The following is a 121,896-nucleotide window of genomic DNA, read 5'->3' as shown; positions in this document are numbered from 1 at the left end:
TCTGAATGACATTCTGGTTTCTGAAAGGGCGATCCTCCGAATGGCAAATAATAAGATAAAAGCATTTAATCCATTTAGTCCACATGTGTACCTGGGTCTCTTTATTTTAGAGGCTATGCGGGCAGACAGTACTCAACTAACCCTCAGAGTAATCACCCTGGTTATACCTAATGCAACAAATATTATTCAACTTTAACAAAATAAGAGTTTTATACTGTCTGGCTTGTTCTTAATTCTTCCCTAAGGGCCTATTTGGTTTAGCATCAAATATAAGCTTAAGAGATTCTAAACGTTAGCTAAAGAGTCACTCAAGGGATTTAGAGATGATCTCTTTACACAATGGAGTGTTAGCATACGTCTGACATCCCCTGTAGACAGCACATCTTTATACATATCCTATACCTCTGATTCCTAATATTGATTATTTGAAAGCCAAATGAAAAACAATATTACTATACCCTCAAAAAATCAACTTCCGTTGTGTAAAAGTTTTGGCAAGACAAGTCTTTATCAATTTATACTGAATAAAGCAAAAAAAGAGAATGAAGTTTGCAGTGATTACATGATCAAATAAAAATATGTGTGTATATCTGCGTATGTGTGTGCATACATATGTATATTTGCATATACCTTAAATTTGCATAGCACAAATGAAATGAGGAAGTCAGACCTAGTAGGAGCTCAATAGGAATCCCAAATTTGGTCTTCTAAGACCCATTCTAGTGCTCTTTGCAGTACCCTGTGTTGTACCCAAATGGTGATAGAAACTTGTGGGCAGAGGAGAAAAAAAATACAGGGTAATATTTCTCTGTCTCAGTCCCACCAGTTGGCTAATGATTAAATATTTTTGCATAAGTCGTGAACCATAAAATACATTTTTCTCATGTATTTAGACTTAATAAAATCGTTTTAACAGTTTTAAAGAGACAGCAAGGTTAGAGAAACAGGGAAGGAGAAAGAAATCTATGGTAATAAAGATAAAAGGAATGAAGGGGAATAACTCTGTCTCTCTTTCTCTGTAATGGAGCAAACGGGGTCACTGCCCGTTGCACAACGGAAAGACCAGGTACCGAAGCAATGGTCTTTTTCAGAGAGAGAAAAGGTTTTATTGCAGGGCAGTCGAGCAAAGAGATGGGGGCAATGCTCAGATCTGTCTCCTCAATCAGCTTTTGAGTGGGGTATTTATCGTGATCAAGTTTTGAGTGGGGTATTTACCATGGATGTAGGGAGCGAGATGGGGAGGGGGCTCAGAAATGACTGGTGGGAAGTGTAAGTTTCAAGAGTTCTATGCGCAGGTGCGGCTGCCTTCATGCCTCTTCTTGGGTCGTGTGTGCAATTTTGGGGGCGAGGGTGTTCCATGTGTTCCACGCGGTGGCTTTTCAGCCTGTGACAACCAGAGCTCCCTGTCCTTATCCTAGCCCCTCAATGCTCCTGTGCCATGCCCAGTTGAATGCGCCATTAGCAAGTTGTTTCCACTCCTGCTCTTTCCCTGGTACTTTTGGAGGCAAGCCTGTCGGGGGGGGGGGGTCTCAGTTAATCATTTTCTTTCTACCTAATAATGGGCCTTGTAAGTTACAGGGTATGGTTTCATCTCTCTCTCTCTTTAGAGGAGCTTTTCTCCCTAGAGGTCATAAAACCATAAAAAGAGCTGCAAGGTTCCAAAATATATCCCTATGAAGTTACAAACTGAAGAAGGTTTAGAAACAGGGTGGGGAATGGAAGAGTGTAATAGGGAAGGTGCAGGAAGGAAGAGGTGCATCAAGCAACAGTAGGCTGGTTGGCCAGACCTGGCCGAGCTGGAAAGGTTTTCATGTCACTGTGCACCAGCAGAGGCAATGTCACTCTCCCAGTTTATTTCCCTGTGAGAGGAAATGTATTCTTTAATATTTGACTGTATTGCTTTCGCAGGGTAAATGCAAATATGTGTATACATAAACACATTTAAATGTGTTTAGTTACATTTTCTAAAATTAATTATTTCCATCTTCATAATGCTTGGGTTCATATCAAATTGTTGGCTGGAGAGAGAGCACAGAGGTTGTATACACCCCTTTATTTACAGAGGAGGGAATGGATTTGGATATCACATATACTTTGCATATGCATGGCTTATGTAACATTGTATTTTTAAATATGAGAGCATAACTAAGCCTTTAAAAACAATTTAGACTGTGTTGGGGTTTGTTTTTTTTGGTTTCCTAGGATGTTTTTTGTTTGTTTGTTTTTTGCTTCTCCTAAGTCCTAACTTTTCTGCAAATGGAATGAAAGTAGTTACCTTGGTTGCAACTTTATTTCCCCACAAATATGTCAGCTCTTCCGCTAGGCAGACCTCTTGTCCTTGTAAGAAATGCTAATGATAGGGCAACAGCAACCAAATAAAAGATTAGGTACTGTTGGGGAAAGACTATTACTCATAACTCAGTATACATCCTGTCAATTATCCTGCCCTGATGCATAGTGCGTGACAGGAAGCCGGGAAGTGATAAAAGACCTACCAACCCCATCTCCTTGAAGGGGAAGGTGGGGCGTTGAGTGATTGCTCACCAGGTGCCTTGCCACGCACACCACAGCACGGGTCTGGGTCCAGTCATCACCAACAGCTGTAGACAGCCTCGGCTCTGTTATAAAGTGTAGGTATCACAGTGTTTGACATTCAGATCTAAGTAAGTAAGCCAAGAGTATAAACAGTCCAAAATGAATGTCTTGTCCCAAACCAAAATATTAGTTAAGAGGGGAGAAGAATAATCACATAAATCAAAAAGATAGCTTTGCTTAGAGAACACATCTTTTGTCCATGCTCTTTTTCTAGTTTATAAATCACATGATCTAAACAATGTACCATGATTGAAAAAACTCTTTTCATATCTCTAAGTGTGTCGATGGACAGTAAGTAACTTAATTTCAGAATAGCAGACCCAGAATTGCAGGTATCCTGGTGGCCTTGACGTCTTAAGTTCTCACCCAATGAAGGGACTCCTTCTATAACAGCCTGGGAATGACCCAGATCCAGTTACTCCTTGAATATTGCCAGTATTACGGGCAAATCATGACCTAACCAGGCATGTCTTTCTACTTTCAAACAGTTGTACTTATTAGAAAGTGCTTATGTGATAGGATGGGCTGGGTTTTGGACCCAGGGACCAACTGGAGCCAGCAGGGATCCTTTCCTGAGTTCTCCACAGAGCTGGTTCTGCAGCGACCCCTTGAGGACAGACAGTTTAGGGAGCACTGAGCAAGGTCACCTTTGCACTGACCTTGGGCCTTATTTGTGATTCCATCAGCTGTAGCAAGAAGGTGGCTCCTTCAAGTACCTTTGTAAGCAGCAGATATGGAAAAGGAAAAAACAAGAGGAGGAGATGAAGAATATGGCAGATGTTTTGGGGGTTCTGATGTGAACAGTCTGGTTATTTGGGAAGTCCCAGAAATATATTGGTTAGGAGGAAGGGAGACAGGAGGTGTTCATGCCCGGAACTGCCCATGTGTAGAAGGTGAGCAGAATAAATTCTCTGGGTACCGATGTTAACGGATAGTCAAGCTGGTGAACCATAACAACACTGGTGCCACAGTGATGTAGGATCCCAGTCGTTGCTTCCTGTGCAACAGAGGCTAATTAAATTACTCCTATTTCTGGAACCATGAGGATCCAATGTGTGACTAACTCTCTGAACAGTTGTTTTTTTTAAGTCCCAGATTGATTTTGTCAATGGAAATAACTGACTTCTATTTTTTCATAGTATAAAACATACTTTAATCTTCAGCAACACGAGCAGCGAGAACCACTGCGATAAAGTTAAAAGCTGTCACTCAAAGTGACCAGATAATGTATCATGCAAATCAGGACACTTTTGAAAGTGAAAGAGGGTGTAATAACACCCTCTTATTATGCTGGGACAACAGACAATAAGAGGGACTGCTCTGGGTAATCCGGCCATAGGGTTACCCTACCTAAGGGTGGTCTGTCATTGGTAAGACAGACACGGGCACTGAAATCAGGTGGCAATACTTGTATTTATCCACCAACCTGGAATGCAGCCTGAATATAGCTGGACCATCTTGAAGCATAATTCTGCCTGCTGATGCCAACCTTCCCCACCAACAATAACAAAGAAAAGGGTGGGGGGGAAAGCAGACTCTTCCAGAAACCTCAAAGAGTAATATAGATATTTCTTACGGCTTTTCTTAGAAGGAGGGTTCAGTGCTTTAAATGGGTGCATCACACACACAGCCAAGCATCCTAAAATCCTTCCTCCCCATCCATCACCCCAGGGTCTCCTCCCTGTCCCTGGCTCCAAGCGATTCCTCACTCTCTCTTCCTCCTCATTCTCCCCTCAAATCTGTCCTCTTCCCTCTTGGCAGCTCCTCCCTACCGTTTCACGGGTGCAATGAAAGAAAAAGGGAGATTGTGAACATGCATGTGTTAACTTGCTGTGTGTGTTCATCACAACTTTTAGAGTTTCATCACAAAAAAATTAAAATTTATGTGAGAGAGCTAGATGACCCCAGTTTGAGACATGCTGGAGAACTGGAACTCAGATGGAGGGAAGAGAAACACGGGGACTGAATCACTGGGCACAGTCAGGGGATGGTGCTTTATTCACACAATGTGAAACTGGCATCTCCTGTCTCAGTTTATCTGAGGCATGAAGACAATAGATGCCGTGTTCCAGGTGCTTTGTGAGACTGACTCTCCCATGGAAATGGGAAAGCTTGTCAGATGATTCATCTACACTAAGAGTCAAGGAGGTCGCTTTGTTGGAGATGGAAGGGGTTTGTGGAGATTATTTATTTGGAGATGGCTATCAGCATGTTACAAGTTCTACCTACGCCTCTTACCTCAAGCAGAGAGGGTGGGCAGGGGGTCTTTGAAGGATCACTCAGAACACTTGTGCCCTACATCCAGATAGACAGAGTGGACTTGGATTTGACTTGTGCCCGAGGAATCTAAGGTCCAGAACTGCCTGGCCAGCTGTTTTGATGGCAGAGTGAAGTAGATTGCCCGGTTGAGGGTTGGCTGCTCAGTTTTGGGGGGATTGGGGGATGATTTGTAAGTGTTTCCCGTGGGCCTGATCTGGTGAGCCTACGACCAAGAGAAGGAATGAAGATTTGCCTTAGGACCTGTTTGGGTGGCCTTCAGGAAAGCACCAGGCTTCAGGAGAGGAGAAGGTGACGGGCTCTGCTCTTCCCAAAGGCCTGAGAGGGGCGTGAACAGCCACAAAATAAAGTCCGTTTGCCCAGGTCAAAGGCACTTCAGTGGGAGCTTCCCAGGGTTGCAGAGGTCAGGGACTGGCAAACTAAGGCCCGCAGGCCGCTGCCTGTTTTGTATAGGTTTATGGAACACAGCACACCCATTCTTTGACATGTTGTCTATGGCGTTATAATGGCAGAGTTGAGTTGCAACAGAGACCGTAGGGCCTGCAAAGCCTCATACATTTACTACCTGGCCTTTTACAGAACATGTTTGCTGACCGCTGGGAAAGAGTCTCAGAAACTCTCAGAAGTGCCTCAGGAGGGCAAGAGTGGACTCAGAGAGCACGAAACCACCTTAAAACATTACCATTCAAGTAAAAACTCTCCAACGCCTTTTACTTCTTGCTCTCCCTGCATCGACCTAATCAGGTCTAAACAATTCTGATCATCAGTTCCAACAGGGGACGGGGTGAGTTCCACACCAACAGGCAATTCTCCATCGCCAGCTGGGTGTCCTACCATTCAACTTAGTTCCGACACAATCCCCCCAGAGACAGTGTCAGATCCCACAGGCCGAGGGCTCAGTCCTACAAGACTGCCGCCCGGCTCCCCCGACGCCAGCAGCAAGTCCGGTTTGCTCCCTGTGCTTCTGGTTCCCCGGCTGTAGATCTGAACTTCCAACATCCCCTTCCTTGGGTTCAATTAATTTGCTGGAACGACTCGCAAAACTCAGAGGAATAGTTTACTTACTAGATTACCTGTTTCTTATAAAAGGATTTAACTCAGGAACAGCCAGATGGAAGAGATGCACGGGGCCAGGTATGAAGAAAGGGCTCGGAGCGTCCATGCCCTCTCCAGTTGCATCATTCTCCCCAAATTGCCACGTGTTCACCAACCCTGAAGCTCTCTGAACCCCATCCTTTTGGGGTCTTATGGAAGCTTCATGACGTAGGCATGGTTGATTAAGTCACTGGCCTTTGCCAACTGACTCAATCTCTAGCCCCTCTCCCCTTTTTGGGGTAGGGAAAATGGGGGGGGCCAAAAGTGCCAATCCTCAAACCACATGGTTGGTTCCCTGGCAACCAGCCCCCATCCTTAGATGCACCCAAAAGTTATGTGATCAATGTTACAAAAGACACATTTGTCGGGACTTCCCTGGTGGCACAGTGGTTAAGAATCCACCTGCCAATGCAGGGGACACGGGTTCAGTCACTGGTCTGGGGAGATCCCACATGCCGCAGAGCAACTAAGCCCGTGAGCCACAACTAGTGAGCCCACATGCCACAACTACAGAAGCCTGCGCACCTAGAGCCTGTGCTCCACCACAAAGAGAAGCCACCGCAATGAGAAGCCTGTGCACCGCAACGAAGAGTAGCCCCCGCTCACCGCAACTAGAGAAAGCCCACGCACAGCAACAAAGACCCAACGCAGCCAAAGATAAAATAAATAAATAAATAAGTAAAAGACACATTTGTCACTCTCATCATTTAGGAGATGATTTCAAGGGTTTTAGGAGCTCTGTGTCAGAACAAGGGATGAAGACCAAATATATATTTTTTATTATAAACCACAACATCACAGGGACAGACACTGTTGCTTGAGGAGGAGAAAAGAGAGGGAATGACCCCTCCCTCCTTTCCCATTTGAGGGGGTCCGTCCTCAGCAGGTCCAGCTTGGGTATATGAGCGGAAGGAAGGACAGTGTGAGATGTTTCCTCTAAGTCGGATTGAAGTTTTGCTCATTATGTAGGTCTGAACACTGTAAATTACTACATCAAGAACCTGCTGATTAACAGTAGATGTATTTTTCCTTCAGAGGTAAGGGAAGAACTTCCACTGCAGAGCAAATATACCAGAACAGTAGGAGACAAAAAATAAACTCAGCTCTAAGATAACATCCCAAGAGTCCTTCCTGTTCAATATATTTGCTTGTTTTCTTCAGTGAGGAAAGCCGGGTTCCAGATGTGACTCTCCCCTTATTTATATTGTGCAGGGCAGTGCTCATCGTTTTTGGAACTCAGTGCTCTTATCTGCGAAATAAGGGTGGGACCAGCCCTAGATGAATCCTTTCAGCACTGGTAATCTGTAAATCTTTCAAGAAGGGTCATGTTTCTTTGTGAATCTTTGGCAATGTTGCACAGGATTAACTGCTACAGCCTGGGGGTAACTTGTATATAAACGCTGTGGAAATGATTCAGTGTATCCCCACCCTCACCTCTAAGAGATTCCCTGGGTGCTTCCTGACTATCCATGCCTCTCTTTTACCCTTAGAAGGAGCTGACGTAGAGAGGCTATGCGTGAGGTTTTACATTTATCTGGCTAGGAGTTAGGCTGTTTACTGTTTCCTATAGCTGCATTGTCCAAGGCTAAAATGTCCTCTAGTGCGGTTGTTTTTGTCTCCCCTATTGTCTTTGGGTTTCCCCAAAGACTCCTTAAATAGGGTCTTGAGGCTTGCAGTTCTTAATCTGTATTCCCCTGTTATGGCCCAGGAGCTCTGTCACGTGGTGGTGAGGTGTGGGGAGGGGAGGCATTTACAGTCCTGTGATTAGGTCTCAGTCTTTTACTGAGCCTGTCTCGGGCGTTTCCCATTCCCCACGTTGAGGACTAGAAGGGGCTAGAGTTGGTACTTCTCTTCAGCCTGGTCGTTGAGCCTTGGGTAGAATAGTTTCCCTTGAGGGTGGTCCTTGCTAAGGAGAACAGGGTGCTCTGGGTATATTTCACAATGTTTGTTTGCCCCTCCTCCTGCCAGAAACACAAGGGGATTTTTCTCCAATCTTCACAGGAGAACTTGGCAGAGCTCCTGGAGGTAAAACTCATGAAAGTGGTGGTGGTGGTGGTGGGGTCTCCCTGAGGCTGGGATGCCAGGAGTTCCTAACCCTCAAGGCACCCACACTGAGCCTCCAGCGACTTGTCAATTACCCCTTCAAGTGTTCGTATCCATGTTGACTGCAGCTTTCTGCCCTGGGCTTCTGTTCCCAGGAAGATGTGACCCACTGTCTCCACCTGTCTGTCTTTCCAGGTTTAGGGGCGATAGCTGGCCTGTGACCTCAGTTCTCGGGTGGATCTAAGAAGAGTTGTGACTCTTCACTTTGTTCAGCCTTTTTCTTGTTGTGAAGACAGGAATGAGGACTTTCACACTCTTCACACGTCTGACCAGAAACCAGAAGCCCCCTCACTTATTTGGGTAAATAAACTACATGAAATCATTGACAGCCGACAATTTTTGTCCCACAAAATGGCAATTTCATAGTTTCAACCAAACTCGAACACATGAAGAAAATGAAGTGCAGCGAAACTAACAAACTTGAGATTCAGAGGGCATTGTTATAGGCAACCCTGAAATTATTTTAAAGATTTTTTGGATGATGTTTTGTATTAAAATTCAGTTTTGTAAATCTCTAAAGGAACTTTTCAATTTTTTTTTCCTCAAATTTTCAATACTGCTTCACAGGGATTCTCACTCCAAGTCCTTTAAGCAATACCTGACACATATTTTATTTAGTAATTATAATCGCTTCCAGCACTTTCTACTTTGCACAGATTTCCACATATATTTTCTCAAAGGTGGGTAGAATCAACATGGTCTGCAGGTATCTTAGTCTCAAGAACCAAAACTCTGTCATGGCAGTGGGGCCAGTACAGTGCTGCTATCCTGTGATAGATATTTGTGGAGGACGTGCGTTTGCAAACCTTAATCCGTGTATGTATCCAAGAAATGTAACTGTTTTCTTACTTCAGCTTAATTCTGATTTGGGATTTCCATTCGGAGGGGACCAGCAGAAAGTTCCATTTCTATCATTACAAATGTCCCCCTCTCCTCTCTGAAACACAAATAGTACTGAGAATGGTACTCAGAAGGGAGAAGGATTCACATGTGCTTCTCAGTGCATCCCGGCTGCCCCGTGACACAATTCTCCGAGCCCGTGGTCCCTAGAAGTGAGCTGCTCCTCATTCTCAGCCCAAGAAGACCACCTTCCTCATTTGCCATGAAGCCTGGTGTGTCTAGTTACATCACGTGGATTCCTCCAGAGGTGCTGGGGTGTGGGTCTCCAGGACACTTGGAATGATCTCACTATAGAAAGACAGGGAAGGAAGGAAGGAAGGAAGGAAGGAAGGAAGGAAGGAAGGAAGGAAGGAAGGAAGGAAGGGAGGGAGGGAGGGAGGGAGGGAGGGAGCAGGGAGGGAGGGAGGGAGGGAGGGAGGGAGCAGGGAGGGAGGGAGGGAGGAGAAAACAATAAGAAAAGAAAGTGTCTCTTTCTTCCCTCCCTGGGACACAGGACACATTGCCTTCAGTGATCGCCAACCCCTGTGAAGGGAAGGTAGCGGCCTTGTCCTCCATCAGCTTCTGCTTTCTGCAAAAGTGCAAAGTGCCTGAGGCAAGGTCAGCACCCAGCAGCTAGGAACACCAGCGGGAAACCGAAAGAAGAAACCCATTGTATTTTTTAATATATTTTTTAACATCTTTATTGGAGTATAATTGCTTTACAATTTGTGTTAGTTTCTGCTGTATAACAAAGTGAATCAGCTATACCTATACATATATCCCCATATCCTCTCCCTCTTGCGTTTCCCTCCCACCCGCCCTATCCCACCCCTCTAGGTGGTCACAAAGCACTGAGCTGATCTCCCTGTGCTATGCAGCTGCTTCCCACTAGCTAGCTATTTTACATTTGGTAGTGTATATATGTCCATGCCACTCTCTCACTTCGTCCCAGCTTACCCTTCCCCTTCCCCGTGTCCTCAAGTCCATTCTCTATGTCTGCATCTTTATTCCTGTCCTGCCCCTAGGTTCTTCAGAACCATTTTTTTTTAGATTCCATATATATGTGTTAGCATATGGTATTTGTTTTTCTCTTTCTGACTTACTTCACTCTGTATGACAGACTCTAGGTCCATCCACCTCACTACAAATAACTCAATTTTGTTTCTTTTTATGGCTGAGTAATATTCCATTGTATATATGTGCCACATCTTCTTTATCCACTCATCTGTCTATGGAAACTTAGGAGAAACCCATTTGAAATGCTTCAGTGAATGACCCTGCCACGCATCCAATACGTCCGCTAGGAAACCAAAACCTACCCATGACAATGTCTTCATTTGATTTGAGGCAATTTAATTCCTGGAAATTCTTTCCTTAATTTACTAGATTTGAGTATCAATCACAGAAGGCATGCGATGAATGACGCAACACAAATGAATCAGCAGAATGATACTGAAAGTTCAGCGTCTTCGGGGGGAAAAAAGTCATCTGAAGACAAGCACATTACAACACGTGATTCAAGAAAGTGGGGAAAATGTAATAAATATTGCCTTGAAATTAAGACAGAGCTGTACACATAGAATTATCATTCTTTTAAGTAGATGGCACAATTCGGATAAAAAGAAGACTCTGAGGTGGCTTCAGACAGAAAGTGACTGTGAACATGAGAGCACTGAGAACAAACAGTAAGGAAATGGAATAAGAAATTAAGAATGAAGCCTTCAGTGTAACTCAAACAATTACTTTATCGAACAAACTATAGATATTATGCTGGAATTGCTACTGAGTGTGAGTCTGTAGGGGTTGAAAGATGTTTCCTTAATCCAGACAGGAGCTACTTTCCACTATTTCAAGTTTACATCAAATGACCTTAGCTTGAGTGTAATTTTAAAGTAATCTAATACCAATCACGATCAGTCATCAATGATCGTATCCCAGTGTCCCACAAGACCTAGGGATTTCTTTTTTTTTTTTTTTTTTCAGTTACTGACATGTACCTACCTCTTCTTTTCATGCCTTTATTTCTGTATTTGGCAGGCATTTATTAGTTAGCATAATTATGAAATTATTCAGTAGCCCAGAAATCCACTGAAGCATGTGATTCTTATCTTACATTTCCACTGGAAAACAACCTTTGAATTCTTGCTACCAGATATGACAAAAGTCCAGTCAAAGCAAAAATCTGTCTTAGAATGCTTTCAGGGTAGCCGGATAGGGTAGAAGAGAGGCTCTGAGGCTGAGGCAGCCCAGCTGAGACACTGAAGTCATTCATGCAGTAAGGTAAGGCCCTGTGAAGGGTTAGATTTCCTGGAGCAAAGAAGCCGACACATACACTCGCACACACACACACACACGCACACACAGACCAGTTCCATTTCTGGTAATATGGCAGACGGGATATTCAGATACACCTTTTTAAGTATAACTCACCTAAAAATGCTAGATGTATATTTATATAAGCATAGATGTGTATATAGATAGATGATTGCTAGATGTATATAACATTTGGTCTTTGGAAAGGTCCTTTTCTCAATTACTTACCTAAGACGGGAAACTCAGTGATTTATTCTCTGAATTAGTCCATGTCCTCAATATCTTTCTTTCACCCTAACAGGTAAACAACTGAAATGCCTGATACAGGATTCTTGGGAGTTTCTTTCACTAGCCTAAATGTACGAATCCACAGACCTCTAGCTTCTGGTGTTGCAGGTAAAAAGTCCAATAGCAGTCAAAAAAGGGAAATCCTGGAAACTTGTTTTACCAGGTTATGCCTAAGTGTGCATTTGTCTCCTCAATCCAGCCAAGAATTCTGAGCCTTCTTACTCTGAAAACTCAGGTCTTTCTTTGGCTTAGGAAAATTTTCTCCTAAGTTATTTAAAATTATTTCTTCTACTTCTTCTGTTCTTCTTCTTTTAGAATGTATATTATTCACATGATAGGAATCCTGCATCCATTTTCCAAATCTTTCTCCTTTTCCCTCGTGATTTCCATCTCTTTGCATGTTTTGCTCTGGGATTTGTGATGTTGATGGTCCTCGACCTTCTAGGCCACGAATAGGATCCTCATTAGTTACCATCTACCCGCTTGATTCATATGCTGAATTGGTAAGGTTTTTTAAAGCTCTAGGAAGTCTTTTTAAATTTTATTTGTTGTCCTATAATTTTGTTCTTAAGTGCTCTTTTTAATTTTAGTTTTTAGGAACCCATTTGTCTGCTCCAGTAGGTCTGTTCCATTGGGTGTAAGATCTGAATGTTGTTTCTATGTGTTCTCTTTGGCTTCTGGACACCTTTAGATCCAAGCTTCTTCTAGATCCCCTCCCTGTGGTCCCGGTATAGAAACTGACAGTCCCCCTCTAAGACATCGAGAGGAAGCATCCTTGATCTCTCATCATCCTGGGCTCTCCCAGCACCCATGGCAGGGAGGGCTTGTCCAAACCTCTATGTCCCTTTAGGGAATCCTGGCACACTCAAGTAGGAAAGAATAGATGCTAGGGTTCTGCACATCTTGATTGACAAGCTCTGTTCCCTTCTCCAAGCTCACCCAGCTCAGCACCACTTCTTTTGCAAAGAAGAAGCGGGGGTGGGGAGTGATCCATATGGAGAGCCCAAGCCCTCATATACTCCCACTGTAGGTCCTGGCTCTTAAGAGGAAAGTCTTTTGGATTTGGGAGCAGAGGGAAAGGGAATCTCATTTGGATCACATTCTGAAAATCCCCTGCCTAAATGAGAAAATTTAGACTAGTGTTAGATCATATTTAAGGGCTCTTTCAACTCCCCAAATCTATAAATCAGAGATTAGATAAAACATATTCACGACTATGATAATTTATGGGATTAGAATGTGTCATGAAAGGAACACTTTAGGGCGACTGTTTTTGAGAAAAAAAGTTTTTGAGCTGTAACGCTTTTATGAAAAACCAACAAATCAGAAGATAGGAGATTGAGCACGGAACTGGATGGCGAGATCCTCCGAGCTTTCTGATCTCTTAATTCTGATCATATATTGAATATGAAATGTTTTCTTCCCATAACCTAGGATAGTGCTTCTCAAACTTTATGTACGAATCACCTACGGCGTAGGTTCTGATTCAATAGTTCTGGGGGAGGGCTGGAGATTCTGTATTTCTTTCCAGCAGGGATGCCCACCCTGCTTGTCCGTGGTTCACATTTCAGTAGCAAGGCCTGGAGGATTTGCAGTGGTGAGTAGACCTCTGGCGGCCACTAGTAGAAATGTACAATCATTTTGTTATACAGCTGTAACTTCTTTTTCTGGGAATGTTAAAAAACATACCCTTCCAAAAGCCAGCAACTGATCTATCTCTAACTGACATTATAAAGGCAAAGCCAAGATAGTTTATTAATTTGGATTCTATTAATCTAGAATTTTGTGTCATTCCAGAGAGGCCACATTGCCAGCAATAATCAAAGAAGGGGTGTGTGTGTTTAGTCCATTAAGTGCTAAAGCAAATGCATTAAAACAGAAGAAGGAGAAACCAAGGAGTTACAAATGATTAGTCTTTATTTTATTAAAACAATTTTAAAAATTTTCTAAGGCTTTAAATTTGATTCTCCTATCCTTGTCAAGGGCTGCCATAAATTACATTTTTAGGAAGTCCTCACTGATTCAGGCTCTTTTCTGAATCAGACTAGTCCACTCTTTTTTTTTTGCTTTCTTTATAAATTTATTTATTTATTTATTTATTTTTGGCTGCATTGGGTCTTCGTTGCTGCACGTGGGCTTTCTCTAGTTGTGGCGAGCCGGGGCTACTCTTCGTTGTGGTGCACGGGCTTCTCACTGCGGTGGCTTCTCTTGTTGTGGAGCACAGGCTCTAGGCACGCGGGCTTCAGTATTTATGTCACACAGGCTCAGTAGTTCTGGCTCATGGGCTCTAGAGCACAGGCTCAGTAGTTGTGGCGCACGGGTTTAGTTGCCCCGCAGCATGTAGGATCTTCCCGGACCAGGGCTTGAACCCACGTCCCCTGCATTGGCAGGCAGATTCTTAACCATTGAGCCACCAGGGAAACCCCTAGCCTACTCTTTAATAGGAAAAATGAGGGCAGTTTTATAGTAGTTTTCAATTTCTCAGTCTTTTGGCTCCTTTCTGTCTATGCTTCTCAAACAGAAAATAAAAAGTGCAATGTTGTTTGACTAACTATTGTCAGTGGCTCAAATTAAACAAAAATCTACAAATGTTTGAAAGGTATCCAATTTTGGAAACTATTTTTTCTATTTTTTTTTTTTTGAACTACAAGTGTCTTATTTTGAATGTCAATAGACACATTTCCTGGCTTTGCCATGGTAAATAGATAAATGTTCCAGAAATTATCCTTTTTTTTCAGATAACAAAAGTAATATCGCTCTAGGAAGGAAGATAAACATCCTACACCACCATGTGTTTATTCTCACAGTTGAAGCTCATCTAACTGAAACAAACTTGCAAATTGATATTAATACCAACTTGATATTGATATAAACCTCTGGCCTCATATACAACTCAGTATCACTAGTCCTGAGCTGTTACTGGAAAATTGTCCATTGGCTCATGGAAATTTTCCGAGTTTAGTCATGTTCCAGTGACCTTGCATTTGGATACCAAATGAAACCCCAAAGCAGGTCTTTTCCTTTGCTGGCTTCCATAGCATCATCACATCCATTTATGTTATAAGAGTTATACAGATCTTATATACTGTAGGAAGTTATATATGATTATTTAAGCCTTTTATTAATCAGCTTTATAAAACCATCTAGAATTATTACAACTAATGACCTGGACTTGACAGTTATCGAGAGAACTCTGTGCAGATCATTTCAAAGACTCCTGTTCTGGGGTTTAGAGGTTGGGCAGGCTTTCTCAGTAAAGTTTTGATGGGAAATGCAGGTAATGGTTAATTACAAATATTTCCATATCCTTAGCGTTTCCAAAACTACACAAAATTTCATATGCATCTCTGACTCAGGGATCCACATGTGGTTTGTATATATAACCAGACATTACCTGGTAAAGTCCCTGATGACTTTAATTCATTAAATGAGAGAAAAAACTCTATTCCTCTACTCTCTACTCACAACACTTTTGACACCAGACGTGTAGGGTTTTTTCCCACATCGACCAACTCTCTGACGCCAGGTAGGTGACCTACAATTCAATTTCAGGTCTGACACTGTCTACCTGGAGTCAGCATCAGAGCCACAGGTTAAGGGATCCGTCTCCCAAGACAGACCCCACTTCAGATGCCAGTCCTAAGTAGTAGGTCCCTAGGTCAGTCACACTTCTGTCCAACTTGGCTACAAATTGGGGGTTCCAAGACTCCCTCCTCAGGTTCAATAATTTGTTATAACATCTCACAGAACTCAGGGAAACACGTTTACCAGTTTATTATCTAATAAAGGATATGATAAAGGATACAAATGAACAGCCAGATGAAGAGATACACAGGGCGAGATCCAGAAGGGCCCCAAGCTCAGGAGCTCCTGTCCCTGTGGGTTTAGGGTGCATCACCCTCCTAGCACGTGGATGTGTAGAAGCTCTTTTACACTGTAGTTTAGGGATTTTTATAGAAGCTTCATCATGAAAACGTGATTGGTTATTAACTCAGTTTCCAGCCCCTCTCCCTTCCCTGGTGGATGAGGAGTGCAGATGAAAATTCCAAGCTTCTAACCATCGCTTGGTCTTCCTGGTGACCAGCCCCAGCCTCTGGAGGAAGCCACTAAGAGTCGCCTTATTAGGACAAAAGACACTCCTATCACCCAGGAAATTCCAACGGATTTAGGAGCTCTGCGTCAGGAACTGGGGTCAGAGGCCAAATATGAGGATAAAAGATGCTCCTAGGGACCTCCCTGGTGGTCCAGTGGTTAAGAATCTGCCTTCCAGTGCAGGGGACGCAGTTTCGATCCCTGGTCGGGGAACTAAGACCCCACATGCCGCGGGGCAACTGAGCTAGAGCACTGCAACTACTGAGCCCGCATGCTCTGGAGCCCGTACATCACAACTAGAGAGAAGCCCGCGCGCTGCAACAAAGATCCCATGTGCCAGCGACTAAGACCTGATGCAGCCAAATTAATTAATTAATCAATTAAAAAAAAAGATGCTCCTAGCACATTTATCACTTAGGACATTACAAAGGTTTGGGGAGCTCTGGCCAGGAGCCCAGGACAAAGACCAAAATATATGTTTATTATCATATCACAGTGTTGCACTAACCTCATTAGTTAGACTACATTAGAAATATCTGCCCTAATGTTAGCCCGGCCAGCAGCAGATTTTGTTTACCTGCAGTTCATAACACTTCTTTGTAACAAGGTATAAGGAAGGAATAGAACCTTACTTGATATCTACTAAAATTCAAGACACCAGTTATCTTTTTTTTTTCCTATTTATTTATTTTTGGCTGTGTTGGGTGTTTGTTGCTGCGCGCGGGCTTTTCTCTAGTTGCTGCGAGCGGGGGCTGCTCTTCATTGAGGTGCGTGGGCTTCTCATTGCGGTGGCTTCTCTTGCTGCAGAGCACGGGCTCTAGGCGCACGGGCTTCAGTAGTTGTGGCACGCGGGCTCAGTAGTTGTGGCCAATGGGCTCTAGAGCGCAGGCTCAGTAGTTGTGGTGCACGGGCTTAGTTGCTCCGTGGCATGTGGGGTCTTCCCGGACCAGGGCTCGAACCCATGTCCCCTGCATTGGCAGGCGGATTCTTAACCACTGCACCACCAAGGAAGTCCCAGTTATCTTACTTTTTAAAACCTAATTTATTGCTTTTTTAAAGGTAAGTCAAATATATCCCCTTCTTGTCTTTCAATCTGTGGAGCTCTTCCATTGAGTGGGGACAGAAAACCCAAAGGTAATCATTTGAGCCACTGTTCAAGGTGGAATTGGAAGCAGACAGTTCCATATGCCAGCACCCAAAGGAAAAAGGAAAAAATCAAATATAAAACAAATATATGATTTGCTACCAAAACACCCAAATCACGCACAAAAAACAAAGTATGTATACTCTCCCGTATCTGTGTACCCACTGTGACAGCCATAGCAGTCATTTGAAAAATGGAAGTATTTATGGGATCTATGATTTCAGACTTGGAATAGGGAAAGAGATAAAAATGAGATGCAGCTGAGGGCAGCCTTGGGGCGATTCCACCTCCAGGAGGAAGGGGCTGACACCAGCCTGAGGCTCTTTGTACCCCAAATATTGAGTACTTCACTTTGTTTCATTACATTTATTTACTTCTAAAAACCAGAAATACATCTAAGGTATAAGCTTGACGGTTAAATGGGTATTAATAATTCACACAGGAGGTGGAATCAATTCAATCAGGTCCCTTTCCCCTCCCTCTCCAGAGCCCTGCAGGACCAGTGGTGTGCACAGGGTACAGGGAGAGAAGGTAGATTCTCCACCAGAATCCTCTTCGGTAATCGCCTTCCTGGGTCAGGCGGGGCTGGCAAAGGGCCCCACTTGGTGCAGGGCTTGGGATGGGGCAGAGGAATGAGGGTTTTCTGTCGCTGGAAGTTCTGATGCAATCACAGACAGGTAAACACTGAAAGTCAAGTCCCCAAGGAATGCAAGTCAGAGCCAAAACCAACATTCTAAGCTGGGTCAGCAAGCCTGGGGGCCAAGTAACAAGTGGGAGCTAAGGTAAGGCGCCAAATGGGTGAGCAAAACAAGAGAGAACAGCTGAATGGGAGTATCAGGCAGGGCCCAAGGAGGCAGCGATTTGAGGTCAGGCTGACTGCACTGAGAAGCACTCAAATGGTTCAGAATGAAACCCCCCCCCCGCCCCGCCCCCCAGGCTTTCTCCTGCAGGGCCTCCCTCGATTTGCCTGGTGGAAGGCTCTGGAAAAGTCTGGAGCTTGCATTTCTAAGGTGGCAGGAGGTTCCCATGGTCACAGTGGATTAGCTACCGGAGCCCTTATGGGGATCGAGTGTTCAAGGTCAGCTGTTTGTGGCAGGCTGGGGGCAGCAGGGATCTGTGGAGCATGGTCGGGATGGAGGCTGAGGACAGGAGGCCGTGGGGTGAAGCTTCAAGGGCCCGAGTGGGCCTCTGGTTTCTGATGCGTTCGGTCTGGAAGATTCTGAAGGAGACCCAAGCATATTCCACTGAGATGTCCTCTTTTAGGGATGGACAGCTATCCGTTTATGACTTATTTTGACCCTCAGCATACTAAAGGGTTTTCCAGAGGTCTTTCCGGGTGTCACAGCTCCTCCTGCCCCCCGGCCCCGAGTACCTGCCCTCGGCCAGGCTTATTCTTATGGAGTGGGGTACTCCTGGGGAACGAGTACAGTGGATTTTTATACCAAATGCCACTGAGTTGAGTTGAATGCACTGGTTCTTTCTGTTTCTCTAGAACTACAGAAGCTTCCCCCACTGCCCTTTCACCAAGTTAATATTGATTCATTATTGGTAGAAGTCAAGCCCAGGAATAAACACTTTATGTGTGATTCTCACTGAATCCGTCCATGCTCTAGAACAGACCCTCCCAAGCATCCAGGACCCCTTTCTTCGTCTCCAGAACCCTGAGCCTGTCAGGTCCTGCAGAGCAACGGAGCCATTGCGGACAACCACACAGCCCTTTACCACCTACTTGGAGTCTTGTGTCTTGTTTAAGAAAATGTTATTTTGAGTTTTCTATCACTCACAGCCAAACCTAATCCATACCGACTAGCAAGGTCAGCAGGACTAGGCTGTGAAAACTCTAAAAAGATCAGACAGTGAGAATAATCGAGCCTATGAGAATGCAGGAAAAACAACATTCCACTACCCTACCACTCTTGAAAGTTTGAAGTTATTTTGATGACTTCATAGAGAAAATTCCTACATTCTACTTTTTATAGGTAGACAAGAGGTTGGCCCTGAAGAACTGGGTACACTGCTGGATTTGAATTGTCCTGTGTCACGGGCGGTGGCGGTGGGGTAGTCTGTGTACCTTGAGGGACGCGCCTGGGTGCCCGGTCCACACGCTCATCTGCCTCATCTCATTAGATCTCTTCGACTGAAACTCTCACAAATTCTCAAATCGAAGCCAAAAATCACCTCTTAACCCAAAAGAGTGATTAGCATCATAAATGAGATTTGGGGGCAGATTCCAAGGGCTGCTTAATATAAGGAATTATTCAAGTGAGGGAATTATATGATGGGTAGTTATATATAATACAGATATGAGTAATGCACTGTGACCCATCCCACCAACATTAGTCTTTTTCTACATAAAATATTCTTGCAGTCACTTTATTTGAGAAAAAGTTTATAAAGCATCTGTGAAATTATTTTGTGAATTGTCTATCCCTTGACCATATATCAATTGGGGTTTTCCTGTGTGTTATAGCCTTTTGTGGGAGTTCCTTCTAAATCAAGGATTGTAGCAGAATTAATTCTGATGCATTTTAATGCCATTCTTCATTGTTAGTCATTGTCAGAAAATTACAAATATTCTACGTTGGGTACTGTTAAATGTTACGCATCATAGTTCTACATGAATAATCTTTTGCTGATAATTACTAGTGAGGCTTGGTTTACTTGCTGGGGTTCATGGAGCTTTATTGACTTGGAGCTAATTAAATTGTTGCCTGCTGCTTTTGAGATTCGGCCACAGAAACATGCCCATGATTAGTGCAGCCTTTGTGCAGGAGGCCTGAGTTGGACTGAGACCAACTTAGTGCTTGCTTAGTGCCTATGTGTTTGCTGGGGGTGGAGGTGGGGAAGTAAGATGGCTGCACAGGGGTGAACGTTGTTTACATTCAAAAACTTAAACATAATAAAAGGCATCCAAATCTGAAGGGAAGGGGTAAAACTGTCATTATATGCAGATGACATGATACTATATATAGAAACCCTAAACACTCCACACAAAAACTACCAGAACTGATAAACGAATTCAACAAAGTAGCAAGATACAAGATTAACATACAGAAATAGGGCTTCCCTGGTGGCGCAGTGGTTGGGAGTCTGCCTGCCAATGCAGGGGACACGGGTTCGAGCCCTGGTCTGGGAAGATCCCACATGCCGCGGAGCAACTAGGCCCGTGAGCCACAACTACTGAGCCTGCGCGTCTGGAGCCTGTGCTCTGCAACAAGCGAGGCCGCGATAGTGAGAGGCCCGCGCACCGCGATGAAGAGTGGCCCCCGCTTGCTGTAACTAGAGAAAGCCCTCGCACAGAAACGAAGACCCAACACAGCCAAAAATAAATAAATAAATAAATTTAAAAAAAAAAACTTATTAAAAAAAAAATACAGAAATAGGTTGTATTTCTTTACACCAACAATGAAACATCAGAAAGGCAAAGTAAAAAAAGAAAAAAAATCCATTTCAAAATAACATTAAAAAAATACTTAGGAACAAACCTAGGAGGTGAAAGACATATGCTGAGAACTATGAGACATTAATAAAGGAAACTGAAGATGATTCAAAGAAATGGAGGGACTTCCCTGGCAGTCCAGTGGTTAAGACTCTGAGCTTCCACTGCAGGGGGCACGGGTTTGATCCCTGGTCGGGGAAGTAAGATCCTGCATGCCACCCAGCATGGCCAAAAAAAACACAACAAACAAAACAAAACAAAACAACAACAACAAAGAAATGGAAAGCTATCCAATGTTCTTGTCTTGTACTGAAAGAATTAATATTGTTAAAATGGCCATACTACCCAAAGCAATCTACAGATTTAATGTGATCCCCATCAAATTACCCATGACATTTTTCACAGAACTAGAACAAATAATCCTAAAATTTATATGGAACCATAAAGGACCCAGAATTGCCAAAGCAATCCTGAGGGAAAAGAACAAAGCAGGTGGCATAATGCTCCCAGACTTCAGACAATACTACAAAGGTACAGTAATCAAAACGGCATGGTATTGGCACAAAAACAGATATATGGATCAATGGAACAGAATAGACAGCCCAGAAATAAACCCACACACCTACAGTCAATTAATCTTTGACAAAGGAGGCAAGAATATACAATGGGAAAAAGTCTCTTCAGCAAGGGTTGTTGGGAAAGTTGGACAGCCACACGTAAATCAATGAAGCTAGAACACTTTCACACCACACACAACAATAAACTCAAAATGGCTTAAAGACTTAAACATAAGACATGACACCATAAAACTCCTATGAGAGAACGTAGGCAAAACATTCTCTGACATAAATCGTACTGTTGTTCTCTTAGGTCAGTCTTCCAAGGCAGTAGAAATAAAAGCAAAAATAAACAAATGGGACCTAATCAAACTTAAAAGCTTTTGCACAGCAAAGGAAACCATAAGTAAAACAAAAAGACAGCCTATGGAATGGGAGAAAATATTTGCAAATGATGCGACCGACAAGGGCTTAATTTCCAAAATATACAAACAGCTCATACAACTCAACAACAACAACAAAAAACCCAAACAGGCTAATTGAAAAATGGGCAGAAGAACTAAATAGACATTTCTCCAAAGAAGAAATACAGATGGCCAACAGGCACATGAAAAGATGCTCAACATTGCTAATTATTAGAGAAATGCAAATCAAAACTACAATGAGGTACCACCTCACAACGGTCAGAATGGCCATTATTAAAAAGTCCACAAATAACAAATGCTGGAGAGGGTGTGGAGAAAAGGGCACCCTCCTACAGTGTCAGTGGGAATGTAAGTTGGTGCAGCCATTATAGAAAACAGTATGAAGGTCCCTCAAAAAGGCAAAAATAGAGTTCCATATGACCCAGCAATCCCACTCCTGGGCATATATCCGGGCAAAACTATAATTCAAAAAGACACATTCACCTCAATGTTCATAACAGCACTATTCACAATAGCCAAGACATGGAAACAACCTAAATGTCCATTGACAGATGAATGGATAAAGAAGATGAGGTACATACATACAATGGAATACTACTCAGCCATAAAAAAGAAAATAATGTCGTTTGTGTAACCGAGCAGGACCCTTTGGGGCCTTCCCAGAGCAGCCCCCCACCCCATGTCCTCTGCCTGCCTTTTGTCTGTAGAAAAACTTTAGTCATAGAGTAAATTTAATCAGAGAAATGAAAAAAATGCAGAAAGGAAAACAGTCAAGCAAGACAAAATAATAACAGTTTAGCCATTAAACAAAGTCAAGTTCCTCCTCAAGGGCTATAGATCCTATTCTGAGCCACACCGTTTAAGTTGTTTTGCAGCTACTGAAACCCCTGCCAGGTGGGAGAAGTTAACTGTATGCTGCCCACAAGCACTTAGACCCCAGACCAGTTGGAACCAGGCTGATGATGCTGATCCTGATTACCTCACCACCAACCAATCAGAAGAATGTCCAGGAGCTGATCACACACCCCACAACGACCCTCCCTCATCCTGTCTTTACACTTGATCTTAGCCAAAAGGCCGAGAAGCGATCCTCATCCTGTCTTTAAAACCCTTTCCCTGAAAGCCTTCAGGGAGTTTGGGTCTGTTAAGCACTAGCTGCCCTGGACTCCTTGCTTGGCCCTGCAACAAACGCTTTCCTTCACCACTTGGCTTTACTGCCCATGTGCAAGCAGACCCAAGTTTGGTAACATCTGCAGCAACATGGATGGAACTAGAGATTATCATACTAAGTGAAGTAAGTCAGAAAAAGAAAGACAAATACCATAAGATACCATACAGTACTCTACCATATGATATCACTCAAAATATGGCGCAAATGAACTTATCTACAAAACCGAAACAGACTCACATAGAGAACAGACTTGTGGTTGCCAAAGGGGGCGGGTAGGGAAAGGGATGGACGGGGAGTTCGGTGTTGGTAGATGCAAACTATTACATTTAGAACAGATAAACAACAAGGTCCTACTGTATAGCATGGGAAAGTATATCCAATCCCCTGGGATAAACCATAATGGAAAAGAATGGAAAACCATAATTAAAAAAGAATGTCTCTATGTGTATAACTGAGTCACTTGGCTGTACATCAGAGACTGGCACAACATTGTAAATCAACTATACTTCAATTAAAATTTAAAAAGTTTAAGAAGCCTTAAGTATGGCTGACCAACCTTAATTTGACCTTGAGTGTGACAGGGGCCCTGAATCGGCTGAGCGTCTGCTGGCCCACTGCAGAAGGGGCGCGGGGTCCCAGGCGCTAGTACCCAGTGAGAACCCCGAGGGAGAGAGATGCGAGGCACCACGACCTGGCCTGCAGCCCCTCTCGCTCCCGACGGCTCTTCCCCGTGATTGGGCGGCGCCAACTCCCAGTGCACGCCGCCCACCCCGCCCACCCCGCCCACCGGCGCCGGCGTTCCCCGTGCGCGGCGGGAGCGCGAGTTAAAGCCACCCGGGCGGCCCGTGCGCTCCGCCCGCCTGTGGCGTCCTCGCGCAGCGCGCTTCGCGCCCGGGTCCCCGCGCTGTCTCCTCGCGCCCGTGGGACGCCAGGCGCTCCTTCGGCTCCTGCCGCCCGTGCTGGCCGCGCTGGGCGGCCTCGGGGGCTCCGCGACAGGTGAGTGGGGCCCGCGGGTGGGGCGCCCCCGGAGGCACTGCATCCCGCTCTGCTGGCTGCGGGGCTGCCCGGCTGCCGGGCGGGCGCGGAGGAGAGCTTGGGGCGCCCTCGCTGGATGTGCGCGGCTTGTCCCCCGTCCTGCGGTGACCTTTTGTCTGGGAGGGCGAGGCTAGACTGTCGGGAGGGGCCCCCTGCTTCTCAGCCCTTTACTCCTTAACAAGCCTGCCTGGTGGGTGGGCTCAGCGGATGGTTTGGATGTCTTTTCCTCTCTGGCCCTCAGGCCGGTGGGAAAGGAAGCTCGTTCCGCACCTGAGTGCAGGGCGCACGCTCCCTTCTAGGTTCTTCCTTTTCCCAACATCCAAGGGAGTGGAATTGGCTTTCTAGCCTTGGTCTCTGATGGGCCCGCCGCCCAGGTTTAACCAGGCAGCAAATTTAGCCTCTTGGAGGCCCGGGACCTTGGGAAGAGGTGCTTCCCTCCAGAAACAGCCCGGGCTGTTTGAAACGGAGCTTGGGCCCAGGTGCGGTTAGCAAGCAACTTCCAGCGGCGCTTGTTAATACCACTCAGGTGTAGGCGGACCCCAAGGCAGAGGAGAGCTGAGTTGGGGTCCCAGGGTGACTGAGAAACCCTGAGTTCCCGTAGGGTTGGTGGCTGGTGACCTGGGCAGGTGCAGGAGGTGCCCAGTGTTTGTCAAACGACCTGGCCTGCAGGATTGCCCATCTCTCCTGACAGGTGCTCCCAATTGGCCCTCATGGATGGAGGCAGATTTTAACTCATTTTTTAACTTATGCAGACACTTTGTTGGTCAAGGTACTGTTAACTGGTTTGGAGGAGATGTCACTTAGTCTCTGAGCTGTTTGCCCTCCAGGAGGGATTCTGACCCTCAGGGTTTTTGCCTAACCTGGTGGGGCATCTCTGTGGCAGGAATCCCAAACAGTGGTCTGTTTGCTCCACTCCGGAAACAGGATTTAAAGTTACTTGCCTTTTTCACTAAGCAGTGTTCGCCCAGGTCTTCTGGTGTGAAGACATTTTTGTGATGTCTGTTGTAGAACAGCCCATGATCATTGTACTTTGTATATTGACAGACTATGAGAAAGCTACCATGAACTATAGTAAATAGATTAATAAGTACATTTTTAATTTATTCACAGCAAGCATGTACCTAAATTTGAAAAGTAATGTTTGAGACGGTGTTCAGCATCCATGTGCACACTGGGTCTCCAGACTGCGAATCACCAGGGCAAATAGTGTTCCAGGTGGGACTCGCCTAGCAGTGTGAGTCTTTGAGGGTTGACTGCAGCCCTAACTGGGATCCTTCTGGAAGGATCTGCTAGAAGAGGTAGCAAAAGAGCTAACACTTTGGGAGCATTTATTTGGTGGGTATTGTGCCCAATGACTTTGTACTCTTTTAATCCTTGCATTTTCCTCTTAGAACCACTTATTTACTAGCCTCACTTTACAGACAAGAAAAACTGAGGTCCAGAGGGAGGCAGTAACTCTCCCGAGGTGATGTTGTTAGTACGTGGTCTAACCAAAACTCCAACCTAGTAAGTAGGCTGACGACTGAGCCTGGGATCCCATCTTAGGGGGTTGCTGACCTCACCTGCTCTCAATTGAATGGTTTTGGTCAAGTCAAGTGGGATTGCCCGGATGGTATGTGAGTAGCTGGCAAAGTTGTTAGCTATTCATTAATAACCAGTACCTCCTGAGTCTTTCATTTATAATGCAGTTTATAAGCCAGCCTTTTAAAATCAAACATTGAGGAACTATGCTAAAAGCACTATCTTAGAGGGATGCAAGTAAGACTGAGGTCTGGTTCCTTACCAAAGAAGGTGTAGTCTGTGCGGTGGGCTTCCACTGTCAACTCCCATCACATAGCTTTGCACACGACTTTCCATCCCATGTGCCTACATTGTCCCTGGGGTAGGGTCTTCACTGCGTCTTACAGAGACTTCTGCCAAATGGGACATGTGGCTTATGTTTTCTCGGAACCAAGGATTGGCTTTTTCTCTTTGAAAGTTAGGACAAAATAGTAAACTAAGTACAGCCAGGCCTTCTCTGAGCACCACATCCATAACAGGCTTATTTTTGACCATTAATCATTCAAGGTTGAGAAACACAAGTTCATGATTTGAATAAAACTGATAATATAAATCAGTGTCCTGCGAATAACTGAAAACTTAAATATTTGTAACCAGGCTATTAGAGGTATTCTTATAAAGATGGCATGTAGGACCCCAAACCCTAACTTCATTTGAAGCTGTATCGACCCATGTCTAAAAGGAAACTAAAGTTAAGTGCTTTGAACCTAGATCTCTAAACTTGCAACACTTAATACTCTGAGTCTGTAAGACCAAATCAGACCTGGAAGAATAGTTGTATCTTTGTAAGCACAAGTGTAAGTGTGAGCCATGCTAACAAGACAACGGGGAGGCGAATGACAGCTCTCCAGCAGCAACGCCACAGCATCAGAAAGAATGGTCCCCAGGGATCGTCACTGGAGAACCTGCATGGGTTTTCAGGGTACTGAACCCCCCTAGCGTTCTCCTAGATAATAGTTGAAGGAAGGTCTTCCAAAGAGAACAGTGAATGCAGCTTACATGAAAAGGTCTCCTGGACCCAAGGAATCCAAGAACTCTGATGGCTTTGCTTCTTGGTCCTTCATTGCAGATGAAATACAGTGTCAGATGACAAGGCAAGCTGCATGTGGTGGGAGATGCATTCCTGTGGCCTGGCTCTGCAACGGAGAGCAGGAGTGCCCGGATGGGGCAGACGAGCAGTGTGGTGAGTGGTCTCACCGCTGTGTCCTGTTGTGTATCATGCACTCACCCACACCGGGCCCTTATTGCTGTGTGCCTGGTTGACAGTCAGTTCTCATGGTTTTCACCCTCTTAGGGGGTGTTCGGAAATGTTGGTAGTTCTGGGTGTCTTGGTAGTGTAATTCCAGTGTCAGAAGTAGCCTAACCTTTGAAATCAAAGTAAAACTGGCTTAAATCTACTCCACGTGCAGTGGGAGCTCAGAGTCCCCCCAGTTCCCACCAGGTTTGTGCAGAGGAGCCTGGTTTACAGCGTTTTGGGGTCACCTCTGGAGCACCCTCCAGTTTTGCTGAAGTGTTGAGCTTGTGGGTACCTGCACTGCATGTGTCCACCGCTGCAGCAAACACATTGCACTGCTCTCCACCTTCAAATTCCCGCTCGTTCCTTTTGGAGCAGTTCAGCTCTCTCCTGCCAAGTTCTGCCTTAGGAATTTCACCAAAAGTTCTAAGCTATTTCTCAAGGTATTTTTCTCAGGTTAAAAAAAAAAGTTCCATCCCTAAGGGAAATTCTGGTGCTGTTAAAATAATTTATTATTTCACCTTGCTACACTAGTTAAGACTCATTTGATTATGAGTCATAGAATCCAAATGAAGCTAAGGTAAGCTGGCTTAGGAATTTATTGTAAGGATACTATGGTTTCTAATGGAACTCAAAGAAGACTACCTGGGCCTTGGGACAGTGTCTCATAGTAAAAACACATATCTCTGAGGATCAAAGACAATTGCCCCAGAAGGGGAAATCCACACGAGTTGGCCAGACACCCTCAGAAGTGTCTGTAAGATGACCTACTGAGCCCACAGGATCTGAGTCCATTTCCTCAAAGAGGTAAGAGTTCAAGTGGGTCATTGACTATAGGATATATCACATACACAGACCACTTTTATGTATAATCATTTTCAAATTTTTACAAAGTCATTGCTTTACAAAAACAAACAACTTCTTTTTAAAAATTTTATTTAAAAAATTTTTATTTTACTTTGGAGTACAGTTGGTTTACAATGTTGTATTAGTTTCAGGTGTACAGCAAAGTGATTCAGTTATACATATACATATATCTATTCTTTTTCAAATTCTTTTCTGGTTTAGGATATTACAGAATATTGAGTAGAGTTCCCTGTGCTATACAGTAGGTCCTTGTTGGTTATCTAATTTAAATATAGTAGTGTGTATATGTCAATCCCAAACTCCCAATATATCCCTTCCCCTGCCACCTTTCCCCTTTGGTAATCATAAGTTTGTTTTCTAAGTCTGTGATTCTGTTTCTGTTTTGTAAGTAAGTTCATTTGTATCATTTTTTTTTATTGAAGTATAATTTACTTACAATATTTTATTAATTTCAAGTGTATAACATAGTGATTTGATATTTTTATACATTATAAAATGATCACCATAATAAATCTAGTTATGATATGCCACAATACAAAGATATTACATAGTTATTGACTATATTCCCCACACTGTACATTTTATACCTGTGACTCATTTATTTTGTAACTGGAAGTTTGTACCTCTTAACCTCCCTCACCTATTTTCCTAATCCCCCCCTACCCACCTCCCTCTGGCGACCACCAGTTTGTTCTCTGTATTTATGAGCTTGTTTCTGTTTGTTATGTTTGTTCATTTTAAAAAAATTTTTATTGGAGTATAGTTGATTTACAGTGTTGTGTTAGTTTCAAGTGTACAGCAAAGTGAATCAGTTATACATATACATGTATCCATTCTTTTTTAGATTCTTTTCCCAAGTAGGCCATTACAGAGTATTGAGTCCCTGTGCTATACAGTAGGTCCTTATTAGTTACCTGTTTTATATATAGTAGTGTGTATATGTCAATCCCAATCTTCTAATTTATCTCTCCCCCCTCCCTTACCCCCGGTAACCATAAATTTATTTTCTACATCTGTAACTCTATTTCCGTTTGGTACGTAAGTTCATTTGTACCCTTTTTTTTAGATTCCATGTATAAGCGATATCATACGATATTTGTCTTTCTCTGTCTGACTTACTTCACTCAGTATGACAATCTGTAGGTCCATCCATGTTGCTGCAAATGGCATTATTTCATTCCTTTTTATGGCTGACTCATAGTCCATTGTATATATGTACTACATCTTCTTTTATTTATTTGTTTGTTTATTTTTGGCTGCGTTGGGTCTTCGTTGCTGAGCAGGGGCTCCTCTTCGTTGCGGTGCCCGGGCTTCTCATTGTGGTGGCTTGTCTTGTTGCAGAGCACGGTCTCTAGGTGCATGGGCTTCAGTAGTTGTGGCATGCGGGCTCAGTAGTTGTGGCACGCGGGCTTAGCTGCTCCACGGCATGTGGGATCTTCCCAGACCAGGGCTCGAACCAGTGTCTCCTGCATTGGCAGGAGGATTCTTAACCACCACGCCACCAGGGAAGCCACATCTTCTTTATCCATTCCTCTGTTGATGGACATTTACGTTGCTTCCATGTCCTGGCTCTTGTAAATAGTGCTGCAGTGAATATTGGGGTGCATGTATCTTTTCAAATTATGGTTTTCTCCAGATATATGCCCAGGAGTGGGATTGCTGGATCATATGGTAATTCTATTTTTAGTTTTTTAAGGAACCTTCATACTGTTTTCCATAGAGGCTGTACCAATTTACATTCCTACTAATAGTGTAAGAGGGTTCCCTTTTCTCCACACCCTCTCCAGCATTTATTGTTTGTAGATTTTTTGATGATGGCCATTCTGACCGGTGTGAGGTGGTACCTCATTGTAGTTTTGATTTGCATTTCTCTAATAATTAGTGATATTGAGCATCTTTTCATGAGCTTTTTGGCCATCTGTATGTCTTCTTTGGAGAAACATCTGTTGAGATCTTCTGCCCATTTTTTGAGTGGGTTGTTTGTTTTTTTGATATTGAGCTGCATGAGCTGTTTGTATATTTTGGAGATTAACCCCTTGTTGGTTGCTTCTTTTGCAAATATTTTCTCCCACTCTAAGGGTTGTCTTTTCTTTTTGTTTATGGTTTCCTTTGCTGTGCAAAAGCTTTTAAGTTGAATTAGGTTTCATTTGTTTATTTTTGTTTTTATTTTCATTACTCTAGGAGGTGGATCCAAAAAGATGTTTGCTGTGATTTATGTCAAAGAGTGTTCTTCCTATGTTTTCCTCTAAGGGTTTTATAGTATCTGGCCTTACATTTAGGTCTTTAATCTGTTTTGAGTTTGTTTTTGTATATGGTGTTAGAGAATGTTCTAATTTCATTCTTTTACATGTAGCTGTCTGGTTTTCCCATTTATTGAAGAGCCTATTTTTTCTCCATTGTATATTCTTGCCTCCTTTGTTGTAGATTAATTGACAATAGGTGTGGGGTTTATTTATGGGCTTTCTATCCTGTTTCATTGAGCTATATTTCAGGTTTTATGCCAGTGTCATACTGTTTTGATGACTGTAGCTTTGTAGTATAGTGTGAAGTCAGCGAGTCTGATTCCTCCAGCTCCGTGTTTCTTTCTCAAGATTGCTTTGGCAATTCGGGGTCTCTTGTGTTTCCATACAAATTAAAAATTTTTTTGTTCTAGTTCTGTGAAAAATGCCATTGGTGATTTGATAGGGATTGCATTGAATCCGTGGATTGCCTTGGGTAGTATAGTCATTTTGACGTTATTGCTTCTTCCAATCCAAGAACATGGTATATCTTTTCATCTGTTTGTGTCATCTTTGACGTCTTTCATCATTATCTTATAGTTTTCTGAGTACAGGTCTCTTGCCTCCTTAGGTAGGTTTATTTCTAGGTATTTTATTCTTTTTGACGTGATGATAAATGTGATTGCTTCCTTAATTTCTCTTTCTGATCTTTCATTTTTAGTGTGTAGGAATGCAAAAGCTTTTTGTGTATTAATTTTGTATCCTGCAACTTTACTGAATTCATTGAGCTCTAGTAGTTTTCTGGTAGCATCTTTAGGATTTTTTATGTGTAGTATCATGTGCTCTGCAAACAGTGACAGTTTTACTTCTTCTTTTCCAATTTGGATTCCTTTTATTTCTCTTTCTTCTCTGATTGCTGTGGCTAGGACTTCCAAACCTATGTTGAACAGAAGTGGCGATGATCTCGGGTGACCTCAGCCTGCAGTGGCTTGAAGCAGGATCTCAGGTCCCAGACCAGAGACTGAAGCCAGCCCGTGGCAGTGAGAATGCCGAATCCTAGCCACTAGACCTCTAGGGCCAGTGGCTAGTTCCAAGGCCCTGGGTTGTCTGCTTTGGAGAAAGGAATTCCAACAAAGAGAAGGAAGGTAGTGAAACAAGTAAAGTGTTTATTAGGAGGAAAAAAAAGTACGTGTGGATAGACAGACACAGGCAGGCTCAGAGAGAGTTGCACCCTTGGGGTAGTTCACATCACTTATATAGGGCAGTTCTTCCCGGTTCCCTCTGGTCAGTCATCCTGCTTTGCCTGCCTCTGAGTCCATATTTGGTCTAACTCATGGCCCTCCCCTGTGTGCGTGTGCATCTTTTAGACTAGGTGGATTCCAGTGCAGGGGTTTCTGGGAAGAAGAACATATTATGATCTGGCGCCCCCTCCCTCCTCTGACCTCTGGGGAACCTTTCTGTTGCATGTGCAGTCGGGAAGGTGTCCTTGACCTGAAGAATGAGAGATATGTGGTTTCTTTATCTTCTCTCCAAGCAGGACTCAGCTCCTCCTTGCTCCTGCCGTTATCTTTATCCTGGAGTATCTGTCCACAGGGGACAGATTCCAGCTCCTCAGCCTGGGACCCATCCATCTCCTGCCTCAAATTCCCAGAGAGACGTGGACCCCAAGAAATCTTTACTGGGAAGACGAAGGCCGAAGGTCTATCTTCTGTAGCTTCTTCAGGCTGGCATGGGGCTTACAGACCCTACCTAATTGGAGCCATGCAACTCTTGCCATATCTTGTTGAGGGACCCCAGGGTGACTTCTGCTGTTATTCTGGCAGGGTCTTTTTCAGGGAGCAGCTGGAATCCATGCATCACCATTATCCTGTTGTGCCCTCGAGGAAACAAGCTGAATAGGTAGATTAAAGGAGCAGGGACTAAAGACTAGTGAAAGACAATTATAATCCGAGACTCAAGCAGGGGTAAGAATCTGGTTATACATGGTCAACATATTTTTGTTAATCTCAGGGTTAAAATTTAGCGTGTTTCTCCGTTTCTAAAATGGAAGTTCTGAACCTGTTGGTCCCAGCCCTCCTACTTGGGCTGAAAGGTCTTAGTTATAGATTTATAACAGTATGGAAGACAACAAAGCACTAGGCGAAATATAACATAAATCAGTATGACTGAAAAGAGGAGAGGTATAAGAAAATGGAAACCTGTCAGAAAGTTTTTAATACCTTGTGGGATCCGAGAGAACAAACTAGAGAACCAGTTTTCAGTTTTCCCGCCCATATTGAATAACGAGGATTGATGGTTAATTGTCTGCTGAAGCCAGGTGGCTTATTGTTGAATTTTTTCAGTTGGTTTCTAGCTGGGAAGAGGTGTTACCGCACGTGCGACAGGAAGCATTGGCGGTTGCACATACTCCTCCTTGTTCTGCCAGTAGATACTCCAGGGCCAGTCGGTTGTCAAGTACCACCTTGGCCAGGGAACCTAGAGACTCTGTAAATTAATAAGAGATTTAGCAATCTCACTGGCTGTGGTGGTAAGAGTGCGAGGCAAGTTTTGAAGGACGTGTTGGTGGGCAGCTGTCCCCCCACCATGGTAACAGTGCATACCCAATGAAATAGGCATCTCCATCTGGGATATTCCCGGGTAAGTTTCGAGTCAATCCAGTGAACTGTTTTAATGAACTGACCCAGTGCTTGGATTCATTTGAGGAGTGGATTGAGAAAGGAGAAATCAAGGTTCCCAGCCTACACTGCGTGGGTGTGGAATGATTGCGTAGGCAATTAGTAGCCCACGGTTGTTTATCTACGTGGCATCCAAAGACGTATCCTGTTGGGGAACAATAGACTAACTGGCCTAAGGTTTTAAAGCTTAGTCATCCAATCCTGTCGTTGTGGAAATATTTTCCAACCGTATACCCAATGCACTCCATCCATTCCGTTGTCAGTTGCTCCACCAGTATGGATCCTTCTAACATCAGGTAGTGGGTTAGGGTTTGAGCACAAACGGGCAACTGGACCTCTGGCTTGGGCGAGGGGCATCATAAAACGCTGGGGTGTCTTAATGCCAGTTTTTCATTCCCCAGTTTTGACCTCATGTTCTCCTGCTGCTGCTAAGGAAGAGGTAGGCAAGAGACGTGAGAATTTTTTCTGTGGGAAGATGAACAATTTGACTCTGTACATCACAGCACTGAGTCTTGGGTCTTTGAAAGTCCATTTTCCCTCAGGAACTTGGCTAAAATTCTTTACGGGACGGACAAAGGGGTCGCCATGGTCAATGATGGACTTAGCTCGTGGGGTAAGCAAATCCAGCATTCCGTCAACTGAGGGGAGGAAGCAAGAGTTTGCACGGTGTGAACCAGGGAGTTGTCTGTCTGTCCTGTGGACAAGGGAAAGAGGCAGAGAAAATCTAAAGTAATTAATACCTTCATAGTTGCACCAATCAGAGTTTTGATCTTGAAAAATGACTGGAAAGCAGGAGCATTAAAAGAAGTGTTGTAGTGAGTTGAAACCCAGTGGTTAAGTATGGGTCCTGAGGTTTCAGGTGAGTCACATTAAACCACCCAGCACGGGTAGAGGAGTTCTGTCTCGGGTATAGGTGCAGGGCTACAGCGGCACTCGTAATAAATTCCGAAAGCAAACGAGAGCACGGAGGACAGTGATTATCTAACTCTACCAGAGCCTGTCAGTTATTTTGTAAGTGCACTAGAGTTCTGGAGGGCAAAAAGGAAGATAGTGGCTGCGGGTACTTAACCTTGGGTCTAAGAAGTCTCTGTCCTTCCTGAATAGAGCTTTAGGTCTTGGAGAGGCTTCCTCGTCCACCTGGATTTTTCAGGCTGTCCAGGGTCCTCCGTATCCTATGGAGACTTGCGGGAAGGGGTGGATTCATAGGAATGGCTGGAATGTGGGTCTTCGGGTTCCTGTAACATATCAGTGGAGGCAGGTTTAATCCTGGACAGATGGACCCAACTCGTGACTCCCTGGAGCTTAACTGCTGTAGGGGTGCTCAGCAGGACTTGTTAAGGACCCTTCCACTTTGGGAGTAGCTGGGCGCCGGGGGACTCATTTTTCCAGGTCTCTTAAGAGTACCCAGTCCCCAGGATTTACAATGGAGTGACTGGGGCTCTTACCTGGGGCGGGCTGGGTTCTGTTGCTGTATTCTTGTATAGCCCTCTGGACCTGGCTTAAGTTTATAATGTATTTAAGATGGGCTTGGGTTTCTGGGCCAGTTAGTATGTCCAGGGTAAGGAATGGCCTTCCGTGTGTCATTGCAAAGGTGCTTAACTTAGTGGTTGTTTTAGGGGCCGCCCTGATCCTTAAGGGAGCTATTGGCAGCAGGCGGTACCACGGTTCTGGTTTCCTGACAGTTTGCCCACGGTTTTCTTTAGGGTATGATTAGCCTGTTCTACTTTTCATGAGGACGGAGGTCTCCAGGACGAATGCGGGTGGTATCTGATTCCTAAGGCCTGCGAGAGCTGTTGGGTAACCCTGGCTTTGAATGAGGGTCCACTGTCACTCTGGAGGTGGCGGGGTAACCTGAACCTAGGAGTGATTTGTTATATTGATAGAAGTGCTCTAGCCACTTCGGTTGCCTTTTCTGTCCTACTGGGGAAGGCCTCTGCCCATCCAGTGAAAGTGTCTTTAAATACTAATAAGTATCTGAAGCCTTGGAAAGAGGGCACCTGACTGAAACCCATTTGCCAGTCCTCTCCTGGGTAAGTCCCACGTCACTGGGCTGGGCTAACGAGAGGGGGAGGGGGTGAGGCTTGAGGCTGCCTCCGGATTATGGGTGGTGCAGAGGGCGCAGGCCCGAGTAACCCTTCTGATTGTCTCTGGGAGCCCTTTCCTGTAAAAAGCTGGAAAACCACAGCAGACATGGAGTGGTTTTCTCTCTCATTCTCTCTCCCCCAGATGGAGGAATCATGTGGCCCTTTAATAATTTTCCATTGGTCAGAAAGAGGTATGAGCAATTTTTGATCTATGTGCCACCAGCCATCTATTCCCTTAGTTCCCCCTTGGTCTCGTGGCCAGGTCTCTTCGGAAGTTGAGTATCTGAGTATAACGTTAGAAGGGGCAAGGGATGGGATCAATGCCATTTCTGTTGTGGGTATCAGGGCTGCTTTATTGGCTTCCTGATCTGCCCTGTTGTTCCCTTGGGTAATTTGAGAAGTTCCCTTTTAGTGCCTGCAGCAGTGAATGAGTGCTACCTGTTCTGGTTTTTGAACCACTTCTATGAGTTGTAAAATCTCAGCCTCATTTTTTAGGGGAATTTCTTGTATTTAAAAATTCTCTTTTTTTTCCAGATAGCTATGTGGGCATGTAGAACAGGGAAAGCATATTTTGAGTCTGTTTATAAATTTATAATTTTTCCTTCCCCTAGGGTTAAGGCTCGGGTTAGAGCTATCAGTTCAGCCTTCTGGGCTGAAGTGTTGGGCAGAAAAGGTTTCACTTCTGTGACATTATGAGCGCTCATGATAGCATACCCTGCCCTCCTGACCCCGTCCTTAATAAAGCTACTGCTGTCAGTAAACCATTCTTCCTCAGGGTTTTCTATGGCTTGGATCTGTCAGATTAGGCCTAGAGGCATAGACCTGGTCAAGGGTTTCGAGGCAGGAATGTATTAGTTCTGGGCTGTCAGCAGGCATCCGTGTAGCTGGGTTGAGGGTGCAGCAAGTTTTAAGGGTTACCTCTGGGGAGTCAAGGAACAAAGCCTGGTACTTAGTAAGGCAGCCTCCAGTTAGCCAGTGGTGGCCTTTGATCTCCAGGATCCCTTGTACTTGATGGGAGGTCTGGACTTCCAGTGGCTGTCCAAAGGTAAGCTTGTTAGCTTTTTCCACTAATTAAAGTGGTGGCAGCTACTACACGAAGGCAACCAGGCCAACCTTGGGCCACGAGTCTAGTTGTTTGGAAAAATAGCCTATGGTCTGAGGAACTTGCCCTAGCTTCTGTACTAGGACCCCCCCGAGCTGTCCCTTGCTTTTCAGTCACGTATAAGATGAATGGCTTTTTCAGACTGGGGAGACCCAGAGCAGGGGCTCTGGTGAGGGCCTGCTTGATGTTATTAAAAGCCTTTTCCTGTTCCCCAGTCCAAAGTAATGGTTTTGTATCTGGGCCTTTAGTGGCTTCATACAGGGGCTTAAGCCATTAGCCCAAATCCTGGAATCCAAATTCTGCAAAACCCTGCCATGCCCAGAAAAGGTGTTTGTCTTTAGAGTGCTTAGGCCTAATATAGCCTGTTTTCTGTCTGGAGATAACAGTCTACTTCCGAGGTTTATAATATAGTGCAGATGTTTAACTTGTTGCTTTGAGATTTGTGCCTTTGTCCGAGAGACTCTAACCTCGGGGCCCCAAGGAAATTAAGGACTTCAATTGTATTCTGATTTGAGGCCTCCATGGAGGGACTACATATTAATATATCAATATCTACATACTGTAGAATAGCCCCTTTTAGGTGTTATCTCCCTTAGTTCTTTTCCTAGGGCCTTGGCGAACAAGTGTGGGCTGTCCCGAAACCCCTGAGGCAATACTGTCCAGGCGTATTGTTGCATTTGGCCTGAGAGGGCATTAGTCCACTCGAAGGCAAACAGATACTGTGAGGAGGGATGAACTGGGATGCAAAAAAAGGCATCCTTGAAGTTGAGCACAGTAAACCATTTAGCATCGTCAGGGATTTGGGCTAATGTGTTATAAGGATTGGCCACGAGGGCGTGAATAGGGACCACAGCATCATTTGCTGCTTTAAGATCTTGTACCATTCTATATTCCCCATTTGGCTTAACATCTGGAAAAATAGTATTGCGTGGAGACTGGCAGGACACCAAGAGGCCATGTTTTAAGAATTTATCTACAAGGGGTTGTAAACCCTTCTTTGCTTCCAACTTTATGGGGTATTGTCTCTTGTTAGGGTAGGCAGCTTCTGGCTTAAAGCTAATTTTACAGGTTGGGCGTTTATGGCCCTCCCAGGGGCTCCTTTGTCCCAAACTGCAGGGTTCACTGGTTGGAGAATACGGCTGGGAAAAGGCCCTTGATCTACCTTAGTCAGGGTCAAGATAAGGGGCTGCTCAGGGCCTCCTAACTGTAATATGGCCCCGAGGGAGCCCAGAAGGTCTCTCCCCAGTAGTGGGGTAAGACACTCAGGGACAACTAAAAAGGTATGTAAAATCAAACGCTGCTCAAATTGGCAAGTGAGAGGCCCAGTAAAGTAATGGGTGCGAGGCTTTCCTTGGACACCAGTCACAGTACAGCTTTTGGAGGAAAGAGGCCCAGCATGAGAAATCAGGACAGAGTAAGTGACTCCCGTGTCAGTTAAAAAATCGATCTTCTTACCTGCCATATCATGGACCACCCGGGGCTCCTTGATGGAGATAGACATCTCATGGGGGGATGTCGTCCAGCATGGCAATCTCAGGAGTGGAGGCCCCCCTTCCCCTTTGGGACCGAGGGCAGTCCCACTTCCAATGACCTGTTTGTTTGCAGGCTGGGCACGGCTTAGGGGCATTCTTGGGCCCAGTGGCCTGTTGACTTGCACGTGGAGCATTCCTCCTTGTTGGTCTTACTTCCAGACAGATAGTTGAACTTTCTTGGCCCCCTTGGGTTGTCTTGAGGTTGCAAGGTGTGGCTGACAGCAACGGCTGTCAGTTTTGCATGAGCCCTGTCCTGTCTTTTCTCACGTTTAATTTGGAAGGATGTCCAGAGTTAGGGCCTGAAACCCTTCAGCAAGCTAGGGTCTTCAGCAAATCAACCCAGTCTTTGTTTGCATTGGGCTAAATCAATTAAAGAGAAGGGCACATATATTCTGATTGTCCCTTTGCTATTTGCCACTTCCCTAAGAGGGGATAATTTCCCTGATCCTGGGTGACAGGAGGTTCCACTGCGAGTTACCCTGGAGGGACTAGTCTCTCTTTCCTGGGGTATCAGAGGGTATAGAGGGACATAGGGAGGTGGAGTTTGGGATCGGTCAGAGGGCTCTGGGGAGGTAGGTGACACCAGAGAAGTGGGTGGCTCTGAAGAAGCAGGGATACTGTCAGGAGTAGGGGGAGCTTGGTTTCCCCCCTGAGAGTTGGGGGGAGTTAGGAGGGGATCATCTAAAATGTCAGGAGGGTTTTCTGGTTCCCCAGGCTTTTGATTACAAGAGCCGCCTAGGGCGGGATTTTGGTAAAGGACCATGAAGGCTTGAACATAGGGAACCTCAGTCCACTTTCCTATCTTGCGGCAATAAAGATCCAATTGCAGAATGGTATTATAATTTACAGACCCATTTTCAGGCCATTTTTCTCCATCCCGGAACTTAAACAAAGGCCAGGCAGTGTTACAGTAGAATTTGTTTTTCCTTTCTTAACCTGTCTATTTAAAAAAGTTTCTAGTTCTTAAGGATACACTCCAGAGGTGTTTCTTCTGGCTTGGGAGGGGATCCTCCCATGTTGGGTAACCTGCAACCGAGAACAAAAGAGCTCTCCTAGAAATGGAATTCGGTGTCCCAGAAACATTACAAGGAGGTGCTTGAAGGAGATTCAGAGCATCCTCTAAATTTCCTTCAGTCTTATTGCTAATGGGGTTTGGAGCATCGTTTACTTCCCCATCGATTCCTAATCAGACGTTTCCAGTCATCCTTGGTACCTTGTGCAAGGTGTCCCCCATGTGGTCAGGGGAGGACATTTGAACCAGTGCAGACCGGTTGCCAGGATTCCACTTAGGGAGGGATATGTGGCCTTTAGAGCTTATGCCCTATGACAGGTCTTCCTATGCTGGGGTGTATTCCTTGTTATTAAGCATCTACAAAGTTTATAATGCAGGCTTCTGTGTAGTGGCCAGCCCAACAGGCTGTCCGTAGCAGTGTGTAGGCTGCCAAGGCCTGGAGTAAAGGAGTCTGATAGATGCAAAGAGGAACCCTTGGAGAAATTGGAGTTGGGCGCTATGGAAGATGGCACAGGTTCAAGACCCAAGGGGCCGGGAGGCAGAGAAATTCTCATAGTAGATTTTTGGACATTGAGTGATGTGAAAGACTAGACAACAGAAGAACCCAAAATCCATTACCCTATCTATCTGGAGGCTAAGATAAAATCATCAGGCACTTCCCAATTTTATCTGACACAGGCAACAGTTTGGCAGCGGCCGGGGACGCAGTTTAGTAATGAGGTCCAGAAAATCCTTCCCTGAAATGGTGCAGAGATAGGAAGTGAGAAGGAGACCTTGCTGTACGAGCGAGGTGGGAAAGAAAAGCATAGAGGAGGGTTCCATACGGGACAGTGAGAGAGAGAGAGAGAGAGAGAGAGAGAGAGAGGGAGGGAGAGGGAGGGAGAGGGAGGGAGAGAGGGAGAGGGAGGGAGAGGGAGGGAGAGAGGGAGAGGGAGGGAGAGAGAGAGAGAGGAGGGAGAGAGGGAGAGAGAGGGAGGGAGGGAGGGGGAGAGGGAGGGGGAGAGAGGGAGGGGGAGGGAGGGAGAGAGAGGGAGAGAGAAGGAGGGAGGGGGAGAGAGGGAGGGAGGGGGAGAGGGAGGGGGAGAGAGGGAGGGGGAGGGAGGGAGAGAGAGGGAGAGAGAAGGAGGGAGGGAGAGAGAGAGAGGGAGGGAGGGAGAGAGAGAGAGGGAGGGAGGGAGAAGGAGAGAGGGAGGGAGGGGGAGGGAGAGAGGGAGGGAGGGAGAGGGGGGAGAGAGGGAGGGAGGGAGGGAGAGAGGGGGAGGGAGAGGGAGAGAGAGAGGCAGGCACCCCTTGGACTCCTTCTCGGTCAGAAATCACGTTTCCACCAGGTCCCAGAGGACAGCGGCAGCAGCCACCCAAGTGTTAGTTGGATCTGCACGGCCTGGGGGATGTCCCCTGCCACCCTCACCTGGGGGAGCCATAACACAGTGACTGGACTGAGATTAGGCCCTGTGGGTCTTGAAAAGAAAGCGAAGCAGAGAGCGAGAGAAACAGGGCAAGAGCGAAAGTCAGGGGACTCAAGCAGTGGCTGGGCAAAGCCCGTGGTTTACACTGAATTCCCAGGTTTGGGCACCAAAAATGATCTCGGGTGGCCTCGGCCTGCAGTGGCTCGAAGCAGGATCTCAGTTCCCCGACCAGAGATTGAAGTCAGGCCGCGACAGTGAGAACACCAAATCCTAGCCACTAGATCTCCAGGGCCAGTGGCCAGTTACAAGGTCCTGGGTTGTCTGCTTTGGAGAAAGGAATTCCAACAAAGAGAAGGAAGGTAGTGAAACAAGTAGTGTTTATGAGGAGGAAAAGAAAGTACATGTGGATAGACACCCATGGGTGGGCCCAGAGAAAGAGTCACACCCTTGGGGTAGTTCAGATCACTTGTATGGGGCAGTTCTTCCCAGTTCCCTCTGGCCAGTCATCCCGCTTTGCCTGGCTCTGAGTCCATATTTGGTCTAACTCAGGGCCCTCCCCTGTGTGCGTGTGCATCTTTTAGACAAGGTGGATTCCAGTGCAGGGGTTTCTGGGAAGAAGAACATATTATGGTCTGACACCCCCTCCCTCCTCTGACCTCTGAGGAACCTTTCTGTTGCATGTGCAGTTGGGAAGGTGTCCTTGACCTCAAGAATGAGAAGTATGTGGTCTCTTTATCTTCTCTCCAAGCAGGACTCAGCTCCTCCTTGCTCCTGCCGTTATCTTTATCCTGGAGGATCTGTCCACAGGGGAAGATTCCAGCTGCTCAGCCTGGGGTCCATCAATCTCCTGCCTCAGCAAGAGTGGACATCCTTGTCTTGTTCTTGATCTTAGAGGAAATGCTTTCAGCTTTTCACCGTTGAGAATGATGTTAGCTATGGGTTTGTTATATATGGCTTTATTATGTTGAGGTAGCTTCCCTCTATGCCCACTTTCTAGGGGATTTTTAAAAAAAAATTTTTTAATGTATTTTTGGCTGCATCAGGTCACAGTTGTGGCACACGGGATCTTCGTTGAGGCATGCATGCGGGATCTTTCGTTTTGGCATGTGGGCTCTTCCTTGCAACTCGCAGGCTCCAGGGCACATGGGCTCTGTAGTTTGCGGCACGCAGGCTCTCTAATTGAGGCACGTGAACTCAGTAGTTGTGGCATGCAGGCTTAGTTGCCCCATGGCATGTGGGATTTTAGTTCCCTGACCAGGGATAGAACTGGCGTCCTCTGCATTGTAAGGCAGATTCTTTACCACTGGACCACCAGGGAAGTCCCCAGGGATTTTTTTTAAAAATATAAATTTATTTATTTATTTATTTTTATTTTTTATTTTTGGCTGTGTTGGGTCTTCGTTGCTGTGAGCGAGCTTTCTCTAGTTGCAGCAAGTGGGGGCTACTCTTCTTTGTGGTGCGCGGGCTTCTCATTGTTATGGCTTCTCTTATTGCAGAGCATGGGCTCTAGGCATGTGGGCTCAGTAGTTGTGGCTCGCGGGCTCTAGAGTGCAGGCTCAGTAGTTGTGGTGCACAGGCTTAGTTGCTCTGTGGCATGTGGGATCTTCCCAGACCAGGGCTCGAACCCATGTCCCCTGCACTGGCAGGCGGATTCTTAACCACTGCGCCACCAGGGAAGCCCTCTAGAGAGTTTTTATCATAAATGGGAGTTGAATTTTGTCAAAAGCTTGTTCTGCATTTATCGAGATGATCATGTGGTTTTTATTCTTTAGTTTTTTAATGTCGTGTATGTATCACACTGATTGATTTGCAGATATTGAAGAATCCTTGCATCCCTGGGATAAATCCCACTTGATCATGGTGTATGATTCTTTTAATGTATTATTGGATTCGATTTGCTAGTATTTTGTTGAGGATTTTTGCGTCTATGTTCATCAGTGATACAAGCCTGTAGTTTTTTTGTGGTATCTTTGGTTTGGTATCAGGGTGATGGTGGCCTCATTGAATGAGTTTGGGAATGTTCCTTCCTCTGCAATTTTTTGGAGGAGTTTCAGAAGGATAGGTGTTAGCTCTTCTCTAAATGTTTGATAGAATTTGCCTGTGAAGCCATCTGGTCCCGGACTTTTTGTCTGTTGGGAGTTTTTCAATCACAGTTTCAATTTCAGTACTTGTGATTGGTCTGTTCATATTTTCTATTTCTTCCTGGTTTGTAAATTGACTTTTGAAGTGATCAAAAGCCTAATGTTTATTCTAACAGTGTTGCCATTCTTAGCATTCTTTTGTGTACCCACCCCATGCCCCTGTGAGATATGGAATGAATATTTAACTCCTACACAATATGAGATATAGTTATTATTTTCATCATTTTATAGATGAGAGAAGTGAGGCTTGGAAAAGGTAAGTGAACTCATCGAAGATTTCACATCTAGCGAATATTAGTAAAAATATTCATTTATCATTCAGGCTTCAAAGATTATGGATAAAAAAGTGTGCCCCTGCTAATATGGAGGATATTCTTCTAAAACAGAAAAAAAAACTTTAAAAGCACAATGGCCTTATGTAAGAGCATATGTTTCGTCCAAATGAGAGAAAAATCCTTAAGAACAGGGATCCAATTCCCTCTGAAGCCGAGGTGACTGGCCCCATTTCATCTTCAGATGTGGCAGCATCACCTAGTGGCAAAGAAAGACATAGCCCTAGTGAATGGTTTTCTTCTTTGGACAACTAACCCCGTTTTTAAGAGTGACAGATTAATTTGGGGCTTCCAATTCAAAATAAGATGACCAAATATGTTTATCTCCTTTGCCTGGAAAAATTTCTCAACAAATACTAAGAAGACAGAAAGAGGACAGAAGGTCATGACTGAACAGAACAGAGAAAGTTCAGGCCAACGGCCTGCGTGAGGGGATAACTGATAACCGAAGGTGGCCCGAGGGGCCCAGAACTTAGAGGCAGTCTGATCTGTGAAGAGGGCTGGAAAAGTGGGGAGGGGGTGCGAATTAATCTGTTCACCTGCTGCCCATGCTCAGGAGGTTTACACTCAAGAGGATTTGATCCGAAGGTGCTGATCTCAGGGACATCAGGCCTGCATTAGACCAGGAGGATAAAGAGGCAGGAACTGAAGAAAAATCTGCACCCTGAATGGTGGGTCCTCAGCCTCCTTCCCACACGCGACACTTGCATTCCGTTCTGGAGAAACTGAAGAATGCTGGAGAAAAATACAGCCACAGAATTCCCTCAGGGAGAAGGCTGTTTCTCTGCCATCCTTTGTGACGGCAATGTTGACCTGAAACAAATGCACAGCTATTTCTCCAGCAAAGATGGGTTTATTCAGGATCAGCAGAGAATTGCAGTTCGGGGGGCTGCAACCGTGATGGGCAGCATGTGAGTTTCCCACATGGCAAGGGAAGAAGAGCGCTTTTACGGGGGGAAGAGGAAGTTGGGAGGGTTATAGCAAACAGAGTCCATGGCTTTTCCTTAGCTGAGTCCTTGCCAGGAAAGAAGAGGAATCTTTCTTCTTCCTATTGGGCTCTGCTGTGGTCATAGGGCCTGAGAGCTCCCCCTTCTGGTCTCCAGATTCTATTTAATTGAGGTTTCTGTTCATTAATTTTTTACACCAGCCTTTAACAAACCCAGCCGTACCTGTATGAGTCTCTCTAAAATATGAATGGATGGCCAGAAGTCATCACACTTTCAAGGAAAAGCTCTGACATGAAAAATGAAGACCAAAACCAGCAAATGGGGAAAAGAGGCTGAGTGGAAACAGAAGATGCAGGAAGGGGACAAAAGCTACACTTAGTAGTATCAGAAGAGAATGTTAAAAAAAAGAGAGAAAACAGAAAAAATAATTCTTTGCAGTTTATAAAAATGGTAACTGAAATAACAATTCACGATAAGTTTTGAAGGCTAACGCTGAGAAATTCCAGGAATGTTGAACATTAAGCAAAAAGGTGGATAGAGATTGGAGACAAAAGAAAACTAGAAGTTGAGAAAAATCTAAGTGGGGAAAATCTGTCTAATGGAATTTTCAGAAAGAGAGAAAAGAGGAAAGAGGTGTTGTGTGATCCTTCAGTGATGTACCTTGGCAGGGCCCTTCCCATTTATTACAATGGGTACTTAGTAGGTCTTTCAATAAAGTTATGGGTTATCATTCTAGCAAATATTCTGGCAGAGCTTTCCATATCAGCAGAAACGGAGCTTATTCTTTTTAAATGCTTCATAATACTCTGTTATCTAGAACTAAATAGCATATTTAACTACCCATTTTTCCATTGGTGAGCGTTTAGGTGTTTTTCTGTGTCTTGGCATTACAAACAGTGCTGCTATAAACACTCTGTAATCCTTCTCCTTGCAGATGTTTGAGTATTTCCCTTAGAAGTATACCTCAAGAAAAGATTTCTAGATCACAGAATATGAGTATTTTTAAGTTAAAATCCAAAGGTTGCCCCTTCCTCATGACACCGATTTATGCTGTTACCAGCTGAGCTTGGGGTGCCGTCTCCCCATACCCAAGACTGGATGCTAATAATCTACTAAACTGTTTTCCAGCCTATTAGATTAAAAAATGACATCTCATTATCTTAATTTGCGTTTTCCTGACTATTATCAAGGTTGAACAGTTTTATTTGCTAATCATTTGTATTTCTTCTTCTGTGAACTGGCCATTTGCATCCTTTGAACATTTATATTGGATTATTTGTCTTTTTCTTACTGATTTATAGGAACTATTTATATATTCTGGACAGAGGCTTCTATCTTAGAAGTTATCAGTGTTTTATTCTAATCAGTTTTGTCTTTTAACTTTGTTAAAAATCCCTGTTATAATGAGAGATCCCTGAAGGCAGGGAATTGGTGTTACTCATTTTTGTTGCCAAGCATCTGGCAGGACATACTAGACACTCATTTTGTGAATGAAAACAGAGACGTGACCTTGGCTTCATGACCGCCCTGAAAGAACATTTACAGGTGCTTGTAGCCAGAGCTCTCCTGGGTCTCGGTGACTTCTCATATTGCGGGGGGGAAGGACTGGCTTGGATTTAAGATGTTAAGTGGATCACAGGAATGCCAGTGACATACACTCCCAATCGTTAAGAGTCATGAAGAACCATAATAGGGTATAGATCGTTGAGGGAGTATCCTCTGGTTATCTTCCTGAGCCTAAAACCAGGATCTAGTCAATAGGTTAATGTAGTAAAAGGAGAAATGTGTGTGGTTGGACTAGCTTACAGAGATGCTTACGTCTTTAGGACCAGAGAACTGTTAAAAAGTTTGATTTGACAATGGACTATGACTTCATATTTTAACACCAGCGGCAAGAAAGTCTCAACCAAATGGGAGATAAACTAGTAAAAGATTGTGGTGAGGGTGAAAATTCACTACATGTAGTCTTTAAGTGGTATTGTTTTAATAGACAGCATGAAGTTTGAGATTTGGTATTTATTCATATGTTAGTGTCAATTGTTACAATTTTTGGATCTTTGAAAGATCATGGGTGGAATTTTTAGATTTCTTTTTTTTTAATAGATCTTTATTGGAGTATAATTGCTTCACAAAACTGTGTTAGTTTCTGTTGTACAACAAAGTGAATCAGCCATATGCATACATATGTCCCCATATCCCCTCCCTCCCATCTTCCCTATCCCACCCCTCTGGGCCATTGCAAAGCACCGAGCTGATCTCCCTGTGCTATGCTGCTGCTTCCCATTGGCTATCTATTTTACATTCAGTAGTGTGTATATGTCGATGCTACTCACACTTCGCCCCAGCTTCCCCCTCCCACCCTGTGTCCTCAGGTCCATTCTCTACGTCTGCATCTTTACTCCTGCCCTGCAACTAGGTTCATCAGTACCATTTTTTTTTTTTTTTTTTTAGATTCCATATATATGCGTTAGAATACGGTATTTGTTTTTCTCTTTCTGACTTACTTCACTCTGTATGACAGACCCTAGGTCCATCCACCTCACTACAAATAACTCAGTTTCGTTTCTTTTTATGGCTGAGTAATTTTCCATTGTATATATGTGCCACATCTTCTTTATCCATTCATCTGTCGATGGACAATTAGGTTGGTTCCATGTCCTGGCTATTGTAAATAGTGCTGCAGTGAACATTGTGGTACATGTCTCTTTTTTTTTTACATGTCTCTTTTTGAATTTTGGTTTTCTCAGGGTATATGCCCAGTAGTGGGATTGCTGGATCATATGGTAGTTCTATTTTTAGTTTTTTAAAGAACCTCCATACTGTTCTCCATAGTGGTTGTATCAATTTACATTCCCACCAAGAGTGCAGGAGGGTTCCCTTTTCACCACACCCTTTCCAGCATTTATTGTTTCTAGATTTTTTGATAATGACCATTCTGACCGGCGTGAGGTGATACCTCATTGTAGTTTTGATTTGCATTTCTCTAATAATTAGTGATGTTGAGCATCTTTTCATGTGCCTCTTGGCCATCTGTATGTCTTCCTTAGTGAAATGTCTATTTAGGTCTTCTGCCCATTTTTTAATTGGATTGTTTTTTTTGATACTGAGCTCCATGAGCTGTTTGTATATTTTGGAGATTAATCCTTTGTCATTTCATTTGCAAATATTTTCTCCCATTCTGAGGTTGTCTTTGTGTCTTGTTTATGGTTTCATTTGCTGTGCAAAAGCTTTTAAGTTTAGTTAAGTCCCATTTGTTTATTTTTGTTCTTATTTCTGTTACTGTAGGAGATGGGTCAAAAAAGATCTTGCTGAGGTTTTTGTCAAAGAGTGTTCTTCCTATGTTTTCCTCTAAGAGTTTTATAGTGTCTCGTCTTACATTTAAGTCTTTAATCCATTCGCAGTTTATTTTTGTGCATGGTGTTAGGGAGTGTTCTAATTTCATTCTTTTACATGTAGCTGTCCAGTTTTCCCAGCACCACTTATTGAAGAGGCTGTCTTTTCTCCACTATATGTTCTTGCCTCCTTTGTTGTAAATTAGGTGCCCATATGTGCGTGGATTTATCTCTGGGCATTCTGTCCTGTACCATTGATCTATATTTGTTTTTGTGCCAGTACCATACTGTCTTGATGACTGTAGCTTTGTAGTATAGTTTGAATTCAGGGAGCCTGATTCCTCCAGCTCCATTTTTCTTTCTCAAGATTGCTTTGGCTATTCAGGGTCTTTTGTGTTTCCATACAAATTGTGAAATTTTTTGTTCTAGTTCTGTGAAAAATGCCATTTGTCGTTTGATAAGGATTGCATTAATCTGTAGATTGCTTTGGGTAGTATAGTCATTTTCACAATATTGATTCTTCCAATCCTAGAACATGGTGTATTTCTCCATCTGTTTATGTCATCTTTGATTTCTTTCATCAGTGTTTTATAGTTTTCTGAGTACAAGTCTTTCGCCTCCTTAGGCAGGTTTATTCCTAGGTATTTTATTGTTTTTGTTGGGATGGTAAATGGGATTGTTTCCTTAATTTCTCTTTCTGATTTTTCATTGTTGGTGTAAGGAATGCCAGAGATTTCTGTGCATTAATTTTGTATCCTGCAACCTTACCAAATTCATTGATTAGTTCTAGTAGTTTTCTGGTGGCATCTTTAGGGTTTTCTATGTATAGTATCATGTCATCCACAGACAGTGACAATTTTACTTCTTCTTCTCCAATTTGTATTCCTTTTATTTCTTTTTCTTCTCTGATTGCCATGGCTAGGACTTTCAAAACTATGTTGAATAAGAGTGGCGAGAGTGGACATCCTTGTCTTGTTGCTGATCTTAGTGGAAATGCTTTCAGTTTTTCACCATTGAGTATGATGTTTGCTGTGGGTTTGTCATATATGGCCTTTATTATGTTGAGGTAGATTCGCTCTGTGCCCATTTTCTGGAGAGTTTCTATCATAAATTGGTGTTGAACTTTGTCAGAAGCTTTTTCTGCATCTGTTGAGATGATCATATGGTTTTTATTCCTTAATTTGTTAATGTGGTGTATCACATTGATTGATTTGCTTATATTGAAGAATCCTTGCATCCCTGGGATAAATCGCACTTGACCATGGTGTATGATCCCTTTAATGGGTTGTTGGATTCTGTTTGCTAGTATTTTGTTGAGGATTTTTGCATCTATGTTCATCAGTGATATTGGTCTATAATTTTCTTTTATTGTGATATCTTTTTCTGGTTTTGGTATCAGGGTGATGGTGGCTTTGTAGAATGAATTTGGGAGTGTTTCTCCCTCTGCAGTTTTTTGGAAGAGTTTGAGAAGGATGGGTGTTAGCTCTTCTCTAAATGTTTGATAGAATTCACCTGTGAAGCCATCTGGTCCTGGACTTTTGTTTGTTGGAAGATTTTAAATTACGGTTTCAATTTCATTACTTGTGATAGGTCTGTTTATATTTTCTAATTCTTCCTGGTTCAGTCTTGGAAAATTGTACCTTTCCAAGAATTTGTCCATTTCTTCGTGGTTGTCCATTTTATTGGCATATAGTTGTTTGTAGTAGTCTCTTATAACCCTTTGTATTTCTGCAGTGTCGGTTCTGATTTCTCCTTTTTCATTTCTAATTTTACTGATTTGCGTCCTCTCCCTTTTTTTCGTGATGAGTCTGGCCTAAGGGTTTATCAATTTTGTTTATCTTCTCAAAGAACCAGCTTTTAGTTTTATTGATCTTTGCTATTGTTTTCTTTGTTTCTATTTCCTTTATATCCGCTCTGATCTTTATGATTTCTTTCCTTCTACTGACTTTGGGTTTTCTTTGTTCTTTTTTCTCTAGCTGTTTTAAGTGTAGGGTTAGATTGTTTGAGATTTTTCTTGTTTCTTGAGGTGAGATTGTATTGCTATAAACTTACCTGTTAGAACTGCTTTTGCTGCATCCCGTAAGTTTTGGGTTGTCGTGTTTTCATTCTCATTTGTTTCTATGTATTTTTTAATATCTTCTTTGATTTCTTCATTGATCTCTCGGTTATTGAGTAGCACACTGTTTAGCCTCCATGTATTTGTGTTTTTTACAGTTTTTTTCCTGTAATTGATTTCCAGTCTCATAGCGTTGTGGTCAGAAAAGATGCTTGGTATGATTTCAATTTTCTTAAATTTTCTGAGGCTTGATTTGTGACCCAAGATGTGATCTATCCTGGAGAATGTTCTGTGTGCACTTGAGAAGAAAGTGTATTCTGCCACTTTTGAGTGGAATGTTCTGTAAATATCAATTAAATCTATCTGGTCTGTTGTGTCATTTAAAGCTTATGTTTCCTTATTTATTTTCTGTTTGGATGATCTGTCCATTGGTGTAAGTGGCATGTTAAAGTCCCCTACTTTTATTGTGTTACTGTCGATTTCTCCTTTCATGGTTGTTAGCATTTGCCTTACGTATTGAGGTGCTCCTGTGTTGGGTGCGTAAACATTTATAATTGTTATATCTTCTTCTTGGATTGATCCTGTGATCTTTATGTAACGTCCCTCCTTATCTCCTGTAACAGTCTTTATTTTAAAGTCTATTTTATCGGCTACGAGTATTGCTACTCCAGATTTCTTTTGCTGTCCATTTCTATGGAATATCTTTTTCCATCCCTTCACCTTCACTCTGTATGTGTCCCTAGGTCTGAAGTGTGTCTCTTGTAGACAGCATATACGTGGGTCTTGTTTTTATATCCATTCAGCCAGTCTGTGTCTTTTGGTTGGGGCATTTAATCCATTTACATTAAAGGTTATTATCGATATGTATGTTCCTGTTACCATTTTCTTAATTGTTTTGGGTTTGTTTTTGTGGGTCTTTTTCTTCTCTTGTGTTTCCCGCCTAGAGAAGTTTCTTTAGCATTTCTTGTAAAGCTGGTTTGGTGGTGCTGAATTCTCTTAGCTTTTGCTTGTCTGTAAAGGTTTTAATTTCTCCGTCGAATCTGAATGAGATCCTTGCTGGGTAGAGTAATCTTGGTTGTAGGTTTTTCTCTTTCATCACTCTAAGTATATCCTGCCACTCCTTTCTGGCCTGCAGAGTTCCCTCCGAAAAATCAGCTGATAACCTTATGGGGACTCCTTTGTATGTTATTTTTTGTTTTTCCCTTGCTGCTTTTAATATTTTTTCTTTAAATTTAATTTTCGTTAGTTTGATTAATATGTGTCTTGGTGTGTTTCTCCTAGGGTTTATCCTGTATGGGACTCTCTGTGCTCCCTGGACTTGGGTGACTATTTCCTTTCCCATATTAGGAAAGTTTTCGACTCTAATTTCTTCAAATATTTTCTCAGACCCTTTCTTTTTCTCTTCTTCTTCTGGGACCCCTATAATTCGAATGTTGGTGCATTTAGTGTTGTCCCAGAGGTCTCTGAGATTGTCTTCAATTCTTTTCATTCTTTTTTCTTTATTCTGCTCTTTGGCAGTTATTTCCACCATTTCATCTTCCAGCTCACTTATTCGTTCTTCTGCCTCAGTTATTCTGTTATTGATTTCTTCTAGTGTATTTTTCGTTGCAGTTATTGTGTTGTTCATCTCTGTTTGTTTGTACTTTAGTTCTTCTAGATCTTTGTTAAACATTTCTTGTATTTTCTCAGTCCGTGCCTCCATTCTGTTTCCAAGATTCTGGATCATCTTTACTATCATTACTCTGAATTCTTTTTCAGGTAGATTGCCTATTTCCTCTTCATTTATTTGGTCTTGTAAGTTTTTACCTTGCTCCTTCATCTGTGACATATATGCTGTCTTATTTATTTATTTAATTGTGTTCCTGTCTTACTGGTTGTTTGGCCTGAGGCTTCCAACACTGGAGCGTGTTGGCTGTTGGGTAGAGCTGGGTCTTCGTGCTGAGATGAGGACCTCTGTGAGACCTCATTCCGATGAATATTCCCTGGAGTCTGAGGTCCTCTTTTAGTCCAGTGGTTACGGCACAGAGCTCCTACCACAGGAGCTTCGGCCCGACCCCTGGCTCATGAACCAAGATCCCACAAGCTGCATGGGGTGGCAAAAAAAACCCCCACAAAAACAGAGTACAATAACAAAGTAAAAAGTAAAGTTAGACTAGGAAAATACCAGATAAAAAATAAAAATATAGATGAATCAACAACTGGAAGGTACAACAGTACCACAATAGTAAAAAAGAGGAGGAGGGAAAAGAGAAAGGAAAACAAAGGGGGGGGGAAGTGCCTTGGCTGTGGAGGGTGGGGCCTAAGCAAGGGCGAGGTTTGGGTGGTGGGTGGGGCCTATGCTCAGGATCCACAGGGCTGGAAAAGGCCTTGGGGGCTGTGGGGGGTGGGGCTTAGGCTCAAGGAACAGAAGGGGCCCAGGCGTGGCCCCACCCCTGGTCTCAGAGGGCGGGGGACCTCACCTGGGAGCCCAGCAGGCTTCCTGAGCTCGAGTGGGCAGGGCAAACGCCCTCTGCTCCTCTGCTGCTCCTCAAATCCTGCAGGGCCCCTCCCACCTGCCTCTCCTGTTCTCCCCTCAGCCTCCCTCCTATGCCCCTAAGGACCCACATGGCCTGGAGGGGGCTTTGGAGAGCAGGGAACCGGCCTGGGAGCTCAGCAGGCTCCCTGTACCCGAGTGGGCGGGGCAGTCACCCTCTGCTCCTCCCGCCTACTTCTCCTGATCTCCCTGGCTTCAGGGGTGCCAATCCTGTCCGGCCTCCACTTCTCCTCCCTCCTCTTCCCCACACGTCCTACTGGCTCACTTGGGGGTTCCCTCCCGTCTCCTTGGGCATCAGGGTCCCCCACCAGCAGCCAGCAGGTGCCCTAGTTGTGGGAAGACCTGCATCTTCCCACACCGCCATCTTGACTCCTCCCCCTAGATTTCTTAATTGAGACTTATTTCTACAACTGAGGAAATGTGGCAGATGGAGCTTCCTGCTACATTGGTTTTTTTCCCCCAACTTTCTACTAATTTAGTATGAAGAAACCTCCAGAAAGCCTTTTCTATCTAAAAACATGTCCAAACAGTGATCAGAGCCCATATGGTTGGAAAACAGGAATGCTAGGAAGGAATGGTGAGGAAATTTTACTTGTTGCTTATTATATGTCTGTATTACTTAATTTTCTTATAAAAATGTGTTATATATGTGTAATTACATTAAAACAAGCCATCAAAGCAGTCATCTAAATCACCATGTGGTGAGCAGTCAGCCTAACCCTTGTTTTCTAGGTTTGGGCAATACTCTTTACTACATTTTCAAGTCTTTCTGGTAACCAGTGTGAGGCAGGAAAGGAGGTGTGAGCCTTGATATTTACTAGCAAGTGCCCCTATTTCCTCCATCCCCCCACGGGACTGTGCAGGAAAATAGGCTAGAATGAGACTTTTCTAAAAGCATGACATCTCAGACTAGAGTTGATCTTCCTGGCCACCAGGTGACGCTTGTGTGTCTCTGCAGGGAAAGAGATTTGAGTAACAATCTAGACAGTAATTTTTAGAAATTCAGGATATTTAACAAATCACCAGATTATCTCATGCAGAAATGGAGTATAGGTGTTTCTTGACACGTTTTTATAAACAGATCAGAAAATTTTACCTTGGTAAGAAATTCTATTTTCTCAATTAAGAAAAGATGACATTCTGATTTCTATCTGAAGATCCCCATATCTAAATTCTAAAGTTATAGTTAAGATTGTAGGCATTAGGTTAACAATCAAAAAGTGCATAGTGGGACTTCCCTGGTAGTGCAGTGTTTAAGAATCCACCTGCCAATGCAAGGGACATGGGTTCGAGCCCTGGTCCGGGAAGATCCCACATGCCGCGGAGCAACTAAGCCCATGCACCACAATTACTGAGCCTGTGCTCTAGAGCCCGTTGGCCACAACTGCTGAGCCCGTGTGCCACAACTACTGAAACCCGCATGCCTAGAGCCCATGCTCCATAACAAGAGAAGCCACCGCAATGAGAAGCCCGCACACTGCAATGAAGAGTAGCCCCTGCTCACCGCAACTAGAGAAAGCCCGTGCACAGCAACAAAGACCCAATGCAGCCAAAAACAAACAAACAAATAAATAAATAAATAAATAAGAAATGTGCATAGTATATGCATATTCGCCTCACTCCAAATTGTAGGTTGACCCCATGCAGGTGAACAGCCAGACATATCTCAGACTTTCCCTCCCCTGCAGGATAACTGAAAAACATTTGATTCCTTCCTAACTCTGGGTTACATTGCAAAACAATATTCTATCAATTTAATACATCATAATGACACAAAATTCAGGGCCAACCAATTCTTGGCTTTTCACAGCACTTGAGAGTGATTCCAGCACACTTAGCCTCACACCCTTTTTTAACCTCCCTAATGTGTGTCTGTGTCTTAAGACACATACACAAATGTATGAATCATAATAGCAAAAAAACTGGAAATAATTCACGTCTATCAACAGTAGAAGAAATTTAAAAATTGTGGTAAGCTCATAAAATAGAATACTATACAACAAAGAAAATGAATAAGATATAATAATACTGATTGAAATAAGACAAGCACAAAATATATATCATGTGATTCCATTTATATAAATTGAAAAACAGGCAGAATTAATCAACGGTTTTAGAAGTCAAGGTAGTAGTTACATTTGGGGAGGGTAGTAATTTGGAAGGAGAATGAAGGGGTTTCTGGGTACTAGTTGTGTTCTATTGCTTTACCCAGATATCTTCATTTTATGATAGTTCATTAAAGCTGTACATTTATGCTTTGTACACTTCTCTTTTTCTGTTTTTATTTTATATTGGAGTATAGTTGATTTACAATGTTGTGTTAGTTTCAGGTGTACAGCTAAGTGATTCATTTATACATATACCTATATCCATTCTTTTTCAGATTCTTTTTCCATATAGATTATTGCAGAGTATCAAGTAGAGTTCCCTGTGCTGTACAGTAGGTCCTTGTTGATTGTCTTATTTTATATGTAGTAGTGTGTATATATGTTAATCGCAAATTCCTGATTTATTCCTACCCACCCCCAACCTTTCCCCTTTGGTAACCATAAATTTGTTTTTGAAGTCTATGAGTCTGTTTCTGTTTTGTAAGTAAGTTCATTTGTATCTTTTTTTTTTTAGATTCCACATATAAGTGATGTCATATGATATTTGTCTTTCTCCATCCATGTTGCTACAAATGGCATTATTTCATTCTTCTTCAGGGCTGAGAAATATCCCATTGTATATATATACCACATGTTCTTTATCCATTTCTCTGTCGATGGAAATTTAGGTTGCTTCCATGTCTTGGCTATTGTAAATAGTGTTGCAGTGGACACTTGGGTGCCTGTATCTTTTTTTTTTAATTTTTATTGGAGTATAGTTGATTTACACTGTTGTGTTAGTTTCAGGTGTACAGCAAAGTGAATCAGTTACACATATACATATATCCACTATTTTTTAGATTCTTTTCCCATATAGGCCATTACAGAGTATTGAGTAGAGTTCCCTGTGCTATACAGTATGTCCTTATTATTTACCTATTTTATATATAGTAGTGTTTATATGTCAGTCCCAGTCTGCCAATTTATCCTTCTCCCCTTTTCCCCCGGTAACAATAAGTTTATTTTCTACATCTGTAACTTTCTGTTTTGTAGATAAGTTCAGTTGTACCCTTTTTTTTTTTAGATTCCATGTATAAGTGATACCATGATATTTGTCTTTCTCTGACTTCACTCAGTATAACAATCTCTAGGTCCATCCATGTTGCTGCAAATGGCATTATTTTGTTCTTTTTTATGGCTGAGTAATATTCCATTGTACATACGTACCATATCTTCTTTATCCATTCCTCTGTTGATGGACATTTACGTTGCTTCCATGTCCTGGCTATTGTAAATAGTGCTGCAGTGAACATTGAGGTGCATGTATCTTTTTGAATTCTGGTTTTCTCCAAATATATGCCCAGGAGTGGGATTGCTGGATCATATGGTAGCTCTATTTTTAGTTTTTTAAGGAACCTGCATACTGTTCTCCATAGTGGCTGTATCAATTTACATTCCCACCAACAGTGTAGGAGGGTTCCCTTTTCTCCACACCATCTCCAGCATTTATTGTTTGTAGATTTTTTGATGAGGCCGTTCTGACTGGTGTCAGGTGATACCTCATTGTAGTTTTGATTTGCATTTCTCTAATAATTATTGATTTTGAGCATCTTTTCATGTGCTTTTTGGTCATTTGCATGTCTTCTTTGGAGAAATGTCTATTGAGATCTGCCCATTTTTTGATTGGGTCGTTTGTTGTTTTGATATTGAGCTGCATGAGCTGTTTGTATATTTTGGAGATTAATCCCTTGTCAGTTACTTCATTTGCAAATATTTTCTCCCACTCTAAGGGTTGTCTTTTCGTTTTGTTTATGGTTTTCTTTGCTGGGCAAAAGCTTTTAAGTTCAATTAGGTCCCATTTGTTTATTTTTGTTTTTTATCTTCATTACTCGAGGAGGTGGATCCAAAAAGATACTGCTGAGATTTATGTCAAAGATTGTTCTTCCTGTGTTTTCTTCTAAGACTTTTATAGTATCCGGACTTACATTTACGTCTTTAATCCATTTTGAGTTTATTTTTGTGTATGATATTAGAGAATGTTCTAATTTCATTCTTTTACATGTAGCTGTCCAGTTTTCCCAGCACCACTTATTGAAGAGACTGTCTTTTCTCCATTGTGTAGTCTTGTCTCCTTTGTTGTAGATTAATTGACCATAAGTGTGTGGTTTTATTTCTGGGCTTTCTATCCTGTTCCATTGATCTATATTTCTGTTTTAGCTCCAGTACCATACTATTTTGATTACTGTAGCTTTGTAGTATAATCTGAAGTCAGGGAATTGATTCCTCCAGCTCCGTTTTTCTTTCTCAGGATTGCTTTAGCTATTCGGGGCCTTTTGTGTTTCCATACAGATTGTAAAAATGTTTTGTTTTAATTCTGTGAAAAATGCCATTGGCAATTTGATAGGAATTGCATTGACTCTGTAGATTGCTTTGGGTAGTAGAGTCATTTTGATAATATTGATTCTTCCAGTCCAGTAACACAGTATATCTCTCCATCTGTTTGTGTCATCTTTTATTTCTTTCATCAGTGTCTTATAGTCTTCTGAGTACAGGTATTTTGCCTCCTTAGGTAGGTTTATTCCCAGGTATTTTATTCTTTTTGATGGGATGCTAAATGTGATTGTTTCCTTAATTTCTCTTTCTGATCTTTTGTTGTTAGTGTATAGGAATGCAAGAGATTTCTGTGTATTAATTTTGTATCCTCCAACTTTACTATGGCTCATCAATGAATTCGGTAGTTTTCTGATAGCATCTTCAGGATTTTCTATGTATAGTATCATGTGACCTGCAAACAGTGACAGTTTTACTGCTTCTTTTCCAATTTGGATTCCTTTTATTCTTTTTCTTCTCTGATTGCTGTGGCTAGGACTTCCAAAGCTATGTTGAATAAAAGTGGTGAGAGTGGACATCCTTGTCTCATTCCTGATCTTAGAGGAAATGCTTTCAGTTTTTCACAATTGAGAATGATGTTTGCTGTGGGTTTGTCATATGTGGCCCTTATTATGTTGAGGTAGGTTCCCTCTGTGCCCACTTTCTGGAGGGTTTTTATCATAAGTGGTTGTTGAATTTTGTCAGAAGCTTTTTCTGCATCTTTTGAGGTGATCATGTGGTTTTTGTCTTTTGTTGATGTGGTGTATCACACTGATTGATTTGTGGATATTGAAGAATCCTTGCATCCCTGGGACAAATCCCACTTGATCATGGTGTATGATCCTTTTAATGTATTGTTGGGTTCAGTTTGCTTGTATTGTGTGCCAGCTGTCTGTCCCAGCTGATGTCTCTGCTGGTGAGGGAGGCTTTCCTCGGGTGTGGGAATCTCATCTGTTCTTCAGCTCCCCACCAGGGGTGCAGGTCCTGTCCCACGCTACCTGGTTGTGTGGGGATTTTTCTTGTCCTTTTAGGTTTCCAAGGTCTTCTGCTAGTGTTCAGCAGGTGGTCTGTGAGAATTGTTCCATTTGTAGATGTATTCTTGATGTACTTGTGGGGAGAGGTGAACTCCATGTCCTCCTTTTCCACCATCTTGACTCCTCCCCCTGTTAAACATTTCTTGTATCTTCTCTGTCTGTGCCTCCATACTTTTTCTGAGATCTTGGATTCTCTTTACTGTCATTACTCTGAATTCTTTTTTGGGTAGATTGCCTATCTCCACTTCATTTAGTTGTTCTTCTGGGTTTTTATCTTGTTCCTTCATCTGGAACAAGACAGCAGATACTTTTCTGCTGTCTCATTTTGTCTGACTTTCCGTGTTTGTGGTCTCCTTTTCACAGGGTGCAGGATCGTACTTCCTCTTGCTTCTGGTGTCTGCCCCCTTGTGGGTGAGGTTGGTCCAGGGCCTTGTGCAGGCTTCCTAGTGAAAGGGACTGGTGCCTGCCCACTGGTGGGTGGAGTTCAGCCTGTCCGTCTGGTGGGCAGGACCATGTCAAGGAGTGTGTTTAGAGGTGGCTGTGAGCTCAGGAAGACTTGAGGCAGCCTGTCTGCTGATGGGTGGGGCTGTTTTCTCCCCCGACCCCCGCTGGTTGTTTGGCCTGAGGTGTCCCAGCACTGGAGTCTGCAGGCTGTTGGGTGAGGCCAGGTCTCGGTGCCAAAATGGTGACCTCTGGGAGACCTCACACTGAGCAGTGTTCCCTGGGGCCTGTACCACCAGCGCCCTTGCCTCCACAGTGAGCCATCGCGAACCCTCACCTCCCCAGCAGAGTCTCCAAGACCCGCATGTAGATCTAGCCCAGGCTTCTGTGGAGCCACTGCTCTGTGCTGGGTCCCAGTGCATGTGAAACCCTGTGTGTGCCCTCCAAGGGTGGAATCTGTTCCCCAGTCCCGTGGCGCTCCTGCATTCAAGCCTCGCCGGCCTTCAAAATCAAGTGCTCTGGGGGCTCCCTCTCCCAATGCCAGACCCTCAGTCTGGGGAGCCTGATGTTTGTCTCAGAACGCTCACTCCTGTGGGAGAACTTCTGCAATATAATTATTTTCCAGTTTGTGGGTCGCCCACCTGGTGGGTATGGGATTTGTTTATATTGTGAAAGTGCTGCTCCTACCATTTTGTTGTGGCTTCTCCTTTGTCTTTGGATGTGAAATATCTTTTTTGGTAGGTTCCAGTCTTTTTTATCGATGGTTGTTCAGCAGTTAGTTGTGATTTTAGTGTTTTCGTGAGAGGAGGTGAGCTCAAGTCCTCTACTCCACCATCTTGTCCAGAATCCTGTACACTTTTCTATATGTGTGTTGTACTTTGAATTTAAAAGTCTAAAATATATAAATAATTTTTTCCTAATACCTATGAACCACCCAGAGATTTAAAATCAACAGGCATAAGATTTTAGTATTTATATGTTATATACATAGTAAAAGTTCAACAAATAGCATATTGATTGATGTCATCTGCTAATTAAAGCTATTTTGATATCAGACTAAATTTGAATTTTTTTTTCTGGCCATGGATATTTTGTTGTAAACTTTTGAGTGCAGGAATAACATTGGTTAGGTCTAAAGTGAGGCAGCCTTTTGTGATCTGTCATGTATGAAAAAATCTGGATGAAGTGAGTGTTTGATAAGGGATGCTTTCCATTGGATAAAGTCCTAGCTCTTTCTAGTGCCTTTGTGATTTGACACCCACCTACCACCTCAGCCTCATCTAGACCTACTTCTCCCCTTACCCACTTTCCTTCTGGGCACACCATAAGCAATACAAAATTCCGCGTGGTTCTCTGATCCCATGTTGATCACTCTACCTGGACCACTGCCCACACCCATTTTTTTCACCGGTCCAATCCTAGTCTATATCAATTCTCCATTTAGTTTTCATTCTTCATTGACTTCACAGTGGCCATGTACTCCCCAGTCAGCACAGCCTACCCTGGAACACTGATCATGCACATAACACATTTGCGACGTATCTGTCTTTTCTACCAAACTGTAAGTTTAAAAGGAGTCGATACAAGTATTCCAAATACCTGTAACGGTTCTGGGCACATGGTAGACGCTAATAAGTATTGTTGGAACCAAAGATCTAACTGTGAAAATAGTACTCTCTCTCATTCTCCACACAGAAGGGAGCCACTGGGAGCATATGCCTCCCTTGCTTTAAACTCTCCAACAGCTTCCCAAACCAACTCAAAGAAAATCCAAAGTGTCCTTACTGTGGTCTATAAAATATTACGTAATCTGGTCCCTGCCTAATTCTCTGTTCTTTGCTTCTGCTATTCTCTTTAATCCCTAAACTCTGGCCTCATTGGTCTTCTTTTCATACCTGCACACACCAATCTCATTCTCCTCTTAGGGTTTTGTACTTACTCCTTCCTCTGTCTGCAGTGGTGCCCTCACAGTGTCATCCTGGCTGCTGTGGTGGCGGCCCTGAAGGGCCTTCAGGAATGCCGTGCAAGGGCATCCAGACCTGTCTGGTCCAGCAGCAGCAGGGAGGCGGCCCCGCCCTGGCACCACTACCCACACGAAGCACAGCCTCTCATCTACTGCTCAGACACTGGCTGGGCCATGGGGGCCAAGGAGTCTGACTTTTAAGACTGAGCCAGCCGCTTCCCAGTGCAACGTTGATAGAGGACCTCGTGACTAGGGAGAAGGAGGCTGAGATGGCACAGCTGCTGGACCATGAGCCCTGGTAGCTCTCACAGCCTGGACGGAGCAGGCAGGACTATGGACCCAAAGGCAACTTTCAGAAACAGAAGCTAAGGACTGCTGGCTTCAGAGGCCTCCCCAGCTTCGGCCGGCAGGTGGTGCGGAGAACCGGCCTCTTCCCCATCTGGGAGGACTTCCGGCGCGTCTAGCAGTGGACGCTGGACCACTGCCACGAGTGAAGTTCAGCCACAGACCCCACCTGGACCACGCCTGGCGTGGGGAGGGCTGGTGAGCCTCCTCGTCCTAGCCCCATCCAGCTTCCCCGCGGCCTTGGTGGAAGGTGCGATGGCCCCAGTAGGTCTGTGCTGGGCCAGCAGGTGGAGGCGGCTGTCCCCTAACCCCGTTGGTCTCTGCTGGGCACCCAAGAGCCGCACGGACCTGGACCCAGGGCGGCACGCCCTCTGCCACGGTCACATGGGGCCACGTGTGCGCCACCTTCAGGGAGCCGTGGGCGTGTCTGTCCTGGCCAGAGACTTCAAGGACTAGAGTAGGATCCAGGAAGCCTGCAGATCTCCCTCCTTCCTTCAAAGGAAGCCCAGGTCTTCAGAGAAGACCGCTCAGTATCCTCAGACCCTGGGATGTGAGCCTTGCGTGAGAGCTGGTTGCGATGGACTGTGTGCCGGATCAGTGCCCTTTGACCTGCCCTATGGCCACTCTTTGGACTATTTAATCTAGTCTCTCCCCCCCAGTCTAGTGTTTGAAGCTTATTGAGGGCACAGACCTTACTTACTTTATTCCACAAAGTCCCTTGTCGCTGTGAGAGCACCTGGCACAAAGTAGGCTCTTGCTCACAGGAAACATCCTGACACGTCCTGTGAACGGGTGCAGGAAGGAAGGAATTAACGCATCTCCTTGGAAGTGTGATGGGACCCAGGACTTTACCCCCTCCTCTTTTAGTATAAATGAAGCCTGAGTTCTACCTCCGGGAAGATGGTTCTTTGGGATGCTAGTCTGCTGTCTTCTCAGCCTTCTGGCTTTCCAAATAAAGTTGCTATTCCTTGCCCAACAACAATAAAACAGTGCTGTCTCACTTAGATCTAGATTTTCTAACCATCTGACATTCTTAACCTTCATATATTGTCAACAATATGGTACAGAAGTAGCATAAGACTCTGTAAAATTAAGAATGAAAGTAACTTGACTTCATGAAATTTCTGTTTCCCAAGAGACCCCATTGATCTCTCAGTTTTGAAAATCAAACCAACTTAGTAGTAACATGAAATCACTTGTTCATATTTATATCCAGATAGGCAGTCATTCTAGAGGTATTTATTGAGTAACTAGTATACATATGATGTGCTAGAATCATTCAGATACGTTGACTTGGGATGGGAGGATGATTTAAAAAAATTTTTTTTTATTGAAGTATAGTTGATTTACAGTGTTGTGTTAATTTCTGCTGTACAGCAAAGTGATTTAGTTATACATATATAGACATTGTTTTTTTATATTCTTTTCCATTATGGTTTATCACAGGATATTGCGTGTAGTTCTCTGTGCTACACGGTAGGACCTTGTTGCTTATCCATGCTATATATGAAAGCTTACATCTGCTCACCCCAGCCTCCCACTCCATCCCTCCCCCAACCCCCTCCCCTTTGGCAACCCAACCACCAGTCTGTTCTCTATGTCCATGATTCTGTTTCGTAGATAGGTTCGTTTGTGTCATATTTTAGATTCCACATAAGTGATATCATATGGTCTTTTTCTTTCTGACTTACTTCACTTAGTATGATAATCTCTAGTTTCATTCATGTTGCTGCAAATGGCATTATTTCATTCTTTTTTATGGCTGAGTAGTATTCCATTGTATATATGTACCACATCTTCTTTATCCATTCATGTGTCGATGGACATTTAGGTTGTTTCCATGTCTTGGCTATTGTGAATAATGCTGCTAAGAACATAGGGGTGCATGTATCTTTTGGGATTAGAATTTTGTCTGGATATATGCCCAGAAGTGGGATTGTTGGATCATATGGTAGTTCTATTTTTGGTTTTTTAAGGAACCTCCATACTGCTCTCCCTAGTGGCTGCACCAACTTACATTCCCACCAACAGTGTAGGAGGGTTCCCTTTTCACCACATCAGGAGGATGATTTTCTTGTCTACAATGTCTCATATTTGACAGCTAGTCTGAATGGGTTTGTGAATAGATGTTTCTGGAGTCAAGGCATAATTATTTTGAGTCTCATCTGTTGATTTGTCTTTCATTCCCTACCTTTCTTCATTATTGTCAACTTTACCTACAAATTTCCCAACTCCAGTTACTAGAATCAATTATATCTGAAAAAGGAAGTTTTCAACCACTTTCAGACCCACTTCCACATGGCCTTTGCATCATAATCCTTGTTGTCAGCCTGAATCGAATGCTGTATTAGGTCCTGAGGTTGTGGTGTACCACAAACCGAGTGGCTTTCAACAGTAGGAACCTATTCTCTACATACAAAACCGGCAGAGCCATCTTCAAAGTTCATGCTGGAGTGGAGTGTCTCCAACTGAGGGGGGCCCATGATAAGAGAGAAACCCCCTTATTTACCAGGCAAGTAAGCACTGAAAAACTGTAAACTGCCGTGAGGCACAGGCAGCATGAAAAGCATAAAATTGAGTATAAAACACCAACATAAAGAAAAAACCTCAGGCAAACTGTTGTGATTTTGTTAAATTAACATTTGTTAAGTAGAACCTTGGTACTGAGTCAAATGATGAGCCACAGTTTAACAAAGACTGAAAGGGAAAGTGAAATAGAGAAGATTATTATTACTCAGAGGTCCTGGCGGAGGTCCATGGCAGCCTCGAGGGGCCACATGGAGAGGTTAAGGCAGGATGCAGGCAGAGTGGGACCAGCAGGACCTGGGGCACTTGGCTTTATTAGGGTCCACAGGTGCAGTGCTTTGCGGGTCCCAGGTTAAGGCTGGATCAGTTAATTCAAACCATAAAGAGCAGGGTTTAAGCTCGCTCCAGGGGGCTCTTATGCACAAGTGGAGAAAGCTAGGAGGCAGGAGAGACTCTTTATCAGCAGGGGTGTTGGAGAAGTCACATCAGGAACTTGTGACTCTGAGGCTTCCATGGAGGGCACGCACCCATGGGAGGGCTAGTGTCAGTTCAAGGCCCCCACTGGGCACTTGGCTGCACAAATTGATGTCCAGGCAGCAGTATTATGGAGTAATTTAGTGAACCCCTCAACACAAACCAATGCCCACACTCCAAGATAGATCAAAGAAAAATTATCTAAACTGAAACACAAAGAGCAAAGAAAGGGAAAATAGAGCATCAGAGAGCTATGAAAGAATATCAAATGGGCTAACATACATGTAAAGAAGGGAAAAAGAAAAATGTATATTTGGAGATATGTATGTGTATATATGTATGTGCATCTGTGGCATAGTTTAATACATTTACAGTGAAATACCAAGTCCAAAACACTGAATAAATTCAACTATTATTTCATGCTGAGAGAGAACAGGGAAGTTATTTAAAAATTGGGGTGCCAGGGAAGAACCTAGATCACTTAAAAGAACAAAAGTCAGGTTTGCATTAGACTTTCAGCAGCAACATATATGTATGTATGTGCCTAGTATGGGGTCTGGTACTTAAGAGGAGCTCAATCGAAGGCCACTACTCCGCACCAAGAGACCTGGTTATTGCACATCTGTTTTTACTTGCCACTTAACATCCTGTCTTGGGCTTGGACATTTGAGTATGAGAGGTAATTCCTAAGTCTGGTAATTCCTAAGTCTGTTCTAACTCCACTGATGTGGAAATGTCCTTGGAACTAAAGGTATGTTTTTCTTTCACTCCCTGGCTTGCACAAGGAGTTCTTACAGCCTTTCACCTTGCCATTTTGTTTTCTTTGCTGTCCTTGCTTAGATGTGTTCTAGCACATTAGGCTGTTCAACAGTGATCTGTATGTTGCTACATCGTTATTTCTCTAGCTTCATATTCAATTTGTTGATGGTAAGAAAATTCATTTCAGGAATCTCCTATACACTCCTTCCTCCCTCCTTTCCTTTACTTTTTTGGAAGAGTTTGTTGACTGTCTTGACTAATTCCAGTGATACTGGTTTACAGTTAAATCAAGTGGATTAAGATTTGAGAATCATTGAGTACACAGCAACAAAGGCATTTCAAAGAATGCGGAAGGTATTATAAGCATGGGGTATATAAGCATATGAGATTTTCCCAATTTCAATGTTATATACCATTGTTCTGTTGTGGGTTTTTGTTTTAATTTGGGTCTCTGCGACTTGAAACATGGGGGATAAGAAGACGCCACAGTATGAGCTTGGGTTGAAGATTATGAACATTTTAATGATCCTTGATACATAACTGCAATATTACTTTCTAAAAAGGTTGTTAGCAATTTACACTGCTCCCAAAAATATAGGGCTGAGCCCAATTTGGCCATCTCATCATCTTGGTGAGGTGCTTAAAAATAAGTCATAATATTATCGCTCTAAAATGCACCCCTCCCCCAAGTGTAAAGCCTACTAAGTCAGGGAGGCACGTCAGTCACTTCCAGACCCTTCACATATCGACCTTCTTAGATGCCTTAGAACCTGGGTGGTGGTAAGGTTGAGCCAGACTGCCCCGGTTCGGTCAGTTCCACCACACATTAGCTGTGTAATCCTTTGACAAATTACTTAACTACTTAGTGTATCCATTTCCTCATCCTTACAAGGACACCACCTACTTCACAGGACTTTTCTGAGGATGAAATGTGCGTGTTTACCACATTTTGAAACGAAGTCTGTGCGCTTTTCAATATCCTACTGTGACCTGCCCCCCCCCAAAAAAAGTCCTTAAGGATACTTTTAAATTTTGGTGAACAGCCAAAAGCTATTTGAAGGCAGGTCTGTAAGAGAGCTCATTTATTAAGCCGCGTCATAAATGTCCTATCTGTAAAAAATGTTGGCATTTAAGTGTTGGCTTAGGAAGAAAATTCATCTCATTGAGCCAGTCATTTCCCTGTGGATCGATGAGCCAGACAGTTGAGTTATTGCTGTTTTGTCTGTCCTCGGTCATCTAAGTTTGCCTTATTGTCCTATTTAAATGGATCAACTTGGTACCTAAGAAAGCACATAAATTATTTTATTACTCTTGAGCTAATTACTTGCATTATTTGTTTCTTCCCTACTCTTAAGAAACTTCTCTCAGATGAATGTTAAAACTTTGAATCTCTCCTCCACATCTCGATATTTCCCTCCTACTCTGCCTCTACTGATTTCTGCATTGTGTTCTGGAAAGGACCCCAACTCAACGCTCTGCCTCATTCCTTCATCCTTTGTCTGAATTCATTCTTCTATTTAACTCGTCTGCTTAGTTTATTTGTATGATTCATTCACTGACTCCAGAAACTTTTATTGAATGCTTCTGTGGTGCCAGGGACTGTCTGAGGAACATATTTTAGATCTCCAGATAATTTTTGGAATTGCACATCCTCAAATCGAAGGGCACTGGATTTGTTGTATTGTTTAGAATGTTTTCCCTCAAATTTGTAGGACTTAACTGTCTACTCATCTTTGTCATGTGGGAGCTCTATTCCTTCCTGTGGGTGCTGGTGTGGTTCTGGGTGGCCTGCCTCTGCTGATTGTGGGGAACGCTGGAACGCACGCCGTGTGAGCGAGGTCGGCAGCCTGCTGTCTGTGCATGAGAGCCCTCCATCCCATGTGGCTAATAAAGGTTTCATGGTCTTCTCTGGCCCAACGCCCACATTTGGTGCTTTGGCCTGAGAACAGCTGCTGTTGCTGCCTGCTGCCCTGGCCAAGTGGGGAGAGGCCAAACGATCCAGCCGTGTCAAGTACAGCCTCCCCAAGGAATCTGCCCGAGTTTTCCAAGACCCTCTACCAGTCTGGGGATCCCCTGCAGTCCTCCATTTCTGTAAAGCTATGCTCTCCTCTGATCTTCTATATTAGATCCCGTTTCCATATCTCAAAAATTCCTCAAAAAGCATTGACTTTGGTTTTGGAATGCCATTAGATTTCATTTTCTTTACCGTCATTGTTTTGAACTTGGGGAGGAAGGTAAGATGAGGTATTTGCTCAGTCTAACCATCTTTATTCAACTTCCCTTCTTAACTGGCATTTATTTCAACTTTGTTCAGTGCTCAGCCTATGTCTTGGAGATTAAATCTGTCTAAACTGCTAGACACTGGTCTTGATACTCAGGAGAGGGTTTATGTATTTAATTCAGATATCCCCCATAAGTGCTATAAGCAAAGTACAAGGAAAGTGCTATGGATTCAGGGTTTTAGCTGCGTGAAGGCATTCAAGTTGACCTCAAGGAACAGGAAGAACTGGACATGTAGAGACAGGTGTGTAAGAAAAGAAGATCAACAACCAGCTACCTTGGCTTGAAATATGGAATTCATGACAGAACTTAGTTACTTAAAATGATAAGGGAAAAAAAAAAGTCAGATTCTCCCCCCACCCCTTCTTTTTCTGATAATCTGAATGGAAAGTGCAGTAGGAAAAAGATTTCCAGAGATTAAAAAAAAAAATCTATAGACAGAATAACTATCAGAGATCATTTACCACAAAACTAGGGTCAAATGATAAATAAAACCCATGAATTTCCATTAGTATGTGTGTGTATATATAGAGAGACCATTTAATGCTGCTTTGTGCGTGTGTATGTGTGGACACACGCAAGTACATACCACGGATGTAGATTCAGCACCAGGTAACTCCTACTGCCTCTGATACATATTTTGAGAACTATACAGAACTGTATAGGTAAACTCTTCATTTATACCACCCAGACACTATTTAAGCTATTTAACAGGCATTTGATAGTTTTTTATTACAAGAAAGTTCAATCTAACACTGCAGAAACTATTGATAAGGTACTTTTGGGGAATGGCCCATTCTTTAGACATTTTCTGTAGAACTATTCACGATTCGTGACTAGCATAATTGTGAGGGCAAAGGGTGGCTCTCTATCTAGGCAGTCATTTCTGCCTTTTTAATTAAAACATTCAATATTAAAAGATGATTTATTTATATTTTAAAACTCCTAGCTGGGAAATCAGGGACTGAAAGAATCAAGGCTGTTTAGCCAAGAGGTGTCCCCAATGGGGGTAACTAAGAGCCTTATCTTTATCCTAAAGGGAAATGGATTTTTCAGAGGTTGAAAAATGTGCCTTAGAGCAGCGGTCCCAAACTTTTTGGCCCCAGGGACCAGTTTCGTGGATGACACTTTTTCCACGGACCGGGGTGGGGTAGGGGGTAGTTCAGGCGGTAATGCGAGTGATGGGGAGCAGCAGATGAAGCTTCGCTCGCCTGCAGCTCGCCTCCTGCTCGCCTCCTGCTGTGTGGCCCGGTCCCTAACAGGCCACGGACTGGTACCAGTCCGGGGGTTGGGGGACCCCTGCTTTAGAGGATGGTTCTAGGCCTAAACTTTCCTTAAGACACTTTATTGTTTGGTCAAAAGATGACCAAAAAAAAAAGTATTTTGAAAGCTATAGCTTACATCTCACAGCACAAAACAGTAGGCAAAACTCATCTGTTCTCTACTCTGTAGCTTGATTCCTCCGCTGATCTTTTTTTGACATTAACCTAATCATTAAGAAAAAAAAAGTATTATGAATTTAGCTTTTATTCAAAATTAAATAAGCAAAAGCAAAATTTTTAAGAAACTTTTACAAATTACTTACATAAAAGAAAGTTAAGAGGGACAGTCACAAGTCTGCAACAAATAATTACAAAAGTATCTAGGGCAGCATGAATACAGACCATGTCACAGCATGGTGATCTAACTGTGATATGAATAAGGCATAACTAACATTTGCACCAAGACGAGAATTAAAAAAAAAAAACAAACCCAACATACTTTAAAAGCTTAGTTCTACATTAAGCTTCTTCTCTTCCCTTAGATCCTTAATGGGTTTATACTATGTAATTTTTTTAAACAAACATATCATGTCAAACTATAAATTACATAGATGGGCAGTTAATGTGAAAAGCGCCCCCTAAAATGTACAAACTAACTGGTACTGAACTGAGTTCTCCATTTACCTTTATGTACAGTTAAGTGTAAACCATATTTTCACAGTTTTAAGTGTTTTATGAATAGATGCACAGTACCAAGTCAGGTTTGCAATTGTTCCTGAAAACTGGCTCTAGGTTCTGCATCCGATGCCTGTTGGCTATTGTGATGCAAGTATTTACATAAATAAGAAACTGTGTCCTAGTCAATGGTCAAGACAGTTCAGCAAGAGCGGTATTTCCGACAAAGAGTGATACTCAATACCATAGCTTACGTACTTGTGCAAATTAAGCATCAGGACAGAGAAATCTGAGGCAAATTCAATTTGCAAAATCTTGTGTCGCTACTGTTGTAAACTTGGGCAATAAATGACCCTCGGCAAGTTCTGCTCTCTATGGCTTTTTTTTTTTCTTTTAAAATTTTAAAGCCAGAGAAAATGCACCCATACTACCCACACGGGCACGCACGCACGCACACACACACACACGCACCCACACACAGAGTTCTCATTTCATTTAGAGTATGGTACATAGTGCAACTTCATCACAATGTAGAGGTTTAACACACATTTAGTGTGTGTTTTTCTGTGCAAGTTCTTAGTGGTCTAAATCCTAGTTGAAGGTATTTGTTTGCAGAACCACATGATTCAGGAGGTTGAAGGAAAAAGAAAAAAAAAAAGAACAGTTTCATTACATTTCTCAAACCAGCACTGGATGTGCAAAGGCAGCGGACAATCTGGCCATCACCACAGCCAGATTAGGGTAATTTTAGAGGAAGATCCAAGCAGTTGGTTACTTAGATTGGTCTCTAGAAAAATAAGTCAGTATATGCTGTATCTTTGTCAACCGTTCTTTCAAAGACTTCATTGACAAAACCGACAGCTGATAGCGGGGGTCGACGGGAAGGACGGCAAGAAGCCACCAACACCAGGCGGGTCCATTAGGGATTGCCTAAAAAGAATCCACATTGTATAGTGTTAATAAAACAAATATTTATGTAATTACAGCAGTAAAAAACCACCACCAAGCTAATCTGTATTGAGCACTTTATGGTGTTAGATTCTTTTTCTAACTTAAAATTTTAATTGAAGTATAGTTGACTTACAATACTGTTAGTTTCAGGTGTGCAACACAGTGATTTAGTATTTTTATAGATTATCCTGCATATAAAGTTATTATAAAATGTTGACTATATTCCCTGTGCTGCACTTTACGTCCTTGTAACTTACCTATTTTATACCTAGTAGTTTGTACCTCTTAATCCCCTTTACCCCTCCGCCTCGTTCACTTCCCTCTGGTAACCACCATTTGTTTTCTGTATCTTTGAGTCTGTTTCGGTTTTGTTATGTTTGTTCATTTGTTTTATTTTTTTATACTCCACATAGAAGTGAAATACAGTATTTGTCTTTCTGACTTATTATGATAATCTCCAGGTCCATCCATGTTGTCACAAATGGCAAAATTTCATTCTTTTTTATGGCTGAGTAGCGTTCCATTGTAGATACACACACACACACACACCCCACATCTTTATTCATTCTGTTGATGGGCTTAGGTTGTTTCCATATCTTGGCAATTGTAAATAATGCTGCTGTGAACACTGGGGTGCATGTATCTTTTCAAATTAGTGTTTTCATTTTCCTTGGATATATACTCAAGAGTGGCATTGCTGGATCTCATGATAGTACAATTTTTAATTTTTTTGAGGAACCTCCATACTGTTTTCCACAGTGGCTGCACCAATTTACACTCCCACCAACAGTGCACGAGTGTTTCCTTTTCTCTCCACATCGTCACTAATACTTGTTATTCTTGTCTTCTTGACAATCCATTCTGACAGGTATGAGGTGGTATCTCAACATCACTAATCATCAGGGAAATGCAAATCAAAACCACAGTGAGCTATCATCTCACACCTGTCAGAATGGCTATCTCAAATCCTTTATCAGTCATGTAAGGAGGGCACTATTATGCCCATATAAAATGGGGAAACTGAAGCTCATAAATATAATGCAAATTGTCCAAGATATCTCAGCTCATGTGGCAGAGCCAAGATTCAAATAATCCAGACCTGCCTCATAGCCAGCACTCTTCCTCTTCACTGACCTAAACAGGGTATCTCAATCTCAGGCTACTGGCTTCTGGGGCTGGACAATTCTGTGTTATGGGGACTGTCCTGTGCATTGTAGCATGTTTAGCACATCTCTGACCTCTATCTACTAGCTGCCAGTAGCACCTCCCCCAGTTCTGATGGTCAAAATCGTCTCCAGATATTGCCAAATGTCCCACAGGGGCAAAATTGTCCCCAGTTGAGAACTGCTTTCTTAAAATATATATTTAAAACACTAAGGGACTTCCCTGGTGGTCCAGTGGTTAAGGCTCTGCGCTTCCAATGCAGGGGGCATGGGTTCGATCCCTGGTTGGGTAACTAAGATCCCGCATGCCACGCGGCATGGCCAAAAAAAATAAATAAATAAAATATTAGGATTCCCTGGTGGCGCAGTGGTTGAGAATCTGCCTGCCAATGCAGGGGACGTGGGTTCGAGCCCTGGTCTGGGAAGATCCCACGTGCCGCGGAGCAACTAGGCCCGTGAGCCACAACTGCTGAGCCTGCGCGTCTGGAGCTTGTGCTCTGCAACAAGAGAGGCCACGACAGTGAGAGGCCCGTGCACCGCGATGAAGAGTGGCCCCCGCTTGCCACAACTTGAGAAAGCCCACGCACAGAAACGAAGACCCAACACAGCCAAAAATAAATAAATAAATTTTAAAAAATATATATTAAGACAAGTTAATTGATATTTTTAAATGTCTTCAAAGAATTGTGGAATCCTAGGAAGGATATAGGAAAAGTCTCAGCTTACAGTTTCATTTGAGAAATAAACATATCTCCAGCAAAGAACTTCATCTGATGCTGCAGGGGCTGACTACTGGCTATGAAATGAGTTAGGAATTTATATACAAGAACGTTTAAGCCACCTTTACTACACACTGAATTGATTTTTACTGAACCTAAAACATGAAGTTTCAGAATGACAAAAGGAGCTATGACATGAATTGATATCAATAAGCTTCTCCTAGAATCAAACTGGACTTATCTGTGTCCTGCCTGTTGTCAACTCAGCATCACTGCCACCTTCTGTACTTTAGAGACATCAGAAACTACATTTCCCAGGATCCCCTCCCCCCATGTGGGGGGGTGGTTCCAGGTTAAACATGACCAATGAGAGGCACTCTTTCAAGATTTGGAAGTTGGGAGAGGAAGCCATTGTTCTCTGGAGGCTGTTGCCAAGTGTGGGCAGATGTGAGATTTGCAGAAGCTTTCCAGAGCATTCTTGAAAACCACCTGCTCCACTACTGGAAACTGAGATACTGGTGGGGACTGCCCTGGGATTCCCAAGGATGACAGCAGCTTCCCCTCAAGTCCTGAGCCCGTGCTCCACTGTGTCAGGAAGAGAGTCCCTGAGCTCCGCTGACGATGGCCTGATCTGATCCTCCCTCCTCCAGCTCTCCCAGTGGGGGTGTCAACTTTAATTCCAACAATAAACCCTTCACTCCCGGGATATATAGAGTGGCTGCTTTTGTTTTCCTGACTGAATCCTGACTCATACAGTATGACTAACTGAAAGCAGTGGAAGAGGACTGCATAATAAAAGTGAGGGTGGTGGAGGTGATTGGAAAGCAATGTTGAAATTTTCTACAAGTTGGTTTGTTAACATTTAAAATGTACTTATTCAATTCTGTGCTCATCAAAAGCTGTTTCTATCAAGTTCAGTCAGATTCAGGTAGCCAGGATAAAACAAACACGTGGCAACTGATATTATGCTGGACACAGAATGAGAACTCAATTTGGAGATGATGTGATGTTGAAATTTCAAGTTCGGGTGAAGGATTCAATTGAGATTCAGACAGATGTAGGCCGACCTTTGAAAACTGGAATGAGAGACAGTGTCCATCACAGGGGGATCAATTCTCTGTCCATCTGATATTCATTTACAGCCATTCCTTTATGTAATCTATTCCCATCTGACCACAATCATTGTATCCAACTCAATTCAAAAATGCTTATGCCTAATGCTTTGGTGGGTCTATTACCAGATTTTCCAGGATAGGAACTCTTCTTTATGCCTCTTGCAGTGCTCTGGTTGACCAGAAAGCACCTGCTATATGCTAATTAGATTAAACTTAAATGTAAACCCTAAATTCCAGATCAGGACCATAAGAACAATAGTTTCAGGAGGAGTGAAGTATAAACATGAAGAGACAAAAATGAATTAAAGTGGCAGGGTAAAAAGCTGGGGATAACAGAAGAGGTGACAAGATTTTTTAGAAGTATAGAAAATGATACATCTCTCAACTCTCAAAAGAATAACAGCAAAGCTAAGAGGCTCGAAGACGTAGCTGTCTTATAGGCACAATTTACTAGATGGTACCATGTCCCTTTTTTTTCTTTTTTTTTTTTTAATTGAAGTATAGTTGACTTACAATGTTGTGTTAATTTCTGCTGTAAAGCAAAGTGACTCAATTATACACATATATACATTCTTTTTTTATATTCTTTTCCATTATGGTTTATCCCAGGAGATTGGATATAGTTCCCTGTGCTATACATTAGGACCTTGTTGTTTATCCATTCTAAATGTAATAGTTTGCATCTACCAACCCCAAACTCCCAGTCCGTCCCTCTCCCCCACCCCCCTCCCCCTTGGCAACAATGAGTCTGTTCTCTACGTCTGCTAGTCCATTTCTGTTTTGTAGATAGGTTCATGATAGGTTCATTTGTGCCATATTTTAGATTCCACATATAAGTGATATCATACAGTATTTATCTTTCTCTTTCTGATTTACTTCATTTAGTATGATAATCTCTAGTTGCATTTATGTTGCTGCAAATAGCATTATTGTGTCCTGGCTGAGTAGTATTTCATTGTATATATATATGTACTACATCTTCTTTATCCATTCTTCTATCGATGGACATTTAGGTTGTTTGCATGTCTTGTGACATGTGCTATTGTGAATAGTGCTGCTATGAACACAGGGATGTATGTATCTTTTTGAATTAAAGTTTTGTCTGGATATGTGCCCAGGAATGGGATTGCTGGATCATATGGCAACTCTACTTTTAGGTTTTTGAGGACCTCCATACTGTTTTCCATAGTGGCTGCACCAACTTACATTCCCACCTTCAGTGTAGGAGAGTTCCCTTTTCTCCACACCCTCTCTAGCATTTGTCATTTGGGGCCTTTTTTTTTTTTTTTTTTTAAAAACATTTATTTGGCTGCATGGGGTCTTAGTTGCGGCATGTGGGATCTTCACTGCGGCATGTGGGATCTTTCATTGTGGCGCGTGGGCTTCTCTCTAGTTATGGCGTGCAGGCTCAGTACTTGTGGTGCGTGGGCTCAGCAGTTGCAGCACGCAGGTTCTCTAGTTGTGGGGTGCGGGCTCTAGAGCACACGGGCTTAGTTGCCCTGTGGCATGTGGGATTTTAGTTCCCCTACCAGGGATCAAACCTGTGTCCCCTGCATTGGAAGGCAGATTCTTAACCACTGGCAGAGCAGAGCCCTGTGGTCTTTATAATAGTGGCCATTCTGACCTGTGTAAGGTAGTACCCCATTGTAGTTTTGTTTTGCATTTTTCTATTAGCTATGTTGAACATCTTTTCATGTGCCTATTGGTCATCTGTATTTCTTCTTTGGAGAAATGTCTATTTAGGTCTTCTGCCCATTTTTTGATTGGGTTGTTTGTTTTTTTGTTGTTGAGTTGTATGAGCTGCTTACATATTTTGGAAATAAGCCTGTGTCAGTCACATCATTTGCAAATATTTTCTCTAATTCTGTAGTTTGTCTTTTCGTTTTGTTTATGGTTTCCTTTGCTGTGCAAAAGCTTGTAAGTTTGATTAGGTCCCATCTGTTTATTTTTGCTTTTGTTTCTATTGCCTTGGGAGGCTGACCTAAGAAAACACTGGTACAGATTGTGTTAGGGAATGTTTTGCCTATGCTCTTCTAGGAGTTTTATGGTGTTGTCTTAAGTCTTTAAGCCATTTTCAGTTTATTTTTGTGCACGCTGTGAGGGTGTGTTCTAACTTCACTGATTTACACACAGCTGTACAACTTTCCCAGCACCCCTTGCTGAAGAGACCATCTTTTTCCCATTTTATATTCTTGCCTCCTTTATTGAAGATGAATTGACTGTAGGTGTATGGGTTTGTTTCTTTATTCTGTTCCCTTGATCTGTATGTCTGTTTCTGTACCAATACCACACTGTTTTGATGACTGTAGCTTTGTAGTATTGTCTAAAGTCTGGGAGAGTTATGCCTCCTGCTTTGTTTTTTTTCCTCAGGATTGCTCTGGCCATTCTGGGTCTTTTATGGTTCTATATAAATTTTTGGAGTATTTGTTCTAGTTCTGTGAAAAATTTCATGGGTGATTTGATAGGGATCACATTAAATCTGTAGATTGCTTTAGGTAATATTGCCATTTTAACAATATTAATCCTTCCAATCCAAGAGTATGGGATATCTTTCCATTTCTTTGAATTCTCTTTAGTCCTTTATTTTATTTTTTGGTGCAATTTTAAAAGGTATTGATTTTTACATTCCCTTTCTGATATTTCATTGTTAGTGTAAAGAAATGTAACCGAGTTCTGTATGTTAATCTTGTATCCTGCTACTTTGCTGAATTCATTTATTAGATCTAGTAGCTTTTGTGTGGAGTCTTTAGGGTTTTTTATATATAGTATCATGTCATCTGCATATAGTGACTATTGTACCTCTTCCTTTCCAATTTGGATACCTTTTATTTCTTGTCTGATTGCTGTGGCTAGGACTTCCAATACTGTGTTGAATAGAAGAGGTGAGAGCAGGCATCCTTGTCTTGTTCCAGATTTTAGCAGGAAGGCTTTCAGCTTTTCACCATTTAGTGTTACACTGGCTGTGGGTTTGTCATAAATAGCTTTTATTATATGGAGATATGTTCCCTCTATACCCACTTTGGTAAGAGTTTTTATCATGAATGGATGGTGAATATTGACAAATGCTTTTTTGCATCTATTGAGATGATCATGTGGTTTTTGCCTTTTCTTGATGTGGTGTATCCCATTGACTGATTTGCATATGTTGAACCATCCTTGTGAACTTGGGATGACTCCCCCTTGGTTGTGGTGTATGATCTTTTTTATGTGTTGTTGGATTCAGTTTGCTAATATTTTGTTGAGAATTTTTGCATCTATATTCATCAAAGATATTGGCCTGTAATTTTTTTTTTTTTTGGTGGTGTCTTTATCTGGTTTGGTATCAGGGTGATGGTGGCTTCATAGAATGTCCTTGGGGGTGTTCCCTCCTCCTCAGTCTTTGGAAGAGTTTGAGAATTGGTATAAGTTCTTCTTTGGATGTTTGGTAGAATTCACCTGTGAAGCCATCTGGCCCTGGACTTTTCTTTGTAGGGAATTTCTTTTTTTGTTTGTTTTTTTTAAAAATTACAGATTCTATTTCACTTCTGGTGATCAGTCTGTTCAAATTATCTATTTCTTCTTGATTCAGTTTTGGTGGGTTGTATGTAGAAACTTGTCCATTTCATCTAGGTTGTCAAATTTGTCAAAGTTGTTGGCATATTGGTTGAGATTTCTTTTTCATTTCTTATTTTATTTGGGTTCTCTTTTCTTGGTGAGCCTGGCCAGAGGTTTGAAAATCTTGTTTATCCTTTCAAAGAACCAGCTATTGGTTTTATTGATTTTTTTCTATATTGTTTAACCTCTATTTTATTTCCTCCCTGATCTTTATTATTTCCTTCCTTCTGCTGGCTTTAGGTTTTGTTCTTCCTCTGATTCTTTTAGGTGATAGGTTAGGTTGTTTGAGATTTTTCTTGTTTTTTGAGGAAGGCCTGTATTGCTATGAACTTTGTTCTAAGAACTGCTTTTGCTGCATCCCATAGCTTTTGTATGGCTGTGTTTTCATTGTTGTTTGTCTCAAGGTATTTTTTAATTTACTTTTTGATTTCCTCGTTGACCCATTGGTTTTTTTAGTAGCATGTTGTTTAGTAGTCTCCATGTAATTGTTTCTCATTTCTTTTCCTATGGTTGATTTCTAGTTTCATGCTGTTGTGGTCAGAGAAAATGCTTGAAATAATTTCTATACTCTTAAATATTTTGAGGTTAGTTTTGTGCTCTAGTATGTGCACTTGAAAAGAATGTGTATTCTGGGTTTTTTTGGATATAATGTCCTGAAAATATCAATTAAGTCTCACTGTTGTATCATTTAGGATCTCTGTGCCTTATTGATTTTGTCTAGAAGATGTGTCCATTTATTGTGAGTGGGCTGTTAAAGTCTCCTACTATTATTGTATTCCCATCAATTTCTCCCTTTATCTGTTAGTATTTGCTTTATGTATTTAGGTGCATATATGTTGACGAGAACATCATCCTCTTATATTGATCCTTTTATCATTATATAGTGTCCTTCTTTGCCTTTTTTTATGGCCTTCGTTTTAAAGTCTATTTTGTCTGATACGAGTATTGCAACTGCTGCTTTCTTGTCATTTCTGTTTGTATGAAATACCTTTTTTTCCATCCCCTCACTTTCAGTCTATGTGTGTTCTTTGCCCTAAGGTGTCTCTCTTGTAGGCAGCATATTATAGACTCTTGTTTTTTAATCCAATCTGCCACTCTGTCTTTTGATCGGAACATTCAGTCTATTGATATTTAAGGTAATTATTGATACATGTGTATTTATTGCCATTTTAAACCTTGCTTTCCAGTTGATTCTTTGTTTATCCTTTTTTTTTTTTCTTTTTGTGGTTTGATGATTTCCTTTTATTTTATGCTTGTGTTCTCTTTTTGGGTTTTGTGAATCTATTGTATGCTTTTGATTTGTGGTTGTCCTGTTTTTCAAGTACGTTAACCCCTTCCTATATGTGCTTGCTTTAGACTGATAGTCATGTAGGCTCAAACACATTCTTAAAGAATCTACATTTTCTTACTTACCTTCTCTACATTTTATGGTTTTGATGTCCTTTTTTACATCTTAATGTTTATCCTTTTGCTATTCCTTGTGTTTATTGTTGCTTTCACAAATAGGCGTTTTTTATTTTCTTTTTCTTTTTGATGTGTATACTGGCTAGTTTATTTACTTTCCAATTGTGATTTCCTCCTTCCTATATCTTCTTGCTTTTTTATTTAGAGAAGACCTTTCAATAATTTTTTAAGATAAGTTTAGTATTGCTGTATTCTTTTAGTTTTTGCTTGTCTGAGAAATTCTTTATCTCTCCTTCTATCCTAACTGATAATCTTGCTGGGTAGAGTACCCTCGGTTGCAGGTTTTCCCCTTTCAGGACTCTGAATATATCTTGCCACTCCCTTCTGGCCTGCAATGTTTCTGTAGAGAAATCAGCTCATAGAATTATAGGAGTTCCCTTGTAATTAACTCTTTGTTTTTCTCTTGCTGCCTTTAGAAGCCTCTCTTTAACTTTTGCCATTTTAATTATAATATGTCTTGGTGTGGGTCTGTTTGGGTTCCTCTTGTTTGGGACCCCCCTCTGTGCTTCCTGTAGCTGGATATGTTTCCTTCTTTAGGTTTGGGAAGTTTTCAGCCATAATTTCTTCAAATACATTTTCAATCCCTTTTTCTCTTTCTTCCCCCTCTGGAATCCCTACTATGCATAGATTGGCCAGCTTTATAATATCCCACAGGTCTCTTACATTGCTTTCTTTTTCTCTTTTTTGTTTTTTTCATTTGGCTTCCTGTCTGTTGTTTTGATTGGGTAATTTCCATTATTCTATACTGCAGATCACTTATTCTTTCTTCATTATTCATTCTGCTATCATTGCCTTTAGCTCAGCTTTCATCTCTACAAATGAATTTTCTAATTTTTCTTGGCTCTTCCTTCTAGTTTCTTTTTACAGTAATCTGCATTTCTGTCGATAGCCTTTCTTAATTCCTTCAGTATTTTCATTACCTCCTTTTTTGAACTCGGTATCTATTAGACTGAAGAGGTCTGTTTCATTGTTCCTTCAGGGGAATTCTCTTGGTCTTACTGGGAGTGGTCTCTCTGTGTCTTCATTTTACTTGTATTTCTCTTACTCTGTCAGTTTAGGAGAAACAATTATGTACTGTAGTCTTGGAGGGCTATTTATATGCGGGAGCATCCCTACGTAGCTTGTGTGGGTTTAATAATTTTTTGGCGTGAGGGCTGTTCTTGGTTTGGATGCCTGTTGCCCCTTTCCTCAGTGTGTGCTGGCCATTGTCCCCTGGATCGGAGTGTGCAGGTGCGTGGCTTATGTACGCTGCCAGGGAGGAGGGGGCAGCGGTTGGCACGCGGTCGTGGGACCCTCAGCAGCAGCAGTGGTCTGCACCTGCCTCTGGAGTCCGAGATGGCAGCGGCAGCTTGCACCCGCCCCTGGAGCTCATGTAGGCTGTGCCCTGTTGCCCGAGAGTGCGTGCTCAGAGAAGGAAGCTCCTATGGCAGTCCTGACCCTCTCCTTGCACACCCCCCCAACAATGGCACCTTGCCTCTCTGGCAGTCCCAGGTTTCTTCCCATATTCCCTCGGTCGTGGGGCCCTACACCCTAGCCCCCTCAGGCTGTCTCCACACAGCCAACCACAGTCCTCTCCCCAGGGTCTGACCTCCGAAGCCTGAGCCTCAGCACCCAGCCCCCTCCTGCCCCAGTGGACAAGTGTCTCAGGTTGGTGAGTGCTCGGTGGCACCGACCATCTGGGCAGGTCTCTCTCTGCTTTGCCCTCCGCAAACTGGTGGTTGTGCTCTCCTTCGTGTCTCTGACGCTCCCCCTCTGTCCCAGCTGATCTCCCCACCAGTGAGGGGACTTCCCAGTGTCCGGAAACCTTTCCTCTTCCAAAGCTCCCTCCCAGGGGCGCAGGTCCCATCCCAATTCCTTTCTCTTTTTTTCTTTTGTCCTACCCAGTTATGTGTAGATTTTCTTGCCCTTTTGGAAGTCTGAGGTCTTCTGCCAGCATTCAGTAGATGTTCTGTGAGAATCGTTCCACATGTAGATGTAATTGTGATGTATTCGTGGGAGAAGGTGAGCTCCATGTCCTACTCCTCTGCCATCTTGATCCTATCTCCCATGTCCCATTTTTAATTCCTTATCCCTCCCTTCTGGAAAATCCTCAGCTGGGGGCTTTCTCCTTCTTGTGCACTTGCTCCTATATGCATCTCACCTGACACTGTTTCCATCCTCTTCCTATATAAGATGCAGTGGATACCCCTGTGCTAGAGAATATGGTCATGAATCTAAAGACGGGACAAAGGAGATGTGCAAAACTAAAGATGAAGAAACTTAAAAATCTACCAATTTCGGGACTTCCCTGGTGGCACAGTGGTTAAGAATCCGCCTGCCAATGCAGGGGACAGGGGTTCAAGCCCTGGTCCGGGAAGATTCCACAGGCTGCGGAGCAACAACTGTGCGCCACAAGCCTGTGCGCCACAACTACTGAGCCTGCGAGCCACAACTACTGAAGCCCACGTGCCACAACTACTGAAGCCTGCAAGCCTAGAGCCCGTGCTCTGCAACAAGAGAAGCCACAGCAATGAGAAGCCCGCGCACCTCAACGAAGAGTAGCCCCTGCTCCCAGCAACTAGAGAAAGCCCGTGCACAGCAACAAAGACCCAACTCAGCCAAAAATAAATAAATAAATAAATTTATAACAGAAAAAAAAAAAATCTACCAATTTGGGTTTACACAAAAAGTGAGACTTTTGGAAATAATATCAAAGCCATCATACCTGGAGGTTTTCCTCCCTCCCGGGCATTGATCCAAAGTGCTGAAGAATTTGGCTTCGAAATCTGTCTCTTAAATTCTGAAACCAGCTGCAGGCTTGAGAGTAGACCAAATCGTGAAGCTGTCGGAGGTTCTCTATCTCATCTTCATTCTCAACCTAGAAATACAACAGTCAGTAAGGTGTCTGTGTCTAATCTTCCCATCCATCCCTATAGAAATGGAAAAAAAAAACCCATAAAAAATAGGGAATACCTATTTCAGTGCTGGATCAGAGTATTATTCTTATGCAATAAACACCATACATTTCTGCCTCACAGAGTGCCAACGGGCCAGACTAAGAAAGACAGCAAGCCTTGACCTCTGAGCGTAGCTGACCCAGCCTTGCTGAGTTAGCAGTGCAACACTGCAGAACCCAACTAACAGCCCCTAACTGGGAGGGGTAAGATGGAGAGTTAGTTCTCAGATAAAGGTCTACAGGGACTGGAAATTCATCTTTATGGATCAACGGCCTTTGAAAGCAGTGGAACAAAAAAAACAGAGGAATGCAGTTGCTACAATGAAAGGAAAGATTGGGGGAGGTTTAAGGTACAGGTGCCATAGCAAAAGCAGTAACAGGACAGAGGAAAAGCATAATTACACTTTTTACCAGGGAACTGGGTCAAAAAAAAAAAAAAAAACTGCAACAAATAACTTCGCATATAAAGGCAGAATATCAAAAGAGAGAGAATACATTATACAATCATTATACAATGATGAACTGCTGCTGCTGTCAAGGCCCAAGGCTGTGGCTATCTCCATCCCCTGTGTATGCCCTTTGGACTACTGGTTCATCAAACTGCAAATATAAAATTAAATGCATCAGCCTTCCAGCCTAAGATCCAGAAGACTAGTCTCATAAAACACAGGTGGGAAGATGGAACATTAACTCATCCATCTCATATTGATTTCTTTAACACTCATATCCCACTCAGTCCATGCCAGGGAGCACTATATTTCACATACATTAATGCATCTGAACAAATACCAGGCCTGAGTCAGCCTTTCCTACTTCAAGAATGACTCAATAAAAAACAACAATGGGACTCTGAAAATATCCTGATGTATAAAAGGTAAGACTATAGCACACAAGAGACAAAAGAACATACTTTTTATTTTTGAAGGATTTGAAATGAAAAATAAAACCAAAGTTGAAAAAGCATCTGCTTTTTCACAGTAATGTGAATGTGCTTAATGCCACTGAACTGCATATGTTAAAATGGTTAAAATGGTAAATTTTGTGTCATGTATATTTTACCACATGAAAAAATTTAAAAGAAAGAAGAGCCATATGATTCAAGAATTCTGGTCTTGGAATTGGCTATACAAGATTCAGTCCTCTGCTAACACACATTGGTCTTGATATGAGCAAGAAATAAACTTGTGGGGCTGGGATCAAGATGGTGAAGTAGTAGGATGTGAAGCTCACCTTCTCCCTCAAATACATCAAAAATCTACATGTGGAATGAGTACACGTGGAATGATTCTCCCAGAATATCTACTGAACACTGGCAGAAGACCTCAGACTGCTGAAAGGGCAAGAAAATCACCATGTAACCAGGTAGGAAAAAAAGAGGACAGAAAAAAAAGAAAATGAGAAAGGAATCAGGACAGGACCCGTGCCCCTGGGAGGGAGCTGGGAAAGAGGAAAGGTTCCTAGACCCTGGGAAGCCCCTTCACCGGCAGGGAGATTGGCCAGGACAGTAGGGAGCTTCAGAACCTTGGAGAACACAGCAGCTGGTTTGTGGCAGCCAGAGTGGAGAGAGGACAGATGGTCAGTGCTGCCACTGTGGGCTCCCCAGCCTGAGATGCGTGTCAGCTGGGGCTGGCTGCTGGTACTCGGGCTTCAGAGATCAGACCCAGCGAGAGGACTGGGATTGGCTGTGTGGAAACAGCCTGGGGGTGGTAGCTAGAATCTGGTGCAACCACAACTGAGTGTGTATGAGGAGGAAGCCTGGGTTGCCTTAGAGGCCAGGTGCCATTGTTTGGGGGGTGCTCAAGGGGAGGGGTGGGACCTGCCATTGTAGCCTTTTCCCGTGTGTGCGCTCACAGAGGGCAGGATACCGCCTGCATGTGCTTGAGACTCTGTCCCAAGCTGCCACTGCCTCCCTCCCAGACTCCAGGAGTGGGTGCAAGCCACCTCCCGCCTCCCCTCCCAGGGCCAGGCACCAGTGACTGCATCTGCACAACCCCTATCAAGGGGATAACAGCCGGCACACACTGAGGAAAGAGGCGACAGGCATATAACAACCCTTGCACCAAATATATTAAACCCACACACGCTACACAGGGACGCCCCACATATAAATAGCCCTCCCAGACCACAGTAGATAATTGTTTCTCCTAAACTCACGAAGTAAGAGAAATATAAGTAAATTAAGAAGCAGAGGAACCACACTCCCAGTTAAAAGACCAAGAGAATTCCCCTGAAAGAACAATGAAGTTGACCTCTTCAGTCTAACAGACACCAAGTTCAGAAAGGAGGTAATGAAAATATGGAAGGAATTAAGAAAGGCTATTGAGAGAAATGCAGATTACTGTAAAAAGGAGCTAGAAACTATAAGAGAGAAACAAAGAAATTAGAAAACTCATTTGCAGAGACAAAAGCTGAGCTAAAGGCAATGAATAGCAGAATGAATAATGAAGAAAGAATAAGTGATTTGCAAGATAGAATAATGGAAATTATCTAATCAGAACAGCAGACAGGAAGCCAAATGAAAAAAAAAAAGAAAGCAATATAAGAGACCTGTGGGATGATATAAAGACAGTGTGGTACTGGCACTGGAACAGAGTAGAGCCCAGAAATAAACCCACACACCTACAGTCAATTAATCTTCAATAAAGGAAGCAAGAACATACAGTGGGAAAAAAGTCTCTTCAGCAAGGGGTGTTGGGAAAGCTGGACAGCTGCATGTAAATCAGTGAAGTTAGAACACACCCTCACACCATGCACAAAAATAAACTCAAAATGGCTTAAAGACTTAAACATAAGACATGACACCATAAAACTCCTAGAAGAGAACATAGGTAAAACATTCTCTGACACAAGTTGTACCAATGTTTTCTTACCAAGGCAATAGAAATAAAAGCAAAAATAAACAGATGGGACCTAATTAAACTTGTACGGTTTTGCACAGCAAAGGAAACCATAAACAAAACAAGAAGACAACCTACAGAATGGGAGAAAATATTTGCAAACAATGTGACCAACACAGGCTTAATTTCCAAAATATATAAGCAGCTCATACAACTCAGCAACAAGAAAACAAGTAACCCTACTGAAAAATGAGAGAAGACCTAATTAGACATTTCTCCAAAGAAGAAATACAGATGGCCAAGAGGCACGTGAAAAGTTGCTCAACATCACTAATTATTAGAGAAATGCAAATCAAAACTACAATGAGGTACCACCTCACACAGGTCAGAATGGCCCGTGTAGACCATTAAAAAGTCTACAAATAACAAATGCTGGGCAGGATGTGGAGAAAAGGGAACCCTCCTGTACTGCTGGAGGGAGTGTAAGTTGGTGCAGCCATATGGAAAACAGTATGGAGGTTCCTCAGAAAACTAAAAATAGAATACTATATGATCCAGCAATCCCACTCCTGGGCATATATCCAGAGAACACCATAATTTGAAAAGATACATGCAACCCCTATGTTCTTAGCAACACTATTCACAGTAGCCAAGACGTGGAAACAAATGTCCGTGGACAGAGGAATATGGATAAAGAAGATGTGGTACATATACACAATGGAATAATACTCAGCCATAAAAAAGAATGAAATAACCACAACTTAGATGCAACTAGAGATTATCATACTAAGTGAAGTCAGTCAGAAAGAAAAAGACCATATGATATCACTTATGTGGAATCTAAAATATGACACAAATGAACCTATCTACAAAACAGAAACACAATCACAGACAGACTGGTGGTTGGGTTGCCAAGGGGGAAGGGGCTGGGAGAGGGATGGAGTGGGAAGTTGGGGTTAGCAGATGTAAGCTTTTATATATAGCATGGATAAACAACAAGGCCCTACTGTATAGCACAGAGAACTATACTCAATATCCTATGATAAACCATAATGGAAAAGAATATAAAAAAAGTCTACATATGTATAACTGAATCACTTCAATAACAATTTAAAATGTCATCAGAGGTCACAGAAATTAGAATTACTACACCAAGGGAAAAAACAACTGATATAAAAAACAAATTTGAGAAGCTATTCCAGAATGAACAAGAAATCATTATATAGATGAAGAAAAATTATGAGACATTTCTAAGACCACAATGACATAGAGAATTCAGTTTCCTAAACATCAAATCCATAATACACCCAATATGCTAATTTACTGTCATATATTTATATATAGTCATAAGTTTAGTCACATACTCAAGGAATTTTATCAGCAAATCCAATATATGAAGATGTGAATTTACATAAAACTAAAATAAGGTTATTAGTTTTACAAAGAATATCACCTTTTAGCAAATGATTCCATTAACCAAATATTCCTAAGGCACAGACTATATCAGTCAACTCAAAATTCCAACTCATACAATACTTTTGGCTCACTGCACAAAGCAGACTTTCCCCATGACATCTTTATAATAAGATAGGACAGGTAATATCAGATTAATCAAGTTTATCAGCAGAGAAGCAATATGATATAATGATAAAACATAGCACTTGGAGCCAGAGAGCTGGTTTTAAATTATTTTTTTACACTACCTATAGGATCTTTGGCAAATTAATACTCCTGAATTCTTTCCTCATCTGCTAGCTATCTCATAGCGTTTTGAAAATTTAATGAGCCACTGTTTGTAAAAATGCCTAATGCCAACATTGAATAAGTGCTGACTGAGATGAAGGGCTCAAACAGATCAATGAACAAGTGAGAGTGTAAGATCTATGTTTTTCTAATGCCCTTCCAAAGAAAATTGCCTTTCATTTGATATTTACAGTATCACAAATCATTTTTCTGGTACCTAAACTAATTGCAGATGGTAGAGTAAGTACTGGAAATACCAAAAGGGCAGCATTAACCCTATCCAAGAAAACTTTCACAATAACCCTCCACAGGTAAGATATCACCAATAATTATACAGACAGTGCTTTATATGTGATGCCCTAGAGTTAGACACAGTTGGGTGCTGTGTTCAGTTTTAGGTTATCTTAGGCATATCTTAATATAGAACAATTCTTCCAGGATTTTATGTGTTTACCTTTACATCAAAGTTCAATCTACTGATGATTACATCAGCTTTGACTACTAATAAATTCAGTTTAAAAGGGTAGGAATTAGCAGGTTTCATAACTTACATGGATTGGAAGTTCAATTGAATCCACTGCTATTGTTAAGCAATTACCATGCGAATACACACATACATTCTAGGCACTGTGCTGGCTGTCAAGCCAGTAGAAATGAACAATATATCTAGGTGCTGGTCTCCCAAGTTCTCTTGGAACTCACGATGGTTAAGAGCAAGATGAGGAAAAGGTAACTTAGAGCTAATCTGTATAAGTATTGAGGGTCTCTGACAGGAAGAAATGGTTAATGTTCCTATCAGCCTTTATGCGTGTACAATGCCTAGGACACAGTATACCACAGCATGCTGAAAAAGAATAGTTTTTAATACCTTAACATCTTCCAGATATTCAATGTCTGCAGTGCAGTATCCATCTTTCATCCCTCTTTTTAAAACCCTAAACCGCTTTCCTCCAACTGTGTCAACCACAGACCTCCCATCAGGCAAGAAATGTACATTTCTAATTTGTAACATACAACCATAATCTGCAAAACTAAAGGAAAAACTCCAATTAATATCAAAGTTCAAGCAACAAGCATGCAAGTTCTCAGCAATATTCAAAGAAAATTCCAGAATCAATAAAAATATTTACATAAAAAGCATACCCATTTTGTGTATCGCTTACACACATCCCAAACTGTTTAGTTCCAGTCTGTATACTTCTTCGAATCATCAGTCTGTATCTTGGCTCAAATACATGAAGAGGGCAAGGCACAGTGGGGTAGGCCATAGTGCAAACAAATATTGGAACATTCTTAGTCAAGCTGAAGAAGAAAAAAGTTTCATTATTATATATCAGGACATACAACAAAAATGAGTGAAGCTTGCAACAGTAATAAATAATAGGCAAATTCACTCTAAAATCAGGTGATTTTTATTTTTGGTAAGAAAAGGAATCAGCATCCTTTTCATTTAAGCTCATACTGATACAATATTAATCCTAAAAATCTATTGGTGATCCTCTTACTAGTAAATTTGAATTTGATATACAAAGTTATCATATAGAGCTAAGTATCTTTATGAATCACAAAGCAATTGATTATATAATTACTATTTTATATTAAAATCTGTTTAAAATATTTCTAACATGACAGAGTTAGTATACTCTTACTCTTAGATAACAATACGAAAACGTGAGGTCCCACAAAAGACAAAAAGCAAATCATTCAAAATTTTTAGGCATTAAAATATTTTCATACTAACAAAAACAGGTAATTCAATGAGATAATATTTTTTCCAGATAATTAAAATGACAACACTGTTATTGCCAGATTGGCAAGAAATGTGAAGGATAAAGGCAGTGCACAGCTTTGGCAAGGGTGTGGGAAAACTGGCAGTGTGACTAGCACAACCATGCTGAAGAAGAATCTGGCCACATGCATCAAATGCTTTCAAAAAGATTCATATCCTTTGAACCAAAAGGCTCACTTTTTTCCTGCAAGTACTAGAAGAATGTTCAACATAGCACTGTGTATAGTAGCCAAAACTTAGAAGCAAAAAGAGAAGGCCAGTAAAATAAATTATGACGTAACCATAAAATACTATGTTTAAATGTTCAGATTAATGAGAAAAGGAAGTTACAGAAATGATAGGATTAAAATGATCCCATGTTTATTTAAAATGTATTTATATACATTAAAATTGGGAAGGATATATGCCAAAATGCCAATGACGATTACGTTTGGGTTACAGATTATGGCTCCCCCCCCCACTAATATTTTCTAGTCTTTCTTCAAAAAGACCACAAATTACTTAAGTAAAGGCAATATTTAATACACACGTTTAACATACCAGTCCTAGTTTCTCTACTTTTAAAACTGTATATTCTGCCATCATTGAGCACTCTTATGAACATAAAAACGGGGGGGGGGGGGAAGCCAGTATACCTCTTAATTAGCAAAACTTGTAAGTACCAGGGGATGAGCTACCCCTTAAAATAATAGCCCTGTTAGTACACAGCAAGATTCCCTGAAGCCTCTCCATCGCACTCAGCTTCCCTCACATCACTACTCTTTCTGTCATCCATGGATTTCCTCTCTTCTGTGAGGGGTCTGGTCCTGTCACTATGTTTTAGTATTTCAAAAATATATCTGAAGCATTCTTATATCCCAGCTTTTTGCAGTGTTGGTCAAAAAGGCTTATAATCCTCACATCAGAATATTTTCTATCATAAAATCACCCAATAAAATATCAGTTCCATGAGGAGACAAATCAATATCAACTTCTAGAAAAGATTAGAAACCTTTCTTCTATTGAAGGCCACTGGCCCAGTGAAGACATTTGGTAGACACATATTGAAAAGGAAAATCTGCAAGCACAATTATTTTTTTCTTAGAAAGTTAGAAATATAAAATGTTTAATCTGTATTTTTTAAAAATAGAAACAGCATATAAAAATGACAATTTTGTTCTTTAGTGTCCAGTTAAAAGTAAGTGGGAAAAAAAGAGAGTTAAGAAATTAGAAACCCATGAAAGAAACTTGGACACTCAAGAAGAGACTGGTGAAAAGACAGGGGAAGAGAAAGGAAAAAGAAAGGTAGAAGAAAGCTATACAGAGCAACAAAACCATGTCCAACCTCCCCAGCCCCAGTTAGCTTTTATGTGCTCTTACTAGTGGTACCACTGAATCCCAAAGTTACCACCAGGTTTTTCACCTTGCTGATACTAAGTCATTTCTGCTAACAGTATCTTCATTAATTGAGAATTTAGCCCCTAAGTCACCCCTTCCAATTTCAGTCTCAGGCCTCAAGGTCCCATCCCCTTCAAACCTCTGATTGGCTAACCCTCCTGCCAATCCAGGCCATTTATCCTCCACCTTCCCCCTGCACCACCATGATTGATGCCTGAGGGATGCAGTTCCCAGCAACCACCTCACCGCTCTCCATTCCCGATTGATTCCACAGCCTGATGTCACTGGAGGAAACCCCTCCCCCACCTAAAACACTGCTTCAGTGCAGAGAGCTGAGTCAGTCACTCCCAACAGAACATCTAGAAGTTACCAAATGAACTTTTAAAAACTTCTGTGTGTTGAGGACAGGGGAAGGTGGCCAGTATTTGTTTAAAATATGCCTTTGACTACACTGGGTTGAATTAAAGACAGAACCCAGCTTGCTGTGAGGCTTCTCCTTACTATTTCAAAGGGTAGTAGTTCGTAATTTGATTGTTAATTTTTATGAGAAGAAACTTACTGTGAGAGTTCAGCAGTTTCTTCATCATATATTTTTTTTCTCTCAGACAGTTCATCAGGCAGATACTTCACTATTAAATCTTCCAACAGCTGTGTGACACAGTACCTCCTATCTGCTAGATACTGAAAAACAATATTATTTTACATTCCAGTGCTTTTTTTCCTACAGTATAAAACAGGCAAAACAGTTTAACTTGATATAGTAAAGTCTTTATTACATATTTATACAGTCAGTTCTGAATTAATTAGCGAGGGGGACCATTACAATGGATGGTGCTAAACAGGTAAACCTGCCTGAGGCTTAGCTCAAGAGCATTAAAGACACATACTTGCAACCTGAACCAAGTTCTGTATATAAGACCCTTGTCTTGCTATAATCATACATCTTTATTAGCAGCAGTCAGCGCTGCCCTGCCATCTCCCACACCAAAGGCCAAGTTCCATCTCACAGTGCATGAGTATCTGAAACTACATTTGAATTGAGAAACAAAAATAAGATAAGGAATGAAGAAAATGATGCATTTGCCTTATTTAAGAAAAGCAAAACTACTCCTTTTTGTCCCCCATTTCAGTGGCAGAGTTTCCAGGTAATTTTTCTTTCAGATTTTCCTTCCATTGTCATCCCACTATGACTAATGATCCCCTTAATTAAGAGGCTGCTTTTCCTATGTGAGCCACCCTCTGTATAAAATTGTCCATTTGTGCCACTCCCTTAATACTCTGAACACTGCCACCCTCATGCATTTTTGTGTTATTCTCTCTTCCAACTGCCAAAAGCCATCTGACTATCCTTCAGGGTCTGGCTCCAATTCTACCTTTTGCATAAAGTGTTAATTATTTTTTTGTCTCCCAAGAATCCCTTACTTAACCCTTTACCATATAAAAGGCAGTTACCATACCCCGCACTATATTACATGGACAGGGATACATTATATCTCTGTAACTAAACTAAGAACTGCATAGGGCCAGGGACCAGGTCAGTGTGTGTGCAGGATTTTGGACCAAAAAAAAAAGCCCAATACCAATTATTTAATAAAAGTAATGAGGAAAAACTCTTGGGAGACAATCACAAGAGAAGCCACCTTTTTCTCTGTAGATCCAGCAAAAAGTTTTGTCATTATCCAATGAAGTACAGAGTAGGAAATATGAATGGTGGGGAAATGGGTTATAGTAGTGGTTTTTAAGGTTTAGCATGAACCAGGGCTTGTTAAAATGCAGATTGCTGAGCCCCACCCCAGGGTTTCTGATTTAGTGGCTCTGGGGTAGGGTCTGAGAATCTGTATTTCTAAGAAGTTCCCAGGGGATACAGATGCTGCTGGTCAGGGGAACATACTTTGAGAACCATTGGGCTGTAGACTGGAGAGACGTACTCTTGAGCAAATAATATGTACACACATAACTGAAGAGTTTATTATAAAATTAATCAAATGACAGATACTATAAAAGCAGTTTCATTACTGTTTTCTATTAAATTAAGATGTTTTAAAATTTAAGACTCAAGTATTAAATTTGGGAAGTACAGCCTCTCTTACAGTACTGGTAAGAATCTATTTTTGTACATTACTCGGGACCTAGGCAATTTGGCAATTGGTTTTAATAAGAGTCTTATAAATATACGTCCTTTGATCCAGTAATTCTCCTCCCAGGAATTTACCCTAAGGAAAGAGTCAAAGACACAAACCAGTGTCAAAAGACACAAACCACAGTATACTAAAACAAAACAAAACAACTTACATACCCAACAATAGGAAAATGTTACATCACTGGACTAGTATACTGCTGCAAAAATCATGTCTTTAAAATGTATTCAAATGAAAAAATGAGCAAAATGAAATGACAGGTAGGAGAAGTAGAAAACTGTAGAGCACGTCAATTTTATCCTTGTAAATATATATTTAGACTTTACTAATTATATTATACAGGGTGTCTTCAGGTCAGGACAAAGGATAAAGTTATTTTTAAACAGTATGTTATGTTTTAAAATAATATCCTTATTTTATTTTCCTTAAAACTCCAGACATTTTTTCAGGTGAGAGAACTCTAAATTTAAAGCAATGTATCTAAATGTTAATCTGAAAAAAGCATAATAAATATATGAGCGTATCTAAAAACTCTGGAAAACCAGGAAAGACAGCATGTTTAGAGTACTTCACCTGAAAACAGTGAGTATACTAGTTGAAATAACTAACAAACTCTTTAAGAAGGAAGTTTTTTTTATCTTATGTTTCCTGACTTTGTGAACATTCTTTATGTGGTTTTCTGTTTTACTACATATAGGCTGGTTATGCTATAACAATACATACATGCCATATGATATCTGTACAGAGCTATGTTTTCTGTATAGGAAATAACTGTGTTTTCAATAGCAAAATGGTTTTATCAATTTTTAAATTCATATTTGGAAGACATTTCTTTTCTTCAAACAATCCAGGGACAGAATCACTCTCCCTGATCAGTGCTACCACTGCAACTGGAACTCAGAATTCGAAGGCTTTGGCCTCACCTTTGGGGACTTCAAGTCACTCAAGCACGACTGAGAGGGTGTTGCTCTGCCACTGGTTATGGAAGATACCCACCTGAGATGCAGCTGTTTCCTAATGCAGGTGATTAGTGCTGTTCACTTACTAGACAAGGAGGGAAGTGGGAAGCTGTGCCTCCCTCTCTTCTCGCCAGGCCACCACTTTCTAGAGCTGTGCTGTCCAATGCGGTAGCCACTACTCACATGTGCCTACTGAAATGTAAATTAATTAAGATTAAACAGAATTTTAAATACAGTTCCTTCTACACATGTGGCTGGTAGCTACCATGTTGGACAGCACAGATACAGAGCAGTTCCATCAATGCAGAAAGTTCTACTGGACACAGTTGCTCCAGATGTTAAGGGGATTGGACTAGACCTGAAATCTAGCCTAAAAATGGTGGTGGGAGGCAGGGCAGTTGGGCTTCCCCAATACTGTCATCATTAAAATTCAATAGATTCCTGACCAGGTACTTGACCACACCTCCTTTGTTTAAAAAATTAAGTAAGGGGTCTTGGCCTTCAGACCCTTCCTGCTTTCTCCTCCCCTCTCCAAAGTCACTTTTCTCTAACACTAGCATACGGGTAACGAAACAGAATCCCTTTTGGTCACTCAGCATATACAGTGTAATTTATTCTGAACCTATTAATCATTGCTATGGCTGAATAAAATCAAACCATGTTGCTACACTTAAGACCAATAAACAGATAAGCATAAAAATGTTTACCTCTTTTAAGCTTTCTTTACAAAGGGGACAGTATGGTGTGTGATCTAAACAACGCTCAAGACAATTCTTACAGAATGAATGTCCACAAGGGGTTGTTACTGGCTCGAAAAACAACCTGAAATCAACCAAAATACATGTTAGTTTTCACAATAAACTATCCATTGGAAAAACTGAACGAACTAATAATGGAACCATAACACTAATCTCTCTTTAGAGTAGAGGAGGAAGAAGGAGGGTCTGGTGGGCAGGAGAGGAGAGAAGGGGCAGTGGTAAATACAAGTATATCCTCCTGAAGCGTTTAAAAGTTCACCATCCACAGAGGTACCCTGCACTGGGGGCCTGGAGCTGTACTAACATAACCGCCACTCACATGTGGCTACGGCGCCCTTGAAATGGGGCTGGTCCAAACTGAGATGTACAGTGCATCTAAAATACACACCAGATTTCAAAGACTTAGTGCAAAATTAATGATGTAAACTATATCATTAATAATTACTCATTTGTTTTTGTACAGATTCTTTTATCATCACTTTAAAATTGGTTTTCTTAACAAGCTTATAAAAGCCTTACTATATGAAATTCACAGAATAATCCACCAAATTATTACCATTGAATCCTAAAGAAATAGGAGGCTTAATATTTAAACAATATGGAAAAACTAATTTTTCTTACTTTATAATTATTTCCTGAAACATGATACTTTGGAAGTTCCTAGAAGTACTGTTAGATGTATAGGTACTTCAGAAATCATCTGGGTCTAATCCCCTCGCCTCACAGATGAAGAAGCCAAGACTCAGAATTAAGGGACTTGCTCAGAAATACCTCTCGTCACCCCCGGCCTGGTGTGGACAGTGCTGGGTGCTTTACACCGTTCCCTTGCCTCCAGCACAGTTTATGTACCTGGAAAATGTTCTTTTTAAACTGTCAGTCTTAGAATTACAAGCATTCTACATAATGGAAATCCTTATCCAATGTTACTTAAAAAAAGATTTTAGAGTTAAGATATATAAACAAGATAGAATCACATACACACAATACATTGTATTCTTACCCAAATCTAAAACCATGGAGTCTCAATAATAACATGTAGAGCTTTTATAGTACTTTACAATTCCCCAGATACTTTTTATTTTTAGTCGTCTGATTCTTACAAGACTTCAGTATAGGCTATACAAACCCTGACCCCACTTTCTAAGTAAGGAAAAGCTCAATAAGGTTCAAAGATTACATTATTTGCCTAAGATGTGAAAGGGAAACCTAGGACTAAAATTCATATCTTTTGATTTTTAATCCACTGTTCTGTTACTTCACATTGCCTATTATTAGAGTAGATTACCTTTATCTACTCTGTACTTTATTTACATTAATATAAAATATTCATCTTTTATAAAATTGTACATACTTACCTCATGCAGAGAGAACACTCAAAATCTGCGACATCTATTAATTCTTCTGGGATGTCACCGTAAGTTAATGAAAACGTACAGACTTCATTGGGAGTTTCTATTAAAACAAAGAGATGGGGTTATCTTCTTTAGGAAGAAGTTTGAAGGCCATTCTAAATAAATCAATGTGTTTTATATGAGTGTAGTGAAATTTTTACCTCCCTGTCTTTTCAGCTTATTTCTTCCATCTTCATTTACAATCACATCCTGGTCTAAGAGAGACAGCTTTCTTTTCAGCAGAACACCTTTCTCTTGAACAGAGAGTGAAGGTTCTGAGGACACTCTTTTTAAACAATCCTCTCTGGCAGGCATGTCTGTTGAATTTATAGCCTGTGCTGACCGAGCATGGTTTAGGCTTCCTTTGACAGTCTCTGAAGTGACCTCTGCTATTTCTTCATTCTACAAAAAATACAACAAATAAGGGTAACTAACTGTATTTCTTTACTATCCTTATTCTCACCAGAACCAAACTGAAATTTTGATGTCTTAAAATGTTCATTTTATTGTTCATTTAAACAGCACCAACTTTTAATTCTAAAGCCCTGGCAAGTAAGTACTTAGATAGCCCTGGACATCAAGCTGGCTTACATCACAATAAGGTTAAAGCAGTTATGCTAATATAGTTCCTACTCCAAGGAAACTGAAATAAACACAATGTTCTATAGTTTCCAAGAGACTGAAAGTTTTTTGACATTGAATGACCTAAATTTGTGATTAATGAGCATATACTTTACATAAAAGTTTTCAGTATAAAATAAAAGGCCACAGATGAAATTCTATTAAGACAACGCTTACTAGGTTGAAAGTACCTAAACAGATTTTTAGTACTTGAAACTAGAAAGTGAAGATCTTAACTTGTAAAGAAATGGATACACTAGACCCATGATTGTCTTTACTCACCCCCTTACCTGCTCTGGGCTAAGCTCACTGGCACAATGAGACTCTTCTATTACTGAAGGAAAACCAAAAGGTTTGTTTTTAATACATGGTAATGAACTCCAGGAAGAGTCCTTCAGGCCTTCTTTTAAGTTTTCAGGTGATAATAAATCACATAAAATCTGTAAGAGAAATATTATAAAAAGTAATGAAAAATATAAAATATTTGGTTGAGGATAATTTAATATGAAGTTACCTAATATTTAAGAATTTGGGGGAAATTTGTAGCAAATAACTTCATATGGAGTATAATCTACAAAAATATCAAATTACTATATCATACACCTAGAACTAATATAATATTCCGAGTCAGCTATCCATCAATTTAAAAGAAAAAGAAAGAAAACTTGTAGCCAACTTTATTTTTAATGAGCAGGGAAGGAAAAGGTTAAGTAAAAAGCAGAACTTCCATATTGATTAAAAAGTCTTGCAAAACCAAGGTGTGCCTCAATGGGGTCAAATCACCTCAAATACATGATTCAAAAGGAAGGCACGGGGTGGTGAGTTTAGTAGCCTGAGAAGGTACCCAAGGTAAAGGTTGACGTTTTATTTATTTATTTATTTTGGCCACACCCCGAGGCATGTGGGATCTTATTAGTTCCCTGACCAGGGATCAAACCCGTGCCCCCTGCATTGGAAGCACGGAGTCTTAACCACTGGACCGGCCGGGAAGTCCAAGGTTGACGTTTTAATATGAGATTTGTAGAAAGAAGAGATCTTAAGAGAAGTGGAAAATATTTACCTTTGAACATCAGTGAGTCCTATCCTTTCAAAATAGTTCATGGTTCATCCCAATGTATAATATTTTAAGGTGGACTTAAGAGTGTTTATGTGAACTTGGACCTTTAACTACAAAACTCTAAAATTCCATGTGTTTACACTGAATTTAGTTTCTCCCTGAACAAGTGACCTGCACAGTCAGTCACCACTGCCCAGCATTAATTGTGGCACCAAATGGCAGCTGTCCGATATGAGAGGCAGCTGCAGTATCAAAATCTTGGGTGCTTCTCTCAGGAATATGTCTAAAACTCTCAAAGAAGCAGAGTGGTTAAGACAGAGGAAGAACCTGGCCACAAGGAAATAAGAGGGATTCAAATTTGTTTGCTTGTCAAATAAGCTGTGTGTATATGTACAGCAGACGATTTCTTAAAGCCTCAATTTGGAGGTTTGGTTTTTCAGCTGTACTGTCTCTCAATACACAAAAATCAGAATTTTTCATGAGTCTTTACAATGTAATTAAAAAGGAAATATATACAATGTAAACAAAAGTGTGTGTATCTGTATGTGCTCAAGCAATACCCCATCTATAATGAACAAATATTTTAAAATTTGGGTATGTTTTTACATTTCCCGATTTTAAAAAAAGGTATTAAACACACACCCATCCTAGAACACAGCAACTCCACTCCTAGGTATTTACTGTAGGATATAAAAACGTATGTCCACAAAATGACTTGTATAAGAATGTCCATAGCATCAACTGGAAACAATCCAAATGAAAATCGCCACTAACTGTGAATATCACAAACTGTGGTGTGTTCATACAATGGGATACTTGGTAAACAATAAAAAAGAAAAAAAATTACTGGATGTATCTCAAAAATATTATGTTGAGCAAAAAAAGCCAGACAGAAAAGAGTATGTAGACACAAAAGAGTATATGCTGTATGATTCCATGTATACGAAGTTCTAGAATAGCAAAACTATTCTATGGTCATAGAAATCTGAATGGTAGTTGCCTCTGGAAGCAGGGAGATTGGGGATTTGCTGGAAAGGAGATGAGGGGACTTTCTAGGATGATGGAAATATTCTATTGATTGGGGTGCTGTTACGTGACTGTATAATTTCTCAAAACTCACTGAACTGTAAAATCCATGCATTTTATTATACGTAAATTATACCACAGTTTACAAAAAAAAAATACTGAGGAAAAATAAATATTTCAAGGCAGTAGGTATTTTGCATTCACCTGACCTTATTAACAAACAAACAAATATTTACAGAAGTATAAGGATATCCAGCAGCATGGAAAATGCAAAATCATAAACCCTTAAAAAGTCTGCAATCTCACCAGGGCGATCACTCTAGCAAAGAGAGAACAGTCAGAAAACACACAACAGTAAACCAATTTTTGTTAAATCAGTGGGCTAGAACATGTATGCAAACAAACCTTATAGAGGATATAGCAATGTTCGCTGTATTCATAAGGCATTTGGAATCTGAGAAAAATTTCAAAATTCTCATACTTCAAGGTACATAAGAATCTCCCAAGGTGCTTGTTAAACTATGCCCCAATTCCGGAGATTCTAATTCCAAAGGTATCTGGTAGGGCCCAGGAATCTCTGTGTTTACCATGCACCCGAGATGATTCTGAAGAAAAGCCACACTCTGAGAAACACTACGAAGGTAATAAATAATGTGGCATCTTTGGGGGACATCGAGGGGAGCATCATGACAGGGCACTGAAATTATATTAGGGTAGATTTTCCCAAAACGTTTTTCAAAGACTCTAGTCATCCCAGATGCTCTGTGGGTAAATCTGGCAAACGCTGAATGCTGTTGTCATGCTAGCAAAGCAAAAACTCTTGACAAAATCCGAAGAAATCTGTTTGGTTCGACCCAATGTTTTCCAAAGTCATTTGATCGGAGAACCCCCTTCCCTTTTTCCTCTTAATTAACACCTACTGACACATCACTGTACAAACTTTGGAAAGGGATGTATGCAGTACTGAGAATATTAAGGCAAAACAAATCGAGTGGGGCAATACTACTGGCAACCATGGAAAGCAAGCAAAGTTGAGACCTGAAATGAGAGGCAAAGGAAGCCAATAAAAATTCCTGAGCAGGAACATCATGACAACAATGTTTAATTAAGGATGATTAGTCTGGCTCCCATGGAACAAACTATTAGAGAACATCTAAATTTAACTAGGCAAAAATAATGCATTTAACTATCTCTGAATGAAATGTTTTGATTTCGGTAAGAATTCAGTATGCTAATAAGTATATAAGCCTGAAAACTACTTGGCAAACTGCTACTGAATTTGACTTATGGACACTCCTTATGTTCTTACCCCAAGATTCTAATTGGCATTTGTAAAAAGACCTGTGTCGTAGCCCTACCTTGAAGTATTATAGTTGGTAAACTGATTACCTTTTCTACTTCTAGCTTTGCAGGTGCGAAATCTTCATCAAGCGCTAAGCACTGAAGAAACAGTTGTAAGGCATCACCTAAAAAACCAGCATCATGGAGGACTTTTCCTTTCCTGAAGTAGACCTTCAATAAAAGCACATACACACGACTTTTACGGATGGAATTGTTTTTTTAAAAAATCAGTATCAAGGGGAAAACAAAAAAAAGTCTGCTTGGAAATACTCATTTTGAAACTCTGAATGACTCTGAGGAGGCCCAAGCATTTTAAAGGCATATTTACACCCTACCCTGGAGAGGCACCTATGGGGGAACTGAGGCCCAGAAAATGACTTCAAAACCACATTTCTAATTGTATCCCTTCAATGATAAGTCCAGAGGGTTCTTTCTTTTTAACAGTTGTAAAGCTGTCCGTACGATCATTTTCCCTCTTAACATTCATTGGACTTGTACTAACCAGTCATGCCATCACGGGATTTTGAATCGTTTTCCTTATTAATTTATAACTTTTAGAGCATCCTTACTATACTGTCCTCAAAGGCACAGCTTTGAATGGAGGAAAAAGTCACATAAAAAAATGACTTCTAGTTTAAAGAATATATATGGGAGATGAACTAATTTGCCTTGGCAGTTTGATAAAAAGGAGAATTAGTAAACTGATTATATATTATATACATGCCGCAAGTCTTTTTTTAAAACAGCATGGGCAAGGCAACCTCCTTTGACCCCATCTACCACAGTAAACCACAGCCTAATCATCCAGTTCCCATCACAATCCTCAGTCAACTGTTCAGCCACAAGGACCTCTTCTCTTTCCGTTGCTAAAACCTCCTCCATTGATAACCAGTTTGGATCCAGCTCTGCAATAGGGCCAGTTGTATCCCTTTGAGGAAATGCTGTATATTAAAGTCTGTTTTTTTCTGTGCCTTGAATTCAGGTTGTTCTTTGGTTAGGAGACAAAGGTTTCTTATAGTTTAAAAAACTGTCATGATGTTCATCCACTCAAAATATTGACCTTAGATTTCTAGAACTCTATATTGTATTTAAAGAATCACCCAATCCATTCCATTATAATTTATAACCATAACTGAATGCATAGTCCCTGCAGTTGAAATTTGTAAATGTATGCAAATGTAAGACAGTAATTTTACCTCAGGCCAATTTGGCAGTTGAAAGAGAATTGCATTTAAATCTTCTATGGCTGCTTTAAACTCTCGCAGACCAGCATATGATTCAGCTCTGTAAATTTTCAGAGTCAAGTCGCTGGGCTCTGAAATAAATATACTATGAAGGTTTGATTATTTTTAAAAGATTATTGTATAACCCACAAAATACATCATACTAGGTTAAGAACTGATCTAGTCAGTAACCACCAAAGGCAAAGGCAGTGAACCAAGCACTGTACAGGTGCAACCCACTAGCATGTTACAATTTATAATTTATATCAAATCCTTATGAGTAGATTATTTTAGTGGAGGAAATTATGCTTTTTAAAAAAACTGAAAATATTTTTATAATATGAATAATCATCCCTAAGAAAATGTTTTCTTAAAATAGGTCATTCTGTTGAAATTTAAAAGACTCATGTCTTAGATGTTTAGAAGATTTGCCTTTTTGTGGTAAATCTTACTTTTTTATACCAATTTTGAAATCCTATTTATAAATGACCATATGTGTAACCACTGCACATGGGATCCCATGGTTACAAAGACTGACCAAGGCACGGTCTTAGGAGAGTACACAGTGATCCTGCTTCTGGAGGAAATGGGTTGATAAGAGTCAGCTTTTTTAAGAGGGAAAACATTTTAATTCCTGCCATTAGCAAAAATAGTATTGGACAGTCCCCAGACAGATTTAATTTCAAATATTTGAGGGAAAAAAGCTTTGTTGATAATTTCACTATGTTCTCCATCACTACTTGAGAAACTAAACTAGTATCCAATTGCACTCAAAATTTCAGACACTTATTTGGTTCATTTATGATACTACAATCAATTACTACAGGTACATAGATTCTAAAACTGAAGTCTAGGCCAGAAACTAATTTTCAGTACATCTACAGATGACATAACTTGACTCTTCTTTTAAAGCTATTCATCTTTGGAGGCTTCCAAAATGTATGCTTATAAAACAAAGCATTCATTGTGGGAAGGGTGTAAAGACACGTAATGCCTCATCCAAAAAAAAACTATAATAAAACTCGTTAATAGCTCCCTGATTTACTCTAGTTTTTTTTTTTTTTTAATAAATTTATTTATTTTTGGCTGCACTGGGTCTTTGTTGCTGCGCGCGGGCTTTCTCTAGTTGCAGCGAGCGGGGGCTACTCTTCCTTGCGATGCGTGGGCTTCTCATTGCGGTGGCTTCTCTTGTTGCGGAGCACGGGCTCTAGGCACGTTGGCTTCAGTAGCTGTGGCTCGCGGGCTCTAGAGTGCAGGCTCAGTAGTTGTGGCGCATGGGCTTAGTTGCTCTGCAGCATGTGGGATCTTCCCGGACCAGGCCTCAAACCTGTGTCCCCTGCATTGGCAGGCGGATTCTTAACCACTGCACCACTAGGGAAGTCCCTACTCTAGTTTTTAAATGATTGCTTTTCTACAGATAAATCTAGATTTAACAATTAAATTAGGCCTTTTTCAGTTGCTGGTACTTGAGAACCCGAATTATATTGTTCCCTCAGATTTATACCAATGAAAAATTTTCAAGAATAAAATATTTCATGAAAATATTTCTTACTTCCTCAGTAGAAAAAGACACATCTGGCATATTCCATCTTTTGTTTCTTAAAGCAATATAATTGTAAATCATTATCTTTGAACAAAAACGCATAGAAACTGAAAGCTCCATGTGATTAATCAATCAAGAATGAAGAGTCCTAGCACCAAGCTAGACCCTGCGGGGGTTTAAAAGATTTTACTTTATCCCTGTCTTCTAAGAGCTTACAGCCTCATTAGAAAATTCTATTTTCTTGTGAAATGGCACCATGTGATCCTGATTTCACAAGCAAAACTGGAGTTTGGGAAACAGAGAGCAACGTGTGCCAGACCAGTCCAAGGAGTAAGCAGTCACTACAGCAGCATCCAAACCCTTGAGCTGGAGAGGATGGTGACCAGGACGTGCACAGCTGGGGTGCTTCCAACAGCATCCTTGGGACCCCGCCTGTGCTCCAGCACCTCCAGAGACAGGGGGTTCACGGTCACAACAAGCAGCCCACTCCACACAGGGATCCCTCACTGGGCTTTTTATCTTCTCACATGTTGTTTTTTACAGCAAGTCCCCATGGCATGACACTTGACGCAGTACACATTCGGACCTCGTGAGTAACGCACCCTCTGATCAAGGCCTCGCTGCTCAGTGGTGCCCTTTACGCAGCTTCTCTAGGGCAGCACTGAGGGAAGGGGAGGAGGAGACCTCCGCCTTTAAAGCACCCAGTCAATCTACAATGCTTCTCCCCTCTGAGGGAAGCAAGAAAAGACTGTGCCCCTCTCATCTCAACACAGAAGCACTCGGGCTATCCAGACTCCCTGGAAAGCTCGTGTCTACTGGGATTAGAAAAGAGGTGGACCCCATGAAGAGATGAGAAGAGGATCATATTTTAAAACTCTTGCTCCCCAAATCCTCATAGGTCATGTTTTTATTGAGAACTTCAAATGTCAATGGACTACATCTGAATGACTCTGTTTGGGGGGGGGAAAACCCACCTCATCAGTTGAGTTCACACTCTCCAATATGTTTTAAAAGAGATTAGGGCCACCCCACTTATCTCCTGCAGATCCTTCTTAATTCAAAAAAAGAGCCAAATGCACTAATTGAGGCCCTTCGAATAGCCTAAGGATACAGAATGTCTGCCCTCCGTGTCCACCTTTGCGAAAGGCAACTGAAAAAAAACGCCATCAGCCTGGCGTGTGTGTGATTAACTCAGGTGTGAAACAGGCGACAAACATTTACTGTCTGCTCCCTACCTGGCCCTGCGGACGCTGGAATGAACTAGTCACCTCACTGCACAGGCCACCGGGAGGGCCTGCCTCTCAGTCCACAGCTGCAGGTATGCAGTGCCTGGCACATTACAGACTCAATTTGTTGGAAAAATGAAGAAGTATAAAGATGGGGTTTGGGCTAAGTTTACTGAGCGTGATTTAAATCCCACATCTGATTCTCTCATTCTACCTGCAGGTGCATCAAATTTCCAACAGCCTGCTGTGTTTTTCCTCAAGTTCAGTACACTTCTCACACCCCACCCCCCAAAAAAGGTGTCTGGTCACTATATTCTGTTAGTAACATTGACGTCCCAAATCAAACTCTTAACCGTGGTCAATTTTACCTCCTCTAATATTTCCCAAATCCATCCCTGGTCTCTTCCAATCCTACTGCTAATTGCCTTAGTTTTGGCTTCCAAAATATCGTTAAGACTATTGTAGTAGCTTGCTCACTGCACCCCCTGCCTCCAGTTTTACCTATATCCTCACCATCCACAGATAAATAGGCATTTGGCACAACATCCAAGTTTCTCCCTGCTTGGGTCCTGCCCATCTCTCCAGCCTTATTTCCCATCGTTATGAGCCTCCCACTTGACTCCAACAAGACCTAGCTACTCACTCAGCCCCATGCATGCCATTCTACTTCATGTCTCCTCCTTTTTTCACAGAGCTTCCTCCTTAGCATTCTTTGTGAGACCACCTCAAACCAACTCCCCTCGGTCTGGATAACTTTTTCTAATCCAGTAAGACTCAGCTCACCAGTCTCTTCTCCAAGATGCTTTCCTTTGCGTCTACTGCCACTCAGCTTCCCATAAGGATTCAGAGCATGAGCCTGGAAGCCAGACTGCCTGGGTTCAACTTCTGGCTCCTCCACTCACTCGCTGTGAACTGGGGCAAGTTGGCAAACCCCTCTGTACCTCAGTTTCCTCAGCTATAAACTTGAGTTTTTGTCCACCTATGGTCAATTAATCTACGACAAAGGAGGCAAGACTATACAATGGAGAAAAGGCGGTCTCTTCAATAAATGGTGCTGGGAAAACTGGACAGCTAAATGTAGAAGAATGAAATTAGAACATTCTCTAACACCATACACAAAAATGAACTCAAAATGGATGAAAGACCTAAATGTAAGACCTGATACTATAAAACTCTTAGAAGAAAACATAGGCAGAACACTCTGACATAAATTGCAGCAATATCTTTTTAGATCCGCCTTGTAGAGTAATGGAAATAAAAACAAAAATAAGCAAATGGGACCTAATTAAACTCATAAACTTTTGCACAGCAAAGGAAACCATAAACAAAATGAAAAGACAACCCACAGAATGGAAGAAAGTATTTGCAAATGAAGCAACTGACAAGGGATTAATCTCCAAAATCTAGGAACAGCTCATACAGCTCAATATCAAAAAAACAAGCAACCCTATCAAAAAATGGGCAGAAGATCTCAATAGATGTTTCTCCAGAGAAGACATACAGATGCCCAGAGGCACATGAAAAGAAAGGCTAATTATTAGAGAAATGCAGATGAAAACTACAATGAGATATCACCTCACACCAATCAGAATGGCCATCATCAAAAATCTACAAACAATAAATGCTGGAGAGGATGTGGAGAAAAGGGAACCCTCCTACACCGTTGGTGGGAATGTAAATTGGTACAACCACTATGAAGAACAGTATGGAGGTTCCTCAGAAAACTAAAAATAGAATTACCATACCATCCAGTAATCCCACTCCTGGGCATATATTCAGAGAAAACGGTAATTCGAAAAGATACATACACCCCAGTGTTCACTGCAGCACTATTTACAACAGCCGGGACAGGGAAGTAACCTAAATGTCCACTGACAGATGAATGAATAAAGAAGATGTGGTACATACATACAGTGGAATACTACTCAGCTATAAAAAAGAATGAAATAGTGCCATTTGCAGCAACATGGATTGACCTAGAGATTATCATACTAAGTGAAGGAAGTCAGAGAAAGACAAATACCATATGATATCGCTTATATGTGGAATCTAAAAAAAATGATACAAATGAACTTATTTACAAAATAGAAACTTAGAAATCAGACTTAGAAAGCAAACTTATGGTTACCAAAGGGGAAAGGTGGGGGAAGGGATAAATTGGGAGTTTGGGATTGACATATACACACAACTATATTTAAAATAGATAACCAACAAGAACCTACTGTATAGCACAGGGAACTCTACTCAATATTCTGTAATACCCTAAATGGGAAAAGAATTTGAAAAAGAATAGATATATGTATAACTGAATCAATTTGCTATACACCTGAAACTAACACATTGTTAATCAACTGTACTCCAATATAAAATAAAAAATTAAACAAAATCTACCCCAAAGGGAAGAACTGAACTAATTTTAGGCAGACTTTTTTTTTTTTTAAACATCTTTATTGGAGTATGATTGCTTTACAATGTTGTATTAGTTTCTGCTGTATAACAAAGTGAATCAGCTATACGTATACGTATATCCCCATATCCCCTCCCTCTCGCGTCTCCCTCCCACCCTCCCCATCCCACCCCTCTAGGTGGACACAAAGCACTGAGCTGATCTCCCCGTGTGATGCACTAACCAGACTTCTTTAATGCAAATATATACACAAAGAAGCGAAGGGCAAGAATTTGTTACGTGAGATGATTTTTTTTCAGCTAATACAGTTATTTGATAACAAACTATGTACTGTTCTAAATAATTTACAACCTTCAGAACAATCCTATGTGGGTATAACATTGTCCACATTTTTATAGATAAAGAAACTGAGTACAGAGAGTTTAAGTAATTTGCCCAAGATCAAACAGCTCGTAAGTGGTGGATTCTAGATGCTACCTCCAGCTGCCTGGCTCCAGAGTTCTTGCTGTTCGCCTCTATGGTAATAACAGGGGAGGGGGGGAGGGGGGAGAGGGGGGGGAGAGAGAGGGAGAGAGAGAGGGAGAGAGAGAGAGAGAGAGAGAGGGAGAGAGAGAGAGAGAGGGAGGGAGAGAGAGAGAGGGAGGGAGGGAGGGAGGGGGAGAGGGAGGGAGGGAGGGGGAGAGGGAGGGAGGGAGGGGGAGCGGGAGAGAGGGAGAGAGGGAGGGAGGGAGGGAGGGAGGAAGGGAGAGAAAGTGTTAATGTGTGCAAAGTACTTAGAACAGGGCTTGGTATATTTTAAGCACTATTTTAAGTGTTTGCTATTATGATTGTGTTCCTTTACTGTATTTGAGCAGCATTTATTTAATTTTAAAAATCTGTTTTTGAGCTCCCTCCATTATTTACTGTCTCTGTATCCTCAAATCCTGGCTTTGATAAATGTTTGCTGAACCAGGGGAAATTCATTAAAATCTGTCCCCTTGAGCTTCTCAATTCATGCCCTCATTTTCTCTTCTCTTCAACCCAGTAATATTGTGAGTCATTAGGCAAATAAAAAGACTGAAATAAAATTCTGCTACAATGAGGAAACTAGTTTTAAGTTGTCCAAGGCCCCACATGGGCTGTGGAGGGAGAGTTCTCCAGAGTGGTGATTCCTCATCTGTTTTCCAGTACGTGATGGGTAGTAATAGGGGGGTACACATCATTTATTTCATCTTCAAGAAACTTGTTTTGAATAACAAAAGTTATAAAATATTTAAACTTTGAAAAATACAGAAAATTAAGAATTAAAAATCCTTTTCCCATCACAAAGAAATTCATTAAAATCTGTCCCCTAAAGTTCCTCAATTCATGCTCTCATGAATTGAGAAATAACCAGTATTGGCATATAACCTGTACTTTTTATGTTTGTGTAGATTACATTTTTAATGTACAGTTTTATAAAATATACCATATATACTGTGTATAATCTGCTTTTTCTGTCAATGTAATTATATCCACAAGATTTTTAATGGTTACAAACTATTCCACTACGTATACCATCTATTTAAAAATTTCCTATTACTTCTAATTTTTGCTAATATAAAAATTCATTACTATATATTCATTGCTATACTGCAATGAACATATATCTATAAGCTTTTACATATCAGTTTATTTCCTTAGTTATTTTCTATAAAGTTGAGTGACTGTGTAGAAAGTTATACAGGTATACAGTCCTCAATACATTCTGCTCACCCTTCTTTTATAAAACTTTATTTTACACTCCCAGAAGCTGTGTATTTGTTTCCTAGGAAAACACAAATGAAAATAGCATCATTATTTTAATGTGCATTTTTTCAGTGAGTTTGACCTTTAAAACTATTTATTGGCTATTTGGATTGTTCATGTGTAAGTATTCCTCTTGAGGGTCTTTTTTCTTAGATATTTATATGTTGAGCTGTTTCAGGAATTCCAAGGGCTAACTGAAATACCAAATTTCTTTGCTTCTATTTCTTTGTCACGTTCAGTACGGTAGAACTTGGTTATCACAGTTAAACTAAGAGCTGCCAATTGACAAGTTGTTAGTGATTGATTAATAAAGTCCAGGAATAGTAGTCTGGCATACTAATTAAAATCATAACCATTGGATTCAGAAGATCTGGCTTCGGATCCACTTTGGACAGTTTACCTAACTCTTTGAACCTCAGTCTCCTCACCTACAAAATGCTGGCGATACCTACATCTTAAGACTGTTTTGTGGACTAAATAAGATAGTGCATGTTAACGGTTAACATAGTGCCTGGCACAAGAGTGTTCAATAAATAACAGTTACTGTTAACATTACAAAATATTTGAAAACAAGTTGATAAAGAAATGAGATTAACTCTTGATACAAGGTATTAGAAGAGTATTTTCTACCTCTTTTACCCAAATAAACCTTAGCTGGATGAGAAATATCTTTAGGGATCAGTAACACAGGTTGGACAAAAGGAGGGGAAGCAAAAAAGAAAAAAGAAAAAGAATGATCTTATCTTACCAAAGAAAAAGAAAAAAACTGAACAGAAACTTCTGCCTTGCATTTTAGAGTTCTCTTAAGTCATTCACCTTCTACAGTAAAACATAACAATTTTGAAAAGTATCTTTACAATGTAAGAGGCAGAATACTATACAAATTTGTTTAAAATTACACTTGAATATATCTAAGCCTCTTAGAAATATCCACTAAATAGAAAAACAATTCTGAATAAGCCAAAGGTTAATATAAAAATAATGAGAAATCTATGATAACTGAGTTTTGATAAATCTTTCATCATTTGATGAATTAAAAAAAGTAAAAACATGGAAATTATTTAAAACACAGCACTTAAGAGTTATTTATATACCCCCCTTTTCATCTGTAACAATAAGAATATGCTGTTATAACTGATCTTTATAGTAACCCTGAGGCACCGCAAAAATCCTTCAAGTGACTTCTGAATTAAAGGAAAGATGAATCACAGATATACTGGATATAGGCTCAGTTTGTTAGAAATCAGTTAAGCAATAAGCCCCTTTTCTGGTGATTTTCAATACTGTAAATGCCAATTTGCTGCAATTTTAAAAGAAACAAGAAATACAAACTTTATAAGGACAGGGACTTGATTTTGCTCACCTCTGTATTTCCAGCACCTAAAACAATGCCTAGTATACAGTAAGCACTGAATAAATACTTGTTAAATGAATAGCAAGAACACCTAAGATTTATGTTTTATATGCTAATTTTAAAAATCAACTTCAGTCTTAGAAGCAATATTCACATGCCCAATTTCTGCTTTCAGTTGCAACTCAGTTGCTTGCTTGCCTTTAAAAGTCACTTAAAATTCTTGGAGCTCTTTTCTTCAGTTCTAATTTGGTTACTTATTTGCCTTAAAAAAAGTCACTTAAAATTCTTGGAGCTCTTTAATCTGTGAATTAGGGGTACTAATACATGCTCTCCTATCTCACATGATCTTTTGTAAGAATCAGTTAAGATAATGGAAGTGAAAATACTCAGTGAAGTATAAAGCACCATATAAATGTCAATGTTTACTGTTTCAGGTACTTTGCAGAATAAGTTAGGGCATATATAAGTTTACTGATGAATTAAATTCAAATCTCTTCATGTTAACCTAGTTGACTAAGATATTAAAAACACTTTACATTTTCTTTAAATGTATTCAGTTATCTACCTATAATTTGACTTACCTTTTTATAACGAAAGCCTTGCAATGTCTATATTTTATTGATGTATGCTAAAATGTTACTACTAATTAACATATGCAGGCGAGAATCAGGATTTAACCCTCACTCTGGTAATATTAATGTGGTAGAGAGAAAAGAGCAGGACTTGACATGATAAGATTTAGATTTCAATTTTAGCTAAATCACCTTCTTGCTGGAGCACAAATTTTACATTTTAAAAATATTTTAATTAATATTTACTGAGTATTTATCCATCAGGCACCATTCAAAGCACTTCACATGTTTTGACTCTTAATTCTCACAACAGCCCTAGGCTGTTGTTATGGTTGCTATCTTTCTATGAGGTAGACACTATTCTCACTTTTCAGATAAGGAAAGCAAAACTGGGAGGTCAGACACAGGCCCAAGGCCAGAGAGCAGGTGGAGGCCTCGCTGGGATTCAAACCCAGGTCATCAGACACCAGCATGCACAGCTCTAACTACTAGGCTGTACTGCATTCTCTAACCTTAGGTGCCTCAATTTCCCTCTGAGGATAATGGTACTCCACAGGATTCTTTATGACAATGAAATGACAAAGAATTTAAAAATACTTGGTAATAGTCAAGGACTACATAATTAATATTCAAAACAAAACTTTCCTTCTCCAAGTATTTCAAATAAAATATTCTCCTCCTTACGACCTTTATTTTTTTTTAACCAGTTCTAACTGTAAATTATACTGTTCTGTTGGTCTTCTTTCGGCGGGGGGAGAGTGGCAAGTCAGTGTAAAAATTCATTAAAAATAAAAGGAAGAGGGACTTCCCTGGTGGCACAGTGGTTAAGAATCCACCTGCCAATGCAGGGGACACGGGTTTGATCCCTGGTCCAGGAAGATCCCACATGCCGTGGAGCAACTAAGCCCATGAGCCACAAGTACTGAGCCCACGTGCCACAACTACTGAAGCCCGCATGCCTAGAGCCAATGCTCCGCAAGAGAAGCAATTGCAATGAGAAGCCGGCGCACCGCAATGAAGAGTTAGCCTCTGTTTGCCGCAACTAGAGAAAGCCTGCGCGCAGCAACAAACACCCAACACGGCCAAAAATAAAATAAATTAATTAAAAACAAAAAGGGAAAAAATCTTTATTGAAAAAAAATCAAAGAGAGCACAGCAAAGTTGCATTATTTCAAGACTCTTAAGTATAAAGGTTCAATGCAGAAAAGACTTTTACATAATATCCTTGAATACTAAAAAGACAAAGTTATGAAACATCTGAGAGTTAATACCAAAAGATCAATGGATTAAATGTTATCTAAATATATTTCAGTTCAACAGAAACTTATGTAATCTCAATGGGAACGTTCTGATTTTGGTAAAGGTTTTCTAACTTTCCTTTTTTGTTGACAGGGATTAAATTTGGATGTGTGTGGGCTAACTGTAGACTAGATTATTTTTTCTAGTTAATAGTATTTACTTGTTTCATTGTAAGAATTATATGAAGAAATTATAGTGAAGGTCGTTTTCCATTGTTAACAATAATGAAAGTATCTTAAGTAACTACAGCTGTATAATTATATAAATACATTTCAAATGCCTAACATAACTGGCTCTCAAAAATTTAAAGCTTAACTGTACAAATACATTTATAACTCTACTAAACCTTTTTTATTTATGCCCATAAACTGTTAAACACATAATATCTGTACTTTACCAACTATAATTTGTTAGCTCTAAGATTTTTTCCCTCCTACTTTGCACTAAAAATTCAAAGGATGAAAAAAGTTATCCTCATTAGTACCATTCAGACACATTTTTGAGTATGGAATTAATGATTTTTGAAAGACCTAAAAATGAGGGGAAAACAGACTGATGAGGTGAAAGTCAGGAGACTTGGGTTCTAGTCCTGCAAAAGTAGAATTAAGCAGCTGAGTGGACAGAATTCCCACATGCGGTCTATGCAAACTGAAAAAAGGAGAAAGAATAGATCTTTCAGTCTTTTCCTGTTAAAAATAATAGCCTCAATCCCAGGCCCCAAATCTTCTTTAATTAAAAGATTATTGGTCATAAAACATTAAGCTAAATCTTAATTAGTAAATGTACTCCATGTTCTTCCATGGATTAGGACCTGAATTCTTACGAAATGCCTAATTTAAGAGGTCAAACCACTAAATCAGTGGGTGTTAATACTGAATAGGGCTGTCAGTAAGTTTCATCCTTTATTTTTACACTAGTGACAAAAAACTTCCTTGGAAATTTATGTTAAACATTTTCATTGGATGAGTTATACCGGTAGGATGAACCCTGGTCCAACATTTAGGAGAAATGGAGGACATGGTGTTGCCTCCACAATCAGCTGGCTGTGTGTGACTGTGGGCAAGTCATTTCATTGCTGCAGCTTCTGCTTCATTTTAAAAATGAGGACCGGGCTTCCTTGGTGGCGCAGTGGTTAAGAATCCGCCTGCCAATGCAGGGGACACGGGTTCGAGCCCTGGTCCGGGAAGATCCCACATGCCGCGGAGCAACTAAGCCCGTGCGCCACAACTACTGAGCCTGCGCTCCAGAGCCCGCGAGCCACAACCACTGAGCCCACGTGCCACAACTACTGAAGCCCGCATGCCTAGAGCCGGTGCTCCGCAACAAGAGAAGCCACCGCAGTGAGAAGCCCACGCACTGCAGCGAGGAGTGGCCCCTGCTCGCCGCAACTAGAGAAATACCGCGCGCAGCAACAAAGACACAGTGCAGCCAAAAATTAATTAATTAATTAATTTTAAAAAAAATGAGGACCATGTCCTAGATGGTCTGTACTTCACCCTTCATACTCTATTCACCCAGAGAGGCTGAGTTGTATTGGAATTTTGTATTCCAAATAGTTCTCTTTTGTTTCGGATCTATCATTCTATTTTATAACTGCTACTCCCCATAAAGATACTGAAAACATGAAAATATGCCAAGTTTGTGCTTTGAACTCTAACGGTATTAAACAGCTCAACACAGTTACTAGCTCAAAGTGACTGGGCACTTAGTGTAAAAGACCTACAACAAGATACTTTCAGTTACAGTTTATAAATGCACCTCATACTTAGCATCAGTTTATATTTTGGAAGTCTGTTTTCTTGGGGATTATTTCCCCAAGTGTTATTCCATGCCTGTGTAGACCTTAGTCTTGAAATATGCTTACTTAACACAAGGCTTAACAGTGACAAAATTGACATTTGGGGCCTGATCTTTGTGTGGGAGACTGTCCCGTGCATCACCGGATGTTGAGCAGCATCCCCGGCCTCTACCCACTAGATGTAGCAGCACCACTCCCACATGGGGTGGCAACCAAAAATCTCTCTAGATATTGCCCCAGATAATGTCCCCTGGGGGTGGGGTGGGGGGCAGTAAAATCCCCCTGGTAGAAAACCACCGAATTAAAGAACAACTCTTCATTTTACATAGCGAACTAACTCCGGCAATGTCCCTTTCCACAGCCCAAAAAGAAAAGTGCTAGCCTAAGTTAGGAGGCCGAAACTGCTTCTTGGAGGTGAAGAAACAGACAAAAGATCTTCAAGGCCTTTTCCCCACAGCTTGATCAAGAGTGGAAAGGGAAACAAGCGTGGCAACGAACTCGATCAGAGACTGCCTCTTTATCTTTACCGTGAACTAGGTGTTTTCGAAAGTAAGCACACGTGTGCTTCTGAAATAAGCACGCTCTGACACAGACAGGGGGAAATCATCAAGAGGAACCAGGTCGGCAGGCGTTTTCAGCTAAGACTGGAACAACCCGGAGCAGCTCCGCAGCCCGTCGGCCCACGGGGCCTCCGGGTGCGGGGTGCGGGCGCCGAGCTCCTGCCACGCCCACCGGACGTCACCCGTTACACAACGCCCCCCCGCCCCCCGCTTATGCAATTCTGCCTCCAGCGGTTTCCAATTGCCCCGGTGACTTCTGTGGGAGACCAAGGTATACGTTGCACACCCAGCCTCGTCTGGGGATCCTCTCCCCGCCCCGGCTGGCGTCTCCCCGTGGCGGACCCAGCCCGGCCCGAGCGGCCAATTACCGGAAAGAGCGCGGCAGGAAGAGAGCAGCCGCTCAGGCTCGCCCAACTCCCTCCCCATCCCGCGCTCGGGCGGCCTCGCCCGGCCACCCGCGCCGCGCCGCTCCGCTCCGTTCCGTTCCGCGCGCGCCCGCCACAGCGCCAGGCCGCGGCGGAGGGAACCCCGCGCCGCGTCACAGTCGGCTCGAGGGCGATCCCCACTGTGACTGAAGCACCCCGGGGCGCCGCCCCCTCCCACACCCTCCGGGACCCCGAGACCCGACCCGCGAGCGGCAGCCGGCCTCGGGAAGCCTCCCGGGGGCGTAGACGAGTTCGTGGCCGCCCGCCCGTCGGGGAAAGGAGGGTGGGGTCGCGGGGCCCGCGCGGTCACCTGTTCGCAGCTCCTCGCAGGCAGCGGCCAGGGCCTCCCGGTAGCGCCCCTGGTGCAGCAGCTCCCCGAGACGCCCGGCCGCCCGGGCTCTCTCCCGCTCGCCCGGGAACCACTTTTCGGCCAGGTGGTTGAGAACGACGCTGGTCCTGAAGCCCGAGGCAGCGATGGCGGCGGCCAGAGGCGGCGGCCGCGGGGAGGTCCCCTCAGCATCAGCGGCCGCGGCGGGCGGCAGCCGGTCCCGGCAGAGGCGGCAGCGGGCGCGGAGCTCTCTCCGCAGGCAGCGGCGGCAGTAGCTGTGGCCACAGGCCACGGTCACCGGCTCGCTCAGGAAGCCCCGGCAGCCCAGGCAGCTGAGCAGCCCGCCGGCGCCGGGGTGGGCGCCCTCCGCCGGGGTCGCGCTCCAGCCCAGCCCGTGGCGGAGCCGGTAGTTGAACACCAGGCAGTCCACCAGGGTACCGAGGCACTCGGGCCTGACTGGGGCTCCGCGGCGCAGCGCCGCCGCGTACGCCTCCAGCGCTCCCTTCAGGTGGCCGCCCAGCGCCAGCAGCTCGCCCCGGCGGAGCAGCAGCTCCCAGCGCTCCGACTCCGCGGCCGCGCGCTCCAGCCGGTCGCCGCCGCCGCCCACTTCCCAGAACCGGCCCCGGCTCCGCGGCCGGGGGTCCGCCTCCTGGCTCTCTCCCTGGGAGCTCCTCGCTACGGCCGGAGAAGACATGGCCCGCAAAGGGTTGCTCCGCCGCCGCCGCCCGCCGCCACGGTCCCGGAGCCTCCGGGGCGCGCGGCTCCGCACGCGGCCCGCGAGCAGGGGGGCGTGGCGCGCGGACACGGCGGGGCGGCGCGCGCCCGGGAAGCCCCGGGGGCGGGGCCTGGCGGGCGCGGGCGGGGCTGGGCTGCGCGGAGGCGCCCGGGACTCCCCCGCACTCTCCCCCCACCCCCCAACCCCCGCCCCGCGACCGGGTCCCCGAGGAGCCTACCGCCTGCCCAGCCCCTCCCGAAGCCCCTCCTGGCGGGAGACGCGAGGTCAGATGATCCCCCAGCGGGGATCTAATTGGCTTCTCCGGAAGAAGGGCCTGGCTTGTAACCGAACAAAGCCCGAAGGAGCCCAGACCTCCCTCGCCCCACTGGTTTCTCCGCTGGACGACCCCGCACCTGCCGCGGACTCTCCCCTAATCCCTGCTTCGTGGGTGCTCTCCTGCCGGGCGGCCGGCTTCGCGGGACTGAGGCCCAAATTGCCCACCCTTCCCTGACATAAACGCCCACCTGAGTGGGGACCCGCCCCCTCTTCCTGGCCCCTGGGAGCCTCCCGGTGTAGTGTAGGTGCTCATCTGCGTGTTCTCTAGTTTATGCCCAAGTTACAGATGGACACGTAGAGGCAGAGGGCTTAGGAACGCGCAACGTCAGTCTGATGACTTTGTGACTCCCCAAGTCTAGAGTAGGTCAACTTTAGGAACAAAATAACTCCACTCACCTACCTGACGCGACTCCCTCCAGAGTGTAAGACAATTTTCCCTGGTGCCAAATTACTGCTGCTTTTCTGGTTTAACCCCGCCCCCCCCCAATCGCGAGGGAGGAGGCCCACAGGTTCCTCTCCACATCTCATTTACTGCCCAACAGCTGGCTAAGGCCTATAGTTGGCATTTTTAAAGAGAAAACACCAGGTGAATGTCTTTCACAGGAAAGTCATATCACTGCAACCCAAGCAAGGTCTGCAGTTTTGCCCACAGAAGAGAAGGAAAATGATCTGGTTTTTGTATAATGGGTTATATTTCCTTTAAACTTGGTGGCAGCGGGTTTAAAGCTCTCCGTTGAAAATATTTATAGATTTGATTATAAGGTACTAGATTGTTAATGCTGTCCTTTTTCAAATAGTTAGAAACAATGGCCCAGAGAGGGAAAGTTATTTGCCCAAAATCACACAGCTAATAATATACAAACGTTTTAAGATCACTTTACTCGCATTCCACTATTATTAGATCTTAGATAAAAATATTTCACATGAGATTTTCAAAATGGAGCTAAAGGGACTCTTAACCTGAGCATGCTATGTCTGAAACTGGCTAACGTTTAATCAACATCCCTCTTTACAGAGAACAGGCAGTTAGGCTCAAAACTGCTTTGAGTTACATGTGTTTCTACTACACAATTAGCAAATCTCACGACTTCAGAGACGTAGATACACTGCCCCCAAGACAACATCCACATTGAACCTGAAACAGATTGCCAGCTGAGACCCAAGGAGCAGCTCCTAATCATCTGAAGTGTGGTGTATTGGGATTGATTCACAAGCACAACCTTGAATCTAATTCTAGACCCCTGAATTGCTGCCTTCCCTCAATAAACAGAAGAATGACATTAGTCAGACGCCCACATACTCATCTGAAACTTGAAACCATAAGTAGTAAAACAAATATCCTTATGCCCATGGACATTTACTTTTGTGATGTATTCCTATCCTTAAGAGCCGCTTGCAAAATGTACAATAGTAATGAATACATGTGTTCATGATTACACAAAAAAAGTATAAGTTGATAAACACGCTTATGTTTCTTACCAAGTATAGTTCAAATCAGGTTTTATTAGGGAATTTCCCCCAAAAGTAAAATATATGGTTCAGAAAATAATATGAAGCATCATTTGTCCTTTGGAATTTCTTCCCCCAATAAATGTGACAAACAGCCACATCTGATTCTGGTGTGAAATAAAATAGTACAATTATGATAATGTGAGGGGGGGAAAATGGGACTGTAGGAGGAATCTTGCCGTGTTCTCCTTGGCATTTGTGAATGATTATAATTCCTGTTTGCTCGTTTATACATTTACGTAACTGGTTCTCATTTATGTAACTTATTTATGTAAGAGGTTGTACTGCCTCTGTGGCCTTTGTGTGCAGCACAATTTCCCTCTGAATCAGGAAGTCTGGGGCAAAACGATCACTGGCTCTAAGACCGGTCACTTGTCTGTCATGCTATGCCACCAAAAGAGGATATGTACTTTGATGCAACTGCTTTTTAAATTCAGAGGAGAGAAAAATTAGTATCTTTCTTCATTCATTTTCTAAAATTTGGACTTTGGTCTCTGACTCACCCAGCAGGCTGCCATGGAGGAGAGGGAATCCTGTGGAAAAAAAAAAAACAAAAAAGTCCTCTGGGCCAAGAGGAATAGGATGGGGTGAAACTCTCCTCTCTTTCCCTTCCAGCGTTACTTGTGTCTTTGCTAACAAAGTAGTAAAATCATGAGATTTGTATTTCATTTCAGTTTTTTTGTGTTGTCTTCTAAAATAGATCAGTTATGTAAGAGAGTAAGAAGAAAAGCATATCTATTTCCTAATTTGGAAAATGCTTATCACCATCATTCCCTGCGTATCCCTGCCCTCCCCCGCCCCACTGCAACAGAAGGAGACTTTTCCTGATATAGTTAGATAAACTATTTAAGAATCACATAACATAGTGCTTTTCCTGTGCACAAGTCAGCTGAAGGTGTGTATTTGAACCCCTTTTTCTTTCTTTTTTTTTTTTTTTTTTTTACTGTGGGTGAATTTACCATTTGTTTCCTCACATTCTTACCATTAAAAAAACAGAAACTGAATTTAAGCTTTAAAGAGCCAAGCAAAATTATGTCCTCTTCCTGATTCATTTCAGTTGGTAACATTCTAGTCAATGCATTGAGAACAGTGAATTCTAAAATGAAACAATCAGTACATACCCAATAGCGTATCAGTACATAACGCACAGATGGAAGGGACTTTAGAGCCACCTTGCATACCCCTCGTTTTACATACACGGGGACTCTTAGACCTGAGAAGCTGCTGCTTTAATAGAAGTCATACTAGAAAGGGAATCCAGAGACCTGGTCTTGACCGCGTCTATGCCTCTGTATCTGGGAGGAAATCCCCTGGCCTTGCTGAGCCTCGTTTGCCATGTGAAAAATGCTAGAACTGGAACTCTCTTTCAGGTGCCTTCTGCCTCTGGAGCTGAGTCCTAGGGGTTGGTTTGAACACAGTGAGAGGAGGCAGAGAGTCTCCCAGACACAGGAGCACAGCAATGTGACACCTGATGAAAATATAACAGCAGAAGGTGAAGGCTGAGAAGAGAGATCAGAAGCACACTTGGCTGGTGCACGCCCAGCCCTGTCCGGAGGAGGGAGAACCATCTCTGGGACATGAACATCTGCAGTCACTGGACAGGGATCCCCCCATACACCCCTCCTCGCCCCTTATATAAATCTGTGAGAGGCTGGAGGAAAGCCTGGGGGGGGAGGGGAGCTGGTTATATAACGGGTATTTGTGGGGAAATTTATATAAGATGCTAAAAATACAGTATATGATTGCTATAATGGTGTTCTAAGTGAAGAGCCCTAATGAGGACAAACTGAGTAGGTTAAATAGAGGTGACGGTAAGTAGATGTCTAAACCCAGTTGCCTGCAATGACTACTGTCTGACCAAGTATACTACCCAGTATTAAAGTATTCTGTTATCCCCTTGGGCAACACTGTCGAAGTGCTCAAGGGCACCATTCTTAATTCTTTTCTAATACTCTGAAGAACCTAGAAATACTATGTAACCCGTATTCTATTTTATTGGTAGTCAAATTGATAAAATGAATGCAGTTCCCAGTATCAAGCTGTTAAATAGAAACAGACACAGGAAAAAAATCCCATACATTATTTAACAAGTTCTAAGAATTAACTACATATAAACTCTCCTGGATTGTCTATCCTCCTTTCTTGTCCCCCGACCCCTCACCTTAGCACTTACGGTCACCTGACATCATATATATATATATATATATATATATATATATATATATATATATATAAAGCGTCTCTGTCCTCTAAAATGTAAGCTCCTTGAGAACTGGGATTTCTGCCCATCTTGTTCACTGAGGTGTCTCTAGCACTGAGGGCACTAGATAATCATTGTTGAATGAGTCACACACAAAGTAATGATATCACCTAATATTCTTCATTCTCATCAGTGATAAAAAGACATTTACCATTAACACACTAGGACAATTTATATTCTTCATTTCTCCTTTCTCTCATATGTCCCATTGGGCCTGCCAGAGAATCCTTTTAGTTCTGCTTTCAGAATATATACAGACTCTGACCCCTTCTCACTGTTCCCTCTGCTTCCAAACCCCTGCCAGCCCCACCATCACCCTGGCTCAAGCTATCATCATCTCTCCTAAAATAACACAATGCGTCTTGGTATTCTTTAGGTAAGAGAAAACATTTTGCAAGTGGAAACAGATATAGAGAAAAATTATAATCAGCAAATATATATATGTGCACATGTATAAATAAATCAAGAAAACAAAGAAATAAACAGCCTAACATAGCAAATAAAGCTTTAATAATTTGAAAATTATAAAGCACTATTCGTTTGGATAAGATCTAACGTTATTATTACTATTATTATTTAGAAATGCTTACTAAACTCCTGGGAAAATCAGAAAGTCTTTGAACATTTGAGAAGACCTGGTAGGATGCCTACATGGGTCAAAAAATCTTGGAGTCATCCTCAACTCCTCTCTTTCTCTCACAGTTTACACATGGTGGGCCAGAAAATCCTTTTGGTTCTACCTTCAGAGTGTATCCAGACTCTGACACCAACTCGCTCCTCCCCTGCCACCACCCTGGTCCCAGCCACTAGCAGCATCTCTCACCTAGATTGCTGCCACTGGCCTCTGCTTTTGTCATATGACGCCCTTTCATTCTGTTATCAGCACTGAAGCCAGAGTACTCTCCTTAAAACATAAACCCTATGCTCCTCAAAACACAGCATCTATTTCTCATTTTAACTCAGAAGAAAATCCAAAGTCCCAACCATGGCCCAGAAGTCAGTACTTGGTCTATCCTACCCTCCAGCTCTTTTGCTCTCTTTTCTCACACTTCTCCAGACACAACGGCCTTGCAGGACCTTGGTCCTTTCTGTTCTCCTGGCCAGGGATGCTCTTCTGCTTGAGATCCTCCAGGCTGCCTTTCTCTCTTCCTTTAGACTTTTGAGCAAATGGCACCTGTGATGTCTTGCCTGGTCTCCCTATCTCTTTTTCCTGTTTTTTATCTTTAGCATTTATCCCTAATATACTGCATGTTTTCTTTTTCTTATTTATTGTCTCCCCCAAGAATATAAATTGTACAGGGAAAACTTTATATAATAAACTGCTTTATTCTCTGTTGGATTTTCAGTGTCTAGAACACATAATAGGTCCTCAATAAAAAAAAACTATTGAATGAAAGAATAAGGAAGGGACGCTGGTGCTCCATACAGACGGTACACAGAGCATACACGCATGTGCTTTGATGCTCAGCTTCTGCTCGTGATGGCTTTGGCCATTTGTGCCACAGCTACAGGGGAGAGTGAAGTCTATGGATTTAATGATACGGAATGGACCTATAACATGATTTCCTAGGAAAGGACTGGACAATAATTAAATTTGAGAAAGAGAAGTTGTAATATCACCTTACTTGAAAAGGAACAACACCAAGTGAATTTACTCCTTGAAAGTTCATGTATGTGCTGGGAATCTGGTAAACTGGTAAATCCCCAGTCAACGCCCCACACCCATCGAATACAGAGGAGCCCCTGCTCCTATCCCCCACCCACGTGGTTTTGTTTCATTTGTACATTCCCAGGATTGTACAGCTTGACTGGGCTGTCACCTGGTTTAGAGGATAAAGGCATGCAGTGTACCTTTGCTTGGCTCATTTTCAGCTCCTATGTGACATTTTTAGAATCTGAGTTATTAGATAAATCATAAGGATTCAAGTTTGCAATTCATAAAATAATGAGTGACTTGGATAAAGTGAATATTTGTAGAATTTCATCTGAAAGACTGAAGTATGTTGGTTGTATGGGGAGGGCGTTGGAACTGGTGAAGGAAATCATGCATGTTAGGTAGGAAAACACCAGTGACTAGGTTAGGTCAGATGATCTGTGTCCCAAGACAGTCTACAAGGTCAGTGTCAAAAAAAGGAGAGATGATAGAAGAGTTCATAACCAGGAGGTGAACACGTATAGATCAGAGAGTCAAAATAAGGACATAATGGTAGAATAAGCAACCAGGTTAGTCGTTGAGAAAGTTAAGAGAAAGAAGCGGAGGAGAATGATATGGAACACAGACTGATACGCATTATAGGTCATCTTTATTCAGCGTCCAGTGCGTGCTGTAGGCCAGACTGGTTTAGGGCCTTGCACCAGAGAGAAGGATCTCTTTTCCCTTTCTTTTCCAACTGTGACATAGCTAGATGAAGGGACAGTCTTTCAAACTTAAGTGAAATAAATAAACAACACGAAGAACTCTTTCATCCAGCATGGAACACTAGTTATCACAAAAATAAACAAAATGCATTATTAAAGGATTTTGAACAAGTTTAAGAATTGGTACATTAAAATACTACTAAAGGAAGTCAGACTACCGAAATTTAATTTAGTCAGGGAAGACAATGCTTTCCTATGATCCATCCTTTGGTATTTCTGTCGATAAGAAAATACTGGGCTGAATGGTCCAGGGATCTAACCCAGTAGGATAGTTCCCATATTCTTATGTCTCTACTTAGTTAATCACATCAACTCCCTTAGGAAACCAAATCAAAAACACGTGATAAATTTGAATAAAATGCCTTGTAATCAGAAATGCCTTGACCAGAGCTCTAAGTAAAATGTGAAGTATAGGAATATGTTTCAGTATACAAGTGTCAGTGTTGATGACCCTTCCCACTGCTGGCTGATTAACTCGTATGAACCCCCAGAATTCTGGCCACTAATTTAACCTGATCCTGACTCTGGTTTTGTCTGTGAAAATTCAGGACCTGAAATCTCTGACTCATGTCTAAGGTGACAATACTTCTCATCCAGCGTGGAGGGAACCAAAGCTTCCCACATGCACATTTATTACCAGGGTAATTTTTCTACAAGTGCCTTTGGCCTTAGAAGATTTATTAATCCAGTTATCAAGATATCATTGTCCCCTATTACATCAACTCTGGTCTAAAAAAATTAAGGCCTGTCCCATAGGCAGGCTTCTCTAGATTTGGATCAAACCTTTCTGACCAGAAGGGGTATTTTGAGTAACAAAACAGCTCATTTTTGTTTCCCTTAAATTTGATGTGGCCAAGTTATCTGGCTCCAAACGTAACTAAATAACTCAAATGCACCCAGCAAGAGCTGAGTTTATGAAGCTTTCATCTATATCTGTTTATATAAACAACTTGCTTCAAGAATGTCTTGGAATTGTTTATATGATAAATCAAAGTTGTTTTGTGTTTATCTGGGGAAAAAAAATAGAGCCACTTCAACACATAAGAAGTTTGCAACGGCCGAGACGGTGTGAGTTAAAAGACACTGTTGTGCGCCATAAGGCCAAATCCCCTTTTACCCAGAGGGTAAACCACCTGGATTCTGTACACCCATGGTCAAAGTTTCTCCAATTCTGTGTACGATGAGGGGGTTGTGACACATAATTTCTGAAGTCCCTTCCAGCTCAGAGAGTTGTCATTTTTTGAACAAACAGACCCCTGCCTTTTCATACTTTTCCAGTGTAAAACCAAGCAGTTTGGGCCCACATGTGAAATTTTTCATTTTGTAATTAAGAAACCCCCCTTGGGTCTGCCCCCAGAGGGGTGGGCCGTTCTCTATGGAGGCGGAGTCGACACAAGCGCACCGCGCTTCCACCCAGGGTGTCAGCGCAGTTGCGGGGTTTGGGGGCGGAGGGTGGTGTACCTACCCGGAGGGGTGGGGACAAAAGGTAAAGGGCGGTGTGGCGGCTCCAGGTGACAATGGCAGCAGAGGCTTAAAGGTGGCCCCACAGGGTGGTTTAGGTGGAGGCTCAGAAGAAGGCGAGAAGTTGAGCATCTCGGCTCAGGTCAAGGGATGCGAAGGTGAACGGGCCTGTCCGCGAGGCTAGGGGAGGCCCCTCCCAAGTGCGCCACCACATCTGTCTCGGTGCCCTCGAATGGGCGCAGTCTGGATCCAGACCCCAGGCTCGTCCCCAGCTGGCTGCAAAGGGCCGAAGGGAGGGTAATCTGCGCCCCCTTCCCTTCTGAGCACCCCTTACCCGGGGGCTCTGGAGCAGAAGTGGGGCCTGCGCAGACTGCGGCTCAGCCCCCTGCCGGCCAGGCCTGCGGAACACAGGAGGCCCGCGAGATGCGGAGCCATGCAGAGCTGTCTTGATAAATTATGGCCGTGAGCTGCGCATCCGCGCGTCTGCGTTACCTTCTTACCCAGGGGAAAGCAGCGTGCAGTGAGCGTGCTTACTACCTGCACAAGGGAGCGTGTGGTAATTCAAGTTCTCAGCGATCTTTCAGAGCGACTTTAACCAGACCAGCAAAGAGAAGTGATCCACGGACACGCCAAGCGCAAATGGCGACCGGGATCCACCAGCCCCAGCCTCTCATTACCTGATGCTATGCTCCTGGCCCAACGAGCTGTAAGCGGCGCGCCAGGTGTGGCGAGACACCCGGGAAAGAGGCCGGGGCCTACAAAGACCTTGGAGCTAACCAGGCAGCTTCCCTTGAAGTTTGTAAAGATAGCCATCCACAGTCAAGACACACAACAGCGCCACCTGAAACTAGACACTGTCCACTCTTTTCACCTTCAGCTGTGTCCCCTTCAGTTGCAAGAGATGGCTCTGCTCACTGGAAAAACCTTCTTTAGCCCCCAAGACCATCAATGGAAGCTTACAGTTGAACCCAGGCCATCCCAGCTGAGGAACATAAGGGACTTACCTGTGTTTGAGGCCAAGCCCAGAGGCCACGGAGCTCCAGGGAGAAGGGGATCACCCTTAGGGCAGCATCAGGAGCCTTCCCATGGTGTTTGGGGCTACCTCCTCTGTTATGCTGAAGGCAAAGGAATCCAATATGCCTCCTGCACGTCCTGTGTTCATGGAAGCACACTCTCTCTCCCAATCACAACACCCGCAGTGCCTGACAAAGGGGCAGCAGTGTTAATGACGTCAAATCCAAGGTGGCAGAGGCGAGCAGGTGGAGGCCACTCCTTTATTCTTATCCTTCTGATAATTACCTTTGCAAAGTACAGAGCATGCACTGACTTTCCAAGGCTTTATAATGTTGCCCAAAATATAGATATTAATAATATAAACATAAATAAGTGTGCCATGAAATATGTAAGAAAAGAAAATCGTTTTCCAACAATGGGTGGGAGAGAGGTTGTGAAGCAGTGGCTACAGAGTACATAAGAAAATTACGAATCATTCTGTTGTTTTGAGAGGGGATCTAAATTGGGAAACAGATAAACTTATCTCCCTCCCCTCTTAATCAATGACTGGAAACTAGGTGGTAGGAGTAGAACGGTATACATATTTCAGGAAAGGAAATAAAATGTCTTATTGCCTGAAGATACCATATAATTGCTTCTTTCTCACAGTATTGCCTTGTCCTAGCCTTGGGTAGTTTGTAGGGGAAAAAGTCTTTTCACCTGCTCAGGTTTTATACACCAAGAGAATGAGAGGTTCACGAGGTTCACGTCCGGTGTCACATCTAAAGTTAAGGCCCGATATTCTCTGTTGCCTTGATATGTGGTGAGATTGGGTGGGCCCTGAATGTCCTAATAGGAAGTTCCCCTCCCCACTCTGCTCCCATGGATGAGGTCCCAGCCAAATAAGCCTCCAAATCAAGGAAACCGAAGGCAGATCCTACTTAACCTGCAGTAGTGAGTTTCAGTTCCCTGCCAGCTAGTAGAATTATTCAAACAAGCCAATCACATCCTCCAAAGGAACCAGATGTCACCTCACTCTCTTAATACTACAGGTTCACTTTGTTCCTGGGTGGCCCTGCATGGCATGCAGTGTCCTCTCCTGGGCTCTGATGCACTGCTGTGGATCTCACCTGTCCAGTGTTGGTGTCATGTTTGGCTATCCCAGTAACCCTTGGGCAGGAATCCCTCCCTCTCCAATGGGATGAACAGGAGTCGATTAAACTATGTTTTATCCACTGAAATAGGATCTTTGTTAAAATAAAATAAAAATCTGTATGTTTAAATAAAATAAGGCTGTGTGTGATTTTAGAAAGCATAGGAAAGCAAGTATTTTTTCACCAATAACAGGACAGCTAGAAAAAGTGATCTCCCTGGATATTTTCTTTTTATCATAGCCTGTCCTTGTGAGAGACTGGCAGTAAAAGTATAAGTGGTTGGCCAGCCATACAGTGTCATGGACAGCACAGATTATCATGACAGCAGTGACTCCGGAAATTAGTTAGTGCTGGATAAAGGAGAGAGCCATTGTTTCCCAGGAAGCAAACTAGACAAATACAAGAAACAAGGCCTCCCACCAATTTATTTATGTGTGGGTTAGGAGTGTGATTAACACCCATTGTTTACCTGATCAAATATAAGAGCTAAGCTCCCAGGGATCCTGCAGGACAGCAGACACGACGGCTCTAGGAGAAAGGTATGAGTGAGAAAGAAGGGGAAAGAGGGGAGGTATTATCATCAAGTTAGTTCTGACCCATTGCACATGCCAATCAGGGGCACAGGGACTCTCCATGCTTTCTACCCAGGGATGATTTCCTCCCCTAGTGTCAGGGGCCAAGGCAGTGAAGGCCAGTGCAGGATGCATAAAGAAAAATAAAAAAATTAAAAATAGAACTACCATATGATTCAGCAATTCCATTTCTGGGCATTTATCTGAAGAAAATGAAAACACTAATTCGAAAAGATACATGCACCCCAATGTTCATAGCAGCATTATTTACGATAGCCAAGATATGGAAGCAACCTAAGTGTCCGTCCACAGATGAATGGATGAAGAAGATGTGGTA

General features: G+C 42.2%; 1 protein-coding gene, 1 long non-coding RNA gene and 1 pseudogene across 2 annotated transcripts; 2 read left to right on the top strand and 1 right to left on the bottom strand.

Moving 5' to 3' along the window:
- Positions 1-23,218: 23,218 nt before the first annotated feature.
- Positions 23,219-95,835, top strand: LOC133081343 (uncharacterized). The gene is made up of 3 exons (XR_009698782.1): positions 23,219-23,374; positions 26,043-26,156; positions 95,703-95,835. It is a non-coding gene; the product is annotated as an uncharacterized LOC133081343 (long non-coding RNA).
- On the top strand, positions 57,852-58,993 carry LOC133081459 (alpha-ketoglutarate-dependent dioxygenase alkB homolog 4-like; annotated as a pseudogene).
- On the bottom strand, positions 66,333-110,919 carry LONRF1 (LON peptidase N-terminal domain and ring finger 1). Its single transcript, XM_061177183.1, has 12 exons — positions 110,124-110,919; positions 96,836-96,954; positions 95,688-95,810; positions 92,506-92,655; positions 91,756-91,996; positions 91,559-91,655; positions 90,153-90,267; positions 86,908-87,029; positions 84,326-84,484; positions 84,051-84,213; positions 78,372-78,524; positions 66,333-67,591 (listed from the first exon to the last, which is right to left on the bottom strand). Exons 1-12 carry the CDS (start codon positions 110,833-110,835, stop codon positions 67,433-67,435), a joined length of 2,313 nt encoding a protein of 770 aa, XP_061033166.1. The 5' UTR covers positions 110,836-110,919; the 3' UTR covers positions 66,333-67,432.
- Between the last annotated feature and the right edge of the window lie 10,977 nt (positions 110,920-121,896).

The sequence above is a fragment of the Eubalaena glacialis genome, chromosome 20 (assembly GCF_028564815.1).
Source record: "Eubalaena glacialis isolate mEubGla1 chromosome 20, mEubGla1.1.hap2.+ XY, whole genome shotgun sequence".
Classification (NCBI taxonomy): Eukaryota; Metazoa; Chordata; class Mammalia; order Artiodactyla; family Balaenidae; genus Eubalaena; species Eubalaena glacialis.
Note: the sequence above shows the minus strand (reverse complement) of the source record. Positions and strands in the feature narration are given on the sequence as shown.

Bases quoted from the DNA above. Each gene is read 5' to 3' on its own strand.
- LONRF1 (XM_061177183.1), bottom strand. From the start codon at position 110,835: ATGTCTTCTCCGGCCGTAGCGAGGAGCTCCCAGGGAGAGAGCCAGGAG. The intron at 92,656-95,687 runs GTAATCAGTTTA...TTTCTCTTACAG, and splicing joins CAAAGCTAGAAGTAGAAAAG to ATTTTATGTGATTTATTATC. The intron at 91,997-92,505 runs GTAAGGGGGTGA...TATTTTTTGTAG, and splicing joins GTGAGCTTAGCCCAGAGCAG to AATGAAGAAATAGCAGAGGT.